At 39.1% G+C, this 144,179-nt stretch overlaps 2 protein-coding genes and 1 pseudogene across 4 annotated transcripts in view; 1 reads left to right on the top strand and 2 right to left on the bottom strand.

Moving 5' to 3' along the window:
- Nucleotides 1-54,743: 54,743 nt before the first annotated feature.
- On the bottom strand, nt 54,744-105,914 carry Tsc22d2 (TSC22 domain family, member 2). 3 transcript variants are annotated; one of them, NM_001191960.1, is made up of 4 exons: nt 103,713-105,634; nt 92,891-92,962; nt 62,296-62,347; nt 59,107-61,666 (listed from the first exon to the last, which is right to left on the bottom strand). In NM_001191960.1, the coding sequence occupies exons 1-4, from the start codon at nt 105,632-105,634 to the stop codon at nt 61,406-61,408; spliced, it is 2,307 nt and encodes a 768-aa protein (NP_001178889.1). In that variant the 3' UTR covers nt 59,107-61,405. The 3 variants fall into 3 exon arrangements, 2 of the variants coding, with proteins under 2 accessions (XP_006232448.1, NP_001178889.1); XM_006232386.4 differs by lacking the exon at nt 92,891-92,962 and having other exon boundaries at nt 54,744-61,666; nt 103,713-105,914; XR_001836486.3 differs by lacking the exons at nt 59,107-61,666; nt 92,891-92,962 and adding an exon at nt 83,651-83,808 and having other exon boundaries at nt 62,294-62,347; nt 103,713-105,914.
- On the bottom strand, nt 115,791-116,164 carry Rps13-ps8 (ribosomal protein S13, pseudogene 8; annotated as a pseudogene).
- Nucleotides 115,796-144,179, top strand: part of Rpl12-ps2 (ribosomal protein L12, pseudogene 2) — an 852,478-nt gene continuing 824,094 nt past the window's right edge. Inside the window, exon 1 of the mRNA XM_063282709.1 lies at nt 115,796-116,169. The gene's annotated coding sequence lies outside the window, so the exon portion shown is untranslated. The remainder of the gene's footprint in view (nt 116,170-144,179) is intronic.

The following is a 144,179-nucleotide window of genomic DNA, read 5'->3' as shown; positions in this document are numbered from 1 at the left end:
ACTGAGGCATTTCTCCAGCCTCCCACAAGACTAGATTTTTAATTCTAGCTATGGCACTAAATGGCCGGATGGCCTGAAATCTTACAACTGCCTCTCTTTGCCTGCCTGAGAGAAAGGAAAGCCCTCTGCCTCAACAGTTGTTACAAAATCACTAGGTAAAAGCACTTTGCATACTTAAAAATATTCAATGCAAATAAGATATCACTGACTATGTGAACTTCAAAAACAAAGATATCTGATAGGCTTAGGGACTTTCCTCACTGAGGACAGCAGAAACAGTGGCCTTTACATGGGTTTCACAGGAACTTACCCTTCAATCTCTGGCTATGCATAAATTTTTTTCCAATGTAATTTTACCTTCCCAGAACGTTGCCTTTTGAATAACTACTGAAAACTTGCATGATCATGATTCATATTCAGTTATTTAGCCCACAGCATGAAATACATTTTGCTTGCACTTGGTCCTCAAAGATCTGCTGCACTGGGGGGAAAAAAGAGGAAGAAACTGGCAAGGGGGAATATTGGTTTTAACGTTTGTTTATTCAAAGGCCCTTATGACACCTCTACAGTCTCAGGAAGAGAAAGCAAAACTGCTTAGAAGGAATGGACTGGGATTTGATACCACAACTACTGTAAAAAGAACCTTAGGTTTACGGAAAAGGAGCAGACAGGATAGAAAGTTCGTGTGTACCTTCTATTCAGCTGCCTTTAACATTGGCATCATTACTATGGTATTGTCGAGTTCAGAACTTAGCAATAGTCTGGCATGGCTGTAAATGCTTGTGTCCCCTGTACTGCTCCAGGAAGGCTGAAGCAGGAGGATCAGTTCTGAAGTCACTCTGAGTTACAAAGAGTTAACACAAACAAGACAAAGTTACCTTGGGAACAATACTTTAACTCTGGACATCACTTGGATCTTACAGGGGTTGGTGTTACCGTTGCTTCAGAACCCAAAGTTACCAAATTGCGATTTAGCTTTCGCTCTTTTTGTTTTTTTAAATACGACAAATTGCTCCTAATACTACTGTATCATTTGCTGGTGGCCAGCCTGTGATGTGATCTGTTTTCTGTGTTCTACCTGTTGTTCTGTGCTTTAAAAAAATTCATCTAAGTAATAAGACTTGTGAATACTTCTAAACTCATAAACTTATGAGTTTAGAAAAGTCATAAACTTATGACTAACATAACATGTGTACATGTGGCTGTACGTGGTGGCACTCGTCTTTAATCCCAGCAGTCGGGAGGTAGAGTTCAAGGTCAGCAAAGGACCCTTTCTTTCTTCCTCTTCCCCCCAGGGGCGTGGAAATGTATAGGTATAAATGTGCATACATGAGTAAATATAAGGTTTTTCTTTAAATGGTAACTACAACCTCTCTTTGACTATACATTTGAATTGATTTATTTCAGTGATCGCTCTGCATTCTCTGTGTTTCAAAGCCTTTAAAATGGAGTTGTTTTATTCAAAGAAGAGGTGTTTTAGGAATTTAGAAATAAAACAAAATTGGGTTAAAAGTGGTATAAAGATATACATATAAAACATACTTTTCATAAAATAGATTACAGGGAATGATTTTGGATGACAAAGGATTTTATATGGGCAACTTACAATTAAGGGTACCTGAGAATCACAATCACATGATTTCACTAATTAAAATAATTCTGCGGCTGGAAAGATGACTTGAGAGCACTTGCTGATCTTCCATGGACCAGTGCTCAGTTCCCAGCACCCAGGTAGGTGGCTCATAATCATTTGTAACTCATGCACCTGTACATCGGTGGCATTCATACATGCCAATGTATGACACACATGCACACATGCGCATGCACGCGTGAATACACACATACATACATCAAAATATTATTTAAAAATTTGTAAAATATTATTTAAAAAAATTCTTACAGAATGTGTTTCTTTTGTCCTCTTTCTTTTCTTGTCCTTCAAGACAACCATTTGAGTCTTTTCTGAAATCCCAAGAGTAGAGAGATTTACCTGAGAACTTAGGATGAACAAAAGCCTTATAATTTAACAATGTGTGGCTAGGCAATCCTGACTTTTTATGTTATGCAATGTGTGTGTTTAGAACTCAACTTTTTAAAATAGGATGGGAAGTTTTATCATTAATGTTACTATTTGTCATAATAGTATGGTTGATTTAAAGGTGCCTAAGGGACTGTCGCCAAGACTCATTGCCTTGTTTTTAGCCGTTTCCTGTAGCAGATGGGAACGAATACTGAGACCCACTGCCAGACAACAGGCATCAAATCCCTCCCCTCAGGGCTCGGGGAACCCTGAGGAAGAGGGGGCAGAAAGAGTGTAAGAGTCAGAAGGGATAGAGGACACCAAGAAAACAAGGCCTCTAAATCAACAGGACAGACACACATGCGAACTCACAGAGACTGAGGCAGCACCAGGCCTGCAGGGATCTGCACCAGATGGGGTCCTAGAGCTGAAAGGCGTGGACACACACCCCATCCCTAACCCAACCTTCAATTGACAGCCACTTGCAAATGAAAATTACGTTTTCTTCAATGAGTCACTGGGGAAACAAGTACTGCAAAGGATAGTCAGCATGCATTCGGTCAGCATGCATTCGGTCAGCATGCATTCATTCAGTAGATGCCCGACAGAAAGCAAACTCAGTGGCATCTATGGAGGTTTGTTGTCTCATAATGTCACGTCAGTGTGGATTGATGTCTATAGGCAGGCGAGGGCAGGCACAAGATAAGGCAAGGCCTGTGATTGGGCAGTGAAAAAATAAGGCGGGCACAGAGTTTTAGAGAGGGGAGAGAGAGAGGGGAGAGAGAGAGGGAGAGGGAGAAGAGGAGACGATGGAGGATGAGGATGACCCACCCTGTGTGGCTTTAATTAGCCACAGGTAGCTATGAATATCATATAATGGATGATTATAGGATAATTTGTCTTAGGTGGGCAGTTTATATCAATATCAATATGCTCGGGGTTGGGGATTTAGCTCAGTGGTAGAGCGCTTACCTAGGAAGCGCAAGGCCCTGGGTTCGGTCCCCAGCTCCGAAAAAAAGAAAAGAAAAAAAAATATCAATATGCTCTGAGTTTATTGTGTGGATGTTTTGTGGAGTGAGAATTTACTGGTACAAATTTGATTGACAAGTTACAAGCTTCTGGAGTTTTGATTTTACCGGGATATTGGGAATTGTGACAATAACCATAGGGGGCGCATGCTGGGAATGTGAGCAGACTTCACAGCAGAAAGTTACAAGAGGGCGGCCATTGCTGGGGCCAGAGAGTAGCCTACGCCAATGTGGGGCTAGCCATGGAGGCAGAGAGATCACTGGAACAGAGAGTAGCAGGAGGTAGCATGGTATGATGCCCGTTGCCTCAAATTATTTTTAATATTTATGGCCACACACGAGGGCTCTTTTTATCTTATTTTTTAAAATTATACACATCAGTGATATATATGAGTGATATATATATTTATGTATATATATACTTTTTTCCTCATATAATATATCCTGATTGCAGTTTCCAGGACTTCTGCAGTCACCAGGCATGTACATGGTACACATGCATACACACAAGCCAAGCATTCACACAGATGAAGACATTTTAAAAATTAAATTCGAGTAAAACAATGAGATGTCAGTATGCCACAGTTGTTGAAATGCTGTCATGCTTGCTTTAAATGTTTCCTTTTACAGTAGAAACACCAGTAGGGTAATACTTCATTGTTCTAGTATCTTCTCAGCATTCACTAGGCTCTGAGTTCAGCTTTTAACATCATCAAATAGCAGGATAAATACACGAGTGCTATATAGATAGATATATGGAAGACAGACATATAGATAGACAAATAGATATATGGTTGATAAATTAGAATGCAAACACCCCTTTGTCTTCTGAAGTCAGTGTGGGATGCGCTCACTTTTTGTACTTCCACATAAACATGTATAACATAACACACAGCCAACCCACATCTTGAAATAGCTGGTACAGATGTATATCTTCCTATGCAGCACTACGTTTTGGTACTGAGGAGGGACATACAGCCCGGCATTGAGCATACTGTAGCCCAGCCCCCCAGCTCATGCCCTATTATTTTCAAGAGATGCTGAAATTCTTTCAATTTATGCTGGAATTTGCAGAATGTGGGTTATATTATACTCTCTATACAGAAATGGAAGTTTTAGGAATTGAATACATAATAATTTAAATGTACCAGTCAGAGCAAAATTACTCCATGAAAGAGTTTCTTTTCAAAAAATTAAGTTGAATGTGGAGGACTATACCCTTAATCCCAGCACTCAGGAGGTAGAGGCAAGTGGATCTCTGTGAGTTTGAGGCCAACTTGTTCTACATAGTGAGTTCCAGGACAACCAAGACTACATAAAGTGACTTAAAAAACAAAAACAAAACAAAGAAGTAAAATAAAAATTAAGGGACTGGAGTATTGGAGTGGCAGTTAAGAACACTGTTTGGTTGTGGCAAAGGACTAATGTTCTATTTCCAGCACCCACATGGCAGCTCACAACTGCCTGTAACTAACTCTTAAGTCTCAGGGATCCAGTACTGCCTTCTGGTCTCCATGAACAGTCCCACACATGAAACATAGATTAGCGCGCGCGCGCGCACACACACACACACACACACACACACACACGCACGCGCTAACATCTCTTTAAAAAAATTAAATGAGCAAGAGTTCATCAAAATACATTTAACGTTTTAAAGATTTATTTACAGTTTGAGTTTTAGAGTGTTTTGCCTGCATGTATGTATACATGTATGTACACACATATGTACCATGTGTGTGCCTGATGCCCTCGGAGGGAGTTGGGTCACCTGAACCAGAGCTACAAATGGTTGTGAGCCACTATGTAGGTTCTGAGGACAGAATCTGGTTCCTTTGCAAGAAGGGCAAGTGCTCTTAACCAGGCAGCTATCTCTGCACCCCCAGTGTATTGTTTCAGCAGATGCTAACTTTTGCCCACTCATAAGCGGGCTTGTAAGTCTCTGTGTTGTGTCAGCACACTGTTATTGTTACTAGCAAGGTTGAGTGACTTTTCAAATGCCACAAGGCCTGGGTTTCTGTCAGGTTTTTGTCAATATTGACTTGACCTTTGGCAATTTAAATCACAATTACTTTATTTCCTTGTATATTTGCCAAGCACATTTCATATAAATAAAAGTTGTTTACTATGTGCCTTCTTATAACTGCCTTCATCCACACTGTAGCATGTGACAACACTTCATTTCTCTTTGTGGCTAAATAATATTCCAGTGTGTGGATTTGCTATATTGATGGTTCTGATCATATTGAAAAAGGGGTTTGAGCAGGGCCTAGTGTCGTACACTTTTAATCCCAGCACTCAGGAGACAGAGCCAGGAAGATCTCTGTGAGTGTGAGGCCAGCTTGATCTACAGAGTTCCAGGATAGGCAGGACAGGATAAAGAGACCTTGTCTAAAAAAAAGAAAAAGAAATTTGAGTTTTTTTCACCTTTGATAATTATAAAAATGAAGAGTTGTGTGTGAACAGCTGTGCACAAACTCTTGTGTGAGCCTACATTTTGGTTTCCCTCAGGTATATACCTTTAAGTAGTCGCACACTTACTGGTTAGGCAGGACATGTGGCTTAACTTCCTAGGACTGTGGCAACAGTGTAAGATGCTCTTCCCTCATCCCTGTTAGCAATGTAGGAGCGCCTCAGTTTTTCCTGTAGCCCTCTTAGCACTGTATCTGGCCTTCCCTGAACTGTTCTAGAGGCATGAGGTGGTATTTCATCCCGATTCTGATTTGCACTTGACGGCTAATGGTTTTCGGGCACACATTGCCCATTTATTTCTCTTCTTTCATTACTCACCTAGGCAGAGCTTTATTGTTTGCTTTTCTTTAAGATTTATTTATTTAATGCGTGTGAGTACACAGTTGCTGACTTCAGACGCACCAGAAGAGGGCATCAGATCCCATTACACATGGTTCTGAGACACCATGTGGTTGCTGGGAACTGAACTCAGGATGCGCAGTGTTCTTAACCACTGAGCCATCTCTCCAGTCCCTGCTGTTTGTTTTTTTAATATAGCCTGGATGGGTCTTCTGCCGGCTTTCCAGCATGTACCACAATACCCCAGCCTTACCTGTGCTTTTGGTGTCGTATAGAAAAATTTTTTGCTAAATTGTAAAACATGATGGCACACCCTTATTTTTCTTTTGTGGGTTTTATAATTTGGGTTATCATATTGAAATATGAATGTATCTTGAATATTTTCAGTGTATGGCTCCAGGTAAGAGTCTGCTTTTAATCTTCTGTGCCTCGATATCTAGTTTATCCAGTGCAGTTTGTTAAATGACATTTTCCTATACTGAATTGTCTTGGCAATCTTGTCGAACATGAATTGACCACCTATATATTGGTTTGTTTCTGGATTTACATATCTAACCATTGATCCGTATGTCTGGGCTTCTTTTAGTCCATGGTGTCCTGATTGCTACGAAATCAGGAAGTATACATAAGTCAAGCAAAGTTGTTCTCTTTTTCAAGGTTGTTTTAGCTCTTCTGGCTCCGTTGAGTTTCCCTGTGAATTTTCAGAACAGCTTGCCGCCTTCTACCAGGAAGCCAACTAGCAGACACTCTGTGACTTCTGGACATCAGTCTGGGCTGTACTCTGTGACCTCTGGACAGCAATCTGGGCTATGTTGCACTCTTTGCGACCTTGTTTCCCAATCCACAAACAAGGCACTTCTTTTCCTTTACTGGGGTACTCTTTCAACAATGCCGTTCTCCTGAGTCTGTGTTTTGCACTTTGGTGGAATTTGTTTCTAAGCACTTTATTCTCTTGAACTTTATTGTAAGTAGTTTGATCTTGATCTTCGTTTCTGCCTGATTCGTACAGATAAGCACATTGTGCCTTGCATCATTGCTTGTATCCTGTGTCTGTCTGCTGGGTACTAGTGTATAGATAAGTATACTGTGGTGTGTACCAATCCTGCAGCCTCACTGATTTTTTATTTGTTTGATTTAGTAGATTCTATTTGACATATAAGATTGTCATTTATAACCAAGCATAGCTTCCTTCACTCCTGACTTGAGTAGCTTTTATTTCATTTCCTTGTCTACTCTCTCTGACCCGTGCAATGTTGGATACAAGTGGCAGCCCCAGGCGCCTGTGCCAAGTTCCTCTTCTAAATGAGATAAGGCATCTGTTAGCTGCTTCTCTAGCCACACCAGTACCACCGTCCCACCCACCTTACCACACGTACCTCCCCCAGCTCCTAGCAATCACTAATCTCTTTCTTTTGCTCATTTTGGCCTTTTCATAGAAACAGGATGATACAATGTATCACCTTTTGTGCCTGATCCCTCTTCTTGGAAGAAAATTTCAAGATTCATTTCTTTTTTTTTTTTCTTTTTTCTTTTTTTCCGGAGCTGGGGGACGAACCCAGGGCCTTGCACTTGGTAGGCAAGCGCTCTACCACTGAGCTAAATACCCAACCCCAAGGTTCATTTCTTTAACAGCTAGAATCAGCACTGCTTCTTGTTTTCTACCGTCAGTTGATGGACATCAGGTTGTTTCTCCTTCAGGCTGTCCTGAGTAATGTTGCCACAAGCATTCAAGTACAAGTCTGTGTGTTTCCTTCTCCTGGGTGTGCACCTTGCAGAGGAACTGAAGGGTTTTAGAGAAATGTCAACAAGAGTTTCTTTCATTCTCTCTTTATGAGACATATGGGGAGACAGATAGATATGCATTATGAATACATAACTACTCATTTTAGAGACAAATGGTAGACTTCCACAGATACTTTTCCCCCCATTTGCTTTTTACCAAAAATATATCCACATAGGAAACAGAAGCGAAGCATGCTTTGGTACCAGCCCACACTGACCACACCGACAGAGCACAGATCATCCTCTGGTGGGATGTTTCATGATTTACTCAACTAGCTATGGGTATTTCAGTGACATTTGGATCACATGTATTACAATAAAACTGAAAAAGTCATCTACATATTATAGCTTCTTATATATGTGTATGTATGGGTATGTGCACACACACACACACACACACACACACACACACACACACACACATTCAGGCCTCACTATATAGCCCTGGATGACCTGGAGCATGATATGTAGACCAAGCTGACCTTAAATTCACAGAGATCTGCCTCCAGAATGCTGGAATTAAAGTTATGTATAACCATGCCTCTGAATTCATTTCTGCTTCAAATGTTTTCAAGCTCTGCTTGGCATATCCAAGTTCCTAGATACTTTTCTGTCAGGTCCAGTGTGTGTGCTATTATTGATTGTCAACCCAACTACATCTGGAATTAAGTAAAAAATGTAGTGGCACCACTGTGAAAGATTATTGCTTAAATTGAAGTGAGAAGATCTGCATCTAATCAAGATCTTTGAGGTAGGTAGATGTACCATTAATTCAGATCTTTGGAGTCGAGAAAACCCACCTCTAATCTGGACCACACCTCCTGCATATTTTGAAGACTGACTGAGACATTCAGCCTCTTGGACTGAGCAACTAGCTAGGAACTTCCATTCACAGCAGCCATTGTTGTACTAGCTGGATCACAACCTGTAAATCTTTCTAATAAATCCCCTTTATATATATTTATATAAATATTATACATAAACATACAAATATATGTATATATACAAATATATATGAATATATATTCATTTTATAAGTTCTGTTGCTCTAGAAAACTCTAACTAATACACACAAATTCCAAAATGCAGAAGAGACTAATGGATAACTGGTGCCTATTAATGTACCAAAGAACATGCTGGCCTCCAGCCTCCCTCAATATCACAAACACCTGTTCCACATTTCAAAGTCCATGCTAGGATCCTAGCTCTTCTCACCCTAAAGTCTCTCTAGCTTCCCTCCCCCCAGCTACTCAAAACCCTACTGTTTATGATTCCCTCTCCCTCTCCCTCTCCTACTCCCTCTCCTCTCCCTCTCCCCTTCTTCTCCCTCTCCTTCTCCCCCTCTCTCTTCCTCTTCCTCTCTACTTGGCTTCTCTCCACTTCTCCTGCTGGCCATGTTCAATCTAGTTCTTTCTCTTCTCTGGACTATTCCAGATGCCTCTAGCTATTCTCTTTCTCATATCTACAGTAAAAGCCTTCCCCTTACCTGTACCATCAAGTAGTCATGTTGTCAGTTTACGTATACTTTCCTTATATAATAGCCATCCCAACCTCTAGAAATTATTTTTACATGTATTTTATTATTATTGATATTTAGATTATGGATATATAATTTTAGAAACATTCTCAAAGATATACTCAAATATGTTTTATATAAATAGGTATTTAAGCATATATTCATACATATTGAAAATATATATTCACCTTGTTTTGGATACACTTTGTGAAATATCTTTCTCTTTCCTTTATGATTAGCTCTTTTGTACCCTTACATTTTAAAAGTTCTAGTTGACTTACATATAATTAGTAATGTATTATAGTTGGATTTATTTCTATCATTTTTATCTTTATCACATCTTTTAACTATTACTATTGGTACTTTGCTTATTTTAACTTATTACCATTGGATTGACTGGGATTCAGAACTTCTAGATTTGGTTTGCTTATTGGTTTGGTTTTGTTTCTTGTAATGCTGGGACTTGAGCCCAGGACTTTGCACATGCTAAGAAAATATCCCACCACTGGGTAATCCCCATTCTGGTTTGTTTAAGAGTAGATACATCTCATCAGCATGCCATTTTCTGTATAGTTTCTAGTTCAGGAACTGAAGATCATATTTTTTATTGGATATTTTTATTTACATTTCAAATATTATTCCCTTTCCCAGTTTCCCATCCATAGCCCCCTATCCCATCCTCCCTCCCCCTTCTTCTTTGAGTGTGGTTCCTCCTCCCCAACCAACCCCCCATCCCACCTCTTCACCCTGACATTCCCCTACACTAGGGGATCCAGCCTTGACAGGACCAAGGGCTTCTCCTCCCATTGATGCCCAACAAGGCCATCCTCTGCTACATATGCAGCTGGAGCCATGGGTCTGTCCAGGTGTAGTCTTTGGGTAGTGGTTTAGTCCCTGGGAACTCTGGTTGGTTGGCATTGTTGTTCTTATGTGGTTGCAAGACCCTTCAGCTCTTTCAATCCTTTCTCTAACTCTCCAATGTGGATCCCGTTCTCAGTTCAATGGTTGGCTGCTAGCATTCGCCTATTTGTCATGCTCTGCCAGAGCCTCTCAGGAGACAGCTATATCAGGCTCCTGTCAGCATGTACTTCTTGGCATCAGCAATATTGTCTGGGTTTGGTGGCTGTATATATATGGGCTGGATCCCTACATGGGGCAGGCTCTGAATGGCCATTCCTTCAGTCTCTGCTCCAAACTTTGTCTCCATATCTCCTCCTATGAATATTTTTGTTCCTCCTTTTAAGAAGGACCGAAGCACTTTGGTCATTCTTCTTCTTGAGCTTCATGTAGTCTGTGAATTATATCTTGGCTAATTCGAGCTTTTGGGCTAATATCCACTTATCAGTGAGTGCATACCATGTGTGGGTTTTTGTGATTGGGTTACCTCACTCAGAATGAAATTTTCTAGTTCTACTCATTTGCCTATGAATTTCATGAAGTCATTGTTTTTGATAGCTAACTAGTACTCCATTGTGTAGATGTACCACATTTTCTGTACCCACTCCTCTGTTGAAGGGCATCTGGGTTGTTTCCAGCTTCTGGCTATTATAAATAAGGCTGCTATGAATATAGTGGAGCATGTGCCCTTGTTATATGTTGGAACATCATTTGGGTATATGTCCAGGAGTGGTATAGCTGGGTCCTCAGGGCGTAGTATATCCAATTTTCTGAGGAACCTCCAGATTGATTTCCAGAGTGGTTGTACCAACTTGCAATTCCATCAACAATTCCTCTTTCTCCACATTCTTGCCAGATGTTTCCTGAGTTTTTGATCTTAGCCATTCTGACTGGTGTGAGGTGGAATCTCAGGGTTGTTTTGATTTGCATTTCCCTGATGACTAAGGATGTTGAACATTTCTTTAGGTGCTTCTCAGTCATTCGATATTCCTCAGCTGAGAATTCTTTGTTTAGCTCTGTACCCCATTTTTAATCGGGTTATTTGACTCTCTGGAGTCTAACTTCTTGAGTTCTTTGTATATATTAGATATTATCCCTCTATTGGATGTAGGACTGGTAGAGATATTTATTATTATTATTATTATTATTATTATTATTATTATTATTATTACATCTACTTCCCTCCCCATTTGCAGTTGAGGAATTATTTGGGGGAAAGTCTAATATAGCTTAATTTGTAGAAGTAAATATAAAGGTTTTTTGGCTTGTTTGTTTGTTTTTAGAGCAGAATCACTGTATTAAAATCTTTTTTCTTTAAAAGTAGTCTTATAATGGTGGCACCCACTTTAATTTCGCCCCTTTGGAGGCAGATGTAGGTGAAGTTTAAGGCCAGCTTGGTCTTCCTAGAGGGCTCTATGACAGCCAGGGGTATGCAGAGAGACCCAGTCTCAAACTGCCACCACCACAAATGAAACAGTTTAATAATAGTAATTACTTTTTCTTTTCTTTTCTTTTTTTAATGTAAGATTTTATTAATTCTTGGGAATTTTATGCATGTGTACTTTGGTCATATTCTCCCCCATTCCTTTCCTAAGTCCTCCCAGGTCTACCCCATCCCCTTCGAAGAAGACTTGTATATTAGAATATGTGTTTCTTTATTGGAAAATACTAAGGGGATAGTCAAGGCATAAAACTCCTTTTGGTACTATTTTTCCTATCATTTAATAGATTTGAAACTGTTTCCAAATAAAAGGCTTTAAACATTCATTTGCATCACCGGATTACAACATAATCTCCTATCTGGGCCCTGTGCACATGGGAGGCAGAGTCTGCATTACAAATTCTAAGCCTGCCTGGTCTACATAGTCAATTCCAACCCCTCCAGAGCTACACAGTGAGACTTCTTTTCAAACAAAACAAACAAAATAAAAATGTAATCTCTCATACATTTAACTTTCCATTTATGCTGTTTCTCCAAAAGTAAATAACTACATTAATATTTTAATAATGATACATCGCCACCCTGTGTTCAATTTCTGCAACTACCAATCTTACAGAGCCATCTGCTGATTGCATCTGGAAACATCAGCAGTGGCTGAGAATATCCTGAGGAGTGCCCACCCTTTGGACCTATTCTCAGGGAAACTCACAGAAAAGGATTTCAGGATAAGCCAGTGTAGTGACTGGCTTTATGAGTCAACTAGACACAAAGTAGAGTCATCAGAGGAGAAGGGACCTCAGCTGAGGAAATGACTTCACAAGATCTAGCTATAAGGTGTTTATTTTTCTCAATTAGTGATTAATGAGGAGAGCCCAGCCCATTGTGGGTGGTGCTATCTCTAGGCTGGTGGTCCTATGTTCTATAAGAAAGCAAGCTGGTAAGCAGCACCCCTCCATAGCCTCTGCATCAGCTCCTGACTCCAGGTTCCAGACCTGCTTGAAGTCCTGTTCTGACTTCCTTTGATAATTGTGGAGGTTTATATATGCTTGGCCCAGAGAATGGCACTATTATGAGGTGTAGTCTTGTTGGATGGGTGTGGGCTTTAATACTCTCGTCCTAGCTGCCTGGAAGCCAGTCTTTTCCTAGCTGTCTTTAAACAAGAGGTGGAACTCTCAGCTCCTCCAGCCCCACATCTGCCTGGATGCCGCCATGCTCCTGCCTTGATGACAACGGACTGAATCTCTGAACCTGTAAGCCAGCCCCAATGAAATGTTGTCCTTTATAAGAGTTGCTTTGGTCGTGGTGTCTGTTCACAGCAGTAAAACCCTAACTAAGACAATGATGACCAGCAATATGGAAATGTAGGATAAAATAAACCCTTTCCTCCCATCTTGCTTTTTGGTCACAATGTTTTGTTGCACCAATAGAAATCCTAATTAAGACAGCCAGGGTAAAGCAAAGTCAAACATTTGATTAAGTAAAAATCAGGGACAATGCATGTCCCAGATTTAAGTATAGAAATGCACTCTCATAGGTACACGGGAGAAGACGGGAAGAGGAGACGGAGGGGGAGAGGGAATTGACTGACTTGGGAAATAGACAACCACACTAGGGCAGACGCAGACGTCTCAAGAAAATCACTCGTTGGTGTTGCTACTGTGTTATACATGTGCTGATTCTGTGCCTCTCTAAGCTACAGTCCTCAAAGGAGGTAATTGCCACCAATATTTAAACATTAAGCAAAGTACAAGTAAATTTGAAAATTAAATGAAAATATAGAAACCTATTTTCTTTTTTCTCTTATCTTAAAGAATTTCTTATTGTAAGTGAACTTGTAAGGCGGTTTGGGTTTTTGTTAGGCCACAGAGCCCCTAAGTGCCTTTCTCTAACTCCCAAAAATCAAGTCAGACTCCTACGTCTCTCCCCTTTCTTCTTCCCTCTTTCCCTCTCCATCTCTCTTTACTTTCCTCCTCCCCTCCTTTTCATCTCCCCCTCCCCACTCTCTCTCTCTCCTCACCTCCCCACCCTCAAAGCGGATAAGAGTGAGGCCAGGCCAGCTCCTGTGGTTTGAAGCTTATCCACCCCTGAAACTTAGAAGAGTCAGAGGCGCACTTCCTTCCCTGTACTTAAAAGGGAAGTCTCTGTTCCTTCAGTGCCCCACATGCTTGCTGCTCTCAGTGGAAGGGACAACCCCTTCTATTCCTCTCACCTCCCTAATGTTCTCTCCCAGCAAGGCCTGGAGAAGGAAGATGGTTCTGAAGAGTAACATCTAGTCAGCTCTTTTTCTCAGATCTGCTGTTCTGCTCTTTGTTTTAAGCTGTGTGTCTTATGCAGTGTAATGTTTAGATTTAGGGGTGAGGGGGAAGCACTCATACACTTCAACTCACTCTTGTCCTAGGAAGGCAGAGTTTCGTTGTTGCTTGAGATTTATTAAAGGAAACAAAATTCAGATAATGATAATGGTTTTATCAGCTGTGTTATTTCACATCTCTCAGCCAGTAGGAAATGTAGACTAGATCCAAGGGGATGGTTGTCTTTTGCACCCCATGTCCCCCTTAATTTTTCCTGTCTCTTTATGCTGCCTCCGAAATGTCTTTGTGGTTCTTTGTGGGGTTTTTTTTTTTTTTTTAGTTACAATATGAGAAGAAAGCGTGCAATGTCAAAATTTTAAAAATAATCATAAAACACACTAATGCTGAAAGTAGACCAGCACACTGTAAAATGAAATACATTAACCTTCCTTCAATTTTATAAAAATCTTAAAGAGGTGTGGAAGTAGCTGGAGCATAGGGAAACAGCTGTCATCAGCACCAGATCAGGCAAATGTTGATTTTTTTTCCTTTCTCTCTAAAAGGACTCTGTGTGTGTGTGTGTGTGTGTGTGTGTGTGTGTGTGTGTGCGCGCGCATGTGTGTATATGTGTGTATTTCTGTGTGTGTGCATGTGTATATGTACATGTGTGTCTACATATGTGTTTATGTGTATATGTATGTGTATTTATGTGTGTACGTGTGTGCATGTGTTTATGTACATGTGTGTACATGTGTGTTTATGTGTGTATGTGTGTTTATATGAATGTGTTTATGTGTGTATGTGTGTACGTGTGTGCATGTGTTTATGTACATATGTGTGTACATGTGTGTTTATGTGTGTATGTGTGTTTATATGAATGTGTTTATTTGTGTATGTGTGTATATGTGTATATGTGTGTATGTGTGTATATGTGTTTATGTGTGTGTTTATGTGTATGTGTACATATGTGTGTGCTTAATCCAGTCAACTCCATGACAATAACAAAAAAGAAAGTTGGGCTTAACATTTGGCTTAAGATAATTTATCATCAAAACTTTTAAAAGACATAATTGGAAACAAATGTCTTAAAGCGATGTCTTTAACATATTTCACTCATCCTGATAATCTTTTAGTGTCCCCACAGATTATAGACATGATCCAAATTGTACAACAATCCTCAGAAAAGTAGGACGAAAATGTTGAGTTCAGCGGTGATGTCCTCAGGTATCTCTAACCCAATCAGTTCTGGGGTTTGGAATCATCTCCAGGGACAATGGCAACCTGCTCCTGATCACCCGATGTTTGGTAATGACCTTTAGCAGGCCGGCTTTATAAGCAATACAATCCTGTGTAAAATTAGATGAGTGTTGTTTCTGAGTCATCTCAAGTCTTAAGCTAAATTCATTTCCAGGACATTTTGAATATTTCAAAATATTGTTATCCCAGTTTTCCATTTCCCAACAAGGGATCACCTGGGATTGAGCTTCACAAGGGATCACCTGGGATTGACCCTTACACACTAATAGTGGGTGACTTCAATATACCACTGTCATGAATAGACAGGTCATACAACAACAACAACAACAACAACAACAACAACAACAAAATCCAGAAATGTAGGGGTTAAAAATCCAAATCAAATGGCCCTAACAGAAGTTTGCAGAACATTTTACCCACACACGAAATGATAAACCTGCTGCTCTGCACCTCAGGGAACTTTTCCTAAAACCGACCACATACTCATAACAAAGCAAATCTCAACAGATACAGGAAAACTGAAATGATACTCCCACATCCTATCAGACCTGGATGGTTTAAAGCCAGATAGCAACAACAACAGAAACCTTACAAACTCATACAAACCAAACAACTCTCTATAGAATGAAAAGTGAGTCAAGACACACATTAAGAAAAAAACAATTAGACTGTGTGTACTGACTGGTTTTGTGTGTCAACTTGAAACAAACTGGAGTTATCACAGAAAAAGGAGCCTCAGTTGTGGAAATGTCTCCATGAGATCCAGCTGAAGGAAGGCATTTTCTCAACTAGTGATCAAGGGGCGGAGGGAGACTCAGCCCATTGTGGGTGGTGCCATACCTCGGCTGGTGGTCTTGGGTTCTATAAGAAAGCAGGCTGAGCAAGCCAGTAAGTAACATCCCTCCATGGACTCTGCATCAGCTCCTGCTTCCTGACCTGCTTGAGTTCCAGTCCTGACTTCCTTTGGTGATGAACAGCAATGTGGAAGTGTGAGCTGAATAAACCCTTTCCTCCCCAACTTGCTTCTTGGTCATGATGTTTGTGCAGGACTAGAAACCCTGACTGAGACACACTGTCTAGAATTGGGCAAAGATGAACACATACATACCAAAACTTATGGTACACTTATGAAAGTGGCTCCAAGAGGCAAGTTCATAACACAAAGTGCCTACATGAAAGACTGGAGAGATCTCATGCTCATTGTTTAACAAGCAACGCACCTGAAAGGTCTAGAACAAAAAGAAGAAATCACACCCAAAAGGAGTAGGTGGCAAAAAATAATCAAATCTAGGGCTGAAATTGATAAAATAGAAACAAACAAAAATAATATAAAGAATTAATGAAACAAAGACTTGGTTCTTTGAGAAAATCAATAGGATTGACAAGCCCTTATCCAAATTAACTAAAAGACAGAGAGAGAATTTCCAAATTAACAAATCTACAGATGAAAAGGGACACAATAACAGACATTGAGGAAATTCAGAGAATCATAAGGACACACTTAAAAAAATTGGTACTCCACTGAACTGGAAAATCTAAAAGAAATGGATTTTTTTCTAAAGAGATACCACTTACCAGACCTAAATCAAAATCATATAAGCATTTTTAGGTAGACTATAATGCCCATTGAAATAAAACAGTCATTAACAAACTCACAACAACAACAACAACAAAGTCCAGGTCAGGTGATCTTAGCATTGTGCTCTCCTAGACCTTCAAAGAAGAGTTAAGGCCAGTGCTCTATTATTCCATGAAACAGAGACAGAAGGAGCATTGCCCAATCCATTTAATGAGGCCAGAGTTACCCTGATACCCACACTTCAGAAAGAGCCGACAAAGAAAGAGAATTACAGTTACCCTAATAAACACAGATGCAAAAATAATAAAAACAGTAGCAAACCAAATCCAAGAACACATGAAAAAGATCATCCACCGTGATTAAGTAGGCTTCATCCTGAAGATGCAGGGATGGTTCAAGGCACAAAAGTCAATACATGTACTCTACCATATAAACGAACTTAAACACAAAAATCACTTGATGACATCATCAGATACAGAAAAGGCCATTGTCAAAATTCAACACCCCTTCATGATAAAAGTCCTGGAGAGAATAGATATACAATGGACATACCTTAGTATAATAAAGGCAGTTTACAGAAATCCCATGTTCTGTATCAACTTAAATGGAGAGAAACTCAAAGCAATTCCACTAAAATCAGCAAGAAGACAAGGTTGTTCACTCTCTCCATACCAATTCATGATAGCACTTGACTTCTTCACTAAAGCAACAAGACAACCTAAGATTAAGGGGATACAAATCGGGGTTGGGGATTTAGCTCAGTGGTAGAGCGCTTGCCTTGCAAGCACAAGGCCCTGGGTTCAGTCCCCAGCTCCTAAAAAAAAAGAAAGAAAAAAAAAGGGGGGGGAATACAAATCGGAAAGGAAGAAATCAAAGTATCTTTCTTAGCAGATGATATAATAGTATCATAAATGACCTAAAAAATTCTACCAGGAAACTCCTACAGCTGATAAACCCTTTCAGCAAAGTAAATGGATACAAAATTAATTCACAAAAATTAGTAGCTTTCTTAAGTATAAATGAAAGTGGACTGAGAAAGAAATCAGGGGAACAATACATTTCACAATAGGATTAAATAATATAGAATATCTTGGGGGTACTGTTAACCAAACAAATAATAGATTTATATGATAGAAACTTAAAGTCTCTGAAGAAGTAAACTAAAGAAGATATCAGAAGATCAAAAGATCTCCCATGCTCAGAGATTGGTGTGATTAACAGGAAAAAGGGTCACCCTACCAAAAGCAATCTACAGATTCAATAAAATCCTAATCAAAATGTCAATACAATTCTTCACAGATCTTGAAAGGACAATACCTGGATTCACATGGAAACACAGACACAAAATTGAAGATAGCTAAAATGATCCTGAACAAAAAAAGAAATGCTGGCCGTACCACCATTTCTGATATCAAGTTGTAGCACAAGACTATAGTAATAATAAAAAAAAAAAAACAACCAGCATGGTATTGTCATAAAATCAGACATTTGATCAACAGAATCAAATTGAAGACTCAGATATAAACCTATATACTCATTGACACCTGATTTTTGATAAAGAAGCCAGAAATGTACTCTGAATAAAAGATAGCATCTTAACAAATGGTGTTGGCCACATTGGAAGTCCGAATGTAGGAGAATGTAAATTGACCCATACTTATCACACTGTACAAAACTCAACTCCAAATGGATCACAGGCCAAGATAAACAAGGTATACTCAACTTGATAGAAGAGAAAGTGGGGGATAGACTTGAACTCAATGGCACAGTAAATGACTTTCTGAACGGAACACCATTAGCACAGGCACTGAGAAAAACAATTAATAAATGGGACCTCATGAAACTGAGAGGCTTCTACATAGCAAAAGATACAATCATCCAGAAACAGCAGCAGCCTACAAAATGAGAAAAGATTGTTTTCAACTCCACATTTGATAGAGGACCAATATCCAAAATATATGAAGAACTCACTAAACTGGATATCAAAAAATATAATCCAATTAAAAATGGGGTACATGGGCTGGAGAGATGGCTCAGTGGTTAAGAGCACTGACTGAATTCAATTCGCAGCACCCACATGGTGGCTCACAGCCATCTGTAATGGGATCTGATGCCCTCTTCTGGTGTATCTGAAGACAGTTATAGTGTACTCATATATGTAAAATAAATAAATAAATATTTTTAAAAAATGGGTTATAGATCTAAACAGAGAATTCTCAATAGCGAAAACACAAATGGCTGAGAATCACTTAAGGAAATATTCAACACCTTTAGCCATCAGGGAACTGAAAATCAAAACAACTTTGAGATTCCATCTCATACTTGTCAGAATGGCTAAGACCAAAACCACGAGTGACAGCTCATTCTGGCAAGGATGTAGAGTAACAGGAATACTCATCATTTCTGGTAGGAGCACAAACTCATAGATCTCCTAAGGAAATAAATGTGGTGGTTCCTGAGAGATGGAAATTGTCTACCTCTCCATCCAGCCATAGTACTCGTGGGCATACACCTAAAGGATGGATGCTCCATCCCATAACAAGGACACTTGGGGAATGATCTTCATTGTTGCTCTTCTCATAATAGGCCAGAATTTAAGGCAATCTTAATGTCCCTCAAGAAAAGACTGGATAAAGAAAATGTGGTACATCTATACAATGGACAATTACTCAGCTGTTGAAAAAAATGACATCATGACATTTACAGCAAATGAATGGAACTAGGGGAAAAAAATCATCCTGAGTGAGGTAAACCAGACCCAGAAAGATAAATATGGTATGTATTCACTTATAGGTGGATATTAGCCACTAAGTAAATGATGACAAGCTGTAATTTGTAGAGTCAGAGAGGTTAGGTATAAAGGAAGGCACTAGGAAAAGACACGTGGATCTCCCTGGTAGAGGAAACGGAATAGATTTTATGGGTAAACTGGGTCCAGGGTGGAAGTAGTCTGAAATGGGAGGATGAGGTGGGAGGGCCCAGAGGGCTCAGAAAGGGAATGCTCAAGGAGCAGCTAGAATTAAAGGGCATGTGAGGGGTAAAATGGAAACCTCATTCTGTGGAAACTTCCTAAGATGCATGAACGCAATCCTAATGAAGTCCCAAATAATGAGGAAGATAAAAAAAGTCACAACTGGCCATCTCTTCGCATCCAGTGATGCTTCCAGTACTGTGACTGGGCAACATCCAATTAAGTTGCTGGCCAAAGGTGTTTCGAGGAAATCCCCAAACAACCCAGGTTGTTGCCAAGACAATAGGTTGCTCTCCACAACCTGACAGCAAGGCCCCAATGCTGAAGAAAACACCTACGCAACTCATCGTACATGGAGAAGTCAAGCTGGTGCCTACACGGAGCCTTCACCCTTCGTTCTAGTGTCTTTGGTATAGGAAGGTTGTTGTAAAACCATAAAAAGTGGTTTTCTTTTACCCCCTCTAGATCCACACCACAGTGCCCCAAAATATCTGGTAGATATCTTGCCAGAAACACACACCCCAACTCCATGGTGGTCCAGTGTCTCTGCCGCCACACATGCTCCCAAAGTCAAATCACCACAGGAAAGAACACACAACCCAATAACCTTTGATCCCATTGATAAGACACAATTACCCACCTAACCATACAAAGCCCTGTACACATCCATCCCTTAAGAACGTTCATAACAACCTGTAAGGGTACAGTGGAATCTTAACGTCAGCCTCCGTGTTCTCTCTGCCTTCTTCTTCAGTCTCCCCTCCTTTCCATTCCAGTCTCCTCCCCTTCCCTCAAACTTTTCTCCCACCCATCCTTCCTTCTTGTCCAATGACAGGCCTCATTCTACCTTGTACCTGCCTCACCATTCCACAGAAGGTACTTTGTAAGCTACCAAAAGAGAAACATAAACACCAACCCCAGTCTTCGATCTACAATGCTGTCCTGCCTGCAAAATATGCCAGGGCAATGGTGGCATGAAGCTTGTGGGAGTAATCAACCAATTTCTGATTCGACTTAAGACCACCCAACACTGCTTGAAAACCAGAGAGTAGATAACCTAGAGTAATACCAAATACTACTGGTGCTAAAAAAAAAGTTATTAACGATTCCTACTCATATTCTGCTATACTCATAGATCAGTGCCTTATTCAGTCATCATCAGAAAAGCTTCCTCCTGACACAGATGGAAAAAAATAGAGACCCACAGCCAGACACTTATGCAGAGAGACAGAGAGAGACAGAGACAGAGAGACAAGCAGGCTGCCGGACCCTTGGAACTCTTAGCTCTAAGTGAGATGTCTCCATCAAATCCCTTTCCTTAGAGCTGAGGAAACCCCACAGAAGAGGAGACAGACAGAGTGTAGGTGCTAAAGGGGATGAAGGACACCAGGAGAACAAGTCCCTCTAAGCAGAGCAAAGCTGGTATGAACTCACAAGAGACAAAAGCACCATGCACAGAGCCTACATAGGTCTGCACCAGGTCCTGTGTATATATATTTAGTGTTTTTGTGTGTCTCCTGGGTGTATAAATGAGAGGGTCTCTGATTCTTGAGTCTTCTCTTGGGCTCTTTTCCTTTGTTTGTTTATTTAGTTTAATTTTGATGTGTAAGACTTTGTTTTATCTAATGATGTGATCTGATATGATACTATTATCCCATAGAAACCTGTTTGTTTTTCTAGTGAGAGATAGAAAGTAACTGAAAAGTGGAAGGGAGGGGAGGAGGGAGGAACTGGGAGGAGTATGGTAAGGGAAAACTGTAATCAGGGTATATCATGTAAAAAAGAATCTATTTTCAGCAAAAGGGAAAACAAATTTGCACAGATTTTTAAAAATAATAAATTTCAATTGGGATTCAAAAATTTAAAATATATGTTTATCTTTATCATATGTGTATGTATGAGCACCTAGTGACTATATGTGCAGCAAGTGAATGGCTGGTCACCAAACGGTTTCACTGAGTCCCCCAGAATTGGAATTTGAGATGGTTGTGAACCTCCATGTAGATTCTGGAAACTGAACCTAGGCCTTCTGCAAGACCGGCCAGTGCTTTTAACTACTATGCCATACTTTCTTCTTTTTATTTCGTGTGAGACTTCAGCCTAAGGAATGGAGTTACCCTTAATTGTGCTGGATCTTTCTACCTTGGTCAATCCAATCTAGAATATCTCTAGACAAGTCAAGAAATTTGTCTAGATGATTCCAGACTCTGTCAAATTGGCAGCCAACAGTAATTACCTACCTGACCCAGTTCATTCAAGGGAGCTGTGCTCCTAATCACCTGCAAAGGCCCTTATTCAAGGAACCATTTTTAGACAACTTAAAAAGGAACTCCAGGGAATCCTTGGGCAACTGGTACACATTTGTAGGCCATGTCTGAGTAGGTTTCCTGCCTTGACTCTTTCCTGCCTTATGGCAGCCTCTGGAGTAGGTTTTTGCCTTTGTGCTGTCTTCTCTACTGGGTAAACCTTCTCTTATGCCAGGCCTGTTACTTTCCCCTCACAGCTCAAAGTCTAGAACTCTCAAGCCAAACAGTCCAAGAACTCTTGGAAGTATAAGAATGGTCAAGTTCACGTACAGTAGCTTCTGCTTGAAGGCCCTAGGTGTGCTACTGACTTTTAGTTGATTTTCATTTTGTGATTTTTTTTCCAGCCAGGCCTTCTACATCCATGGCTGGTCTTGAACTTGCTGTTTGGTCAAGAGTGACTGAAACCTCTTGATTCTCTTGTTTCTACCTCCCAAATGCTGGGGCCCCCCGACTTGAACTTCTGGTGACAGGTGGAATTCTAGAACAAATGTCTTGTTGAGGTTGTCCTGCTTGCCTCCTGTGCCAGAGCAACTCACAGCCATATGTCCATGTCCTGAATTTGCTGTCTACAGCTTTAACATTGTCAGGTTTGTTTCTTCTAGGACTCAACAGTTCCATCCTGATTTGATGTTTCAACAAGAATTTTTAACCCTTACCACCGTCAGGAGCCCCACTTCTCAAGCCCCTCGGGCTGGGAAACAACAGGCCATTTCCGCAAACCACCCTGAAGTGCGGTTCTCTTTCCATGGCACTCCATGGAACACACTCCAGGACACACGCGAAAGCAGACATAGCCCAGAGGAGCTGTCTGAGAAGAGACCTCCAGCCTCTTATCCAAGACTGGGTTGTCACTCTCCCCAGAAGAAGTATACAGTGAAGGTTGCAACTCAGACACCAGAAAAGGAAATAGATCCTAAATGCAAGTCTAGTTCAGGGGCATCCTCAGACAGAACAACAACAACAACAACAACAACAACAACAACAAGAGCAACAACAACAACAACAACAGCAGCAACAGGGCTCTGTTTCTCCAAATTGTGAAGCAGCACACCAGTAGAAATAGCCAACATCTCATATCAAACGGAATTGTATCCATCCGAATGGTAGACAATCCAAGAAATTGCATGCAAAGAAGTTTGCTCTAAACTTCTAAACAAGCCTCCTTTTAAAGGCAGACCTCCGACAGCCCATCTCCACACACAAGTGGGTCTCACGGTATTTTCACATCTGCCATGCTTCTTGTAGCCTACTTAATAAATTGTCTTCCTTCTGGTCTAAAGGGTGATCTCTTTCACTGCCTTTAGTCTTATTGCCCTAACATCAAATCCTTAGGCTCCAACCCATCCTTCAAATGGTCTTGGCTTCTGGTTATTTCTTTCATACGTCAACTTCCTCATTTTAAGAAAATGACTAGCTGCTTAAAAAAACTAAACAAGAAAACCAAAAACCATAAGAACAACAGCAACAAAACCCCTCTCTACCTAGACACTGTCATCTGCCTTACTTCCTCAGGTGCCCTCCTCCTATGTGCAACCAATGCCTATCACTGCCTTCCAGCTAATTAAACCAACACATATGCCATTGCCTTTATTGCTCCCAGTATTCAAGTTGCCCCTGACAACCAACCCCTCCACAATACTGCTCTCAGTTGGACTAGACATCATGATGGACATGGGTACCAAATAAGTGGGCTGATATTGACTGTCTTTGCTTATTATAATGCAATGGTCCTGGCATATCATAAGGTGAATACCTCTTCATGGGGGCTTCATCATCTAGCCAATGACTGGTGGGTTCAGCTCCCTTAAATCTCAAGGAACAAGACAATACTCTATAATGCTCTAATCTTTGGAACAAAGTGTCAGAGGTAGAATTCAGGTTTTATTCTTTTCACCAGGAGGATCTAACTTTCCCTTAATGGGCTCAACAAAATCCTGACATGTTCATCTTTTCCTACAGTACTTTAAATTCTAAGAAAGGTCATTTGTCAAGTCTCTCTTTCCAGTCTCACAAGGAGAGTAGGAAACGTTGCCTTAGAGCTGCTTCACTGAAGGCCTGCTGTTGGGCTGGAAAGATGGCTCAGGGGTTAAGAACCAATTCTGCTCTTGTAAAGAACCGGACTTCTATCTCTTCCTCCCATGTCTGGTGACTCACAGGGGCCTATAACTCCAGATCCAAGGGATCTGATGTCCTCACTGGGCAAATGCACAAGCCCCCCACACAGACCAATATGCTTAAAGATAATTCAAAATAGAAACAAATCTTCAACCTTCTAGCATTATGTAAAAGGACATCATAATATATATCTTTCAGAGGGGGAAAAAAGTGGGGTGTGGCATCCCATGCCTTTCACCTATACACTACATATACAGCAGGGGCAGGTAGATATCTGTGAGTTTGAGGCTGTCCTGTTCTACACTGAGAGTTCCAGGACAGTCAGAGCTATGTAGAGTGACTCTGTTTCAAAAAAATTCATGCTGCCTGTTACAAATAGTAATGTCTCAGCTGCAGTCTTTATGCAATAATTGGCTACACTGGGCTCTGATTGCTTTGACAATTTGTTTATCTGTTTTGAGGTATTGGAGAATACCTTAAAATATATTCAGGTGAATTTCTTTGGATGTAATAATCCAGGATTTCTCAAACTTCACAGAACATACACAACGTCTGGGAACTTTGTGAAAATGCAAACCGTGATTCAGTAGGTCTGGGATTCTACCTTGTAGTAAGTTCCCAGGTGGTGCTGATGCTGCTTACTGTGAAGCAGCCGGAGAGTGGGAGGGTGACAGGCAATTCTTTCTGTGTGTCTCTGTAACAAAATGGAACTCTGTTCTCTCTACTCCGCCTCCCTGTCTTTATTAGGTCTCTAAAGTACTTCCTTATCGCTTCACAAAAAAGCAAGGTTGTATGAGTTTATAAACACCCAACTTAGGTGTCACCTTGTGCCTAGCCCTCTTTCATTATGCACTACCGGTCGTATTGGTACTGAATGGCTCCAAATACTGAAGGCCTTCTGAAGGCTATTAGGCTTAACAGACCCAATAGAAACAATACATATAACGCAACAGAAGAGCGAGTACAGACAGCCATTACCGAGTTCTTGAACACACCGCCAATGGGAGCTGGATCACAGCTGCTGCATGGCTAGCAGTAAACATAGGATGACATCAACCTGTAATCCATTCTGATTTCCTTGCAATGCTAAAATATGAAAGAAAAAAAAGAATGGTAAAATACAGTATACAGAAGAGATGAGAACAATGAAAGAGGCAGGGAAGACCCTGGAAACAAAGTTTCATCAAACACTGCACATCTCAAATCACCAGCACCGACTGTAGATAAAGCATTGTGCTCTAAGAAGGCAGTTGAGCAGAGATTCCCCAGATTCCGTCTTCATATAATTTACAGGTCAGGGAGGAGGCTGACACTGAGGGGGTTGCACCATTCCCGCTTATCTCTGGTGTCTGTATCTGTAGGCTTCTTAGGTGTCAGTGTGCACTGCCTGCCGTAACAAACTACGGCGTAACATCAGCAGAACATATGCTCGCGGCTCCTAATAGGCACCGGAAAATCCCGTTTCTTGTAAGGCTTTTTCTTACCTTACAAATGGCCGCCCCCTGGTTGAGCCATACCGACAGGCAAGGAAGAAAGATAGGGAAAAGGGGGTGTTTTCTGATGTGCTTCCCTCTTTGTATAAAAAGGGGGAGATCTTATTGACTTCTTAGAAATAAGACAGACATTGTAGTGACAATTTTGGAATTTTGATTTTTTTTTAAAACACAGAAATATTATGTGTTTTCACTTTAATCCCAGGTGTAGGGATATTGGGGCTGGTTCCAACTGTCCACAGCAGCTGACTATGATTTGCCTCATGCTCTAGCAGGGGCATGGCTTTGCCAGCTGTACCTAGTTTCTGTGATTGCATGCAATTTGGAATTCTGGGAACTTTCAGAGGGTATCTGAATGCTCAAGCCTCAGTAGGCAGAGTTGGTGGTTGTTGGTTGTTTAGGGGGTGTTGGATGCAGTTTGCTAGTAGCTGTAGCTGTGTCAAAGAAAGAACAGAAGTAGATTCAGATCCCCCCTCCCACCTCTATCCTTCTTTCTCTCCTATCTAACAATAGGGGGTGAAACTGGAGGGGATAAAGGGTGGGCAAAAGAAGAACCCACAAAATAGCAAAGATCAGCTGCAAGACCTCTTTAATCATAGAACTCAGGAAGCAGAGGTAGATGAATCTGTAACTGAGGCTGACCCGATCTACATAGCAAGTCTGGTCCAGCCAGGAATAAGAAGTGAGACTTGGGACAGGTGGGAGAGAGAATGGGGAGGACTTAGTATTCAATTTCACTATGCAGTGCAAGGCAACATATGGTGGCCTTCCATGGTGGCTCTGGGATACTGCTAGACTGTCACATTTCAGAAGGAATTTCACTTCTATATATTTGCAGTTTCAAGTTGTGAACATACATTAAAAGCTATGAATGCTTTTCAAAAGACCTTCTGAGGTGCTAAAGGACGATGGCAGGGTTGGAGAATTTCACACCACAGTAGAAAGTAATCTCAGAGCCAAAGGTAAAAGTGAAGACCCCTTTCCCATCACTTTCCCATCATTAACTGCTGTACAAGAACAAAATGAGAAAGGGAAGGTAAAGGATACCCTTTTTTCTATTCATACTAGTTAATGTTTCTTTTCCAGTTTGGAAAACACTAAGAGTTTATTAAACATTACAGCACACATCTGAGATCCAGACACTTAGGCCAAGACACTTAGGCCATTTCCAGGCCACCATTTCCAGTCCAGCAGAGGATTGTTGAGAGGCTGTGAGGCCAATGTGCCTACGGAGCAAGACCGGTTGCAAACCCCAGCTCTCCCTAACAACAACAAAAACATTGATCTCAAGCGGAACTGAAATGAGGGGGCTGTGTTCTGATTTGTAACCACCAGGTGGAGACCACACAAAACAAAAGCATTTGCTGCATTTTGTGTGCGGTGCTGAATTTAAACACCTTAAACTACACATGGACTTCTCATAGGTGTCCTTATAGTGCTGACCTCATAGCACAACATACTACATAGATTTCAGACCACCTACGATTCAAAGCAGACACAACTTTTTGAGGAGAACCGTAACATGATCGAGTCAGTGACCTCAGAACTAAAATTGAGCTCGAGGTAACACACTGCAGCAATCCTCGCATTTGGAAAGCTGAGGCAGGAGGAGAGATGAGAGCCGACACAGAACATGTGCTGGGCCATGCAGGACGGACGACACTGCGAGACTCTGGTTTGAAAAATAAATAAAACCCAACCAAACCAGACAGAAAAGCTCTACAGTTGAAATCGAGATACATGTCTACGTCGAGCCTAACAAATTAAGAATATTTCCATGTTATGTTACCATCACTTAGGGTATGTATATAAAGTGAGGGACACAGGAACAGCAAGAGTGGGAGGAGGGGTAGTGGAGGATGAAGAGAAGGAAGAGAAACAGGGCGGGGGCTGGAAGAAGGAGGGGTGGTTTCTATTTCCACCAAATTTGAAGGATTTTCTCACCCTGGGTAAGCTGGGGTTTTTTGTAACTTTAGCCTAGCTGTCTTTTGAAGTGAGATACTCAATATTCACCGTCAGGTCACCTTACTTGATGTGTTCAGGCAGGGGTTCCCTCTTACACAATATGTGGAGGTTATAATAATCAAGTAGCCATATAATCACTCTGGACATTATTACCACTTAAGCTCATAGTCGGCCTGAGTGCTGGTGTCGGGCCGGCGTGTCTCAAGGGCCTTGTGAAGATGTTCACCACTCTCTCGCTCTGACCATTTCTCTCCACAGAACAAAGACAGAAGCTCCCCTGTGGGAGTCCCTCGGTAACAGCACAGTCTGCTCTTTACTTCCTGAGAGATCTAAAAGTTCAGTCATGTTAGTTTATCAGGTAGCTGGGTCTGAAGCTCACTTTTCTCTCTGTCAGGAAAGGGATAGCAGGAAATTAGCAGCTGGATCTCAGTGATAACACACATGTCCCCCTGAAGCTCTCGTTGTTTACATGTCCCTGTCATGCCATTGTAAGTGGAAGTAACTGAGATATCGGGAGCCACCTATAGGAAGAACCTGTCTTGTAGGATGGCAAATTGTTGCCATTGTCGAGATGTCTAGGAACTTGTGTCATTTGAAAGCTGGCAGCTTTTTTTTTTTTTTTTTGACAAAACCTGTGTGTTTAAAAAGTGGAGAGTAGGAGAGAGAGACCCAACCGCCTGGTCAGGTGGGCACTCCTGAGGCTGCAGAGCGGAAGAGACCACCAACACTGCTCACCCAGGCCCACATCCCTGGCCCAAGAGGAAACTGTATAAGGCCTCTGGGCTCCCGTGGGGGAGGGCCCAGGAGCGGCAGGACCCCTGCCACAGACACCGCCGGACCCTGAAGGAAACAGACCGGATAAACAGTTCTCTGCACCCAAATCCCGTGGGAGGGAGAGCTGAACCTTCAGAGAGGCAGACAGGCCTGGGAAACCAGAAGAGACTGCTCTCTACACACACATCTCGGACGCCAGAGGAAAAAGCCAAAGACCATCTGGAACCCTGGTGCACTCAAGCTCCCGGAAACGGCGGCACAGGTCTTCCTGGTTGCTGCCGCTGCAGAGAGCCCGTGGGCAGCACCCCACGAGCGAACTTGAGCCCCGGGACCACAGGTAAGACCAACTTTTCTGCTGCAAGAAAGCAGCCTGGTGAACTCAAGACACAGGCCCACAGGAACAGCTGAAGACCTGTAGAGAGGAAAAACTACACGCCGGAAAGCAGAACACTCTGTCTCCATAACTGACTGAAAGAGAGGAAAACAGGTCTACAGCACTTCTGACACACAGGCTTATAGGACAGTCTAGCCACTGTCAGAAATAGCAGAACAAAGTAACACTAGAGATAATCTGATGGCGAGAGGCAAGCGCAGGAACCCAAGCAACAGAAACCAAGACTACATGGCACCATCGGAGCCCAATTCTCCCATCAAAACAAACATGGAATATCCAAACACACCAGAAAAGCAAGATCTAGTTTCAAAATCATTTTTGATCATGATGCTGGAGGACTTCAAGAAAGACGTGAAGAACTCCCTTAGAGAACAAGTAGAAGCCTACAGAGAGGAATCGCAAAAATGCCTGAAAGAATCGCAAAAATGCCTGAAAGAATTCCAGGAAAACATAAATAAACAAGTAGAAGCCCATAGAGAGGAGACACAAAAATCCCTGAAAGAATTCCAGGAAAACACAATCAAACAGTTGAAGGAATTAAAAATGGAAATAGAAGCAATCAAGAAAGAACACATGGAAACAACCCTGGATATAGAAAACCAAAAGAAGAGACAAAGAGCTGTAGATACAAGCTTCACCAACAGAATACAAGAGATGGAAGAGAGAATCTCAGGAGCAGAAGATTCCATAGAAATCATTGACTCAACTGTCAAAGATAATGTAAAGTGGAAAAAGCTACTGGTCCAAAACATACAGGAAATCCAGGACTCAATGAGAAGATCAAACCTAAGGATAATAGGTATAGAAGAGAGTGAAGACTCCCAGCTCAAAGGACCAGTAAATATCTTCAACAAAATCATAGAAGAAAACTTCCCTAACCTAAAAAAAGAGATACCCATAGACATACAAGAAGCCTACAGAACTCCAAATAGATTGGACCAGAAAAGAAACACCTCCCGTCACATAATTGTCAAAACACCAAACGCACAAAATAAAGAAAGAATATTAAAAGCAGTAAGGGAAAAAGGTCAAGTAACATATAAAGGGAGACCTATCAGAATCACACCAGACTTCTCGCCAGAAACTATGAAGGCCAGAAGATCCTGGACTGATGTCATACAGACCCTAAGAGAACACAAATGCCAGCCCAGGTGACTGTATCCAGCAAAACTCTCAATTAACATTGATGGAGAAACCAAGATATTCCATGACAAAACCAAATTTACACAATATCTTTCTACAAATCCAGCACTACAAAGGATAATAAATGGTAAAGCCCAACATAAGGAGGCAAGCTATACCCTAGAAGAAGCAAGAAACTAATCGTCTTGGCAACAAAACAAAGAGAATGAAAGCACACAAACATAACCTCACATCCAAATATGAATATAACGGGAAGCAATAATCACTATTCCTTAATATCTCTCAATATCAATGGCCTCAACTCCCCAATAAAAAGACATAGATTAACAAACTGGATACGCAACGAGGACCCTGCATTCTGCTGCCGACAGGAAACACACCTCAGACACAAAGACAGACACTACCTCAGAGTAAAAGGCTGGAAAACAACTTTCCAAGCAAATGGTCAGAAGAAGCACGCTGGAGTAGCCATTCTAATATCAAATAAAATCAATTTCCAACTAAAAGTCATCAAAAAAGATAAGGAAGGACACTTCATATTCCTCAAAGGAAAAATCCACCAAGATGAACTCTCAATCCTAAATATCTATGCCCCAAATACAAGGGCACCTACATACGTAAAAGAAACCTTACTAAAGCTCAAAACACACATTGCACCTCACACAATAATAGTGGGAGATTTCAACACCCCACTCTCATCAATGGACAGATCATGGAAACAGAAATTATACAGTGATGTCGACAGACTAAGAGAAGTCATGAGCCAAATGGACTTAACGGATATTTATAGAACATTCTATCCTAAAGCAAAAGGATATACCTTCTTCTCAGCTCCTCATGGTACTTTCTCCAAAATTGACCATATAATTGGTCAAAAAACGGGCCTCAACAGGTACAGAAAGATAGAAATAATCCCATGCGTGCTATCGGACCACCACGGCCTAAAACTGGTCTTCAATAACCATAAGGGAAGAATGCCCACATATACGTGGAAATTGAACAATGCTCTACTCAATGATAACCTGGTCAAGGAAGAAATAAAGAAAGAAATTAAAAACTTTTTAGAATTTAATGAAAATGAAGATACAACATACCCAAACTTATGGGACACAATGAAAGCTGTGCTAAGAGGAAAACTCATAGCGCTGAGTGCCTGCAGAAAGAAACAGGAAAGAGCATATGTCAGCAGCTTGACAGCACACCTAAAAGCTCTAGAACAAAAAGAAGCAAATACACCCAGGAGGAGTAGAAGGCAGGAAATAATCAAACTCAGAGCTGAAATCAACCAAGTAGAAACAAAAAGGACCATAGAAAGAATCAACAGAACCAAAAGTTGGTTCTTTGAGAAAATCAACAAGATAGATAAACCCTTAGCCAGACTAACGAGAGGACACAGAGAGTGCGTCCAAATTAACAAAATCAGAAATGAAAAGGGAGACATAACTACAGATTCAGAGGAAATTCAAAAAATCATCAGATCTTACTATAAAAACCTATATTCAACAAAATTTGAAAATCTTCAGGAAATGGACAATTTCCTAGACAGATACCAGGTATCGAAGTTAAATCAGGAACAGATAAACCAGTTAAACAACCCCATAACTCCTAAGGAAATAGAAGCAGTCATTAAAGGTCTCCCAACCAAAAAGAGCCCAGGTCCAGACGGGTTTAGTGCAGAATTCTATCAAACCTTCATAGAAGACCTCATACCAATATTATCCAAACGATTCCACAAAATTGAAACAGATGGAGCACTACCGAATTCCTTCTACGAAGCCACAATTACTCTTATACCTAAACCACACAAAGACACAACAAAGAAAGAGAACTTCAGACCAATTTCCCTTATGAATATCGACGCAAAAATACTCAATAAAATTCTGGCAAACCGAATTCAAGAGCACATCAAAACAATCATCCACCATGATCAAGTAGGCTTCATCCCAGGCATGCAGGGATGGTTCAATATACGGAAAACCATCAACGTGATCCATTATATAAACAAACTGAAAGAACAGAACCACATGATTGTTTCATTAGATGCTGAGAAAGCATTTGACAAAATTCAACACTCCTTCATGATAAAAGTCCTGGAAAGAATAGGAATTCAAGGCCCATACCTAAACATAGTAAAAGCCATATACAGCAAACCAGTTGCTAACATTAAACTAAATGGAGAGAAACTTGAAGCAATCCCACTAAAATCAGGGACTAGACAAGGCTGCCCACTCTCTCCCTACTTATTCAATATAGTTCTTGAAGTTCTAGCCAGAGCAATCAGACAACAAAAGGAGATCAAGGGGATACAGATCGGAAAAGAAGAGGTCAAAATATCACTATTTGCAGATGACATGATAGTATATTTAAGTGATCCCAAAAGTTCCACCAGTGAACTACTAAAGCTGATAAACAACTTCAGCAAAGTGGCTGGGTATAAAATTAACTCAAATAAATCAGTTGCCTTCCTCTACACAAAAGAGAAACAAGCCGAGAAAGAAATTAGGGAAACGACACCCTTCATAATAGACCCAAATAATATAAAGTACCTCGGTGTGACTTTAACCAAGCAAGTAAAAGATCTGTACAATAAGAACTTCAAGACACTGAGGAAAGAAATTGAAGAAGACCTCAGAAGATGGAAAGATCTCCCATGCTTATGGATTGGCAGGATTAATATAGTAAAAATGGCCATTTTACCAAAAGCAATCTACAGATTCAATGCAATCCCCATCAAAATACCAGTCCAATTCTTCAAAGAGTTAGACAGAACAATTTGCAAATTCATCTGGAATAACAAAAAACCCAGGATAGCTAAAGCTATCCTCAACAATAAAAGGACTTCAGGGGGAATCACTATCCCTGAACTCAAGCAGTATTACAGAGCAATAGTGATAAAAACTGCATGGTATTGGTACAGAGACAGACAGATAGACCAATGGAATAGAATTGAAGACCCAGAAATGAACCCACACACCTATGGTCACTTGATTTTTGACAAAGGAGCCAAAACCATCCAATGGAAAAAAGATAGCAATTTCAGCAAATGGTGCTGGTTCAACTGGAGGGCAACATGTAGAAGAATGCAGATCGATCCATCCTTATCACCCTGTACAAAGCTTAAGTCCAAGTGGATCAAGGACCTCCACATCAAACCAGACACACTCAAACTAATAGAAGAAAAACTAGGGAAGCATCTGGAACACATGGGCACTGGAAAAAATTTCCTGAACAAAACACCAATGGCTTATGCTCTAAGATCAAGAATCGACAAATGGGATCTCATAAAACTGCAAAGCTTCTGTAAGGCAAAGGACACTGTGGTTAGGACAAAACGGCAACCAACAGATTGGGAAAAGATCTTTACCAATCCTACAACAGATAGAGGCCTTATATCCAAAATATACAAAGAACTCAAGAAGTTAGACCGCAGGGAAACAAATAACCCTATTAAAAAATGGGGTTCAGAGCTAAACAAAGAATTCACAGCTGAGGAATGCCGAATGGCTGAGAAACACCTAAAGAAATGTTCAACATCTTTAGTCATAAGGGAAATGCAAATCAAAACAACCCTGAGATTTCACCTCACACCAGTGAGAATGGCTAAGATCAAAAACTCAGGTGACAGCAGATGCTGGCGAGGATGTGGAGAAAGAGGAACACTCCTCCATTGTTGGTGGGATTGCAGACTGGTAAAACCATTCTGGAAATCAGTCTGGAGGTTCCTCAGAAAATTGGACATTGAACTGCCTGAGGATCCAGCTATACCTCTCTTGGGCATATACCCAAAAGATGCCTCAACATATAAAAGAGACACGTGCTCCACTATGTTCATCGCAGCCTTATTTATAATAGCCAGAAAATGGAAAGAACCCAGATGCCCTTCAACAGAGGAATGGATTCAGAAAATGTGGTACATCTACACAATGGAATATTACTCAGCTATCAAAAACAACGAGTTTATGAAATTCGTAGGCAAATGGTTGGAACTGGAAAATATCATCCTGAGTGAGCTAACCCAATCACAGAAAGACATACATGGTATGCACTCATTGATAAGTGGCTATTAGCCCAAATGCTTGAATTACCCTAGATCCCTAGAACAAACCAAACTCAAGACGGATGATCAAAATGTGAATGCTTCACTCCTTCTTTAAATGAGGAAAAAGAATACCCTTGGCAGGGAAGGGAGAGGCAAAGATTAAAACCGAGACTGAAGGAACACCCATTCAGAGCCTGCCCCACATGTGGCCCATACATATACAGCCACCCAATTAGACAAGATGGATGAAGCAAAGAAGTGCAGACCGACAGGAGCCGGATGTAGATCGCTCCTGAGAGACACAGCCAGAATACAGCAAATACAGAGGCGAATGCCAGCAGCAAACCACTGAACTGAGAATAGGTCCCCCGTTGAAGGAATCAGAGAAAGAACTGGAAGAGCTTGAAGGGGCTCGAGACCCCAAAAGTACAACAATGCCAAGCAACCAGAGCTTCCAGGGACTAAGCCACTACCTAAATACTATACATGGACTGACCCTGGACTCTGACCCCATAGGTAGCAATGAATATCCTAGTAAGAGCACCAGTGGAAGGGGAAGCCCTGGGTCCTGCTAAGACTGAACCCCCAGTGAACTAGACTATGGGGGGAGGGCGGCAATGGGGGGAGGGTTGGGAGGGGAACACCCATAAGGAAGGGGAGGGGGGAGGGGGATGCTTGCCCGGAAACCGGGAAAGGGAATAACACTTGAAATGTATATAAGAAATACTCAAGTTAATAAAAAAAAAAAAAAAGTGGAGAGTAAGGAGTGCTACCTACCTACCTAGTTACTTTCGAAAAGCACTGAAACAAAACTGTCTCACACATAGTCACTTCTGCAGCTGTGGACCACTTAATCTAAATGTCCAAGTCTCGTAGATATAGCATACATCCCGAGTGTGTGTGCACAGTGATTCCTCAAGGAGCTGCAAGAAATACCAGCAACCTTATTTACATTTTCCGGCTGAAATCTCGGGAACTGTACATGGGTCCTGCAACAAATGCTCTTAACTCTTAAGTCACCTTTCTAGTTCCCCAAACAGATTTTGTTTTTTAAGGGTAAGAAAAATTACTGACTTTCACTATTGTCTGATACATTATTGGCAGAATATAAGTTTATAATTTATCAATGTACAAATATAGGCATAACCCAAGTGAAAATACTTAACCCTTTTTTTCTTTTCTCTTTCATTGGATAATTTTTTATTTACATTTCAAATGTTATCCTCTTTCCCAGTTTCCCCTCTGGAAATACCCCCATCCCATTCCCCCCACCCCCTGCCTCCTTGAGGGTGCTCCCCCATCCACTCATCTACTTCCTCTCACCTCCTTGCCCTGCCATTTCCCTACACTTGGGCCTTCACAGGACCAAGGGCCTCCCCTTCCACTGATGCCAGACAATGCCATCCTCTGCTACAAATGCGGCTGGAGCTATGGATCTCTCCATGTGTACTCACTGGGAGCTCTGGTTGGTTGATACTGTTGTTCTTCTTATGGGGTTGCAAACCCCTTCATTCCCTTCAGACTCCATTGGGGTCTCCATGCTCAGTCCAGTGGTTAGCTGTGAGCCTGGAAAATACTTAACTCTTATGGCATATGATGACTGATACACACTTAAAGTGACCCAGATGTATAACATTGCTCAGCAGGCTTCTAGAACTCAACCCGGACAACTGAATTCTTCTCCTTCCTTCCTTCCTTCCTTCCTTCCTTCCTTCCTTCCTTCTTTCCATCCTTCCTTCTTTTGTGGAACTGAGTATAGAACGTGGCTTCACGTATGCTAGATAAACCATCTCCCAGACCCACATCCTTAGCCTGCAGAACTGAAATTCTGCAGCTCCGATCTGCAGCTCAGTTGTTTCCCATTTGTCCTAGCTCCTCATATTTGCCATTCGATCTTGGGATTGACTTCTTTCCATCCTTCAATTCAGTGGAATCATGAGGTATCTTCTTCTTCAACTGGCTTCCTTCTCAGTATGCTCTCCTCTAGTTTAATCTATGCTGTCACATAGACACCTTTTGATTAAGGCTAAACAACTTTTTCTCCGCTCATTTGTTGATTGCCGATGAATATTTTGATTGTTTCCATATTGTAAAATACATAAATAATATTGCACTAAAGATGGAATTCCTGAAATTTCCATGAGATCTTGACTAATTTTGGATGTATACCTAACAGTAAGGTTTATGGTTCATATAACAGTTCTGTTTTTAATTTTTAAAAAAGATTTATTTATATACTGTGTACACAGTGTTCTGCTTACATGTATACCTGTACACCAGAAGACAACACATAAGATCTCATCATAGATGGTTGTGAGCCACCAGGTAGTTACTGGGAATTGAACTCAGGACTCCTGGAAGAGCAGCCAGTGCTCTTAACCTCTCAGCTATCTCGCCAGCCTTTCTATTTTTAATTTTTGAGGCATTGCCTTTTTGTGTTTTTTTTCCACAATGGTTCTGTCAATAGTCTCAATAAGTAATGTATAAGAGACCTAATTTATTGAATCCTTGCCAATGTTTATTATCTTAAAAGTATTAGTTTTATTTTAAATTATGTATTTAACTGTGGGTGGCTTTGTGCAAATGAGTACAGATGCACTCAGATGCCAGAAGAGGGCGATGAATCTCTTGAATTTGAAGTTACAGGCCATGTGAGCCTGCAGTGAGACTGGGAACAAAACTGGTCCTCTGCAAGAGCAGTACACAATGTTAACTGCTAAGCCATCTCTCCAGTGCCCTCTACGGAAATGACACTTTATTTTGACTTGAATTTGCAGTCATCTAAGGTGGTGGTTCTCAAACTGTGAGTCTCAATACCACTGTGGGTCAAACAATCCTTTCACAGGCAGTGATATCCCTGTGATATCAGATATTTGCATTACAATCCATAGTACTAACAGAATTACAAGTATGAAGTAGCAACAAAAGAACTTTATGTTTGGGGGTCAACCACAACATGAGGAAGTGTATTAAAGGGTCTCAGAGTTAGGAAGGCTGAGGCTTCTGCCTAATGTTTAGTGAAGTTTGAGCATCTTTTGACATAACCCTCAGTCATCTGTATATCTTCTCTGGAGAAATACTTTTCAGGCCCTTTGCCAATTCTGGGTCAGACATTTTGACTGTGGGTTAGTAACCCAGTCCCTCCACTTGAGGCCCTGTCTGTCTACTGGAAGTGGGTTCTTCCAGTTCCTCTCCCCAGGGTTGGGCTAAGGTCACCCCCACTGAGTCCTGAGAGTCTCTCACCTTCTGGATCTCTGATGCTTTCTAGAGGGTCCCCCAAACCCCTCACCCCAAGGCTGCTTATTTCCACTAATTCTCCTGGCCCTCTGGGCTTCTCTCCTGCCCCTCCCCCCAATACCTGATACTGTCCTCCTTTTCCCTTCCCCTTCCCCTCTCCCACCCAGGTCCTGCTCTCCCTCTGCCTCCTGTGATTATTTTCTTCTCTCTTCTAAGTGGGATTAAAGCATCCTCACTTGGTCCTTTCTGCTTGTTACACTTCTTACAGTCTGTGGGTTGTATCCTGGGTATTCTGTACTTTTTTGGTTAATATCCACTTATCAGTGAGTACATATCATGCATGTCCTTTTGGGTCTGAGTTACCTCACTTAGGATGATATTTTCTAGTTCCATCCATTTGCTTGCAAAATTCATGATGTCCTCGTTTTTCATAGCTGAATAGAATTCCATTGTGTAAATGAACCATATTTTCTGTATCCAGTAGTTGGTTGAGGGACATTTGGGTTGTTTCCAGCTTCTGGCTATCACAAATAAGGCTTCTATGAACATGGTGGAGCATGTGCCTCAGTGGCATGGTAGGGCATATTTTGGGTATAGTTGGTTCTTCAGGAAGATCTATTTATAATTTTCTGAGGAACCTTCAGATTAATTTCCAGAGTGGTTGCACCAGTTTGGAATCCCACCAGCAATGGAGGAGTGTTTTTCTTTCTCCACATCCTTGCTACCATGTGCTGTCACCTGAGTTTTTGATCTTAGCCATTTTGATTGGTGTGAGGTGGAATCTCAGGGTTGTTTTGATTTGCATTTCTCTGATCACTAAGGATGCTGAACATTTGTTTAGGTGTTTCTTGCCCATTAGAGATTCTTCTGTTGTGAATTATCTGTTTAGCTCTGTATCCCATTTTTAAAAATTGGGTTATTTGGGTTTTTTGTTTGTTTGTTTTTGTTCTGAGGTTAACTTCTTAAGCTCTTTATATAGTTTGGATATTAGCCCTCTATCAGATGTAGGTTTAGTGAAGACTTTTTCCCAATCTGTAGGTTACTGATTTGTTCTATTAATGATGTCTTTTGCCTTACAGAAGCTTTTCGGTTTCATGAGGTGTAATTTATCAATTGTTGATCTTAAAGCCTGAGCCATTGGTATTCTGTTCAGGAAATTTCCCCCATACCAATGAGTTCAAGGTTTTTTCCCACTTTCTTCTATAGATTCAGTGTATCTGGTTTTATGTTGAGGTCCTTGAACAACCTGGACTTGAGTTTTGTGTAAGGTGACAAATATGGATCTATTTCCATTTTTCTACATGCAGACTGCCAGTTAGACTAGCACCATTTATTGAAGATGATTTCTTTTTTCCACTGTATGTTTTTGGTTTCTTTGTCAAAGATCAAGTGTCCTTAGGTGTGTGGGTTTACTTCTGAGTCTTCAATTCTATTCCATCAATCAATCTTTCTGTCTTTGTACCAATACCATGTGGTTTTGATCACTATTGCTTTGTAGGACAGCTTGAGGTCAGAGATGCTTATTCCCCCAGAAGATCTTTTATTTTTAAGAATTATTTTGGCTATCATGGGTTATTTTGTTTTTCTATATGAAGTTGAGAATTTCTCTTTCCATGTCTGTAAAGAACTGTGTTGGAATTTAATGGGGATTGCATTGAATCTGTAGATTGCTTTTGGTAAGATGGCTATTTTCACTATGTTAATCCTACCAATGCATGAGCACGGGAGATCTTCTGAGGCCTTCTTCAATTTATTTTTTCAGGGATCTGAAGTTCTTGTCATACGGATCTTTCACTTGTTTGGTTAGTGTTACACTAAGATATTTTATATTATTTGTGGCAATTGTGAAAGGTGTTGTTTCCCTAATTTCTTTCTCAGCCTGTTTACCATTTGTATAAAGGAAGGCTACTGATTTAAGTTAATTTTATATCCACCCACTTTGCTAAAGTTGTTTATCAGCTGTAGGAGTTCTCTGGTAGAATTTTTGGGTCACTTACGTATACTATCATATCATCTGCAAATAGTGATACTTTGACTTCTTTCTTTCCAATTTGTACCCCGTTGATCTCCTTTTGTTGCTTAACTGCTCTAGCTAGAACTTCAAGTACTATATTGAATAGAGAGGAAGAGAGTGGGCAGCCTTGTCTTATCCCTGATTTTAGTGGGATGTTTGTTGTTATATATTACTTTTATTATGTATGAGCCATGAATTCCTGATCTCTCCAAGACTTTTTTTTTTTCTTTTTTCTTTTTTCGGAGCTGGGGACTGAACCCAGGGCCTTGTGCTTGCTAGGCAAGCGCTCTACCACTGAGCTAAATCCCCAACCCCCTCTCCAAGACTTTTAACATGAAGGGCTGTTGTATTTTGTCAAAGGCTTTTTCAGCATCTAATGAGATGGTCATATGAGTTTTTTTCTTGAGTTTGTTTATATAATGTATTACGTTGATGGCCTTTTATATATTGAACCATCCCTTCATTCATAGGATGAAGCCTATTTGATCATAGTGAAATCTTGATAAGTTCTTGGATTCAGTTTTCGAGAATTTTATTGAATATTTTTGCATTGATATTAGAAGTGAAATTGGCCTGAAGTTTTCTTTCTTTGTTGGGTTTTTGTGTGGTTTGGGTATCAGTAACTGTGACTTTGTAGAATCAATTAAGTAATATTCCTCCTGTTTCTATTTTGTGGAATAATTTTTTGAGTATTGAATTAGCTCTTCTTTGAGGCTTTGGTAGAATTCTTCACAAAACCATCTGACCCTGGGCTTTTAATGGTTGGGAGATTTTTAATGACTATTTCTATTTCCTTGGGTGTTATGGGATTGTGTAGATAGATTACCTGATCTTGATTTAACTTTGATATTTGGTATCTGTCTAGAAAATCATCCATTTCATCTAGATTTTCCAGTTTTGTAGAGTATAGGCTTTTGTAGTTGGATCTGATGATTTTTTTGAATTTCCTCAGTTTCTGTTGTTAGATCCCCCTTTTCATTTCTGATGTTAATTTGGATACTGTCTCTGTCCCCTTTAGTTAGTTTGGCTAAGGGTTTATCTATCTTGTTGATTTTCTCAAAGAAACAACTCTCAGTTTTGTTGATTCTTTTTATCATTCTCTGTTTCTAATTTTTTTATTTCAGGCCTGAGTTTGACTATTTCCTGCCCTCTACTCTTGAGAGTGTTTGCTTCTTTCTATCCTAGAGCTTTCAGGTGTGCTGTTAAGTTGCTTATATGAGATCCCTCTGGTTTCTTTATGAAGATACTTAACACTGTGAATACTGGTGGAATTTTCCTCTTAACACTGCTTTCATTGTGTTCCATAAGTTTCTATAAAGTCTTTGATTTCTTTCTTCATTTTTTTCTCTGACTAAGTTATCATCGAGCAGACAGTTGTTCAGTTTCCATGACTATGTGGGCTTTCTGTTGTTTATGTTGTTATTGAAGACCAGCCTTAATCTGTATTGGTCTGATAGAATGCATGGAGTTATTTCAATATTCTTGTATCTGTTGAGTCTTGTTTTGTGTCTTGTCAACATCTAGTGTGTTGGGGTTCCAAAGGTAGAGCCAAATTAACAGGACACAGGGGATATATAGCTAAGTCAGCCAATGCACAGTTTATTCAAAGTTTCAGTTTTTTTTCTAAAGGCAAAGAAAATAAAGATTTCCCATGGTTTCCAGTTTACACCAGGTTCTTTTTCCCTAGCAATAGCTTATCTTGGTTTGAAGTGACCTAAACCTCCTTACAGACTGAGATATCTGTCAGCAGTCCAACTCTTAGATGTGTTGCTTCTTATAATTAAAAAAAAAGTTTCTCATGAGCAAAGGATCATGAAGGCCACTTCCTCAGGTTTTCAGCTTACTTGGCAGAACACCAGGATTCTCTGCTTGAGAAAGCATGCCTTCTCATTATCCTAGTATGCTAAGATTGATAGGAACCGTTGTTGCCCAGCAGCTAGCAAGTTGGGAGTAGTCTCTTCGTGCCATTTCTCTACAGTGTCTGATTATATGGTCAATTCTGGAGAAGGTAACTTGAGGTACCAGGAAGAAGGTATATTCTTTTGTTTTAGGATGAAATGTTCTATAGATATCTGTTCAATCCATTTGGTTCATAACTTCTGTTAGTTTTCTGTATCTCTGTTTAGTTTCTGTTTCAATGACCTGGCCATTGCTGAGCGTGGTGTGTTTGAAGTCTCCCATTATTATTGTGTGAGGTGCAATGTATGTTTTGAGCTTTAGTAAAATTCCTTTTACAAAGGTGGGTGCCCTTGCATTTGGGGCACAGATGTTCAGAATTGAGAGTTCATCTTGATAGATTTTTCCTTTGATGAGTATGTAATGTCCTTCTCCATCTCTTTTGTTAACTTTTGTTTGAACGTCTATTTTATTGGATATTAGAATGGCAATGCCAGCTTGTTTCTTGGAACCATTTGCTTGGGAAAAAAATTTCAGCCTTTTACTCTGAGGTAGTGTCTGTTTTTGTCACTGAGGTGTGTTTTCTGTATGCAGCCAAATGCTGGATCCTGTTTACATATCAAATCTGTTGGCCTGGTCTTTTTATTGAGGGGATTGAGTCCATTGATATTGAGAGATATTAAAGACAGATGATTGTTAGACCTTTTCATTTCTGTATGGAGGTGGTATTGTGTGTGTGTGTGTGTGTGTGTGTGTGTGTGTGTGTGTGTGTTTCTCTTCTTTTGGGTTTGTTGTGAAATATTTAATTTCTTGTATTTTCTTGGGTGTAGTTAACCTCTTCGTGTTGGAGATTTCCTTCCAGTATCCTCTGTAGGGTTGGGTTAGTAAAAGATATTGTTTAAATTTGGTTTTGTCATGGAATATATTGGTTTCCTCCATATATGGTGATTGAGAGTTTTGCTGGGTATATATCCTGGGCTGGCATTTGGGTTCTCTTAGGGTCTGGATATCAATATCTTCCACACCTCAGATTCTCCCTTCTATCTCTGGTATTCGGGTGGTGATGCTTGCATCTGTAGCTCCTGATCTCTTTCCTAAGTTGTCCATCTCCTGGTTTTCCTCCATTTGAGGGTTTTTGTTTTTGTTGTTGTGTTTGATTGTTTCTATTTCCATTTTTATTTCTTGGACCGTTTTGTTCAATTCCTTCACCTGCTTGATTGTATTTGTTTAAGGTGTTTATTTATTTTTCCTTTAAGGTCTTCTAACTGTTTGCCTATGTTTTCCGACATTTCTTTAAAAGAGTTATTTATACTGTCTTAAAGGCCTTCATGAGATAGGATTTTAGGTCATTATCTTGTTTTACAGGTGTGTTAGGGTATTCAGGGCTTCTGATGGTGATGCACTGGGTTCTGTCACTTATGATCTTGTGCTTGCTTCTGGCCATCTGATTATCTCTCCTGTTAACTGGCCTGGATGCCTCTGATTAGAGCCAGTCTCCTTGGAGGCAGGTGATGCTGTCTCTGGTTAGGCTGGCCCTCCTGTATCCCTGGTTACTGCAGACCTCCTGGGAGGCACACAGACTATAGGGTATGGGGAGGGTATTAGGCCAGATGATCTGGCCTGGGTGGGGAAGCAGACCAGAAGGCACAACCATTTATTTTTAAACATGTAAATGTATAATCATATCACTTTTAATATTCTGATATTAATTTTGAACTACCAGATTTCTTTTAATTTAAAATACTTCTTTCAGCTTTAGATCCTCAGGGGGTAAGCTGCTTGAGTGTTTAGTAATACCACAAACATCTAATGTTCACATCTGCTCAGTGGCAGTTTTAAGATAGGATACCTGAGAAAGATGTAAATATGTTTTCTCAGGTGTGATCATTTTCTAACACAGTCCTATACAAGACAAACAAATAAGAAACAAAAATAAAACACAACGGTTTTTTTTTCTACTCAGCTCCTGCTCCCAGAATGACGTCTTGGAGCTAATAATTTATTATTAAATGTCTAGGTGTGTGGGGCAGTGAAAGACTGGTTGAGCTGAGGTTTGAAACCTCAGGTGACCCTGAAAGGGATGTAGACACTTCCCTAAGCTCCCAGGAAACCAGGATGGTCACTGGCCAGCAGCCCTCCATAGATTTGTGACCATCAGTCACATAAGGGCAACATCCCAAGCTGCTTCGCAGGTAGAGGACAGTGACCACAGGTCATGTAGGTTCAAGACAGATCTCCATTATAAAGAGGTACCTAAAGGCCTAGAGGTTTAGCCAATGAATTTCCCTTCCCAGACACTCCTCCTTGCAAAAGGTACTTAATCTCAGGTGGGGTACAGTTTTACTCATCCATTTTCCGCCATTAAAATAAATGTCTTGAAACCATGAGCTACCTCTTTTCATGGGACCCCCCATGGGGAGTCATAGAGAAGCTCTTCACCTACTGGGCTGCCACCTAATCTCCTGCAGAAGACCTCCATGCGCTCCAGGTGGCAGCTGCCACCAAGCTCACACACACACACACACACACACACACACACACACACACACACACACACACACCCTGCCCAGCCAAGGACTCCGGGAACAACTACAGCTCCCTCTTTTCCCCTGGGTCCTAGGCTAGATCCAGCCCCGTGGGCCCCCACTCGGTTCCCAGCTTTTTCACAGCATCTCAGTGGTGCCTGGATGCCTGGATGCTCAAGAGCCTGAGAACCTATGTCCCCGGCCTCCTTGCAGGCCTAGGGACCACGGAGCCAGTTCCGGCTGTGTCCCGCGCTCAGACCCGGTGCTTCCCCTACCCCAGAGTGGTGTCCGGAGGCTTCCCACAGCCGGACGCCCGCCCATTGTGGGGTAAGCAGCATGGGGTAAGCGCCAAACTTCGCAGCAGAGTGGACGAGGGACCCTACTAATCCTACATAGGTGAAAAGCGTTGACTCCTTCCCTGACTAGCTGGTAACTTATTGTGTTTCCCACATGATTAGTTACCTCTCCTTCCGTCCTTTGCATCTTCTGCACCTTGCTCCAATCTCCTTGGCATCTTTCTCCATTCTAAACCTAGTTCAGATATGTTTTACCTCCCTTTCCTTTAAACTCTATTTCCCAGAATCCTCTCTCTTCCTGCCAGTGTCCCACCCATTTCCTGCCTCAGCTCATTGGCCAATGACTTTTTTGTTGAGAGGTGATGTTTATAAGAGTTTTTTCTTCTACTATCCCATGAGAAATTTGTCCCCTTCAGCTTTCTGGCATTCTTTGCAAGCTTCTGGTTCTCCAATAGTTTAATATACAATTGATATATAGAACGAGATAACGAACACTAATACAATGAGATTTAACTCTTGAGCTCACTGTTTTGATATCAAACTCAAAACTCTTAAATATTAATTTACGTATATTATGTCTGTGAGGTCAGGCAGGGTGGTCAGAGGACCATTCAGTGTTGGTCCACCTTGCAGGCTCTGGGGATCTAATTTGTGTTTGCATGCAAATGACTTTTAACTCCTACTCTTAAATCTAGGATAGTCTTCCCAAAAGTTTTGCTTGTCTGCTTTTAATTCAGTAAATACTAGGGGAGTAAGAGGAGATGAAACACTCTCCCATCATTTCAACAACTGTTCTGTGTTTATAGTCTACAGAACCACATTTCTATATATCATTTAACTGAGCCCTTAAAAATACCTCGTGAAGCCTATCAATGTTCTAGCATAGAGTGGTAAGAAGTTCTAGCACAGTTCCCCAACTGTGGTCTTGACTTCTGTGACTGATTTTAGTGGAATTGCATAACGTTTCTCTTCAAATAAGTTGGTGTTGGCTATGGGCTTTCTGTGAACTGTTATTATGTTGAGGCATGTCCATTGTGTATTTACTCTCTCTAGGACTTTTACCATAAAGGGTCTTGGATTTGGGCAAAGAGCTTTTGAGCATCTAATGAGATGATCATGTTTTTACTTTCAATTTGTTTATATGGAGGAGTGCATTTATTGATTTTTGTGTATTGAACCATCCCTGCATCTCTGGGATAAGTCTACTTGATCATGTTGGATGATCTTTTTCTTGTGTTCTTGGTTTGCAAGTGTTTTATTGAGCATTTTTTGCATCTGTGTTCACGAGGGTAACTTGTCTGTAATTGTCTTCCTTTGTTGGGTCTTTATGAGTTGTGGGTATCAGGGTAACTCTGGCCTCATTAAATTGGGCAGTGTTCGTTCTTTCTCTGTTTTGTGGAATAATTGAACATTGGTGTTAACTCTTCTTTGAAAGCCTGGTAGAATTTGATGCTAAAACAGTCTCACCCTGGGCTTTTAAATCTCATTATTTATTTTCTATGTGTGAGTGTTTGTGTACCACGTGAGTGCTGGCTTGCTGCCTGTGGAGGGAAGAAGAACATGTCAGATCTCCTGGAACTGGAATTACAGATGCTGAGAATTGAACCCTGGTCCTCTGAAAAAGCAGTTAGAGCTCTTAATGGTGAGCCATCTCTCCAGCTCCTGGCCCTGAGCTTTTTATGTTTGGGACACTTTTAATGACTGTTCTATTTCATTTATGAGTGTACCTAACATGCTTATCTGATCTTGATGTAGGTTTAATAAGTGGTACCTCTCTAGAAGTAATCCATTTGTTTTAGATTTTCCAGTTTGGTGGAGGACAAGTTTTTTTTTCTTTTCTTTTCTTTTTTTCGGAGCTGGGGACCGAACCCAGGGCCTTGCGCTTGCTAGGCAAGAGCTCTACCACTGAGCTAAATCCCCAACCCCAAGTTTTTAAAGGGAGTCCTTAGGATTCTCTGCATTTCCTAAATTTCTGTTATGTTCCCCTTTTCACTTGTAATTTTGTTAATTTGGGTATTCTTTCTCTCTGTCCTTTAGTTTATTTGGATATGGGTTTGTCAATCCTATTGACTTTTCTCAATGAACCGGCCTTTGTTTTGCTGATTATAGTTTTATCTGATGTTTCTATTTTATTAATTTCAGCCCTGAATTTGATTCTTTCTTGTCATCTACTCATTTTGAGCATGATGTCTTCTTTCTGTTCTAGGCTTTCAGGTGTGCTGTTTGTTAAGTTGCTAGCATGAGCTGTCTCTAGTGTTTTATGTAGGCACTTAGTGCTATGGACTTAGAATCACTTTAGAATCTCTTTCATTGTTTCCAATGGGGACATATGTGTTCATTTTCATTCAATTCTAGACAGTCTAATTGGTTTTTCTTAATTTCTGTCTCAGTCCACTTTCATTCTGTTGAGAGTATTTCAGTTTCCATGAGTCTGTAAGGTTTCTGTTTCTGTTGTCGTTGATGTGTCTTTATACTCTGGTGGTCCAATAGAATGCTGAGTGTTATTTTAATTTTCTTGTATCTGTTTGAGATTTGCCTTCTGTTTGACTGTGAAAGTTCTATGATATGGGGAGAAGCAGGTATATCATCTTGTGTTTGGCTGAACTTGTCTGTAAATATCTTTAGGTTCATCTGGTTTGTACTATGTATTCACTCCAGTGTTTAGTTTTTGTTGGACCATCTGTCTATTGGTGAGAGTGTGGCTATTGAAGTCTCCCACGATCAGTGTTTGATGGTCAATATGTGATTTAAGCCACAGTAGTGGTTCTTTTGCAAATGTTGGTGCCATTTTGCTTAAAGAATAGGTGCTATGAATTGCAACATCTTGGTGGATTTTTCCCTTGAAGAGTATGTTGCATCCTTTCCTATGCCTTTTGAATTGTATGAAGTCCATGTTGGTAGATACTAGAATGGACACATCAGACCGATTTTTAAGTTCTTTCCCCAACCCCTTACCCTGAGGTGATGTCTATCCTAAATGTTTAGGTTTGTCTCCTGGATGCAGCAGAAGGGTGGATCCTATTATTTCATCCAGTGTTTTTTTATTGGGGGAATTGAGATCATTGATAGTGAGAGATATTAATGATCAATGATTGCTGATTCCTGTTATTTTGTTATTGGTGTTGGTGTTAGGGTGTGTGTGTGTCCGTGTGTCCCTGTGTCCCTTCTTTTGACTTTGCTTGTCTGAGATTATTTATGTCCTCTTCTTTCATGGTTGTAGTTAACTTTCAGGTTTTCCTTAGAGTACCTTCTGTAAGGCTGAATTTGTAGATTTTGCTTCAATTTGGTTCTATCATGGAGTGTTTTACTTTTTCCATCTATGGTAACTGAGTGTTTTTTCAGGGCATAGAAGTCTGGGGGGCATTTATTTTCCCTTAGTGTCTACAACACATCTGTCTAGGCTCTCCTGGTTTTTAGTGTCTCCACTGAGAAGTCAGATTTAATTCTGATGGGTCTGCCTTTATATGCTAGTTGGTCTTTTTCCCCTCACAGCTTTTATTATTCTTTGTTCTTTGTACTCAGTGTTTTGATTATTATGTGCCGAGGGGACTTTGTTTTCTGGTCTAGTCTATTTGATGTTCTGTGTGCTTTCTGAACCTTTATAGATGTCTCTGGCAGAAGTCAGGGAAATTTTTGTCTATAATTTTGTTGAAAATATTTTCTGTGCCTTTGACATGTGTTTCTTATCCTTCCTCTAACCCTATTTCTTAGATTTGATCTTTTCATAGTGGCCCAGATTTTCTGGATGTTTTTGTACCAGAAGTTTTTATCTTAACATTTTCTTTTGTTGACATATCCATCTTTTCTATTGTGTCTTCAATGCCTGAGATTCTCTCTTCCATCTTGTATTTTGTTGGTGAACCTTCTCTCCATAGTTCCTGTTTGAATTGTGGAAATTTTCATTTCCAGAATCCCCTCAGTTTGGGTTTTCTTTATAGAGTCTATTTCCATTTTCAGATCTTTAACAGTTTTATTCACTTCTGTCCATTCTTGGTGTTTTCCTGGATTTCTTTAGCAGTTTTCTTCATTTCCTTCCAGTGTTTGTGTTTTCATCAATTTCTTTATGGGTTTTATTAATTTCCTCTTTAAAGACTTCATCATGTTCACAAAGCCTGTTTAAAGGTCTTTTTCTTGTGCTTTATCTATGTTGGCACATTCAATCCTACTCGGAAGGGTTTCTGGGCTCTAGTAGAGGAAGCATGCTGTCCTGTGTGTTATTGATTGTGTTTTTGTGTTTGTGTCTAGCCATCTGGGATTAGGAAGATTATATAGTCCTAGGTGCTGATAACCTGGTCTTGTCTTTGTTGGGTGAGTGTTTTCTTCCTGGGTTTCTGTTCCCTCTCTGATTTTTCAGAAGAGTATAATAGGTACACACTGCCTGCTAGGAACTTCTGTGGATCCTGTGGCCTCTTGCAGTTCCAGGTAAAATGTGCTTCTGGCTATTGGGTGCTGACACCTGGGAATGGGCATAGGCTGTGGGTCTGAGGGGATTCACAGGAGGGAAGAGAGCAGCGTGTTCAACCAGAATCTGCTAACTTTGTCTCCTTGGAATTGGAGCAGAGAGTGAAGAGAGGTCACCCCAGAAGAACTGCTGTAGAGCTTGGGACAAACCTGAAGAGTCCGATAGATCTGGAGGAGCCAAGGTGAAGGTATGTAGTCAAGTTACCCACTTGCTCCCCAGCAGGGATAGCCTTCGGATGAGCAGGGGTGTCCCCTGGAGTTGTGGGCTGGGATAAGACAATGAGGAGGTGGAGGGACATTGTGAGGGGAAAGCATGTGAGAGCCACAGGAGATATCAGCAGAGGAGCTAGGAAGAGGGTAGCAGCTAGGGATGTTGCAGAGCTAGTGATGAGTCTGGAAGGAAGATAAGAGTTGGAGAGAAGTGAGCAGTGGGTGGTAAAGGTTAGCTTATCTGCTTCTCTGGCCTGCTCTCCTGGTGGATTTTCAAGGATTCCTGGTGGATTTCCTGCCAGTATTGGAGCCTGGGATCCTGGGATGTCTTGGGAGAAGGGAGATTAGAGAAGATTGTTGTGATTCCTTGGTTATGAGATCAGAGAGGAAAGGGAGACCTTAGCAGGTATCCCTCTATAGAGCTGGGAGGGGCAGGAGAGTTGAGGATCTGGAGTTAGCCTACTGCTTCCTAGGCAGGAGTCAACATATCTTTTAAAAATAAACTCATCTTTGGTTTTTGTGTTTTACATAAGTATATTTTCAGAGTTAATTTTATAATTGTGGTATTCAGAATGCAAGGACTTTGCAAAGGGGGCCAGGCAAGTATCCTCTTACCCAAACAGCCCTTAGGTCTTCTTGACATACATCTGTACCAGAATGCATTCTTCCTTACTCCCCATCCTGATCTTACTGTGTAGCCTTGCCCTGTGGTACAAAAATGTCTGGGGCTCCAGAACAGGGATGATTGAAAGCACCAGTTTTGGTTAACTGTGTGGGTAAGAAATCCTTTTCTTAGGCAGAACTTCTGACCTCTGTGAGCACACTGCTCCAACAGCAAGACACTCCCCCCTCCCACGTCAGCACAAAATAAATACAATGTAACAAGGAAATTGCATTTAAGAAGGGATTAAGTAATTTATTTGAAAGGAAGGCCTTATCAGGCAGGGCTAACAGCAGTCAGATAGTGTGTACCGGCTGCTGTGAAGCAGAGCAAGGCTCAAAGCCCTGGGTTGGACGCTTCTGGTTAGGTGGACTTAGAATTTATGGAAGTCTCTAGAAGTAATCCCTATTTATAGGTTATGGGGCCTGAGTGGAAGAAGAAAAGCTTACACAAAGTGGGATACTGTGGTTATACCTGTAGTCCTAACATGTGGGGAGGCTGAGACAGGATGATTGTAGAGAATTTGAGGTCTGTCTTGGGTACATAGCAAGACTTTAACTTAAACAAGCAAACCAAAACAACACAGTACATGGAGGTAGGGGAGATGGAAGGGAGGAGAGAGAGTGAGGTAGGGAGGGAGGGAGGGAGAGAGGGAGGGAAATAGGGAGAGAGGGAGGGAGGCGAGAGAGAGAGAGAGAGAGAGAGAGAGAGAGAGAGAGAGAGAGAGAGAGACTGACCAAGGATAAAGACCAGGAGCTTGTCACTCATGCTGGACTGTGCTACTGAGGTGTATCCCATCCCATGTGTGTTTGTTTTTGATCTTGACATAAGGTCTGGTTAAGATGTTTAGGTAGATCTTGTAGCCCAAGCAGACCTTGAAGCTGTGACTCTCTTGTCCTAGGCTCTTCAGTAGCTGGATTTTAGCCCTATGTCAACCAGGCCTGGCAAATGTGTCCTTATGAAGGGCATGAGATTCTGTATTATATGTCCCTTCCCCTTTGTTGAATAGCAACTTTTTTTTTCCGCACAGACTGGGTCTTATCCAGAGATGTTATCTTTCTAAGATTTCTTAGCAATTTAATGAGTATATTTTGTCTACTTTTCTGTCTTTTAGCCTAGCAGCATGACCTAGTTTTCTTCCTTAGATCTAGTATAAAACTGCAAACAATTCCTTGGAGGAAAAAATATTAAGTAAAATTGTCCCTTTATACTTAAAAGGTCACACTAAACTGTATATGAAAAAGGAGTGAATTGTTATTTGTAACTTACACGAAGCAGCTACTGGCCTTGTGATAGGGCAATTCACAAGCACTGTGTGGATGACTACATTTATTCTAACCTCAATCGCTGCCTGGTAGGGCTCAAGAGCCTGTCCTGTGTTGTTTGGTGTACTGATGATTCTTTTACAAGTAGTGAAACTGTCATTTAAAAAAAGGAGTATGCACAACTTATTAAAATATTTTAAAAATCTTTTTTTTTTTTGAGACAAGGGCTCATTATGTAGCCCAGGCTGGCATAGACTTACTAGGTAGATCAGCCTGGCCTCAACTTGCAATCCTGTCTGAGCATTTCAATGATGAGAATATAGGTGTGAGCTAACACACTTGGCTTGAAGATCCACATTCCTGACAAAGGAGCAATCGGCACTGATTTCAAAGAGCAGAAGAAAGCCGCTTGGGGGAGGGTGTGTTGTTATGTGTTATCCGTTTTCTGTTCATCCTGAATGGCCAGCTGTTAAATACAGACCCGAGGTTTATAGATGTCATGACCCCAACAAGCCAGGTATACATCTTCAAAATGTTTGTTCCAGAAAATATGCGTTTATCCCTTTGATCCTGAGCCCATGTAAGCACAGTGGGAGAGACATGGAATACCACGTCTCATAGATTCTAGTTGTACCTCTGTTCCAATCCAAAAATTTGGGCTGATGGCAGGCTCCTAAACATGTCTCCATACTTGTCAAATGAGCAAAAATTCTTGCTGTTCCAAGGTGTGGGGTAGTTGTGCTGTTCTAAAAGGGTAAAGAGAAAAATTTTTTTTTGTCAAAATGGTTGTAAATTTCCCAGTCTTTCTCCAGAGCCTCTGGTCAAAAGTGATGAAAAAGATCATGGCTTTAACCAGGTGTCGAGAAAAGTGGTAAAAAAAAAAAAAAGAAAAAAAAGAAAAAAGCAGAAGCCAGCATGAGGGGCCATGTCCTACAAGAAGCCTATGAGTAAGTTATTACTGTGATACTTAATGATCAGAAAACTTCAGAATAAAAAAAATGTACAAGGCTCATAAGAATCTTCATTTACTCCTTCATTAATCTGAGCAATTAGTGCCAGAATAGACAACTGTAACTGTGAAAGTAGAGTCCCTGCTCTCAGACTGCAACTCTGAGGCCAGTGGTTATGGAGGGCTATCAGAGGGCGAAGGGGCCTTTTCATTGTTCAGCTTCTGCCTTTAAGTATTGATGCTCTCCTACCCAGAGTCTAAGCTGTTCATTTTAAATATCTGGAAGTCGCAGACATGATGCCGTGTCTCTTGTTCCTGTGCCTCCCCACCCCGGGATGGCAGTCAGGACCCGAGGGGTAGAAGCTTGTTCAAGGGTGTGATTATCTGAGAAGAGAATGCTTCCAGGAAGCTGCATTTCTGGATGGATCGGCTGGCATTAGAACCATTACTGAATGCTGAACTGGGAAGGTTCTGGAAGTTATCAGTTGTGTAAAAGCCAAGATTTGGGCTTGGAACTCCACTTCTTCACTCTCTCTAGAGAATAGGACAGGGTGGTCTAAAAGGGTCCCACTTTCATTCTATAAAGGGACTCATTTTCAAAATTTGTCAGTGACGGTTTTAGCAACAGTTGGCTATTAGGGGCAGAATGGGGAGTTGAAATCAATGACAAGAATGGTGGATGAGGACTACACAAACCTAGGTTCTTGCACAATCTTGCACAAGATTAAGCTAATGCTCTAACACTAAGTCCTTGACCTGAGTCACTTTCCTTGTGTCTGGAAAAAGTCCAAAAGGATGATAAATTGGTCTTTGTGGAGGCATGCTGAACTAACACAACAGAATCCATGGGTACTGATGTTGCTGAACAAGAATTGCCCTGATTAGAAATAGTTTGTATAGGGTTGGGGATTTAGCTCAGTGGTAGAGCCCTTGCCTAGCAAGCGCAAGGCCCTGGGTTCAGTCCCCAGCTCCAAAAAAAAAAAAAAAAAAAAAAAAAAAAAAAAAAAAAAAGAAAGAAAGAAAGAAAGAAAGAAAGAAAGAAAGAAAGAGTTTGTATATGTTATCTCGGCATGTGTGGGTGGACTACTTGTCTGTGTAGTGACTCCCAGGTCCTTGGGCAGCTTCACTGCTGTCTCCAGCTGCTGCTGTTACTCTCAAAGTAGTGTCAGTTGTGCCTGGATGTGGACTTCTTCTCAGCCTCTCCTAGTTACTTCTCTGTTGCTGTGACAAAATACCAAGGCAACGCAACTCATAGAAGGAAAAATGGGTTGACTTTGGGATTAGGGTTCCAGAGAGATGAGAGCCCATCACCATGACAGCAGGAAAATTTGGCAACAGGTAGGCATAATGGCAGGAATAGTGGAGAGCTCGCATCTCAGAAGCACAAGCAACAGGCTAAGAAATCCCCGATTGGAAATGGTCTAAGACTTCTGAAATGTCAAAGTCTTCCCTTAGTGGTGTACCTCCTCCAGCAAGGCCATATTTCCTAAACCTCCCCAAATTGTGCCACCAACTGGGGACCAAATATTCAAATGCCAGAGGTTATGGGGGACATCTCATTCAAACCACCACACATCCCCTACCTTTCTTTTTGAGATAGAGTCCCATTCTGTAATCTGGGCTAGTCTTCAACTCATGGCAATCCTCCTGTTTCAAAATGCTCTGGACTCAGAAGTCACTCTGTGACTCAGCAGTTGAGACCATTTTTCAATTGCCAACTTTTGTTTTTAGTTCTTCCCTGGCTTCTCCCTACAGAGTACCAGAGGGTTGGAATTCCAAATGAACTGCCTTCATTTTCCCATAGAGCAAAATATCAGTTATTTACATATTTATTTTTATTCATTTGTAGAACTCAATATATTAGCTTGAAACTGGAAGTAAAAGGGATAAAGTCCCCATCTTTCTAGGATGACTAGGTAACAGGGTGACTTTCCAGTCAACAAGGACAAGTTTCTCTTCAGCAGAGTGTCCCACGAGTGTGAGAGAAAGTGCAACAGAACTTATAGGCACATGGAATAATGATCAGTGATGGCAACATCCCAAGAGTGGAGGCAATCAGAAGCATACAGCAAACATGGTGTTTGAATCAATTCTGACAAAACATAAGTTTGAAGCTTTGAGATCTGATTTAGAAATAGAGAACTCTACAGAAATGCAACAGGAAAACTCAAGCTCCAGGAATAGCCACAGGAAAATAGCACAGATCACTAGAGGACTTCAAGGGCTGGGGACAGACACATGGACCCTTAGATGAAGAGATTTTGAGGCATGACAACCATTTAAGATGTGGCATCAGTCTTTCCTTTGGTCCAGATTCAAACAAACTATAAACATGACAGAAGGCAGATGTGACCATCAGTGAATGCTGACTAGATTTCCTGTGAGACAAACAGATTGCTCATTTTGAGGTCGTGCAATGGTATAGTTACCAATATATATATTTGTGACTGTTAAGTGTGGGACATCTCAGGTTCTTCTCAAAGTAATCTAGATCATGGGAGTAGTCGATAGAAATGTTAGTAATGGAAGATTGGCCATGAGCAGATATAGTTTAAATTGGGTGTTGAGTACATGGACATTTACTACACACTTCTTTTGTATATGATTGGGGATCGCCACAATTAATATATTAATGATTAAATATAACGGTAAAATAAGCACTAGGGTGAGTGGACATGGGATATGTAACTTTCCAATAATGAAAGGGGTAGAGAATGAGTAACAACTATTGGTTGATTAAGCCAAGAGAAGGGAGAACTAGGAAGTTCCAAGAAAGTATTTTAAAGAGAAAGCACAAAATTACTTGGTGGAAATAGTCCAGATGTGCCAGCAATGATGATACATGGGAATGGATTAATTTACTTGTTAAAAGACAGATTGATTTAAAAACATAAAAAGATATGCTATATGCTTTAAGAGACACTCCTACAAATAGAAGAGGAAAATGAGAAGTAAGGGCAGTGAGGAAAATTGAAAGAAATGGAAAATGGTATCTCATGTCAATTAAATGATTATCAAAAATTAGGCATAGCATTCCAGCAAGAACACTGTAGTTGATTAGCCTCATAGGAACATTGGTGGCCTTGACAAGAACAGCTCCTGTGGCTCTGTGGACCAAGGCCAGTTGGCACTACTGTGACAGCCCAGGAGAGCAGGGAAAGCAAAAGAGAAAGCTGGGGGAAGGAGGGGGAAATAAGACTTTGTTAGGGGAGGAGAGTTACATTTTATTATTTATTATATATTTACATGAATAATCCAGAGGAGAGGGGTAATATACAAGAAGTGGGGAGGGTGTGGGGGCAGGGGGAAGGATGGAAAATATGGCAGACAGTAGTCAAGTGGGGAGGCTGAGGGCAAGACCTAGAATGCTGGAGGAGATATTAGCAGTAGACAAGAAGAAAACACTATTTCATTTTATTTCTAATTTATTAATGTTACTACAGAAACAGTACATGAATGCAAATTCACAAACATCAAATATTACACTTTAAGCTAACGCACACCGCCAAACTACTGTAAACAGCTTGGTTAGTATCCTTCCAAACTCTCTATTTATATTGTACACAGATAGTTATTTGCAGAAGTACACTATACAGTATTGTGTATGGCATTTTTTTAAACGTCAACAGTATCATGTGTATTACATGTATTTCCCCCCAAACTTTAACAAATTTAACATTGCGTCCTAGAGATCTACTGTCAGCATACAGTCCTTCACTCTTGTTCACTGATACCTAATATTTTATAGCATCTAGCATATTCCATTATCTTGGTAGATTTTGATTTTTCCAATTTTATATTCGTAGAAGCTGCCTTGTGAATATGTGTGTTTCTTTAGGGTAGATATTAAAAATTGGATCCATTGGGTCATAGGGCATCTAAAATTTCAACTTTACTGGACATTACCCAGCTGCCTTTAAAAGTGACTGTGCAAACTTTACATCAGATTCCTGTTTTTGCACATTTGTCAGCTCTTAATCCTTATGTGTCTAATAGTCACCAACTGGATCTGAGATAGTGTTTCATGTGCACTTTGCTTTGCTGAGGCCGAGCATCTCTTTGTACTTTACTTGTAAAACTATTCATTTTCATGCATATCAAAGATTTGAATTTCAGAAAGTAGAAGTCTCACTTCTAGTGCAGCTGGAATTTCTAATTTTTGTGAGAGAGCTAAGCTTACCTTCTTTACCCTCAAAGGTTACAGTTTCAATACTGCCTGTTGACTAAGCCATTCTTTCCCTACTGATCTGAACTGTAGGGCTTACCACTTACCTAGCATATAGCCTTGTATTTATCTCAGAATTCTCAGTCCTAGTAGAGATTCTTTTTTGGCATCAGGTACCTGAGTTATTAACTTCATTCATTGAATGATAGCTGATGAGAACAGCCAAAATGCATGTTGCTTATGAGACGAGACAATATAATTCATGACATGTAAATTCTAGTCAAGTTAGGTTAAATTAGATCAATTATCTACAAACCGAGAGTATTAAAAATGTGTAAACGTCTCTCTCAGATTAGTTCTTTTTTGGGGTGACCTCCCAGGCTCAGTATAGGCATGAAAAGTCTTCTTTTGTCTGGTCTCCTCTTTCTAGAAGGATTATTTGATGCTAAAGCTTTTTGGTGATTTAGTTATTTCCTGGCAATGGCAAAAGATTTCACATGACACAGCAAATTATTACTGACTTAGAGATCCTTCCACCTAACAAACAAGGTCTATAAACCGTATTCATTGTGGACAAGGAACATGGTACTTCATCTTCTACTTTCGCATTGGATGAGGAGATCCTGAGGTTGGGGTTGGGAGCATAAATCATGTCCTAAACAGCTTTCTGTCCTCAAACATTCAGTATAGGGTTAAGCACCTCAGTTAAGATAGAATTAAATTGCTTTTCAACGTTTCTAGGAAATAAAATACAAATGAAGCCCAAATTACTTCCTCAAACATCAGCATATTTATCTGTGAAGACTACTACCTTATTAAGGGAATTTATATATTTTTTCAGTGAGCTAGAACTAGACACTGGCCTAGTATTATATATGCCATGTGTGGGAGATGTTTCCTTCTCTTCAGTCTTCAGGTTTATCTATCAATGTAGTAATTGCAAGATGACAGAAACTATGATCTGGAAGACATTTTGAATTGCAGTGGGCAAGAGCACTTTACGGTTATTTTATGGAAATAATGAAAGCATGCAAACAGTTGGCACTACGAGTAACCTTAAATTTTATTATGGGAAAGCCGAAGTGCATCATTTGGCTTGTCTTAATCTCCAATCTCTTTTGAAACTTAGCAATTTCTTTTCCTTCCTTCTTTCAGAGGAACATTATGGCTTCTGTGGGCAGGTCCTAGTCTGTAAACATATGGACTCTGGATCTATGAAAGGCAGTAAGGAAACACTCCAAACTGCCTAATTTATCAGGTTCCCTGGCAAGAAAAAACAAACAAAACAAAACCCACAAAGCTAACTCACTATCCAATCATGTTGAACAAAGTAAGTTTCCAAGTAGACTGTGCCATCACAAAATAACAGCTTATCTTGCCATCACTAATCACCAATCCCTCAAAGACTGCTCATTTTTTAATTCCATTAAAACAGAGAGAAAAGAAAAAGTGCAAGTCTGTGAACTTTAACTTGTTTTCTATAGTACTCAGCAATTCCTCCATTTGAACACATCAGACTGATATAGACCACTAAGGGAACTCTTGTATAATAACCCTTCACATATATAGGAAAGACGCACATGGAAAAAGATTGAAATAGAGAAATTCGTAACCTGTTATGAAACTGTGAGACAGGGATGTACCCTGGAAGATCAAATGATGGGCCAATTGGTGCAAACATCAGAGATTAGTATTAGAAAATTGAAACATGAATTATTGGGAGGGGGCTTGAGGCAGGGCAGGAGAGGTTTGTTATTGCATTAGCAGAGTATTGAAGAGAAGGCTGCAGGGCTGACCTATGTTAGCGAATGAAAGGCAATGTTAAAGGAAAACCTATTCTTAGATGTCAGTACTTGCACTGGAGTCAGAATCCATACTATCTCTTCAGGAAGCAAGGGACTGGAAAGGCTGTGGAATTATGGTGACCAAAGTCATCAGAGGAAGATTCAATTGTTTACCATTGGGCTGAGTCTACAGAACCATAGCGTGACCAAATTCCTGTGTGCCCCACTCTTCGGTCAAATTCTTGCAATTCCTTCAACAGGAAACAAAGACCTTAATTTTGTAGAGATGCATGGTTCCTGGGCATGAGACTGACTAAACTTACAAGTATTGGCTGAGGTGCTTTTTTTCTCAAAGAACCAAAGAACAAAGTGCTGATTCTGGAAGTGGAATATTCACTGAGAAAGGGTTGCGAATTCTCAACTTCAATAAATTTCAATTTGCCCCACAGAAATGCTGTCTCACCACTTTTCTGGACTTTTCTAAACAGTCTCCTGTTTCCACCCACCACTCTTCCAATGAACTGAACTCAGCTTATCCCACTAGTCATCATTCACTGAACCATTCTTGTTAATAAAGCCAAACTACCGACACTGATGAGGCAGTTATTTCTAGTTTCCCTCTCACAAAATTCTGTGCTCTTTAGGAGCCCCGTTTATGCTTTCAGAACTTTGAGCAGACTTTTCTTGTGTTTGGAACACACTCTTCCTCTTGTGACCTTCAAGTATTAGATGTCACCGTTTCAGGAACCCCTTGAGAAAGCCATCCTTTACTGTATTTCTTGTCTCACCCTACTGGTTGGTTTGTGTAGCCTCAATTCAAGTGTGAAGCCTGAGGACTGGCCTTTCGCCTTTCAACAGAATCACTGAAGAGAAATGAAACACATCCACTATAAAGGACCTGTCATCTGGGATAAATAGTTTCCTCCAACAGTTAAAATATCAGAATGCTTAATTCTCCAACTCCCTACACTTTTTTGTTTTGTTGGCTAGATCTTAAGATTACATTAGCATTACCTAAAAAGAATTTCCTTTGGGCAAAATTAGTTTGCAACTGTACATGCAGTACTTTTTAGAAAATTAAGCCAACATAAAGCTTATGTATTAGCACCTGGTCTATAGGCTGACACAGAAAATTAAAGGTAGATGACATTCCCAAAAGACTTACTTCACAAATTGGAATTTCAACTAGTTGATAGTCTTAAGTATTCAGAGACTAACCCCAACAAAGACCTAATCTAAATGAAGATCATTAACAAACCAATTAGGAAATTATTCAAATTCAAATATTTCCAAATAAAAGCACAATACCTGGTTCACGTTTGTTCCTGTCTCTGGAGTTCAGTGTGCCTCATGAAAGTGGGAAACAGATTTAGATGTAAACTTCATTACACAACTTAAATAGGGGACAGGGTAGGCAATCAATAACAACTTGTGTATCCCAGGGAAGGAATGACTATATAGGGCAAGCACACGACTGCAGTTTTTGAACACTGCTCCTTAAGCCTCACACCACTAAGCTTGTTTATTAATATTCAAAGCTCTTAATATACACTGCCAGATTTCATTCTGGAGAATACAGAAAAGCCCACCTTATCACATTAATCCCTACTATTTAAAAGCTATAACTGATTTAAATGATTTGCATTTTTTAGAAGTCAATCCTTTAGGATTTTTTTTAACCATTTTCTAGGATTTTTGCTCCCTTTAAAAAGATGCAAGTAGTAGCAATTGCTGTCATCATTTTTTAACCTTAGAATAGTAATGATTTTCTTGGTGGATACTATATTTTGTTTTTCTATCCCTAGAATAAAAACTCATTTCTTTTTTTTCACAAAAACATTTTTTTTCTTTTAAGTGCCAGGCATCAAACAAACAGAAGATCTTGTGCATTCTTGGGCAGCCATCTACCACTTAACTGTCTCCTTTTGCAACCCTTTTCTAATATTCTTTGTATGAAGTACCACACTATTAGCAATGAAGTGGGCATGGAGAGAAATCTTCAGGTTTATATTCCAACAGCAGTTTCACATCCTATCTTGCCCACAGTGGCTCTACTAGAATCTCATTCTGAATCCTTAGGGTTATTACATACTCAAGTCAACATACTTACCTATTCTTTAATGTATTTCTAATATTAATAATTAACATGAAAATTTTGCTTACTGAACATTATTTCTCGTAGCACAACTAGAATATAAAATATTTGGTAATCTCATGTATGTTTCAATTTTATGTCTTTTGTTCAAAGCTAGAACATTTCAAATAGATAAAGAACATTTAACCTCTTCTAACATGGAGAGCAACTACTGTTTCTCATTAGGACTTAATTAGCTAGTGGGCTACCCATACAGGACATGTTAATTAAGACTTAATTGGCTAGTGGGCTACCCATACAGGACATGTTCATTTCTACAGGCACCTTTCTGAATTCAAGTAAAAGTTTTGGTAGACAAGGATTTCCTATTTATATTGTTAACATAATATGAATATTGAGTACAAATATTGCTCACCATTCTTGTGTTCTTTAAATTACTTTACTTTGAAAATTTAAGAACTATCATTGTCATTAACATCATGGGTGTTCACTTAAGGAATATTTTGAACTGTGAAAATACAAATCTAGTCAAATTCTGAACACATATAGAGCCAAATATTTGAACAAAACTGTAGTTTAATTTCAGAAAATGTGTTAAAATATATATTTTTACATCAATTTCTGACATACACTTAATGTGTTAGTATACACAAAATGATGCTTTCTCTTGAAACTGTATTTATGAAATGTACATTTTAATTTAAATACTCAGTATACACTGCACTTAATCTGCATGTTGCATTTATTAAATACATTAAAATCTGCAATGTAACAAAACGTTTTCTGCATATGAAATTCAAAACACCATTTTAAATGAACAAAAGATGGCTCACTTCATTTTTGTTTCTGTACAACTGGTGCATTGTACACTAGCTCAGCTCCACCATACGACCTGTTCGCTCTTTTTTATTTGACATTGTTCACAGACTAGTACACAGTACAATAAGAGTGCTGGATAAAAACATGAGGTACGAAAGTGGTTCAAAGATTACAGGCCATGCAGATCATGCTAGACAGCAAAGAAAATTGTGACCAAGAAAACACTAAATAAAAATACATAAAGAATGTGCATTATAAAACAAAACAAAACTCCATTACACAGCTTTGCTTCTTTGGTTACAAAGTAGGTTGAACAATTTCACAGCTTTTTTTATTCCCACCCGAAAAAAAAAAAAAAAAAAAAAAAGTCATACGAAATGTTGAAAAGCAGAGGAATCGTGGCAATTTCTATTAGAAAGTAGAAACAAATGAACAACGTTTTCTTCATGAAAATAGCCCAATTATTATTATATCACAATAACTGGTGACTACCTGTACAGGTGCACTGTGTTTTTCATACTTACAACTATACAAAATTTACATTCAAGCTGGATCTTTACTATTGAAAATAAATACCAACGGTAAATTGCCATTAGTGTTAGAAATGTGCCAGGATTCTTTTGTTCAATTATTGCCTAAACGTTTTTATTTATTAAATGTAATCCTGTCGTTCAATTCCTTTACTGATACTTATAATTATTCAAGAAAATTAAAAAAGTTCTGTGACATTGTTCATGTACAATATGAAAATAGCAGCCCTGTAATAAATAAAACACAAAATAAATGAATGAAAACTTATGTAGGCAAATGTTACTGATATTGAAAGAAAAGTGGCTCTTTAGATGAACTGTTATTTATAATGCGACAGGAAGGCTCAAGGTACATCCATGGGTGGTAAGAAACATAGGAGAGCCACCAAAACTTTTAAAGATCCCACTCATGCGCACATGTAGAATGCAGACTCTGCTTGCTTTAATAAACCCCATCTAGTATTCTCCTCGTGTACTGATGACACAGAAGTGGACATCAACAGTGCTGCATGACATCTTAGAGAGGGAAAGCTCCTGTAGAACGATTGTCTAATACTGAAAAGGCCAAGCACACAGCCGAAGCATGGCTACTTGCTTTCTATAAAGTGGAAAGAACACCAGTGGCACACAAGGAAAGATTGCTTTCAGTTTTTCCTTAGCGAGGCTTAGGAAAGCTTTATGCTGAGGAGACATTCGGCTGCTGTGGAGGTTGCGTTGGCTGAGGAGGCTGTGCTATCATTGCTTGTTGTTGAGAAGTGCTACCAGGGTTGGCCTGTTGGGCTGGGAGTTGGGACAACTGATCATTGTTTGAAAGAGATTTTAACAGTGCATTTTCTCGTTCAAGTAAAGAGTTTCTTTCCACTAATTCTTTTATCTGCTCCTTTAGAACTTCCACTTCTTCTCTTACTGCATACATCAAATGGCTTTTCACCAGATCCTGTGAAGAACAAAATTAGGAACATCAAAAAAGAGTTGAGAAGAGTTAAGAGCTACTTTGTTCTAGGCTATCTGGCCTTATAAACGCTAAATGGTTTCTATATTTTTGTTTTTTAAAAGCAGTTTTCTCCTCTTGCTTTTTAATGTTTCTGTGATATCTAAACAGGGCCTGTGGGAGATGGAGTAGAAAAAGTCTCTTTCTCAGCTAGTACAGAAAGTGCTCCCAAAGTTTAGAGTGAGCATTTTAAAGTACAGGATAAAGACAACAGAGAAGTAATTGGCATTGGGATATTCCAATGCAGAGCTATCTGATAATAAACTAGTTACAGGAGTATTTTAGAGACTGCAGTGCCACATAGCCTTTCAGATGAAAAGCACACTGCACTGAATTATGTATGTGTTTCCCTCTTATGGTCTGGATCCATGGTGTTGCACAAAGTATGACATGATCAGATGGAAGGACAACTAGTATGTGTGGATTAGAAGCTCTCCATGTTCTAGCACTTTCTAAATTTTGATACTGTAATAGGCAACTTTTGGCTTAAAGAAATTAGTTTTCTGCTATCTGGACTTAGGAGATTCCGTCAGTCTGACCAAGTGAAGTGAAAAGACAACTGGGAACCTACTTACCATTGCTTGTTCTATTTTGTTGTCAATGGCTACAACACCGCCCCCAGATGCACTGGAAAAAATTAGAATATTTCATTAAATTATTCTCAAAACTTTAACCGTCCTTCCAATTCTTAAAATAATGTAAAAAATATTTGCGTTTACCCAATACTAAATGTGATGACTTTAAATATGATTTATTAACTATATTTTTATAATTCAATATAACTTTTTAACATGAGGATCTTTAGTACATGGCTGTCTTCTAAAATCCTTTATAGTCCCACTATTTATAATTTGTCTATGACATAAATATGTCACTTTAAAACTTACTCCAATTTTAATTAGGAGTTTCTTTTGGGTGGTTTTAATATACTAAAATTTAGATAATGACTTCTATCAATTTTATATTTTAACATCTGGTTTTTAAGTATGTAAGAAGGGCTTCTAAAAAGAACTTGAGGATTTTGGATAAGCTGATTAAAATGGAATTCAATATTCTGGTAGATTATAGGTTACTTGCTGGCAGATATCACCTAAGAAAAGCATGTGTTTTTCCTGAAAATAATTCAGTTGTCTGGCTACTAAGTAGATATCCCAAGTTCAAATACAACCTAAGCATTTATATCACACAGAAGATTAAATAATTGTTCTTTATGATTTATATTCTCCCATCGTTTAAGTAATAAATGTACCAAGAATCTATGCATACTTTTGTTGGTATTTTTGTAGACTTTTGAAAGACATAATTAAAATTTTTGTATCAAAATAGTCTTGTAAAAAAAACCTGATACTTCTTTGAGTTAACATGAGGTCTTTAAATATAATTTTGGAGTAAGACATTACTAAATATTACTTACAAAGTATATTTACTTGTCAAGAATTTGGGATTTAAAACTTTCTGAAACTATTTTACTTTGAATGGTATGGGCTATTAGTATTTTGCCAGGTTGAGGTTCAGAACTATTCTTTCCATGTACCTTTTAGATACAATGCAAGTAGGCCTGGCTATCATGCCAGTTTCTGCTACTCATTCATTTACTTAATGTCCCTGGACCTCAGTTTCCCTATCTGTAAAATGAATGGGGTCAGTTCCTAAGCTTCAGTGGACTTGCCTCTTTGGTACTTTCAGCCAACACACAGAAAATGCTGTGTGTCTTTTTGAACACTAACAGTGTACCAGTTAACTTCTTTTTTTTTTTTTTTTTCTTTTTTCTTTTTTTCGGAGTTGGGGACCCAGGGCCTTGTGCTTGCTAGGCAAGCACTCTACTACTGAGCCAAATCTCCAACCCCACCAGTTAACTTCTTGCTGCTGCTAAGAAAGGGTACTGCATACTTTAAGCAACACTGAGCTTTCAATTACTGGAGAAATATGCGCAAAGTAAAATAAGATTACATGTAACTAAATTACTGACCAACCGTATAATCTGTAAGGCTTTAGTATAAAAAAAAAAATCACCACAAATAAAGATGGTGACAGGCATTTAAACTAGCACTTGCTTGAGAATCCTAGTTTATATTTTCTACTAATTAAGACTGTTAACTTTAAGTCATTTCATAGTGTGAAAACATCCTATTCCTTTGATAGATGTGGCTTAATAAAGTATTTTAAAATGTTAACTATAATACCAGTTTTATACATTAACAGCTTAAAAATTTAAAAAGGAGTTTATTATTTCTCTTTCTTGACAATTAAAACAAGTCAATAATGTTTTTAAGCTACACTTTGAATGCTGACCTAACAAATTCTTGTCCTGACTTTGATCTCATTGCAGCAAAAAAGAAATGAATTTACAAGCTATAGAAAGATCATGTTAAAGAAAAGTAGTTTATTGGGTCTCAACATTTCAATTTTGTTGAGCACTGTATTCTAAATAAAATTAAATCACAAATACACTTACTATTTTAATAATAGTCAACAATTTATAATAAGTATAGCTTCTCAAACTAGTATGCACCAGTCATCTAGGGTGGGGTCTAGCATAAACAGACTGCTGAGCTCTAAACCACACTTCTAACAAGTTCCCAGAAAATGCTGAGCCTGTTACCTGACTATTTTGAGAACCACTACCTTATAGTGAATGAAAAGTTACAGAAGAATAAACAAAACTAAACAAAACTCCAATCCTATTGGGAGGGGGCGGTTTACAGGGTCTTACTATGTAGCCCTTGCTGACCTGAAACTATGTGAACCAGGCTGGCCTCAAACTCGAGATCTATCTGCTGCTGGCTTCCCAGTGTTGTTGTCAAAGGTATATACCATCACACATAGCAACCAATCCTACTTTTAAAATGGCTTAGTATATGAAATTCTTCATGACTTTGACCTCTGTGTAGATGGCCTCTAATCCTTTTTAAGAATTTCGGTCTTAGGTAATATTTCCAATCTGATACACATGTGTTCTCATGTTTCCTTCACTTTGCAGAAACTGCTTCTGGACCGAGATACCTGTAGTTCCAATTTATGTGGCTTTCACTTGTTCTTTAAGGTGCACAGGGCCATCTCTTTTTGTGCTACCCTTTGTTGTCCTATAGTATATAGTCAAGTATTCTATCCCTCTCCTAGCCCAGCAATATGTATACTTTTAATTTTAAATAGTGTAGGAAGATACCATAGCACCATACTAAATTCCTGATCCTTAACAAACTCACTGTGAATTATGGGAAATCAGTTTATACATCTTTTTTTTTTCCTACCTCCAATAGGCATTTTATGTCCTAAGCCTCTGAGGATTAAATGAGTTTAAATACTATTTTGCATAGTTCCTGGCACAATGAGTGGTCAACACAAGGTAGTAATTGTTTTTACTATACTAAGAGAACTATGGTTGATTTTATTAGATTGAGGTTCTTGCGGGAAGTTCCATTATCTTTAGAGAAGAAGTAAATAGTACCTTGACACGTAAGAGCTCAAATACAATTCTGACAGGAATTAGAGATAATCTGATTTCAAACACCAAGGGCTTGTATTAGGAAGCAATGAAAATTCTCTGAATTCAGATAAATTAGTTTTCCAAGTGAAGTTCCTTTTAACCAGTATTAACTGGTTAACACTGCATCAACACTACCTGGGAACTTGCTAGAAGTGGCTATATCTGGATCTGCCCTAGAACTACTGAGTCAGACTCTCCTAGAATGAGAACAGCTAATGTATTTTAATAACCCCTCTGGGTGATTCTGTTAAAAACTTAGGTTTTGGGAATCACCATTTAAATGGCCAGATTTATAATCAAGATACTAACACTGTTGTCTTAAGTGTAGTTTCAAATGAGGTAAATGTTCTCTGTGGTGCTCAGGCCAGAGATTGTTTTCTTTAAAATGATGAAGAAAAATATTTTTCCCTTCTGTTTTTCTTGATTTATACCTTGATTCCTTTTTACTATACAGCCAGAAATAAACAGTTTCAAATTCTAAGCTCCTCAAGGGAATAGTTTGTCTTTTTTGCAATCTGTTCATATGGTTTATCTACCCCTAAAATGTAGTGTTAGAATAAATACAGTGTAAGAGTAAACCACGTGCTTTCGATTATGAGGTGGTAGACACAGACACACACACACACACACACACACACACTCACTCACTCCCTCAAACTGAAGTCCATTTTAAATCAAGTGCTATAATTACTATCAGAAATACTGAGAAAAATGAAACGCTCAGAGTCTTCTTGCTTTAAGCTATTATTGTAAACTAGAAGTGCAAAATGAAGCCAAAAGTTAATTTTCAATTATGGGCAACATCTTTTAGGGGAAAAAAAATTCTTGATTAGCATTCATTAACAAGTTAAAAGTTTTAACAAAGACAATGAACAAAAATACAGGATGTTGAAAGATAAGAACTAATGAGCTAGATGCTTAGCCCTGAATTTAATGTTTAAATAAAGTTAATTATAGTTCTAGTCACAGAAAGAGCAGAAGTCAAAGTAACCATGCTACATTAGGTAGTGTGCCTTTCCATGATGATCTACTTCATCCCACCTGGCTCCTACCAGCTGCTTTTCTTCCCAGGTTTTTCTTATTCTTTAGCAACTGGTCATGATCAAGTATGTGTAGCTTTATCAAGAAGGTAAGAAGGCAGAAAGAAACCTGGACTTTAAAGTGAAATGAGTGAAGACAATGTCATCTAATCTGATTTCACTCTTGAAATGACATGAGAAGTACCTTTGCTTAATCTATAATAAAGTAGACTGGCATGGAGTAGTTACCTGTCTAAAATAAGAACAGAAACAATAAAAGAACAATGCAAACATATTTCTCCAAGTGAACATAGTTCTTTGACACACAAAAGCTCAAATGCATTCTGACAGTAATTAGAGACGACAGTAATTTGATTTCAAGCACTAATGGTTTGTATTGAGAAGCCATGAAAATTCTCCGAATTCTGATAAACTAGTTTTCAAAGTGAAGTTCCTCTTAACTAGATGCAGCAACACTACCTGGGAACTTGCTAGAAGTGGGTATATCTGGATCTGCCCTAGAACTTCTGAGTCAGACACACCCCTGAAACAAGATAGCTAATGTATGTTAAAACCCCTTCCAGTTTCAGGTCTTTTCAATGTCTAAATGCTAATGAACAAAATGATAAAGCAGAGGAAGTTTATGACAATTCATTTTATGGCAGGCCTATAACTATCAATAAGCCTTGGCAATATTCACATTGTATTAAGTAAGGAAACTAACATGCTATGGTAGAATTCAAACCTAAACCTTTAATTTTAACATCTACAGCTTTTCTTCCTGAGAAAGACTGAAAGAAAGCACCTGTCTATAGTGACCTAAATAAATCTTGAACTGTATGTTAAAGAATGCTTTAAATAAGCACTAAGTGTTAGCTGTGAAACTGAGCATGGAGCCAAAGATTAAGCAGTGTTTATAACATGTTATTTATCTTATCTAGCACATTCCCAGAAGTAGTTCCACTCTCAGAATAAGGGAGGCAACTTCTTAGAAAAGGCATTTATTTGCTCAATGATCTTTGGACAGTCAGTAGTCTGCCTATTTGCTAGGAACTAAAAAGTTCTTGTCTGTCGTAGTTAATATATTAAAATTCTATGTGTCTGTCAATCGAAAACTATACAAAAGTTTCCCTGTTTTTACTCAAAGATCCTTCAAATTTTTTGTTAAGTCACACTCACAGTGACACAAATACAGTAAAAGAATTCCTTAAATTACAGAATTAAATCTTCTGTAATATGAGTCAATTACTTTGAGTAGTCAATTCTGATTCTTTATCCCTAAGCTCCCTTCTGCAAACCAGGTAAAAGTGACTCTTCATCAATCATGATAGGAGCTAAATCCTAAACCCCTCAGAAATCATATGCTGCTTACAGTAAATTATTTATCAGCTTTATTTCTACCATTTCTCAATAGAAGAGATATAATAATAGCATTATTACTATAAAACATTAATTGAAACCCAGGTAGCATTTTGCCTGTCTTTTAAGAAATGCAGTTATTTAAGAGCGATAATAACAACTGTAAGTTGCTGATTCAAACTAAGTCTAATCAACATAAAGTTCTACAAAACTGAAGGTTAAATATACTTAAATACTTAAAAATTATTTCTTAAGATTATAATTACACCATTTCCTCCCTCCTTTTCCCCCTTCTTAAGCCCGCCCCATCCCCTGCTCTCTTCCAAATTCATGGCCTCTTTTTTATTTATTTTTGTTGTTGTTGCTGTTGTTTTTCAAGACAGGGTTTCTCTGTTTAGTCCTGGCTGTCCTCCACCTGACTCTTGCCTCTTGAGTGCTGGAATTAAAGGCATGAGCCACATGCCCAGCTTAATCATGGCCTTTAAAAAAATTAATGTTGTTACATACAAAGATACATACACACAAACATAATTCTAAGTACAACCTTTGTAATCCATATAGTTTTGCTTGGATGCATGTTTTCAAGGCTATCTAGTAGTGGGTAATCGTGTGCTCTTCCCATGGAAGATTATTTCTCCAAAATTCACAAGGGCCTAAAATACTTACAGTTTAACAGTTAAGGGCAATTAATTCTCCCCTCCCCTGAAAGGAGTCCAAAGAAATAAAATTCACATAGAAATAATCTCTAGGCAAATGCAAATCTTAATTTCCTGTCTTAAGAAGAAAATCTTATGGCTAAGTGATTACAGTGCTTATCTAACCTATGTCAAGTCCTTGGTTTATCCCTAGAAGAACAAAACAGAGTGAACATACACATGCACATACACACCCACACAAAAACACACAGATTGAGGGGTAAATTAAGCTAAGCATTCATAAATTCTACTAATATAAAACAAATAATGTGCTTAATTTAATGATTAAAAGCCCCCAGAAAAATGTTCAATTGAGATTTTCATTAGTAGTGACCTAAAGAAAGAAATGGGGCAGGGGTTTTAATATGATCTCACTCTGCATCCCAAACTGACTTCAAACTCATGATCCTCTTCCTTCAGTCTTATAAATACTGCGATTACAAACATGTGCTCCCATCCCTGGATCACAGTTAAGTGATTCTTTTTTATAGCTATTATTTATCTTGAGCAAGCAGATATGAAGGCTATTATAAGTTTTAGGTGTTATTATTTTCTCAAGTAACCAGAGTTAACAAAGATGTAAATGCTTTTCACAAGGAAACTTTGAGGTAAATATTTATGCAAAGACTGATATTCACTGTTAGCATTTTCTATAAAAATTTTGTTCACTAATCCTTCACTTTTTTTTTAGAAAATTCATCAGCTAATTTTAGGTCAAATTCCTGGCCAGCCCTTGGTCCTGCTAATCCCCCAGTGGAGGGGATTGTCAGGGCAGGGCAGGGAAAGGGTGTGTGGCTGGGTGGGGGAACACCCTCATACAAGGCGCATGGGGGGATGGGGTATGGGATAGGGTGTTTATAGACAGGAAACCTGGAAAGGGGATAACATTTGAAATGTAAATAAAAAAATACACCAAAAAAAAATTCCTGATCAGAAAAGCAAATGTTTAAAAGGAGAAAAGGAGACATATACCTATGTTAGGTTCCTAGTGTAGATATTAATATAGTCACAGAAGATTATCCATGGAAGACACTGGTGAGTCCACAAATCTCCTCTGTGAAATTTCTTATAGTAAAAATATTAAAGACATTCATATGGTAAAAAAGAAATTATATATACATGTATATGGATATATATACACATACATGTATATATACACATACATGTGTATACACACACACACACACACACACACACACACACACACACACACACATATATCAATTCAATGTTCCTTCCCTAATTTAGCCCCCTTTTGTCTAAAGTCAACTATGTAATTTATATTAAGGGGTTCATAAAAACCTTTTAACAGTTTAATTATGTCTGAAACATAAAGAAAAGCGAAAATATGTCTTTTATAAGTTTCCTATATATAAAGTACTTAGAGCTATCTGAAAGATTCTGAGCCTAACAGAAAGAATTCACACAGACAGCTTACAAAAATATTTGAAAGGCAAGACTGGTCTACATGAGACTGTCTCCCAAAACAAAACAAAGAATGTGGACAGGCAGGCAGACAGGCACAGGCACAGGCGCACGCACGCACGCACGCACGCACGCACGCACGCACGCACGCACGCACACACACACACACACCAACACAAAGAACAAAAACCAGAAGACATGAAAAAAATCATAACATAATGTTTTTCAATTCAGACACTCAACCCAATTTTCCCTCTCCTTTATTTATTCACTGTTTGAACCAGTATTCCTATATCTAAAAATTTATCTCTCAGGTACAAATACAGCATATCTAACTTGCAAGGCCACTCATTACAGCACTTTTATTCACTTATTTGAGATTTTATGTTTACTTTATGTGTATGAGTATTTTGCCTGAATGTATGTCTGTGCACTATGTGTGCACAGTGCCTGGGAAGCTGAAAGAGGGTGTCAGATCCCTGGGACTGGAGTAACAGACGTTGTGAGCTACCATGTAGGTTCTGGGAATCAAGACAGGGTCCTCTGAAAGAGCAGCCAGTGCTTCTCCAGGCACTACAGTACTATTTTAACAGTAAGAGTTCTATCAGTGGAAAAATGGTTAAATAACAGCTGAATGGTATTCGTCTCTAAAAAAGCAAACACGGAGAAATGTTTTTCTCACAGCATAGCAATATATTTAACTGAACAGTACATATCTCTGGGTCAGGGGGTGTTGTTTTATTTACTGAGGAGGGGACAATGTACAGAAGAACATCTTTAAAATTATTGTGTGCAAAAAATATTATCACATACACAAAGAAGTGATATATCTTGTATATGCTGTGCAAATGTACAAAGAACCCAAATAAACATACCCACACAAACTAAGAAGGTGCATGTCTGGAAAGGTGGACACATGGAGAACAGAGATAGATGACTAGTTTCAGTATATGTTGAAGTATATAGGAAAAACATTCAAAAATGACTTAATTTACCGTGTGTAGCATAAATGTAAGACATGAGTCGATGGCTACAGAAAAAACTAGCGGGAAAGGGGGAAATGATGGAAGGAAAGGAGAAGCTATTGAGTCTATTGTCTCTAGGGATTACTTCATCCTGCAAAATAGGGCTTTTTCTTTTCCACTTAAAAAATGTGTGTATATGTGTCTGTATGCCAGTCAGAGGACAACGTGAGAGAGGACGCTCCCTCCTTCTACCGTGTGATCAAACTCCTAGAGATCAAACTAAGTTTTTAAGTTTGGTAGCAGCACCTATATCCACTGAGTCACTGCCATCAGACATTTAACATTTTATTATTGTTGTATGTGTGAGGGCAGGCACACATGTGGAGACAAGACAACTGAGAATCTCCTCCTCCTGAGTAGGTCATAGGGATGGAACTGAAGTTTTAGGTTTACAAGGCAAATATTTATACCATTGAGCCATGTCACTAGTCCAGAATAAGTCACTTTATTAAATATATGAAATAGACTTACTGTGACATCTATGATTGGCACAACTTAGGTCCTTAGTTGAGGAGAGTTGAACATACTTAAGAGAGCTCATTACTTAGCATTGTCTGTCCAGTCTATTTACACAACAAAAATAGCTTAGTTGTAAGAAGATAAAACCAGGATTAATAGTATTTTTTCGGAATCTTTCTCCAATTCAATATTTGGGGTTAGTGGAGTCATCCTTTTATCTGTCAGTAAAATTCTGATAAAGTTTTTTTGTGGCGTTGCTTTGTCCCAGTGAGTGGAAGGGCAGAACCAACTACAAGTTCTCTGACCTCCACAGCTGTACCCATGGCACATGTGTATTCACACACAAAATAAATAAATGTAAACAAACTAGTGGAACTAAATATTTTTTAAATTAAAAGTAGAGTATGTGTGAATTTTGTCTGGAAAACTGAAAATGATATAAAGTGATACTTGAGTAAATATATCCAAATGATTCAAATAAAAGGGTTACTATTACTTGAAGTTAAATAATTTAATGTTATAAGAACATGGGATATCTATTCTCAAGATGAATGATGTTATTCACTACCATACCCCCCCAACCCCCTTCCATCCTTTCCACCTGTAGTTGAGATGGCATTGAATTCCCAGTCCTCCTGCTTCCACCTCCCAGAACTAGGGCTACATGGCATGTATTATGATATGGCATACACCATGATGCCAGTTTTATGTTGCACCAGGGATAAGCTCAGAACTCTGGCAATCACCCTACCAACTGAACCCTCTACTTGCCTCTTATCCCACTAACATCTGGCAAGATTTGAGAAGACTTAAAGATTATTTCTTCCTTCTGAGTCAGACTAAAACAAGGAAGTGTGAGAAAGGGGTGGGAGGAGAGTGACATTTTCACTAAAGCTAGGGTGCTTACATTCAAAAAGGCATTCTTGATTTCATTTTACTATTTGCACTGCCATAATCAGGTGTACTGATGATATACTACTAAGAAGTGAATGCTACACACCAAGGGGCTTAGATTTTAATTAAAAAACTTGACTCCATAGTGAGTACTTCTATATTTTAACACCATCCTTTAGGTTTACTGGGTAGAAGTTGGTAAGAATATTGGTAAACCTTAAAAGCAAAAACCAAGCATAACCTACATAGTTCAATACTTACTTTCTATTTCCTCAAAGGTATTAATTTTAATTAAAAAATGGCATAAGCCCAACAGTAAAAATTCTTATATATCATAAACACCTAAGGAGTTAAAAGATTTCACCTAGGAAAGGAAACATTAAGAGCCAGGTAGTAGAGATCAATTCTCTTCCCTTCCTAAGAGGAAATGATGGTATTTTTTCATTACCTAACCTTCACAGGCAGTTTTCATGGTATGCATCTGTGGAAGCAAATACAATCGAGAAAAACCATGGTGGAAAAGAGTGTAGAAGTAAGGACATACAAATGTAAAGGTTCGTTCAGATTCCTGTTTCATTTTAGAAACCACGAACAGAATAAAACTTCAAACAGTACTAGGACCTAAAAATAACCTGCAAATAGCCATGTCCAAATAGCTTGGGGATTCTCAGCAGTGACAACAAGATGGCTCCTCTCCCTTCAAAAGGAACTAGGCTTTCAATGAAAACCCCTTACATTTATTTCAAAAGGTAACTTAAAAAAATGTTTTTTTTTTCATTTTTTGAGGTAGTAGCTCATTAGTCTAGGCTAACTTTTAGCCTTTGATGTTCATGCTGAGGACAAAGGACAACTTGCAGGTGCTGATTCTCTCCTACTGTGTAATTGCAGAATATAGAACTCAGGCTTGGCCTTTACCTGGTGAGCTGTCTCATCATCCCAACTTTGAACTTTGTATATTTTATATGTATGGGTGTTTTGCCTATATGTATGTTTGTTTATGCATCACATGCATGGCCAAGAAGGCCAGAAGACGGTGCCAGATTCCCATGGAGCCAGAGTTAGGAGAATGGTTTTGAGTTACCATGTAGGGGCGGGCAATTGAAGCCTCATCTTCTGAAAGGGCAACCACTGCTCTTCAGCAGTGTGCTCACTGCCCAGCCCCAGGCCTTGATTCCTCTTGATCCTCTGCTTCCACATCCAGGGCATCAAGATCACAGGACTGAATTACCATATGTAGTCCTCAGTTCTTTCAGTTTTCAAACACCTGGTCAAATTTTAAATTGGAAATTCTTCATTTCATTAAACTCTCCTAAGTTCCTTTACTCCTATTTTTTTTTCCTGGTGCCAAGGCTGGGGTCCAGTGTCTTCTGCATGCCTGGCAAGTGCTCTATTACAGAGCTTTCTCCAGAACTCCTACTCTTTGCTTATCTCTTTCTCCCCAAGTATTGTGGGCTAATTTTTTTTTCTCTCTCAGCTCAGGTTCTCTCTTCTATAAAGGTTTAATTTTAAAAAATGTATACTTGAATCCTGTGTCACTTGCTGTGCTCTAATTCTGAGGCTTCTTTCTCTAAGTATACAATTTAATATCACTTCCCAAACTGTTTGCTGCATTTACTGTGTAACTTTCTTTATGGTAATTCTTCCTAAATAGTAGACATCGACAACGCTATCGTTTTACATTCAGACTAAATGAATATGGAAATAGCTCTGAATCTCTATCATTTTTAAGAGTATTTTGAAGCTAAATACTTGCCATTTTAAAATCTTACATTGATTTCATAAAAGCATGCACACAAACACTCATACATACAAAATAAAAATAAGTAAAAGGGGGGACTGGAGAGATGGCTTAGTGGTTAAGAGTACTTCTTGCTCTTGCAGAGGACCCAGGTTTAATACCTGGCACCCACATGGTGCTGTCTATAACTCCAGTTCTAGGGATTTGATATCTTCTGACCTCCATGGTCATCAGGCATACATATGATACACATATAGACATGAATGTAAAAACATCCATACATATAACAAGTGAAAATATTTAAAAGAAAAATGACAAAGCAATGTATCTTTAATTACATTGATTTGTTTACTTTCTGCCTGTGAGGAGAACACAATGGTTTATGGTCAAGGTGAGAAGACAACTTTTGGGATAATACATACTCTGCCTTTTCTATACCAAAAATGCCAACCAAAGAGCACTGATTATAAGAAAAGTTGGGCAGCATCCAGGGTTAGTAGGATCACTAGATATGGAATTAGTAAATACACCGTGTAGCTTGGTTTTACCTCAAGTCATTTGTCCTTTAGCAAATTACTCTTATTAGATATATATTGGTTTTAGAGTTTTATGAAGTAGTACCACCATGCAAATACTGTTTCTTTCCCTCTGTGTAGGAATTGGTAATAAGATGAATGGTAGAAAAAAAGTTAAAGAAAGTAGAAGCAGATATTCATAGGTATAAAACAGTACTGTGTACTTAAGATTAAAAAAGGGGCTGGGGATTTAGCTCAGTGGTAGAGCGCTTACCTAGGAAGCGCAAGGCGCTGGGTTCGGTCCCCAGCTCCGAAAAAAAGAACCAAAAAAAAAAAAAAAAAAAAAAAAAAGATTAAAAAGAATTTTATAACTGAAACATAGAGACCATGAAAGATCAAGCAGATGAAGAGGGAAAGGGACTCTATTGTAAAGAAATGCAAAGAGGCAGAGGACAGGGACTAAGAGTATCTGGAATTCAATACTAGTAGTGTGTCATAATAAAGGTAGCAAGATTTGTAGGTAAAGTAGAAAAGGGATTAAATGAGTTTAGGTCTCACCTGAAATGTGCACCCTGGCAGAGAAATACAGAAAGAAGACATACAGTAGGTACCTAGAACTTCAGAGGACTTTCAGGCTAGAGCTCTAGATCTGAGAGTTCTAAGAATGTGGTAGCTAACTCGGCCTGTGGAGGAAAATGACCACGCTCAGAGTTAAGATAAAATGGGAAGTACACTGCAAAAGATAAAACGTTATGGAGCAAGATGGGCTTGAGAAAGCATATATAGTTTTTAGAAATACTATTTATTCAATAGCCTCAAACTATCTCCTTTCTCAAGAACCTAAAATACTGTTTCTTCCAGCTTAAAAGCCATTTTTGAACAGATCCTTTCAATTCCATTTCTATATGAAGCTTGACCAAAATGGAAATCAAACTACTTCTTTGTAAAATAAAGTGAAATCCAATAATAGTAACATATAATAATAGTACATAGTTCTTACCCATTTTATAGCTATTATTTTTAGTTATGTTCACTTCTTGACAGAAAAGTTATTTAAATCTGTGTTCTAGAAAAAAACTCTTAACTCTATGGACAATACAAATGAAAAAAAAAGGCACTAAGATCCCACAGCTAAATCACATTCAAAGGTTACTAATGTTTTTCTTTGCTACTTTATGTTTCTTCATTCATAACCTACCCCCATCTGAAGTACAGGGTAGTAATTTGTCAAGAGATTGTTTCAAAACTGGATTAAACCCAGAAGCATAAGAGAATATCTTAAGAGTTCTGAATATGTAATTGCTTGCTTCTTGTTTGGGTTAAAATAATATCACCAGGGTTGGGGATTTAGCTCAGTGGTAGAGCGCTTGCCTAGCAAGCGCAGGGCCCTGGGTTCGGTCCCCAGCTCCGAAAAACAAAGAAAAGAAAAAAAAAATAATATCACCAAACAGGCATTATTCCTTAAGGAAATGAACAGTATTCTTTATCGGGGGGAATATCTGCTCACTTTATTTTACTTAGGATTTCTTCATGTAGCACAGGCTGGTCTAAAACTTGCAATCCTACCCCTTCTTCCTCTGGAGTGCTGTGATTTCTAGTGTGTACCAATACACTGTGCTTCTTTGGGTTTTAATAAACCAATTTAGTTTTTAGTAAACGAATCAATGTTTTACAGTTGAGATGTGTAAAAATTACACTCTTAACTCTGAATAAACGAACACTTTCAACAAATAAAAGAGCACAGGTTAAGCATAATGCTGTTTAGGCCACCATTTCAGTACTACTAAAGTCCCCTTTCTCTGTTTCATGGTGCGGTAGCCATTCTAGGAGGTAAAACATCTTCTCTCATCTATTGTCTGAGTCAAAAATTGAAATTTTGAAATTCAAAGAATATTGCACTTTTAAGAGCATAGGCTTTTGAATTAAGAAAAGTTTCTTTCTTTTGTTCAGGATAGGACCTTGCTACATAACCCAGGTTAGCTTCAAACATGGAATTTTCCTCTTTCGGTTTCCAGTTTTTACATCTAAATTCTATCCATTTACTAAAGGGGTGTGTTCTAGAGAGTTAACACACTATGACCATCTATCTGTAAAGTGGGGATCACAGTTGAAGTATGTTAATGGAAGCCTGTCAAGGGGGTCTTATGAAAATACATGATTCAGTTAGTTCATCTACTGTTTGATACAGTTACCTTGTCTTCTGACTCTGGTAAGACCAGCTTTTTAAAATTATCTTAAACTACAAAGTAAGAATTAAGGTCCTGAGGCCATGAAATATTAAGAAATTAATTATGATTAGTTATTAAAAACATGTTTACTGTTATTCCAAAGAATTTTAAACAATCTTAATTATAGCCTATTAGATTTTTTTATATTGTTAGACAAATTTTAAGACTTCATACAATCCCCAAATAGATACAATAAAATTAACCTGATATTGAAATTTACACTAAGGCTTATAAGCATTTATATAAACTACACAGTAATAAATCTATCTAATCCTTAGATTATCAGAGTTTAACAGTATGAAATAAAATATAGTTACTATGAAAAAAAAACACCAATGGTTACTGGAATGTAGCAGAATCAATTTAACATAAAATTTGCAAAAAGTATAACTCAAAATACCCCAGGCATTTTTAGTGTTATGTGAAATTCCAACAATAAATATTACAAAATGACAACAATAACAAAACAATCCAGCAACACTGGGATACAGTGCTGCTTCGCTTAAATCATTTATTATCCTAGTCTTTTACTGCTCTAAACTTTCATAGTTAGGTGTCTAGTGCGGAACAATAAAGGCACTAGAAAAATTGCACTAGGAAAATATACAAGGGTTTCAAATTTTGTTTCCCCATTAAAGAAGAATGGTACAAAAATGGTCAGCTTTTAACTACTAACAACTTTCTTGTTTAAAGCTTGATCATATTTCTGAAATGATAGTGAGGTATACTGGAGGTAACAGTAAAATTTAGATAAGTCACATGGCAGAATGTCGTAATAGCTGTTCACATCGGCTTAATTAATTAATGTATTATGTGGGGTGTGTCTGTAAGAAGTCAGACGACAACTTGTGAGATCTGGATTTGATTAGTTCTCTTTCTACCATGTGGGGTCCAGGAATTGAACGAACTGTCAGATATGGCAGCAGATACCTTTATTCACTGAATCATCCTATGGGTCTCTGCTTTATATAAACTCTTTATGATGAATCCTAAATCTCTATCATGATCTGATATTTGTTATACTAATTTAGATAAAAAGATAAGTCTTCTGTGATGGGACCTTTCTTTTCAGGCCTACATTAGCTACCTCTGTCTTATCAATAGTCTTCTGATTCTTCACCATTTGATTTTGTTTGTTCTCTTTATCAAATGTTGCCTCTTAAACCGTGACAGTAGGAACTATCCAGCTCAGGGATCTTCTTATTATACACTCTGTATATAACTAATATTTAGTGGATTTCCAAAGGAAACTATGAAACACAGCTTATAATATTTAATGTGTTACCTAATTAACACTTGTAAAGATCAATTTGAACTGGTGCTATGTTGAGCTTGCCAGGACAAAGATATAAGAAACTTATCAGGTATTTAAATGATTAGAAATGACTAGAAGGGTCTCATAAAAACATAGTAGTTCTATCCTGAGCATGATGATAAAGGAATGGACGATTGTACAGAAAACTCCTAATCTTTCAGATAATGAAGACTTTTCACATTATAATTATAGGTTCAGAGGTCAATATAGTGAAGATATGAATTTCATAATCGTATTTCATAAATACCTATCCATGAATTCATCTCAACTGACCAATCAAAGGATTGATCAGAAATGTGTCTAAGAGGAAGTAAAAGAAATCAAGTTATTCTGAAGGTGAGCGGAGCAGGACAAAGATTTGGTTAGATGAGATAAAGATGATTCATAATGCTTTTAAAATGCCTCATAACAAGTGGGAGTTCTTAGTAAATGAGATTTTGGAGCATGAAGAAATTCCAAGACACTTTACTCTCTACATTAGTAGATCTGAGCACAAATAACCCTATGAAGTCCCTGTACAATCAACAACTACATACAAAGAGAGGACATTCTTGTGATTTCTAAAATTAAAATTGTGATTTCTTTTAAGTAATACCTCCTTACCATTTTGAACTATGGTTATATTAGCACTGTAACTTATATGACAACAAATGGAAGCTTACATTTGTAATTAGGACAGCTATAAGAACAGCTAACTAGACCATGTACCTTCTTCAGTATTTTCACAGAATTTGAAGTGCAGTTACCATTCTTTTATATGTGCTTTGTGGTAGTAATCATCTTTTTGTTATCATCTAAATGATGCTGACTTTGTAGTCATGCAGATCTCAAACATTGAGGGGCCACAGAAATGTCCACTGATATCCAAAGGAAGTCTTGAAAGCCAGGCAATATGTAGTAAGATTAGAATCCCTGTGGGAAGCCCCCTGGAAAGGGCAATTATGTAAAGCTGTAAAAGTTATCCTCAAGTTGACATGAAGATTCCAGAAAGTCAGAGATGACAAGAACATGGGAAATTAGCCAAGGAAAGCCATAGGCAACGAACAGAGCCAGCCCAGTAGAGAGGTCATGTGTGCTGCAACCAGCAAGGCCAGAGGGGTTGGGCTGGCTAAGTGCATAAGAGTGCACATCATACCACTGTATATAACAGATGCCACACAAGGAACTAGAGGATTTAATGTCTGCCCTACTGGGGCTTGGTCTTGTTTTGGTTCAATTCTTCATGTCTATGTCTCCTTCACCATTGGAATGGCAATGTTTATACCGTGGGCAAACTGGAAGTATATTAACTTGTTTTGTTTTTAATGCAGTCTAATAGGGTATGAATTTGCCTGGAGTCTTAGAGGAACTCTGCCTGTGGGATAATGGTGGAACTTTGATGTTTACTGAATTAATTTTGCATTAGAGACAGCCACAAGTTTTTGGAGACTGAGGCAGAGCAATTCGGTTTGGATATAAAGGGTCTCCCAAAGGCTTAGACCCTGCTGAGAGGTGACTACATCATGAGGGTGCTCTAATGGGCTCTTAGGAGGCAGAACCTAGCTGGAAGAGACAGATTATAGGGATATGATATTGATGAGTTTGTTTTATGTGCAAGACCCTTCCTTTCACACTTTTCTTACAGGCTCACTGCTTCCTTGATGGTACAAGATAAGCTAGTTTCCTCCTCTATGCACTTTCCACTATGATGTTCTATCTCTCTCTCTCTATCCAAAACCACAACTTGGATTGAGATCTATGAAGCTGTGAGCCAAAATAAGCCTTCCCTTACTTTCTCAAGTATTTGTCACAATAGCAAAACGAAATTTACTATCACATACGAGTTTTACTTTGTATTAGCTTAAAAAGTACTGAAAAGTTACACAGCTACCACTATTAGTACATACACTCATGTGTTTACGTGAGTATATGTGCATGCGCATGCATGTATGCATGTGTGTGTATGTATTTATACATGTAACTCTAAAGGGGAATATGTAAGGACTGGGACAGTAATTGTGCTAGAAAGTTAGATTGGGTGCAATTTTTTTCTTTTCTTTTTTTTTTTGTCTAAAATTTCCATAGTTTTATTTTTGAAACATAAAAATATGACTAGTAAAGATGAAGCATAAATGTATTCTCAAAAATACTTTAAAGATTTTCATATTCTGATTAGATATAAAGTTGAAAGTTGTTTGTATACCTTTAATTGTAGCACTGAATAGTTTATTTGCAAGCAATGTCAAAGTAACTGCAATGTCTTTTGATTTTTAACTTGACTTTGCATCACTTTGGATTAAACTTTACCTTCCCTCCCTCTCTCTTCCAATTATGCAGTGATGCAGACTGAACCCAAAACTTTGGACCTTTAAGGCAATCAATATATCATAAAGCTATATTAACAGTTCTACTGTTTTGAGACAGGGTCTCATCAAACTTAACTATCCTCAAACTCTTCAATTCTCCTGCCTCTGGTTTGTAAGTGCTAGGATTAGAGATGTATTTCACTATGACTGGCTTTAAGTCACATTCAGCACACAGAACTTTAAAATGTTTAATAGTTCTCTATATTTAAGATATAAACAAAAAGTTATAAAGCTTGAAGCTCCATGAGATGTAACATTAAAACCAAAAAGATATATGTAAATCATATATAACGATTAAATGCTTATATATCTCAAAGAAACTTTGCTTAATAAATGTTTCAGAAGTACAAATAAATTTCTCTATGGAATTATTTATAACAAAGTAAAAATTCACAAAGAAAGAAGTTCTCACCCATGTATTTCCCACTATCCTAGGAAATACATGCAATTAGAGCTTTTAAAACAGCCTCCTTGGGGCTGGAGAGATAACTCAAAGGTTAAGAGCACTGACTGCTTTTCTAGAGGTCCTGAGTTCAAATCCCAGCAACCACATAGTGGCTCACAACCATCTGTAATGGGATCTGAAAATCAATCTTAAAAAACAAACAAACAAAAAAACCCAAAACAAAACAAAAAACCAGCATCCTTATTATTTGCTATTTATAAAACTTGATTATTAAAGAGTAAATTTCTTAATAATTTCATTTAATACTATTCTAATAAGATTTTAATTTAATGTTTCACATTATTTAATTTAGTGTGTGTGTATGTACACACATGAACATACCACAATGTGGATGTGGAGATCAGAGGACAACCTGTGGGAGTTGGTTTTCTCCTTTCCACCCTTATATGGATCATGGGGATTGAACTATGGTCATTGGGTTTGGTGTCAAACACCTTCACCCTCTCTATCTTGTGGGCTGAAGACTTTTTTGGTAAAAAGTATTACAATAGACATTTATTTGCTTAATAATAAGCATTAAACTTGAACAGGTTTCCTAATGCGAAAATTTTGTGACACTATACAATTCTTGACATATATTTTGGAAAATACCTTACGGTTTAAATGATAATTTTCTACTCAAGTTCAATGTGGATTAAAATTATGTATTCATAATTTTGTTTAATATAAACTTATCTACCAAGTTATCTAGGGTACATGGAGACATGCTGGCATACTGAGAACCTATATATATTCCAATGAAAACTAAATGTGACTCCTAGTGCCACCATTTAATGACTATGTAATAAATTATTTAATCATTCCATGCTTCAATTTCCTTCTCTGCAAACCAAGAAAATTTGAAAGGAATGATGGTACACACTTTTTTTTTTTTTTTTTTTTTGAGCTGGGAACCGAACCCAGGGTCTTGCAAGCACTCTACCACTGAGCTAAATCCCCAACCCGATGGTACACACTTTTAATAATGGCCTTCTATAGGCATAAAGAAGGAGCCTTACCCATCAGGGAAACTGATAGATATCTATATAATTATGATTTAAAAAAAACTAAGTTAGCTATATATCTAACTAATAGTAGCAAAACCACAACTAGTTTGTAGAGAAACTGAATCAAAACTTAAACAAGGGCAGTATAAGAATTCCTACCCCAACAAAATGATAGGATTTCTGTGTCATCCTGGCATTCCTGGAGCTTGATCCTTGGGGCAGGCTGGGCTTGAACTCAAGAGACCTGCCTGACTCTGCTTCTTTTAAAACAGCCTCCCTGGGGCTGGAGAGATGACTCAAAGGTTAAGAGCACTGACTGCTTTTCCAGAGGTCCTGACTTCAAATCCCCAAGTGCTGGGATTAAAGGCATGTGCCACCACACCTAGCAGTATGAGCTCTGATTTGTTCTATCACTCTCTGTCAAGATCAGTTATCAGTGAAAATCAGTAGGATCAATGCACTTGTTAAAAATTCCTCTTGTAAATCATGCACTTAGGTGACTAACAAGGCTTGCCTTGTAAAACAAAACTCACTCACTTCGTTAGCTTGTTATTTTTTGGAGAAGGTCTCACTATGTAGTTGCAGCTGTCCTGGAACTTGCTATATAGACAAGGATAAACTCAAGAGATCTGCCTATCTCTTACTCTGGAGTGCAAGGATTAAAGGTACATGCCACCAAGCAGAGCCAAACATTTAGTATTGATAGTAACTATTCTTGAAGATCTGATGAATGCTCTAAACTTTTAACATAAGATGGTGTACAATTCCACCTTAAATTCCTAAAATTTACAATTTTCTGAAGCCTTTAACTATTAAACATACTGTAGACAAATTAGATATTCTCTTGATTGAGTTAGGTAGATTTGCTATAGAAAAATGAAGAAACAAGAAGTATATAGAATAATAAAGAATGTACTTTGTTTTATTTCTTCCCACTCTCATGATTACTACTTGAAGAAATTTCAGTTTACAGAGTAGGTATAAAAACCACACTAGAAACAACTTGAAGATATTACTGAGAAGAAGTTTAGGCGTGAATGTGACTAAGGGGATAGAGGACAAAGACCTATGTCTGCTTGAATACAAAGCTGAAACAGCTACAGTGGCTTGCTTAGTATCAATCCACACCTTTTAGCTTTCTTAGAAAATAATTCCAAATACTTCATGAGAGCTTTGTAGTGTTTGTATACCATACCTCAATAAGAACATTTGTTCTTTAACTATTTAATTATGGACATCAAATTTAGCCCATACTTTTTTCCCTTCATTTTCAAAATATGAACTTCTGATTTAAAAAAAAAAAATCTTATTTACCCTGACCTAACTCCTACTAAAAATCCACTTCATTAAAACACAGCTTTAGAAAACAAACCAAGGAAGGTACATAAAACAAGTTGTTTTCTAAGCAGAAAATTCTGAGAGAAATTAATTTTCAGGATATAAAAAAGTATACTAACATCTAATATATTGTTTTCATATGACACTGGCATTATAAATAAGTATTTTCAACATTAAAATGGGAAAAAACTGGCTGTGTTTAGAAACAAAGATGGCCTTTATCAAGAAAGTAAAATCCTCCAAAGAAATAAAATGTATACAGTATTTTATAAAGAAAATGGATATATTCCTTTAAAAAATTACTTCTCAAATATTTCCTGGAAAAATAGCTGCAAAGTATTTTGGGCTTTTACTATACTGTAAGTATCTGTAACAGATGCAACAAAAATATTTAGTGTCACTATTATACAGGATTTCACTTTCTTTTTTAAACTGCTTTATTTATTAAATACTACAGAGACAGGGCCTTGTACTTTGTGAGACTTTGAAATTATTACATAATCCAAGTATTTAAAATTCTAAGTTTAACTTATATTTTATACTATTAATTACACAACGTGCTCATTTTGTTCATATAGTCATCTCAATACAATAACATCAGGTATAATACATAAAATCTAATCCATTAAGTCTTACCAATTTATGACCTGATGAGACACTCTTGTGGACAACATTCAGTCCTTAGAAGCTAGAATAACCCTCCACCATGTGAGGGCATCACAACTTTTAAACTTTCGGCTTTCGATCATTATTATGTCACATTCCTCCTCCGATGCTGAATTCTAAAAAAAATTCTAGCAAAGAGTTTAAGTAAATAAGTGCTGTAATCAAATAGCCTTTAAAATCGTTTATAGCAAAGGTTCATGTTTTACCATGATTACACAAATGATATTTTTTAGATGTAAAATAATTTGAAATACTTGATTTGACTAAAACTTAAAATTCCAACATGGACTTTCGGGCCACCAGAATACTTGTCAGTGAAGAGTCAAATAGAAATGGAACCAATTAAAAGATCATGATCCAGAAATTCTGATTTAACACCATACAAACTGATATAGACAGTTTTTATTTAACACTATAGAATGCACTGGAGCACTACTCTCTGGCCCAAATCCATGGATGTTTCTAATCCAGCAAAATTGGCAAAATCATAAAAATCTGCATGGATCACTTCAACACTTAAGACAGCATTCCATGTTTATTCTGACATCTCTGTCTATACTCCCAATTTTTAAAGTAGACATGTTGGTAAGAACAAATTTCATCACATGCTTTATGTACAAAAAATAGTATATCCTGAATTAATCAACAGTGGTCCTGGAAATATCTGGGTAGAGGAGGCAAAAAAAAAAAAAAAAAAAAAGAAAGAAAAGAAAGAAAGAAAGAAAAAAAAAGAAAAAACAAAACAAAAACCTGGAGAAATATTTTAAAATGGCCAAAACTACTTCGTTAAGACTATCTTCTTAAATTTCTTTTTGTCAGAAAGTTTCCTAATGGACATCTATTTCAATCCCTAAAGAATGACATCATTAAAAATCGGTGATCCACAGCAAAGGCAAAAGTTGTGGATAGAATTTTAGCTAAATTATACTCTAAATTTAATTGACGAATGGGTGGATTGGTGGGGAGCAAAGAGGAGGGAGAAAGAAAGAGACCCATTATTGAGGAAGATCAGTATGTTTAAAACTCCAGACAGTCTTGGAAAGGAAACTCTGCAGCTATCTAAGGTATCTTACCTAAGTGTATGAGGTGTATTACCATACATAGATTTTACCTTTGAATGCAACTTTTCTATCATACATGACTATTTACAAATACAATCTTTCCAAATGTAATCTCACAACACATTGACTTCATTAAAATTATGTGAATTGGATTTTTTTCCCCTGAATGCATAAGCTTATAATGAAATCACCTGGTGAAGGCAAAAATCCATATTTATCCAAAGCTGTGATTGCTTTATCAACTATCACCAAATGTCTCTGAAAATTCTTAGTTATAATCCTAGCAATCAAAATTAGTATTTTTAAAGTGTCTAATTTTGATGATTTACTCTTGTCATGGGAAAAATCTCTCAAGAAGATAAAACATATAGTCCTATTTAATAAACTAAATGCTTCTTGAAATGTGTATTGATAGCACTGGTAATTTGTTTGTCTAGAAGGCTTGAATGAATTGGTCATTTAATGAGCAATCTGCTTGACTCTTTGTTAAAGGGACTGCTAACTAACACACATTATTACAGTAAGTGCCTAGGAGGCTTTAGAACACAGAATTAAACTAGCCATACATAAAGCAAATTCTGTTATTTTACTGATAAGCTTATAGTAGAATAAATAGAAACATATTATACAAATATAATCCCAGAGTCTAAAAACTATGTTTAAGAAATACAATTCCATTTCAATTTTTTCCTCTAAGCACACATTTTAAAGAATTAGTTATCATATAGAACAGGGTTGTATTTGAAAAGTTACTTCAAATCATTTAGTTCCAAATGGTAGAAAAGTCTTATTCTAAAAAAAATTAGCTGAAGTACTTATTGATGAATAAAGATTAATCAGAGGGTTTTTGAAAATTTAATATTAGAATTCCTTTTATGGGTGCTTACATGAAGTCTTTATCAACCATGATCTAACAATATTTCTGTTGTCAGGAAGAGAAATCCCACTTAACTGACAACATACTTTTCAAAGTTTCAAGTCAATAACCAAGTTTATATTTACCATCACTTAGCTCACTTTCCTTTATGAAAAACAAACAAAACGGGGGAAAAAAAATCAGAACAAAACAATGAGTAGGAAGGCACAGGTGAATGGCTTAAAATTTCCAAGTATTAATTTGAAAAGTGATAGACACTGAATAATAAGCTTGTTAAGAATTCCTCACGTAACTTTTTGTGAAAAATCTCTTGACATACTAGGTGTTAAAGCCAGGACTTTGAGTAGGTGAATGCTCTACCACTAACAGCCACATCCCTAACCTTTTGTTTGCCACTTGAAAAAATATCTTCAGAGTCATATACAAATCCATCTTCAAGTATAAACCATTAAAGTATTCCAAACATTCTATATGACTACCCATAAATAATAAATAAATAATGTAGATAAAATTCATTGCTGTTCAGAGTTCCCTATATTTTTACACATAGTTTTTCCATAGATTATGTACTAGGAATATGAACTTAAATATCTAAGATAAGCAATTAATCTAAATAGTCCTGATAGAATAAAAGCAGAAGACCACATGTTCCCAGAAACGAACATAGAAATTACAATAAATGTTAGAATTGATCTAATATGACACAGTGAAAAAAAGCTTCTACATGCTGATAGACATTTTTTATTTTTGTGTCAACATGTATGTATATGTCATATGTGTTGAGGAATCAAGTGTCTTCCTCAATCAGTTCTCCACCTTAGATTTTGAACTAGGGCTTCTCATTGGCTGACCTTCAAGCTCTATGGATCCTCTCCAGTGCTGGAATTGAACAGGTGTGTGTTGCTGTTCCTGTTTTTTCCCCCACCCCCTTCAAATGTGAATGAGGAGAATCAAACTAAGATCCTCAAGCTTATGTGGCAAGCATTACCCACTGAGTCATTTCCCTTGCCCATCCCCTCCTTTTATTTCTTTTCCAGTGATAAAGTTTGTGTTCAGAGCCTCACATATATTAGACACAAACTCATCCTTAACACTAAGTCACATCCCCCAGTCCTATATACATTTATAAAGGATGTAATAACAAAATAAAAAAATTGAAATTGGATAAAATTGAATAACAAAGTAAACAGAGGGCATATACTACTCAAGAATAAGTAAAGAAACTACATACTTTCTTAATGGGAAACTATATATTTAACTCTGAGTTGTTGATTTCCTTTGCGAACAGGGTTCTTGTGTAGTTCTAGTGGTCCTGGAAGTTGCTGGCCACAAACTGAGAGAGAACCACCAGTCTCAGCTCCTGAATGTTGTTATTAAAGGCCTGCGCTTCCATGCCTGATGCAATATACACGAATATATTACATACTTAAGTATGCATAAGTAACTATGGACAGTGACAGTCATACTATCTGCACACACACTTTTAATATAGAAGATACCATTATTTTTGACTCAAATACTATAGAATTAAAAAGCTAAAAAAAAACCCCAAACAAAACAAACAAAAAAACCCAGTAGCATCCTACAAAGCTCTTCATATTTATAATAATGAATCTTCAAATTCTGAAGAGAAAAACTGTCATAACAAACATATTATTTTTAAGGATATCCAGATAAAGGATAATAAACTCTGTAATTCTTTTCTTCTATTAAAATGTATTTCTTCTAAAGACAATTATTTTAGAAATACCAAACTAAAAATCCAAACATAGAAACTAATTTTTGATAATCCACAGCATTTATTTAAAAGTTCTCTTTATCGATCACCAAAACCAAAATATTCAATGATTTATTTGCGATATTAGTATGAGCATGTATGTGCAGACACATAAAGAACACACCAGCTACAGTTTAAATCTCTTCCACTGCTCCAAATCTTAAAAAGAATTACAATTTCATGTGATATTTCTTTCTTCTCAAAAGGCTTACAAACTGTACCTGAGTTTAAATATATTAAAGTATGAACCTAAATCTTAAACTGTTGATGAATACAATGGAAAAACAGAACAACAAAAGAAAGGCACCCTATTTGTTCTACTTTAGTAAAAATTTTAGGGTGCATTTAAATTTTCTCTTATTCTGAGTCAACACTAAGAGGGTTCTCCTAACAAATCTCTGCTGTAAAGTTCTAGATTTTGTAGGTTAGTGAATTTACAGTTTTCCGGTCTTTAAAGTTCTTGTTCTCTTAAAATTTGGTGAGAAACATATATAAATAATAAATACCTCCTTAATTTACCTAAAACTTCACTCTGAACATAATTACCATGATCTCTTGTAAGTAGGATGGATGATTTGTTTAGTAATTTAAACAGACAGGTGGTAAAGGAAGAAACAAAACCATTTAGCCTGGTAAGTTGCTAAACAGTTTCTGATTGTCATTTCTGAAGTCTACTGATGTGCAGAAAACAGGTATCAGTATACCAAGTGCTCTAAATGAACTACAGTAAAACTGAAAGAAGAGATGTCTAGGAACCAATGAAACAACACTGCAAAGAGTAAGCTTATAGTTAAAACTCCAGCAAGCAGACACTCTACCTACGAGCAGATGCAAACATTTTTTCTTTTTTGTTAGGAAGCAATATTCCCAGAAAGTTCCCGTTTCTAAATCCTTTTTCATACTATCTCTGTTCTGATCTCAAAATGTTAGGTGGTACTGCTTATAGTTCTGGCCCAGCCCTCTCTTTTCCTACTCTGTTCCTTGGAATCCTGGCCTCTTCTAAAGTTTGGACTTTAAATACAGAAGAAAAATACATCTTATTTCTCCATGCAGTTGTATACCTGGATCTAATGGTCTGATGACTAATCCATAAAACAGCTAAAACCATAAACCTCATCTATATATGTACTTTCTAAATTAATTATTTTGCTAATGCAACCTATAATATAAGCATTTCCTCAGCCAACTGGGTTTTTCAAGTCCTTTGGGTGCTTATAATCCATGAACTGTAAGATCTTACTGATTGATTCCTAATTCCAGACAATCATATTTTTTCTCTGTTCAATCAACCTCTTCTTCTATGTTGCTTTTATATTGGTAAGTCAAATTTAACCACTCTTACTATATTAACCCACACATATTAAGTAAGCTCTATATCTTTACAATGATCCACAGTACTGTTTCTCTAACTGGAATGCTCCTTTTCCTCAGTTCTCTAACTCTAATACCAAACTATATCTACTTTTCAACCAAGAAAACTACCTTCTGGAGTAGCTTTGACCAATGACTCCAACTCTCCTTGTGAAGTGGAAACTGCTTGCATATTATAAAGGAGCCATCATTTTCAATTATGTGGGTTATGTATCTTGTTATCTTTTCCCAGAGTTTTAACCCATTTCTTCATGAAGACAAAACACTTCAAGTGCTTATCCCTAAGGCAAATTTTTAAGCAGTCTGATTTCCTCCCTTTAGTCTAAATGTTCTTTTTCTAGCACTCCTTTATCTTCCTGATATGCTATTAAGAGATGGTAAAACTGCTATAATTCTTACACTAAACTTTTATAGATAAAACCTCTTGATGTTCGATTCCCAATGATTATTGAGACAGGTTTCTAAATTCTGAAAACAAAAACAAAAAACCAGAAAGATTTAACAAATCTAAGAATGAGCACAATTTTTAAAAGGTCGTCAAAATTTAGCACCACTAAAATGCCAGTATGTGAGGGTATTACAGAAAATTGACTTCACAAGGATATAACCTCCTAGAAAGCTAATTATATAAGCTATACTATTTACTTTAATGAACAGAGGTTAAGAAAGGACTGGATTATTTTTGGACTCTTCACATTTGTAAATACTTTCACCAACTGGCTCCGAGGACTCTGCAAAACTGACAAATATGGAATACAAACTATGATGGTACCTACGAAATGATGAAAAGGAGGCTTCAATTTCAGTAGATAAGCAAATACTAGACACCTCAGAAAAGATGATCTGAATATAGACAAAGGCAATCTATTTTAAAGTCTCTCAAATTGTAAATTCTAACTTAAATGCAGGAAGAAACAAAGGAGAACTGTTAAGTTAATATGTAATAGTGTATCAGTTATTCCTATTTTGATTGTAAAAGACTTGATAAATTGAAAGTATCCTAGCAGGAGAAAAAGGTTTCAGTTCTTAAAATTGGGTGCAATCCTGGACCTTCAGATATTCTGGGATGTTTGAAAGTTGGTTTGAAAGTTGGCTTTAAAAGCTATCCCCAGAACTAGAGAGATGGCTCAACAGTGAGGAGCGCTTCCAGCTATTCCAGAGGACCCAAGTTGGTTTACTAGCATCCACCATAGCTCCCAAACACCTTTACTCCAAACCCAAATTTGATGTCCTTTTTCTGGCCTCCAGGTACCTACACACAAGTAGCATTCCTCTCCCCAATAAAAATAAATCTTAAAAATGTTACCTCTACTGGATATCATTCCAAGATTTCAGAAACAGAAGCCTGAAATGTGATATCAGGCAACGCTGATATGAAAATTTATGCTTCAAAATATGTAAATAGTATAGATAGATCATATAAAGGACTTATGGCCTCCTAAATCAGTGGTTCTCAATCTGTAGATATGATCTCTTGGGGGTGGCGGTTGTTACATATCAGATATCCTGCATATCTGAAATTTATATTGATTCATAACAGTAGTATAAATTAGTTATAAGTAAGCAACAACATAGTTTTATTTGGGGGGGGGGGTGTCTCCATAACAGGAGGAATTGTATTAAAGGGTCACACCATTAGGAATGCTGAGAACCACTGTCCTAACTCTTTGTATAGTTCTACTTAACAACAGAATTAATTACCTTTGTAAAATATTTACCTGGCAAATTGTAAAAAAGAAAAAAAATACAAAGTTCCTAATTTACAGTAGTCCAAAATTAGGCTTTTTGGTGAGACCCAAAACAAAGTCAAAAGTTATAATTACCATTTTAAGTCAAGTATTAAAAAAATCTTTAACCCATCTGCTATGAATAAATAGAACCACAATGCTTTCTCAGTGTCTCTTAACAAGACTGCAGAGATGTGCCAAATAAAATGTATAAACTCTTCTCTGGTTTTGTTCAGAACTAATAAAGCTAGTCATTTTCCACTTTGGATTCTGTGTGTATGTGTGCATGCATGTGTATAATTACTCTATTACTGAGCCATATCTCCAGCCCACATCTTTTTTTTCATGTAAAGAGTTAAAAGGAAACTATTCTCAGTTTCCATTGTGTTCAGTTTGTTACCTTGGTACCAAACAGGGGCCAGCTTACAGAGAAGAATACCTACAATATTAAGCTCTGATTATATTGGCAACAGTACAAATATCCACTAAACTTTTAGTTCTAGATAACAGGTTCCAAAAAGAAAAAAACATACATCATTCTCTCTCTCTCTCTCTCTCTCTCTCTCTCTCTCTCTCTCTCTCTCTCTCTCTGTGTGTGTGTGTGTGTGTGTGTGTGTGTGTGTGTGTGTGTGTGTAGAGCAGAGGTCAGCATCAGGTGTCTTACTCTATCCCATCTTATAATTCAAGGCAAGGTCTCTCACTGAATCTGCACCTTACTAACTGGCTATATTGGGTAGACCAGCAGGCCAGTAAGATCCGAGTGTTGTAGTGTCTGGATTGCTACATCTTTATCTTTCTTTCTTTTTTTTTTTTAAACATTGGTGATAATTCAGGTCCACTGCCTTTTACCCAGCTCAAAAATAATTTTTTAGCCAATAAGAAACAATGTAGATACAGCAACTTGCCTCATTTCTGATATGTTAAAAGGATTTGGTATCTATTAAAGAGAACAAATAAGTATTTCACTGTAACAAATTATGAGCAAGTAATTTTTATGGTTGTCTTATAATAAAACTATTTTGGTATTAGACTATTTTGGTATTAGATCCAAATTATAGAAAGTAAAGATCAAACCTCTCTCGAAAATAATACAGCATTCATACTGACATGACAGCTTATGAGAGCTAGATATTACAAATAATTAAACTGCATTAAAAGCTACCTTTATTATATTCAATTAGAGCACTATATTTCCTTTCTGGAAAAGTATAAGGTTCACCTCAAGTACTACTTGAGTGACTAAAACTTCAAGTATTTCACACTATAATCTACTTATGTTATTTATTTATAATACTGTATACTGTTAGAGCAAACTAAAAAACGACTTATACATGAACACAGTACTACAAATTTTAAAACTTCCTCTTCAAAATTATTTAAAACGATTTTTGGTTAAGTAAGGAACAAACCATCTACAAGATACTTTGCTTAGAAAATAGCCTTAGAGTTATATGCACAAATAAATCAAGCTTAAAAATTACAAGAAAGGTTTACCATTTTCCATTAAGCCAATGTAGACCATGTCTTAATATGACATGTACATGCACTTAGCAACTCTCTTTTCTAATGAAAGAGATGGAGTTGAGTCCATGAGTGTTATCCAAAAATATGCCAGATGACACAAATGCGTTGCCAGGCAGAGTTAAAAGAATCTAACAAGCTTTGTGGGAATTAAAACCAAAAAAACCAAAAACCACTGTGCTCAACTCCTATTAATTAAACACTGAATGATGGATTGCTAATAAATATTCAGCCAAATAACTGAACAAAGCATAAACTATTTAAAAATGTGTGTTAAGCAGAAAGATAAACCAAAGTATCTTTTGCCAAAAGTGAAATCAAGTTTTTTTTGTTTTGTTTTGTTAAGTGAAAAATAAGACCTAAACAGTATCTCTGTGGGGGGAACAAAAAACAAAAAAAACGTTTTGAGGGCTTACAAATTGTACAGATCTATGAAATTCTAATAAGCAAACTTGGTGACAATTTCCTGTCAAAATTAGTGGCAATTTTGTTATTCAGGTCTTGTCCCTTCTCCAGTTTTTTTAGTTTGAAGTAGTAGTAGTAGTATGATGTGTGTGTTATAAATTCTATAAAACAGCACAAAAATTAAGACTGACTTAACAGAAAAAATGTTTTGTATTAAGATATGAAGTGAGTATTTCAAGAGAAATATGTAAATGTTTAAAAAAGAAAGATATAATATGGACACAATGTAGTAAAATAAAAAGCACATTTACATTCTATAGAAAATAGTCTTTTGGTTTATTTTGCTGCTTTGTCCCATGCTAGCTAGATAATGTAATGCATTCCCTCTTTAAAAAAGCAAAGGTCAGTTTTATGCAAAGCAATTCATGCATACACTTTTGCATGTATGCATTCCATATCAAGTAATCATACCTATCCCAGAGGCTCTTTGATTCCTGAAACGTGTTCAAATGGAACGCTTGGTAGAAAGCGGTTGAAGGATTCCTGTGAGACCCAAGAATCAAATGGAAATGAAGTTGAGAATGTACAGAATAATCAGAACTTACAAAAAATGGAAGATTTTAGATTCCTACAGTGTAACCACTTAAACTTGAAAAAGGAAAAAGAAAATGATATTGTTTAAAACAATATTTTAGAGATACATACACACTCCAGAACCCACAGTAATTCAGGATCAAAGTTATAAATGAAAGAATAACAGATAATGTTAAATACTAATATTTAATTGTGTACATATATACATTGATGTGACCAGTTCAGAGCCTATCAACACCAAGTCGTATCAGATGCCTTAACTAACAGTCCAATGGTTTTAGCTGTTAAGTTGTTTTCCATGGAATATACATGTACAATATGTATAGTTTCCTAGGATTTGTTAAAAGTAAGAACGGTTGGCTGGGGATTTAGCTCAGTGGTAGAGCGCTTACCTAGGAAGCACAAGGCCCTGGGTTCGGTCCCCAGCTCCGAAAAAAAAAGAACCAAAAAAAAAAAAAAAAAAGTAAGAACGGTTAATGATAAATAATGTAAAATCCTTCCTGGTTTGCTCATGATACATTTCCATCTTAAGTTTACTTGTGTGCAGTTTCTCTGGGCTAGTATGTGTATGGGGCAATTGTAGGGGAGCATTCTAATTTCTAGATTAGTTTACTGTCCCTTTAAAGGGTAAAAACCTATTAACTATATCACTTATTCCTACTATCCTTAGGGCCAACATCACAGAACTGTAAATAACTGATGAGCTAATGTAGGCAAACTCCAGTATGTACAACTGACTATGTTAGGAATAATTTCTCAAGGAGATAATAAACTTTTGAGAAACCTGGTTCCTAACAGTTTATAGTCATGAAGCATAATTCTGTCTTCTTCACCATTTATCTGTACTTTATGGGAGTTAACAAGTACCTGTTACATCACTTTAAAAATCCCTGACTTGGAGCTAAAGATGGCCACTCTGGTTGAGAGCACATTAAGTGCTGTTGCTGAGGGACCAAGTTTGGTTACCAGGATCCTCTCATAACTGCATGGAACTCCAACTCCATGGAATCTATGTCAAATCAATCACCCAATCACCCAACCACCCAACCACCCAACCACCCAACCACCCACTCACTCACTCACTCAATCTTTCTTCTCTGAGTCCACAAGGAAAAACAAAAACCAAACCTTTGATCCATGCGTTAGTATAAGAATAGCAGCTAAGGGCATGCTTGCTATACCAGACGCCACTCACACTACTTTACACTAATTGACTCAATCTCCACAACAACCTTACCTAACAGGGCTAAGATTTACTATTTCTATCTCACTGATCAGAACCAGATCACACAAAAGTAGCTTCCTAAAAATAAAAGTAGGTGGCAATTGATCTGGCTCTCAGCTCCTATCACAGATGTCAGTTGGGTCACAACAATTCACTGTAACTCCAGTTCTAGGAGATCCAACACCCTCTTGTGGCCTACATGGGCACTGGCAGGCACATGGTATACATTCACACACACATTCGCATATACATAAATGAAAATTTAAAACAAAACAAAAAACCCTTAAAACTACATAGTTGTCTGCAATAGCAATCAAATATCAATGATCATTAAACTATAAAATAACAGAATCATGACTTCAAAATCAGAACTGAGTCAAACTGTATGCTGTATACAAAACCATTTGTTAGAAAACATTTCAGATTTAACCAACAGGTACCCCTCTAGGTAAACTAGAAAAGGCACAATGACACTGGATAACAGAAAACAACCAAAGTAGTTGTTGGATTAATTAGGACTCTTAAATAATGTAGTTATTACTGCTTTCCCTACTCTATTATTTCCTTTCTATTCTTTGAACCCTTTACTCAGAAGCACAGATTAGATCTGCCAAAAACAAAATTTAAGAGGATTCCAATATTTTCTAACTTTTGTTACTTTTTTCCCCACTGTGCTTCAAAAAACCAAATCAGCTAAGTAAGACAGGAAGCAAACGGTCTGAAAACAATAATTTGGCTCCTCCTACCACCAACTAAATCAGGTCTGCCCATATGAGAACTGGTTTGGTATTCCTTAGGTTTTGTTTAGAAACTTCAACTTTAATGAAATAACTCTTAAGAAGATGGCAGAGGGAGAGAATAGCTGAGTAAACTTTGAAATTGAGTGTCCAGTTTAGAATTAAAACTTCATTATAAAGAGTATTTAAAATTAAGTCTACTCAGAGAGATGACATTTAAGAAAAAAAGAACTTCAGATATTTTGACTTCAGAAATATGTACATTTAATTTTAAGCAAATTCACCACCTAAGCAAATAGGCTTCAAATAAAGTCACATGACTTATGTTATAAAATGCCACCATTTTTAAATGTAATGATATATTTCTAATAAATCAAATATAAAATTAAAAATTATCTACAGTTAGGGGTTGGGGATTTAGCTCAGTGGTAGAGCGCTTGCCTAGGAAGCGCAAGGCCCTGGTTCGGTCCCCAGCTCCGAAAAAAAGAACCAAAAAAAAAAAAAAAATTATCTACAGTTAACAGTAAACATTAGGGTATCAAAAGGTTCTATGAAATAAAGTATAATACTGGGAGGAAAGGATAAATTTTATCAGTGGTTTGGAAAAATGTTTACAAGAAAACAGAATTTTTATTTAAAGACTTCAATAAATTCAATATAAACTACATCTCATTTTTCTAAGAATTGCATACCACCCCTTCAGAGTAGTAGTTTGTATTCACGTCAAGCAAGTTGTTAGAAAACTGGTTTCCAATGTAATTTCTTGAGGAAGAGAATATCAAAAATGCACAATGTTTAATATCATTTCAGTTACAGTAATCTTTGTGCTATTACATTTCATTTAGTATTTAAATAATCTTATTAATAGAGTTTTCCTAGGCCTTTAGTCCCCTCAATTTTTATGTCATTTCAAAGTAATTGTTTAATTGTGTCCATTGGTATTTACAATGGCCTTTTCTTTCTCTAGTCCCTGGCATCATACACTAATCTGTCACTTTACTTTCCCAGTTTATAAAAAAAGAAAGTGACAAACACATATAACACATATATATATAACATATATCCACTTGCTTTAGCAAGATATTCTATTTGTACGTTAACTGTAGTAGGGAAGAGAAACATACATATGCATATCTCAAAGCCATAAAGTTGGTGAAGCTTAAAGTATATCAAAAGAATCAAGCAAAGGAATACTGGCTTCTGAATGTCAGACCCTAAGTGTTTGTTTTCTTAATCCATAAAAGAGAATAGAACACTTGTTTACAGGTTGCTGAAGAGATCAAATGGAGCTAAGTTTATATAGGGCTTGACACAATTAAGCTTAATTTTATGTTGTACAAAATACAACTTTTAGTAGAGAATCTTAATATGCATCAAGCATTTCTTCATCATCAAGGTAATGCTGAAGCAAAGAGAATAATTTAAAATTTAGAGTTAGTTATACAAAAACTATTTACTATATTTGCCAAGTTAACAGCTCTTGACTTTTGGGCTTCAGTGTAACACTCCCCGCAACTCCCACAAGTTTATCACATTTTAATATATAATAATACAATAACTGAAACAAATGCTGAAGTAAGCTGTAAGACAAATACTAATTTAGCAATAAAAAGCTTCAAAAATACTTATAAATAGCAACTGGAAAGTAAGAATCTAAATTAACTATGGTATTAAGCCCTTCACTCTTCTTCCTGTCAAATTAATCAAATAATTTCCCAAGTATGACAGTCTCACCCTTCAATGTCATTTCACAAGCTACTACTTCTCTGAACTTAGCAAATCACCTCTTATCAGTGATCTAATGTGAATGGACTTTTAAGTTAAAACTCAGTTTAAGATTTGCCTCAGAAAATGTACAGATACTGGACTACTTCTGAAGACAGAAAACTGGTTGGCTGGAGAACAGAGGTAGCAAGTTTTCGATTTGTCCTGGTTTAGATAGATATGTTATCAGCTACAAACATATGTATGTATACGTACATACATACATACGCAAAGGCAATGTCTAAACAGAAGTCAGTTAATATTAAGAAATCACATTTCTAATCATATAGGATACCATCTACAAAAACTGAATGACTGGAATACTGTTCCTTAGCTATTTATTTTGCATTCAATTACTTCTGGAGTGCTTAGGTAAAGAAGTTTCATTTTCTTCCAATCAATCAATCAACCAATCAATCAATCATACAATGGTATTAGCAAAAAAAGTGGTGGAGGATTTTGACAAATGGTTCTTCCCAATATCTTTTATGGGCTTAATCGGACTAGACAGAACTTTAATATGATTAAGACCCAAATTCTAACTTTACAAATGGAGGGGGATAAAAGTTGAGGGGAATTAAACGACTCGATCAATTAAATCAGCAAAGTAGTTGAAGAATCAAGATTAGAACACAATTTGCTATAACTCTGACTACACCATGGCTAAAGCAGTATTCTCCTTTCCCATGGGCACCAGAAGGCACGCACACAGGCAGGTAAAACATCTTTCCTTACCAGTCTTACACTTGTATATCAAAACTGAAGACTCTTTGAAAAATTTATACCATTTCAAGGGATTATCTGTAGTAGAGATGGGAGTATTTACTCCAATTTCCTAGATTATAGATTATTCACATAAAATTTAGTATGTTAGACCAGCAATTCTCAACCTGTGGGCTGCCAAATGACCCTCTCACCGGGTCACATATCGACATCCCGCATATCAGATATTTATTATTACCATTTGTAACAGTAGATAAATTACAGCTATGAAGTAGCAAAGAAAATAATTTCATGGTCACCTTAATAGGAGGAACTGTATATTAAAGAGTCCCAGCATTAAGACTGAGATCTCCAAGGTGAATATACTCATTTTTCATATAAGGAAGCAGAAATTTCACAGGGCTTAGTGACTGGCTTAAAGTCCAATATCCCAAATATACAGCAACAGATTTTAATTCAATTGTCTGGTGTCATGGTCATTCATATGTTAATACACATACTATTCATTGTATTTAATCAAAAGAACACCCTTTTCCATTTTTGCCTGTTCCCATGGCAGAGGTAAACTATACAAAAGATTTGTTTGGTGTAATACACACAACCTCCTAAATGGTAAAACTATAACTATGTTAGAAACTACTGGGCTTTAAAATTTGCTTTTAAAATCCTTTATTACATATTAAACCTTTTATCTGTTGTATAGGCTGTTAATAAAAAATAACAGTCTAAAACAATAAAAATAGATTTAAAATATTCCAATGTTCTTTATAATTGATATACTTGTCAGAAAAAGCTTTTCTTCTCTAGAGTAAAACTCCAGTCAAATTTTAGTGAATACTTAATGGAAAAAGAGACTCAGTTAAGTTAAACTAGCAATCAGATTTCACTTGCTTACCTTGCCTAATCTATCAAATAGTAAATATCCTAAGTGGATAGCAATAAAATTAGTAACTTAAATTATCTGTAAAATTTTCACTTTACCAATATGTATGTATTCATACACACACACACAGACACACAGACACACAGACACACACACACACACACACACACACACACACACAGTTTGTCTGATTTGGAGTTTTGATTATGAAATTTGAATTTAAAAGGGAAGGGGACTGGAGAAATGGATCAGTGGTTTAGAGCAAATGTTGCTCTTAAAGAGGAGTGGGTTTGACTCCCAGCACCCTCATAGCAGCTCACACCATCTGTTACTCTAGTTCCAGGGTACTTGATATGTTCTTCTGGTCTCTACTGGTATCAGCAAACACACATGTGGTACACATACATACATTCAGTCAAAACACTCATACATAAAATAAAATGAAGCTAATTTTTTTAATTAGAAAAGTTCAGGGCAACATACATGAAGCCAATTCATGTAACTTCAATATTATCATTCAAGTTTGAACTATACACAATAAAGTGTATTTTATTAATGCCATGGTATGATAACGGCAGGCTGGTGAATCTTTATGAGGGGCATATAATTTTCTGAGATGGTGTCTCATCATATAGCCCTGGCTAGCCTGAACTATGTTAAACCAGGCTGGCCTTAAATTACAGAGTTTGCCTCTGTCTCCTAAAAAGGCAACCATTTTCTTTTTTTAAAGCAATGCTAGGCTAAAAACATACAGATATTGAATAATTAGTATGTCTTTGTTTGCTATAGGAAAGATAAATGATGTATGTACATCAGTATTATTATTTAGTGCTATCTAAAACAATAATTTAAACCAGTAGTTGAGTATAAAAAAAAAAAAACCTACAAGCTTTAAGGTTTTTCCAAGACATGAGTTTTGCTGCCTAACACTCCACAAACAAAAATAACTAAAATTTCTTATTTAAAAAAACTGGTCTTCTTTTGCATACACATCTACTAAGGAGTCAACATTTAGGCTACATTTAACAAGACAGACTGGCTTTTATAAAGCCCCTTCTCTTTATATTAAAGAGTAATTAGTAAATAGTATCTAAGTGGTTTAAAACAATTATCCAAAAGTAAAAAGCTATAAAAACCAGACTATTAGTCCATCCTCATTATTGACAAGTTCACTTCTAAGAACAAACTGGATGTTATACTTTCTTTCATCTTAATTATTTGCCATCACTCAATATAATACTTTCCTACCCCTAGGTTCAGGCCATCATGGGAAAAGAAAAATCAAAACCTCTTTTCTACTTTCCTCACATCCATTTCCTCTATTAAGAAGACTGAGGGTGAGAGCATTTGTTTAATGGAACAACAGAAGACATCTCTGCATCTAACCTCTCCTTGTGCAAAAAAAGATAAATTCCACTCCAAAGTACCACATACCAAATGCATAACCCCAGTGTCATACCAATTCCAAATGAATGCTGTCAGATCCTTAAAGAATGATGGTGCATTTATTTTCAGGGGTACATATTATCTTTGTTTCTAATACTATGTAAAGTGACTTCTCACAAAGGTGATTTAGTATATTTATGATTCCATACCCTTCTTCCACCTACCTGAAAAAACACACTAAAATAGTTACTTGGAATGTATTTCATCCATATACACGTAGCATGTATTTTCTTTAAAATAATAAACATTTGGCCCATATAACTATTTCTCAATTTAAAAAAGATATGTTCCTGTGAATATAAAAAGCCAAGATTCTACTACTGAAAAAGCTGTAGGAATTTGAGCTTCTTTAGAAAATCTTTAGATTCAGTTTATTTACATCCATGTTTACAACTAATTTATATTTTAGCAATTAGATATTTCTAATGACCATACCATTATCAGTTTTTATACTAGATATAATGTTATGAATACATCTAATTTTATACTTTGACTACCAACCAACTCCTGGGTAGGAGGAATACATTCCCAAAGTCTTAGCTTGGCATAAGACAGTATTTTACTGATGTTTTACTCTTTAATTGTGAAGTCAGAAAAGCAAAATTACCTCCATGATGCAATAAATTTAAAAAAAAGTTAAGGTGCAAAGAAACAGATTCAAATAAGGAGTGTTCATTTTAAATTTATGTGCAGGAAGATCACAGAGACCTTTCTGTAACACAGCTCTTAAAAGAAGGTCAATACAGTTTACACCAAGACAAGAGGACAATGTTGTTCCTGGTATATATTTAAATAAATTCTCACTTAAACTTCAAGTTAAAAAGAGAGAAGTCCATTAAAGGTATGTGAACTTCATTAAATAAATATACATGGATAAATTTGTTATAGCCCATACCAACACATGCCAGTTAACATTACTAGACATTAGCAAAATATTCAAATTAAACTAACAAGACTAAGTAACATGACACTAAGGGATCCTTACAATAATCAGATGTTCAACTGTCAAACAGTCAACAGTTCACAATTATATCCATTCATGAGTTCCAGGAATGCTACCTTTTGAGTTCACACTGGTCAGTTATTTATGGAAAACAATCTGTACTGTGCTCCATTTAGAGCCAGTGATAGTTTATATGTCCTCTCATTTATAGTAAAGAAGTCTGTTAAATAAATGTATAGGCAGTTTAAGCAAAGTTTGTAATGTTCACTGTAAAAGTGGCTACATAATTCTTTATCAATCATCGTTATAACCACCGGTGTATACAAATTCAACGTGAGAAGTCTTAATATAAAACCATAAATCTTCCTAATCAAAATGGCTGGAAAAATCCCACAACTTGATTACTTAAGAGTGTAGGGTCAGCAGACAATGATAAGGACTCTTTGCATCAGTAGCTGTTTAATAATCTCCAAACAGATTCAATATAGGCTTTAAATGGAACCAAACCATGACAGACTTTTAATGTAGGAACCTAAAACCCACCTTTAGTTAACCTCTCATCTTCCTTCCTTTCATTTAAAAACAAAAGAACTAAAACCTGTTCACTAAATTTGGAATTTAAACATAAAATGAATATTTACAAGTATTTCCTTAGGAAATGTGTGAACCTATTCAGGAAGTTTAAGACATTAATTCCTCAAGAACTCTCCAATTTATACTGTATTTGAAATATTATAAATAATACTGCAGATTTTAAGTAACCTCAATTTATATTAAAAGTAATGTTTCTAGTTAGTATTGTTTCGTAAGTTATTCATCTGGGTAATTTAAACATGTGCCTGGGAAACTGTTATCCCCATGTGTAAACTTTAGACTGCCCTCTTTTAAACAAACAAACAAACAAACAAACCAAACCCTATTTCTAATTAATGGATTCATTCCTTCACCAGGTGTATTGGTCTAGTGATAAAACATCAAGTGTGTAAGATTACATCTTGGAAACTAGCTTGTTAACAATGGAAAAACTGGTAATATGCAATGCAGAATTTAAGACTGGGGTAAAGTGGCACATTTAAAATGGGACTACACACAATCAAACTCTTGAAAAGGATCAACTGATGCAAGAACAATGACATAGCACTATCTGTAGTCAAAACATTCATTATAAATGGAAATAAGATTTCTGAGATTACTAACTTTTCCTATAGTGAGGTAAAATATATGCATCTGTAGAAACACTCAACAGGAATATATTTCAGAGTTTCCATTTGTCAATAGATTTCTATTTCAATAATATATTATCGTTTTAAGTTCTGAACATCTAAGTGTAGATGTTGTAAACTGTAAAGTGCAAGAAGAGGAAAGATGTACCTTTCATTCATAGGTTTTATGTATAAAAAGAGATTGGGAAAAAGTCATTAATTGAAGAGATACAGACAGGACAGTGTATAAATCAGAGAGGGCAAGTAAAAGATAATTTACTGAGAAAACATAGGTTACTGGTAGTTAGAAAAGATAAGGTACTATTCACCACCGTCAAAGGTGAAAGGTAAACTTCACCTGCCTGTCATATGTGGCCCTACCCTTAAAAACAGGAGCAACTAGAGAACAGAGGGGGTTTTTTTGTTGTTGTTGTTGTTTTGAGTTGCTTATGAAGTCAGTTTTCTTTGTTTTTAACTTCGTAATCCCACCTACATTAAATGTTTCAGTGACTGGCTAGTTGACTAGCACACTTATGAACACTTGAGTTCTCAAGTGCAATAGATTTCCTACAACTTGACTATAAAAGTCATGAATTCTGAATCACAAGAAAAAAAAAAACAGTGATGATGAATTCCAGTAAGCATTTTTAACTAGCATAATATATATGTACATATATACATACATACATACACATATACATAATAACTGGAAGTCAAAGGGTGTGAGACTAAAATATAGAAGAGATGCTTTATTATTTCATGATAGTCTATATAACTAATTCTAGATCATACCAAATTTTGATCCTTTTAGCACCTAAAATTAACCTCTTGAAAACCTACAATGTAAGAAGATACCCAACTCTTCCTGTAATGTTTAATGTAGTGTTAATACTGTAGTTAAGTTTTTAACAAGGTTGGACTTATGTCATGTCAAAGGTCTATGTGATAGTTCCTTAAAAAATAAAAAAATAAAAAAAAATAAAAAAAAAAAAGAACCCTACAATTCCTAAGTAGCCACAACCATGAACAGCGTAGCAATGCACTAATTTCTACCTATTTAAAAAGCATACCCTACACTCTGGGTAGAGGGCGTTGGTTACAGACATTTTAAAACTATAGCCTTTATTATTGTTTAGGCATTTCACACCTCCCTTCACTAAAGACTGATAGAACATCCATCTTCCAGTACTTTTTCTTTTTCCTATTTTGCTTAAACTTTGAAAAGTTTGAAAAGTTACTGGGAACTCTCACGACTCCCTTCTATTAAAGACTGACTTAGGGGTAGTCAAAGCTAGACTTCACCACATTTTATCGTTCTTTCCAGTCTGCCCAATTCACTGATGGAGACTGCTTCTATTCCATTCCTTCCCTGCCCCCAGGAAAAGGCTCTCTGGTTTTCTGTCTTAAAGAGTTTCAAAACTAACTCAGGCAAAACTGCAATAAGCACTCAAAAGTAATTACTACCTTAGAAAGGGACTCTCTTACTAAGGGTGGGGGCAATACCAGCTCTCATCTTTAAACTGTTAAGCTGAAATAAATATACCAACGGCGTTGAACCACTATCCATTTAATTTCTTAAAAAGAAAACAAAAACAAAACAACAACAACAAAAATCCCGTGACTTTTGTCTCCTTACTCCCAAACTTTGAATTGATTTTTACCAAACTTAAGTTTTAAAAATAAAGACCTTAAGTGGAAACAAACAAACTCACTCCCAAAACTGCATCTATTTGGGCAAGCAACTCTACCAGATGTTCAAAATAAAAATTTACCTACCTGTCTTCATCACCATCAACAGGAATAGCTATGCTGAATACAGAGGTGGCCAGACTGTTCATAGGTGTTAATTGAAGAGGGTTTGCCAGGGCATCTGCAACTGGAGGCTTCACAACAGGCTTATTTTCAGCAATGAGAGAAAGTGGTGCTTGAGGTAGGGGTTCTGATTTTCTTCTAGTATCGTCAATTTGCCTGACTAAAGACTGGGTCTGAGTCTGAAACTGGCTTAGATCAGACTGTGGTAGACTTGTTGGTGCACTGTGTGTGCCTTGCGCTAAGGGTGGACCAACTTGCTGGATGACGCTGCTGCTCCGGCTGACTGGCGTATGGCCGCTCAGCTGCTGAGACTGGCCCAGAGGCGCGGGTACATTTGGCATAGTAACAGAAGTGGTGGGCACAACAGGCACGCTTGGAACGGGTACCGCTGCAGGCACGTTTGGAACTCCGGGCACCACGGTGTGAGGACCACCAGGCACGGCTGACAGCTGAACACTGCCACCCATATGTGGCGGAGGCTGCACGGACTGGGGCTGCCCAACCCCGGTCAGCCCAGAGCCAGGCTGCACCACGCCTCCTATAGCAGCTGGGGCCACTCCGGCCGGCTGACAAGGAGCGGCCTGGCCCACGGGAACCGGACCCGGGGCCACGACTTCACTGGGCTGGGCAGAGGCGCCCATCATCTGGGCACCCAAGGAAGAAACGCTCTGGCCAGATCCCAGAGGAAAGCTGGCCGCTGAAGCAGAGGTCGCGCTAGCGCTGGTAGACAAGGGCTGCGCAGGGCTTGGTGGCTGCAGGGCCACGTGCGGCGGCAGGTACTCACTCTGGCCCGATGGCTGGACCGGCAACAAATGCCCGGGTGGTATCGGAGGCTGGGGATAGGCGAACTGCTGTGACAACGAGGAGCCGACCGCCGGGCCAGGCTGAGCTGTCAGGGCCACAGGCTGTGCCAGGTTGACATTCGGCGGCGGCGGCAGCCCCTGGCCAACAGGCCCGGGGAGGGCGCCGCCGGCTACGGCTCCCTGGAGCTGAGTTGGCTGAGTGGCTGCCGTCATTGGCTGCGACCCGGTCGCTGCTCCGGGGAACAGCGGCAGCGACACCGAACTTGGAGCCACAGCCCCACCTACGGGCGGTGGAGGCTGTGGCTGCCCAACGCTGAAACTCTGCGGCTGGGCGAGAGTGGGCTGGCTCATTTTCTCCGACGGGGGTAGCTGTGACACAGCAGTCAAGGAGCTGTCAGTTCCCGAGTCCAGCCCGTGCGCCCCCTGCATGGAGGCCACCACCACCACCACCGACCCTCCGGTGGCGCCCAAGCCGCTGTCCCGCTCTGCAGTCTGCTCCAAAGTATTGCTGTGTCTAATGCAATCCCCGGACCTACTGAGGACGCTACTATCTGAATCCCGCTCGTAGTATTCCATACACGTCCATCGGCCGCGCCGATACGGCTCTCCGCTCCCGTGGTCTAGTTTGATCACGCGGAAACGGGAACTACAAGTGGCAGGGGGCTGAGATGGAGTTGCACTACTTGGCCCAGGAGCAGACACTGAAGTGGCAACCGCCGCCAGGGTCTGGGAGAGTGCCCCTGCCACGCTCCGGGCCGGCACGCCGCCGCCTCCGTTGGCGGGCACAGCTGAAGCGGCTGCCAGCTGCCCATCTAGGATGAGGTTCGGGGACACAGTCCCGGGAGTTTCCGCATCCCCGACATTGTTGAGCGTCTCTTCCGAGGAGCTGCGCTCGCACACCTCCTCTGGGCCGTAATCCGTGGCCCGAGAAACGTCGAAGATCTCGGAGGACACGTCCTCCGTGCGCGACTCGTCCGGGTCGTCCAGGCTCTCGGTGTCCTCGGTGATGCTAGTGGCCACCTGGGCCGTGGTGACACTGGTGATCTGGAAGCAGCTCTTCTTCTTGGCCGGCATCTTGGACATGGTGGAAAAGGCTGGAGGACAGAGGCTCCTCTGGGACCCCACCGGAAACCGAGAAGGGCCGAGCACGGGCCCCCAAAGACAAAGTCCGAGTTCGCGCCTGGGTCTACGGCCCACGCCGCAAGTCACGGGCTGCTCTGGGCGCCGGCGTCTAGGCGCGACATCCTCCTCCTTCCTTCTCACCTCCCGCGGCAGTGGTGCCTCAATTCAACCCGTCAGTGACGGTCCGAGCGTGGTTCAGGGGCGGGCCGGCTGCTCGCACAGCTCAGCCGCCGCGGTCAGTCCAGCCCGGCGCTCGGCGCGGTCAGCAGGCCCGGCTGGGGGTGGAGCGCAGGGCGCAGGAGGCGGCGGCGGCGGCGTGAGGGGCGGTTCTGCCCCGCTCGGGCTCTTTTGGCCGGGTCCCGCGGCTGCTCCCGCGCGGCGACGCGGAGGAAGAAGGCGGAGCGGCGAGGCCGGGACCGGCGCTTCCTGACGGGGCTGGAGGTCCGCGGCGGGAGGCAGCCCTCCGTCCCGGGCTCTAGCCCGAGCGCAGTCCCGGGGCCATGCCGGCGGTGGCGGCGGAAGCCCGCTCGGGGGCGGGGAAGGCCGGCAGTCTGGCCTCCCTCAGGGAGCCACCCGCTGCGGCGGGCCCGGCCTCCTCGCGGCTCTGAGGCGCGTGAGGGGCGGCGGCGGCTGAAGGAACGGCAAGCGTGCGGAGGCGCTCGGCGGCGTGAGGGGGACCGGTGGAGGCGTCTTCCGCTTCTCCTCGGCGCGGCCGGTTCGTAGACTCCGGAAAAACTGAAATTCAAACTGCTGAAGCAGCGGCTGCAGCTCCCTCCACTCGGCCAAGATGGGGCTGAAATGGCCGCGCCAGGGATGCTGGGAGGAGCAGCAGCCCCGCAGCCGCTGCCGCCGCAGACTAAAATGCCGCCGCTGCCGCAGCCACCGCCAGCGCCGCAGCCGCCGCCGTTCCGTGACGCGTCGGCGTCGTGACGTCACCGCCCCGCCCCCTCCGGTTTCCTGCAGCTTCTCGTGGAGGCTTGAGGGGGGTTCGTGGGCGGGGCCAAAGGGCAGAGAAAAGGGAGCGGGTTCTTTATTTAAAATTTTTTCAAATTTAAATTTTACGCTGCAGGTTCATTAGGAGTTGAGACGCCAGAGGACGGTTTTTATTTGCAATCCTGGAACGTCGCACGGTTTAGTGCCGGCGTGTGGAAATCCTGGATGACCCGAGGTCATGTGCTGGGTCTAACGTTTAACAGAGTCTTAGTGGAACCCGGGTGATAGGGGAGAAAAGTAGGGCGATCCAGCTGCAGAAGAGATGTATGTCTGGAGAAAGCGAGTCGCGTTAAAAAGCCCTGAAAATATGATAGTCGGAGAAGTGAGATTTAAGAGAAACGAGGGTGACAAACACAGAACAGCAAGCCAGACTGAATTAGAAAGATGATCTTTCAGACAGAAATTCTGTTTTCAACAACAGCGTTAGGGATGATTACTTGCCCAGAGTAAAGTCGGGTTTCGAAAAAGATTAGGAGTTAGTAACATATTCCAAATTTCCCAGGATTTGCTGTGATTCAAGCCTGCAAGAGTTCATTTAACTTTTGAGACGTTGAACGTGAAATCTGCTTATAGGTTCCAAAGTTGAAGAGCCTATGGTGTTAAATAAGTGGAGCTCTTTTGATTGTGCTAAGGCCTTGTTGTTACTTGGTTTGCATCATGCACAATAAAATACCTCTTTCTTCCAGGACTAAGTCAGACAGCAGCTCTGAAAGTGCCACTGAATTTTCCATCTGGTAGCTACTTCCTAATCAAAACCAAGAGTCCATTTGAAAAAAAAAAAAAAAAAAGAGGGAGAGAGACCTGTTGTAGCCTAGGCTACTTACTTAAACCAAAGTGGCCTTGAACTTAGAGTGAGCTTCCTGCCTCTGCCTCCCAAGTGCTGGCAATCAGCTCCACATTGGGAGGGTGAGGATGTTATTTTAAACACTGGCCACTCTTGAACTCTTGATATATGAAAAGAGCTCCCATTTAGCTAAAGTCTGAGAAGTTTTGCTGGAACTCAAGATGTCAGATTTATTGCAGCTTTTAGAGATCATATCAGGCTGACTCATTTAAAGTAGTTTACTCAGTTCTTCAACCGTAAAAGAACTCTTTTATCCAACAACAGATTGAGAATTAAAATTTACACAGTTTTTTAAGGTACTTAGCTGTAATTTACAGAGATAAATATTTTAAACTCAATAGAAACTGTGCTTCAAACCCAAATGACAGAGGTCAGTATAAAAACCAATACCTCCCTGTTTCTTGAGGGGGCACAGGAAAAAACGAAACTGTTACATGCTGTTATTATTATGCCTGAGATAGCTGATGGAATACTTCATTTCTAAATCTGTAATCAGTAATTTCTCAAGACAATATGGTAGAAATAATTGGCTTGTTAAATCCAATGTGAATTTATAATAGATTATTTTAATTTTGATGTTAAAATTGGTTATCAGTTTATGAAACTATGTTAGTTTCAGAAAAATAAATACCATATGCCTGATCATGATATTGCATTATCTTATTATGTAAATTTCCCTTTCTGATTATTAGTGTGATATTCCTCTGTCACACAATTAAAGGGGGAAGAGTAATCTGTAAGCATTCATTCTTAAACAACAGGTGAGCTCTACTATGACAGGAATGTAAACATAAAACTAATTTGAAGAAACAAGAACAACATTTCTTCTACAAGGGGAGTAGAAAGTGTTAAAAAAGACATCTTAGGATTAAGTTAAAATATTTAGATGTTTCATGAAGTTGTGTGTGTGTGTGTGTGTGTTTTTAACTGTTTTCTTGAGAATAGCATTTTCCAAACAGTTAAAGACCCCACTTTTGTATATTTTTCCCTTAAAAAAATGCAGAACTCATGAAGCTGAGACAGATGGATCACTTGAGCACAGGAGTTTCAGGCCAGTCACCTTCCTACCTCATTAATATCCTGTTTCTTAACAAACAAGCAAATCCTAGGTTAAAAAAAAAGAGAGAGAAAATGAGAATTTTTTTTACTTTAGACTGTTGGGAAGAAATGAAAAGAATTCTTAGATGTAGGAATTTTGAAATCTATGTATAAAGGACAACCAAACTATTCCCAAACTACAAAAAGAATATAATTCATAGTTGTCCACAAGGAATTAAAAGTCTACAAATAACAAAATGACAAAAAATAAATAAATAATAAAATCAATAAAAAGTAAATCAGTCAATAGACTGCAGCCTTCGTGTAAGTACCTTTGCTAGTGTGTAGAGAGTTGTTAATAAGTAACATGCAGCCTCATTGGAATTGGAGAGGTCCCTGGAGAGCCAGACTTAAAGGCGTTAATGCAGTTATCCTGGCTCCATGCCTGTACCCACAAACCATGCACTGGAGGCAGTGGGAATCCTGATTCTGCTCTCTTAGCCCCCAACTTGACCATTTGACTTACATCTGGTACTTCCCCAAAGACTTCAGTTTTCAGCAGCATACGGGAAGTACAGAAGAAAGAACAACGTAGGGGGAAAAACAACCCTAAAAACTAAGGCCTCGCTGCACTGATGAAAAAACAATGCTGCGGCAACGTGAGCTTTGCATTATTTGTAAAGAGCACACTTCCGCTAGGCCACTGTCTTCCGGATTCTTGCACTTCTAGTCATCAGATGGTAGACAAGACCCATGGGTTCTCAAGAAAGCCTAACATCTCCATCTACCAGTGAATGATGGCCCATGAAAGACTCAGAAGAAATGCATGATGTTTTCAGTAGAAGTTAAGCAACTATCTACATTAAGGAAAATATCTTCAGAAGTGATACTAAACCCAGTGATATTTACTGTACATTGGACAGCCTACGTTCCAGCCATCATGTTGATTCTGGGATTTAGAAAAAGTTCATGTTTGTTTGTCTGTCTTTCTTTCTTTCTTTCTTTCTTTCTTTCTTTCTTTCTTTCTTTCTCTCTTTCTTTCCTTCCCTTCCTTCCTTCCTTCCCTCCTCCTTCTCCTCCTTCTCTTCCTTCTTCTTCTTTTGCCTCCATGGGAGACCAGAAGTTTTCCAAATTACTTGAAAAAACACAAAATGAAGGAGTGTTTTTCAGCTTTTAAAAGGAATCAATTGGGGCTAGAGAGATGGCTCAGTGGCTAAGAGCACTGACTGCTCTTCCAGAGGTCCTGAGTTCAATTCCCAGCAACCACATGGTGGCTCACAACCATCTGTGATGGGATCCGATGCCCTCTCCTGGTATGTTTGAAGACAGCTACAGTGTACTCATATATATAAAGTAAATCTTTAAAAATAAAAAAGGAATCAATAAAAAAAATACACAGTTGTGTAAGCAAGCACTCTTTAGATTTTTACTAAGGTTTTCCTGGCACTCCATTTCTGAAGCAGTATCACATTAACAGATCCTCAGAGTGAGACTATTGTACGATATTATCCAAAAAGGAAGGAAAAAAGTACAGTGCAGAGGGACTAAGCTAATGGAAGTCCCTGGCTAGTTTAGTAACAGATAACTCAATCTTACCGAAGTATAGAAAATCTTACTTGAAAATGGATGCTTAAAATCTTCACCTTTAAGAAAGTTATTATTAGACATGCCTAGCATTTGATACAATGTGAAACAATAATGATCTCTCCTCATTTCCTAATGGTGAAAATCTCCTTGAGTCCCAAATACCTTTGAAGTTAAGATATATAATGAAGGCATTTGCATTTTGAAGTAATGAATGTGGTATCCTAGTTGGAGCATGCTTCATTTCATCATTGAATTTACAGTGTAATCTCAGTGAACTGAGATGGAATCCCTGTGGCTCTACCATTTAGCTTCAATGCTCCAGTGTACCAGTAGCACAATGAGAAAGCTATTAATGACTATATGTATTTTTCTGTGTTATACGTGGCCACTGGCACTAATGTGAATAACATGTACATTATCTGATTGGAGAGACCAAGAATGAGTTTGGTTTTGCTATAAAATTGCTTTATAACTGCCGACAAACCTCTTAATCCTTTGGCATCCCTATTCTGAGAAGAAATGTGTAGCAGCAAGCTGTTATACTACAGAAAGCAATGAAAGAGCATGTAGAATAAGATCCCAGAGCAGTGCTTTGACACTTTGGAGAAATGACAGCACCTCAGGGGGCTGCTATTGGCAGTAGCATTTCCAATACCAATAATTAAAAGGTAATAAAAAGAAAGGAAGTCGTGGGGCTGGGGAGGTGGCTCAGTGGTTAAGAGTATTTACTGCTCTTCCAGATGACTCAGGTTTGATTCCCAGCACCCATACGGTGACTCACCGCCTTTCATAACTCCAGTCCCACAGTATCTGAACCCCACTTCTGGCCTCCATGGGCACTGCATGTCCATGGTGTGCAAACTTATGTACATTTATGCACATAAAAAAGAGAGAGAAAGGAAGTAATTGCTAGATGTACATGATTTTTCAAAGCAGTCACACTCTGTCATAGATGAGCTAGCTTATTTGGCAACATTTAATAGCTATTTTTTAATAAGTTGAAGCATCATTGAATCTTTCATATATATATATGCGAACCAGGTGTATGTATAATTATGTGTTGCTTAAAATAATAATTTCAAGTTGTAACTTCAACACTCATAAAACATTGGAAGATATTGCTAGTTTCTAGGCTTCTAGCTTATCTTAATTTCTAGTACTATTATTATACTATTTTTATTAGTATTATTAATAGTAATTAATATTATTAATTACAATTGTCAGCTTGCAATGTTTTCTCTTTTTAAAAGCATGTTTGAGTGTAGAAACCTATATAAGTTGGATTTTAAGATAAAAGATATTTCAGCTGTTATTCTTTTAAAAAAGTTCTTTCATACAGTGCTGAGATGGAGCTCAAGCCTTGCACATGGTAGGCAAGCGTTCTATCCCTAGACCAGCCCCCAGCCCCAGATTTATTCTTGAGTAATATTCTGAAGCTGTTCCAGCCTGACTGTGCTACCTTTAGTGGGTACAAGCCAGAAGCTGAGACGCATAGGACAGATCCTGAGAACCATGTACTCCCAGTTGTGATTTAATTAAAAATAATTTTATCTTTAGTCCCCAGAAACAAAGCATTTTTAATATTTAGCATTATAATGCTTAAATTCCTACTTTGAAAATATTATTTATTGAAATTGTAATTCATGATCCATGATCACATAAAACTTGATTGTTTCTTAAAATGGCCATATAATGGTCTGCTTGTTGGCAAATTAACATTCGCTCCCTTACCTGCCTCTAACTTGGGATCTTTAGAAGACAGAGAAGTTACAAAATGGAAGATATTAGAGGCAAATACAAAATCAAAATTAAAACTGACTAGAAGATTGGTCCAATTTGAGCCATTAAGTCCCTGGATACAAATAAATATATTTTCTTTAAATGATGAGAACTTTTTACCTTTCCTCTAGATTTCATTAGTAATCTTTTTTGGATCTTCTATATTTACTCAACAACTTATTTATGTCTAGATTTTAAATTAAAAACATTATTTTTATTGGAACTTCATCAATACAATGATTCTGCTTTCTGTGATTGTTAATGTTGTCAACTTGACAGAATCCAGAATCACCTAGGAGACAAACCCCCATGTATATCTGAGAAGGAGTTTCTAGATTAGGTTGGTGGGACAGTAAGCCCCACACAGAATGGGAGTCGCACTGGTCCATGGATTGGGGTTCTAGGCTGAATGAAAGGAGAAAGGAAACAGAGCATAATTAATGCTTCCTGACTGGAGATACACCGTCCGTCTCCCCTATGATGGACGAGGCCTTCAGACTAGCTTCTCCTCTTCAGTTGTTTTTGTCAGATAATCTCTCACAGCAAAAAGGAAATTAAAAAATACACCCCCTGTAAGAAAAATATCAACGTCTCCCAGAAAACATGTCTCAAAAAAGAAAAATTATGTGGTAATGATTTATTTATATTATTAAAGTATTTACCACTGAATTTTGAAAATTTTTAGTTAGCTACTATGTTTAAAATAATATCATATTAGTATTTCTCTTTTTCTTTCTCTCTCTCTTTCTTTCTTTTTATTTATTTATTTATTTTTTGAGACAGGGTCTCACTACATAGACCAGGCTAACCTTGAACTCACAGACATCTGCCTGCCTCTGCTTCCTGAGTGCTGGGGTTAAAGGTTTGTGCCACCAAAGATATAAAGAAATATAGTAATTCAAATATTAATGTCACCTTCAGGCTCTGATAGAGCCAGCTGATCCAGGTATTTCCTTCACTTTTTATCTTCTTCCAGTTTCAGTCCTAGTGAATGAATAAAGGTTAAATCTCTCTCACACTTTCCCTCCTCGGCTGCCCTGTGGAAATTTCTCTCACTCTTTGCCTCCCCCACCGGCATATGTTGTTTCCTCTGGTCATGACCTTGCAATATTCCTGCCTTAGCACTTTACATTTGTTTTTATGGAGGAAAAAACCAAAGAAGAGGTAGGATGATGGGGTAGAGGTGACTCACAGACTGTGGCACTTCCCCTGGAACACATAGGCGATCCTGTCCTCAAGCAGAATATAAGAGAAAAAATGTTTGTTTTGTTACAGTGTGCAATATAAATGTGAAAAGATTGGTATATATTCCAAACAAAAATGAGAAGTTTATTAAATCTCTTCAATACTTTTGAAATTATGATAACTTTGATAAATCTGGTGCTTCACAGATACTATTGTAAAGAATTGAGGTTTAAAAAATGAAAAAGGTAAACCACACCTTTAATCCCAGCACTAATTAGGCACAAGCAGATCTCTGAGTTCTGGACCAGCCTGGTTTATAGAGCAAGTTCCAGGACACCCAGGGCTAATACAGAGAAGCCCTGTCTTGAAACAACAACAACACAACAAACCAAAACCAACCAAACAAGCAACGCCCCCCAACTTTATAAAATGGACAACGCACACTGAAATGGATGACCCCAGGATGGCAAGGGCTATTGTTTGTCTGGTTTACCCTGTGTCACTCGTGTCTGTCACTGAGGCTGACACGTTAGACTCTAGGGAAGTATTTTTGGAATACATTGGCCTTCCATTTACAACAGTGTAATATTTTCAAATATTATGAAAGTGAGAAACAAGAGTAGTCAAAACCATAGAACATCACGACGCTGGCGAATGCCGACAAAGATGGGATGATGTCTACAAAAATGGAATGGTGCCTGCAAAGATGGACCCCCTTTTATTTTTTGGAAAAAAAAAAGAAACCAATCTCTTACTAGACAAGAGAAGTTATCTTTGTCTTTTAATTGAAGTATTCATTCTTTTGAAAATTAAAAAAAATACAGGTGTATATTGGAGTCTGTTGAAATCTGAGAATATAGCATCTTTAGTATTTTACAGGAAACACAAGATAAAATTTTGATCAGGAAAATACTCTGATAGCCATTTATTTTATTTTTAATTGAATATGGATTTTTTCATATAATGTATTTTGATTATGATTTTCTCTCCCCTGATTCCTCCCAGATTCTCTCTACTTTCTCACCCACTCAAATCCACACCCTTTTTCTCATTAGAAAAAAGGCTACTAAGTAATAATATAATAATAATAATAATAATGATAATGTTAAAATAAAAACAAACCAGAGCAGGACAAAACAAACAAGTAGAAAACAAAAGAGCCAAAGAAAAAGACCAAGACACATATAAGAACCCTGAGATGTACAGAAAACTTAAAAGAACAAAATCAGAAATCATAATATAGAAAGGAAAGATAGAAGGAGGAGGAGGAAGAGGAGGAAGCAGTGACCCAGACAAAGATTATGAGTTCCAAACCTCCCTCAATACCATTTAGTTCATTTTTGTGTTGGCCATCTACTCTTGGGCATGGGGCCTACTCTTAGGTTTGAGACTGCATAAGAGAAAATGAAGTTTTTCTCTGTGAGTGGTTATCAATTGATGATAAACTCAGGGTTAGAGATGGGGTTTGTGTCTGCTTCTGCACTCAGCACTGGGAGTCCTTTTGGCTTAGCCCCATGTAAGCTCAAGCTGTGCATGCTGCCACGGTCTTATGAGTTCTTACGTTGTCCACAGTCTGTGTGAGTTCTTACGTTCAGTCCTGTTAGGTCTAGAAGGCCTTCTTTCCTTGTGTCTTTCATCCCCTCTGGCTCTTAAATCTTTCTATCTCTTCTTCTTCAGGTTCTCTGAACCCTGAGGGAAGGAATTTGATGGAGTAGCCTCATCTTGGACTGAGTTTTCGAAGGTATCTATCTCATTCTCAGCATAATATCTAGATTTGAGTCCCAGTATTTGTGCCCATCTACTGCAGAAAGACACTGATCTCTGAGTATAGAAGAATGTCGCTAGAGTTATTTCACTGCTACGATCCCTCAGTGGAACAGTAGTGTTTCACTTTCCCGGAAGTTCATGGTCTATGTAGTCTCAGGTCCTTGACCACCTGGACATTATGGGGCATGGGTTCCATGTTATGGACTGGGCCTTAATTCCAATCAGTTAGTAGTTGGTTACTCCTATGACTTGTATGCCACTACTATACCAGTGCATCTTGCAGGCAGGTCACCATTGTAGATTTCAGGGTTTGTAACTAGCTTGGTGTTTACCTTTCTCCTCTGGTAGTGAACAGAGTACCTTCCAATACCATGAGCACTCGTCAGTAGGGGTGTAGGCTCTAGGTAGATACCACCAGATCAACTTCTCTATGTTCAGCGAGTTAATGTAGGGATTGCCTTCAGCAATAGGGCTTCACTATCAGTGTATGGAGAGCAATCAATAGCCTTTTGCTTGTAGATTTCCATGGGGCCCTTTGACCAACAACACAATTACATATAACCCATTCCTAGCACTGGAGGTTTCATTTGGTGGTAAGGGATGTCTAGTTGGGGCTTTGTCAACACTGTTAAGTGGTGATTCCAATTTATATCTCTGTCATGGTTTGAATATGCTTAGCCAAGGGAGTGGCACTGTTTGGAGGTATGGCCTTGTTGGAATAGGTGCATAACTGTGGACATGGGCTTTAACAGTTTAAAGAATTTGGGGGCAAGATCCTACCCAGCTAAATTTAGATCTACCTACACACTTTTTTTAATTTACTCAAAGTGATTTACACACATCATGTATACACAACATCATGTATGCTGTTGAACGACTCATGTTTCCAACTGGGTGGGAGGACCTGCTTAGTCTTACGGTATCAGAATCAGGCAGAATTTAGCATCCTTATCTTTTCTGTTCCTCTCAAAGTGCTTTTGGACAGCAACTGCTTTCTTAATCAAATGGTAGAGATCCTCGGGGAATTCAGGGGCAAGGCCTTTGGACTTAAGGATTCTCAACATATTACAGTCACAAAACGGACCTGTGCCATACCACGTGACTCTCTTAGGATCACACACACCTATCTGGGAGACTGGGAGGCCTTTCTTGGCCAATTTGTAAATCTGTTCCTTCACATTGTCAGTGGTCAACTTGAGCCACGTGAGGACTCTATCACTGTAGGGCAGCACTGACTGGGACAGGCCCTTCCCAGGAACATGCGTGCGACCCATGATGGAGGTCTGGTAGCAAAGAGAATGAGGTAGGGAAACACCTTTAATCCCAGGAATCAAAGTCAAACAGATCTCTGAGTTCAAGGCTAGCCTCGGAGAAAGCAGGTTCTAGGCGAATAAAAGCTTAAAACCAGGCATGGTGGTACATGCTTTTAATCCAAGCATTACAGGAGACAGAGCCAGACAGATCTCTGAGTTCAAGGTCAATCTACAGAGCAAATTCCAAGAAAGCCAAGCTTAGGCAGAGAGGGACTTGGAAAACAGAAAGCTGGTAATAGAATAAGGGGGGGGGGCAGATATTCCAGCTCTAGCAAGCAGCAGAACACCTTTGGCCCATGGTTCTAGTTTAGAGTGAAAAATAGAAGGGACCAACAGAACAATTGATGCTGGTTAGCTGGAGCTAAGAAATTAGCGGGGATTAAGAAGAAGCTAGCCTCACTGAGGTAAAATCTTCTGGAAAGTGTTTTCTGAGAGCACAAAGAAGCTGTGTTCCAGAGATAGCCAAGATTGTACCTTGTGCTACAGCTGGACTTGGTAATGCATAAGAGTTGCCCAGGTGTACTGGTTTTGAAGGCATGAAGGGGTCATGAAGAACAGCTGAGGCTGGGCACTGTGAGAAGCCATGGAAGGCCATTGGGAAGGTGCAGCCTCAGTTGTAGTTGATGGCCCAGGGATCATGTAAAGGATTTGAGGCTTGGAACCATGAAAAAAGCCTATGAGAGCCTATTAGTGAAACCTAATTGCAGTGGAAGACCCCAGCATATTAGAGATGCCAGTACCACAGGATAGTCACTAAGAACAGCAGCAGTAGTGGAGTGGAATCAACCAGAGTTTAGAGTGCTACAGAAGGCAGAGTTGAAGTGACCCAAGCCGTTTGGAGGAGCCCAGAAAATCATGTGTGGATCCCAGACATCGGAACAAGGAGCTATGAAGCTGAAGTTGGATTGGAGATCCCAAGATGCTAGAGATGTCAGAGCCGTGGGATACCTGCTGAGGAAAGGTGATAACAGGGAGTGGAACGAGTCAGGAGAAACCTGACCCACCTGTCTTGCTTTGGGAATTATAGTTATTGGACGTATCTCAGAAGAGACTTTGAACTTTGGACTTTTAACACTGTTGAGACCTCTATAGACTATGGGGACTTTGGAAGTTGGACTAAATGTATTTTGCTTTATGCTATGCTTAGGTATGGCCCTCATAGACTCATATGTTTGAACAAGCCTATGGGGACCAGGGAGTGGAATGTCAAGGTTTGAATATGCTTGGCCAAGGGAGTGGTACTATTTGGAAGTGTGGTCTTGTCGGAATAGGTGTATCACTGTGGGTGTGGGCTTTAAGATCCTCATCCTACCTGCCTGGAAGTCAGTCTTCCACTAGTGGTCTTCAGATGAAGCTATAGAACTCTCAGCTCTGCCTGCACCATGCCTGCCTAGATGCTGCCCAGCTCCCACCTTGATGATGATGGACTAAACCTCTGAACCTGTAAGCCAGCCCCAATTAAATGTTGTCCTTATAAGGTCATGGTGTCTGTTCTTAGCAGTAAAACCCTAACTAAGACAGTCTCTTTTATATATATATATATATATATATATATATATATATATATATATATATATATATATTTCCTTTCCTTTTTTTTTTTTTTTTTTTGGAGCTGGGGACCGAACCCAGGGCCTTGCACTTCCTAGGCAAGCGCTCTACCACTGAGCTAAGTCCCCAACCCCTATATGTATATATTTTAAGATGGCTTTATTATTTAGGTTTTCATACAACCCCTTAAATAGTCTGTATTGTGACTTCCCTTCCTGTTTGATCTTCAGGTTCTAACCACCTCCAACCCCAGCCCTCTTCACCCAAAACTATCTGTTCTATTTCTTCTTCCTAGGGCAATCCTTGCTCCCCACCCTCAGTGTGGTTATATAGATCGTAGGCTGCTTACTGAAGACTTAGCAGTGAGCACCCTCATGTAAGTGAATGCTTGCCATACTTTTGATAGTCATTTTTAATTGTATTTGGTTCAAAGAGCCCTGAACTATTTAAAATATTTGGTATAGTTGAAAGTTTAAAAAGATGTTTCCTGTACACAGAAAAATCAATCAAATGGGATTACTGTAAGGGTAAAAAGTTCCTAGTTACCATGCTAGAATAACTATTGGTAAAATTTTCTGAACTCACAGATTATTAAATACCTAGGTTTTATAAAAAAAAAATTGGAAGACTCCTTGGTATTCTTTTCCTTCATCTGTTTGGTTTGTCTGTTCCTATTTAAATACTAGTTCTCATTAGGGTTTGTACCTAGTGCTGGCCTTGATCTACAGCAGCAGCAAATGTCTTGCCATGGGATACTAACTTTACATTACATCCCAATCATTTGCAGTCCCAGAGGCAGAATTGATGGTTGCTACAGAAGAGGTACAACCATCACATAAATGAAGCCAAACCTGAAAATATTTTTCCTTGGTGCTAGTGCAGTTTCAGTATAATGAGGACTCAGAATCATCAGCTAATGACCGAAGATGAATCATAGTTAAAACACTTTTTTTTTTTGGGCATAAAATACCCAATGTTTCTGGTTGGTTGATAATTTTCATAGCAACCATGAAATTTGGCATGTTTTAAACACTTTTTATTAGCTACAGACCCCTTTGAAGCTGCTTATTATGTTCTGAAGTTGTCATGAGGATCCGGGAGAATGATGCATGAGCTCTGCGAGCTTCGGCCCACAGAGCAGCGTGCAGCGCTGTTGAAAGTGGGCCACAGAATTCCTCTGCGCTTCTCCAGCCAAGTAGGAAGCCGAGGAGACGCAGCAGGAGAGGCTCAGAACCACTGACCCAACCCAAAGGTAGAGTTTGCTCAGAACTGTGAACAATTTATTTATACACTCACTTATTCTTTGGAAAGGCAGTGGGAAAGTATGCAGTGTTAACAGGGATGGGAAAAAAATTAACGATAGAGTTAGTTCCATGAGCTGTGAATTCTTTAAAAGAGATAGTACATTCACAAAGCTTTGTAAGTGTGTAATAGCATTGAACTCAAGAAACACACAGCTGTCTTACAAGGTTGACATGTAGTGTAGCCGAGAAATGTGAGCAACAGTCCAAAGGGCGAACTGTTGCCTCACTAACACAACACTGTAGTTCCTATTTTGAATTTTCCTTTTTGGAAACTTCATACATGACTGCTGCACCTATATCATCCCCGATTATTATTCCATCCCAGAATAAAGCTTTCAAATATTTACGCTGAACCATGGACTCCCTAAATTTTATTTCGTGAGATGAGCTATAATGTTTACCAGTTGCTGAGCATATCAGGCTACCTACGACAACTGAAGACAAGGAACTAGAGGAAAAGAGCAGGTGATAGTTTGCTAAAACAATGTGTTTTAAATGTCTTCACTCAGAGTATAGAACAAGTCAAAGCTAAGATGGTAGCCTTGTCATTGCTATTATCTCAGGTAGCTTCTATATTAGAGGAAAACCTCCTGACGATGTTGGATACTTTATAAAATACCTCAATTGGGATAAAAAAAATATTCCCTGGAATTGCTGTGACTTAAACTTTTTTCTTCTGAATAGTCATGATTTTATTTACAAGTTTATTTATACTTACTAAGCCTTGGTGGATTGGTTGGTTTGACTGTACTGGGGCTCACAAATGCTGTGCTTGGGCTCTGCCATCAAGCTATGTCTCAAGCATTTTTTTAGATTTTATTCATTTTTGGGACAGAGTCTTACTCAGTGGTCCAGGAGGGTTTTGAACTCACTCTTGTAGCAGGCTGGCTTGAACTTAGCATTCTTCTGACACGGTTTCCCAAGAAGGTAGCAAAGTTAGGCTTCTAGGCCTGCACTACCAAGCCAAGAAGTAAACATTGTTTGTTTGTTTTTTAACTGCTCATTTTACAATGTTAAGGGAATGTTTAAATACAAATCAAAGTAGAGACAGTTGCACAGTGAATTACAATACTGGTATATTTAGCCAAGCTTTGGGGTTTTTTGAAGGCTTGTCTTGAATTCACAATCCTCCTGCCTCAGCTTCTGGTCAGTCCTCACACTCAGCATAGTCTACTGAGCTTACTTATTTAATGGGAGGGTGTGTGTGTGTGTGTGTGTGTGTGTGTGTGTGTGTCCACTTGCCACAGCACATGTGTGAGGGTCAGATGAGAACTTGCTGGAGAACTTCATTCCTTTGACCAAGTGGGCCTCAGGGATTTCACGCAGGTTCTCAGTTTTGGCAGGAAGCACCTTTCCCTACTAAGCCATCTCACCAGCCTCAGAACTGTGGGGGTTTGCTTTTGAGGAGAAAAGCTGAGCAGCAAGGAGAGATGGAGATGAAATGAGTATGAATCATGAGGTACTTTATAAGTGTGTTTTAATTTGGTGTTTGCTACACCAACACACAGAAGTGTTATTATCTACATACAGTTTTGAGCAGGGGTTCTCAACCTTGGGGTCGTGACCCCTTGACAGTTCTCTATCTCCAAAACTATTCATGTTATGAGTCATAATATCAGTAGCAAAATTGCAGCTTTGAAGTAGAATGGAAATAATTTTATGGTCAGAAGTCACATAACATGAAGAACTGTATTAAAGGGGTCACAGTGTCAGGAAAGTTGAGAACCACTGGTTTAGAGAGAAAGAAATTAAGCCTCTGGAACTGAGGTCTTTCACAGTATCTAGGATCAGAGCCACACTTGAAATGGATCTAAACAATACTCCAGTCTATGTCCCCTCTATGACTCTAGCTCAAAGTTGACAAAGCCCTAAATCACATGACTTGTGAAGAAGAACATATTTCTTCCCTGGTTTTGTTTCTTTGAAATCTCATGCTAGGGTACCCAGGGGACTCAACTAGGTATGGATAAATGTAAGAATACAGGCTGCTGGAAGAGAGGTTTCTAACCTTGATCAGAAATGAAATGGGCAGGGGGAAGCTCCTTTTGAGAGAAAAAGAAATGGACCAATGCAGGCTTTGGGGCACACCACCTAAACTAGCCAATTGTATTGGGTATCAGTGCTGTGGCTGGATATAGTTCCTCAAAGAGCTTTTTGTTATACAAAGGACTGAAGACTTTAGAATACTAGATTAGGAATTTTATTTTTCTACTCTTAAGAACAGTGGCCATGGTGCAGATCTGTCACTCTATTTCTATTCAGATGAAGATGGGTCTTAATCTGGAATGTGTGTGTAACCGTCTTGGAATTAGATTCTCTAGGTCAGACTATTTCCACACAGCAGACGAGCAAATTCCCGGGATACCAGGCAGTATTTTTGCGAACCACTGCTGCTTCCTGTCTGAGAGAACAGGACACTTTGCTTCTAGCCTCAGTTGTAAAATGGTTGGATACCTCACCTCTCTGGGCCTGTTTTTCTTTCTCTGATAGTAAAAATGCTGGAGTAGAAAGTCCTAGACCACTTTCCTTTCTGGTAGTTCGGAGGGGGAGATAAGGATCACAGGCACTTGGGGAAAGAGGAGAGCTATGTGGTGGGGAGGTGAGCACTTTCAATGGTCTAAACATTTACTGTTCCACAGACTTGAAAGTCCATCACTTCTGTAGACTTTTCCAGAAGTGACCTCTTAATATTTCCATTCACTCATCTGACTGTGTTCTAGAACTGTTAAAATTTTTATTTAGGGCTGAAACTTTATTAGAAGTTTGGTTGTTACCGTTGTTGTCCTTACCTCTTTTTGAAATTTTAGGTGTCCAGTGTAGGTGCTTTCTAAACCACAGGTAACTTTGTCTAAGAGTCAAAAAGTCCAGCTCCTTGAAGGGGCTCGAGACCCCAAAAGTACAACAATGCCAAGCAACCAGAGCTTCCAGGGACTAAGCCACTACCTAAAGACTATACATGGACTGACCCTGGACTCTGACCCCATAGGTAGCAATGAATATCCTAGTAAGAGCACCAGTGGAAGGGGAAGCCCTGGGTCCTGCTAAGACTGAACCCCCAGTGAACTAGTCTATGGGGGGAGGGCGGCAATGGGGGGAGGGTTGGGAGGGGAACACCCATAAGGAAGGGGAGGGGGGAGGGGGATGTTTGCCCGGAAAGCGGGAAAGGGAATAACACTCGAAATGTATATAAGAAATACTCAAGTTAATAAAAAAAAAAATAAAAAAAAAATAAATAAAAAAAGTCCAGCTCCCCTTTCAAAAGTTATTTTAGAGTCAAATGCTATATGAAGTGGAATGGATGAAATCTTTTAGTTTGTTTTGGGATGCTGGGATGAAACCCAGGAACTTCCCAGTGTTAGGGGAGCAAATGCTCCACCATGCTACCATCAGATACAGAGCTAAACTTATAATAGTTTAGCTATTCACCGACATATAATTTACTGAAAAAGGAAGGCCAAATAGAACTCTTTTACTATCATACTGAACTGAGCTTTTCTAAGAGTAAGTTCATAAGTGGTTGCATAATCATAAGAAAGGCCAGGTATTTTTATTTATACAAAAAAAAAACCCCAGATTTATCTTCTTTTGATGAGTTCTTGCTAGGGTAAATCCTGCACGTGCTGAGGTTGCCAAGATAAGTTGCGTGTACTCTGTGGTTCTAGGAAACTCAAAGCTAATAGAAGATGCTTACTGCCTATCTGGAAACAAAAGAGAGCTGACAAATGCTTTTGTACTGTATGATTTCATTTGAAGTATAAAGTTGTGTCATTAAGCAGGACTGGAACCTTATCTTTCTCACACTGTGGTACCTGCAACATGACAGTTACTCGATGCATATGTTATACATTGGGTTGATAGTAGATTAAAGAAATACTGGCTTGCATATATACATTTATAACATTTATTCTTATATCCTTCTACTTCTCTTATTGTACCTGTTTGGTGTTAACTGATGGATACTGGAGATATGGAAAAAGAATTATGCATGGCCCAATTTGTAGAATAAGATAAAAGTGTGCCTCTGAAAAGCTGAAGCTAGGAGCTGTGCCAAAACACCAGAATATGGCACCAAACTCAGACACCCTGAAACGCGTTCTCAGAAGTGGTGTTTTCTTCATGAAGAACAGTCACCCAATCCTTATTACAATTTAATATTTGGAAGGAATTTTGAATAGGCTAACAGAAGTGATGGCAGCAAGTCCGAAAGCCTAGAAGTATATTTTAAGTTTTATCAGAATTGTGGGTTATATTTGTGGAGCCCACACAGTATGGCTAATGCTACAAGAAGGATTATTAGTGCTGAAGAATGTAAGAATGGAATCTAAAATGACCTTGGAAAATCTGAGTTGTGAGTTCTAAATAGAAGCACATGTAGGGATACGAGACACATGTGTGAGGACTGTCTCGTGCAACCGTGGCACAAAGAATTTATAGCACACATGGTGCAGTTCAGGAATTGCAAGCTCACTTTTGTCTTACTCTCCTCTGGCCAGAGTAAAATACTCTGGTCAGTCTTGAGTCTGCCAGTTTTAGATATTTGCAACAAAATAAATGAGACTCAGGACCCGCGGATCCCGGCCCGCAGCAGCTCTCTGCTCCCAAACCCCGTGGGAGAGAGACCTCACCGCCTGATCAGGTGGGCACTCCTGAGGCTGCAGAGCGGAGGAGACCACCAACACTGCCCACCCCTGCCCACATCCCTGGCCCAAGAGGCAACTGTATAAGGCCTCTGGGTTCCCGTAGGGGAGGGCCCGGGAGCGGCAGGAACCCTGCGCCTGAGACACTGCCGGAACCTGAAGGAAACAGACCGGATAAACAGTTCTCTGCACCCAAATCCCGTGGGAGGGAGAGCTAAACCTTCAGAGAGGCAGACACGCCTGGGAAAACAGAAGAGACTGCACTCTGTGCACATCCAGACGCCAGAGGAAAACACCAAACGCCATCTGGAACCCTGGTGCACGAAGGCTCCCGGAAAGAGCGGCGCAGATCTTCCCGGTTGCTGCCGCTGCGGAGAGGACTTAGGCAGTACCCCACGAGCAAACTTGAGCCTTGGAACCACAGGTAGGACCAACTTTTCCCCTGCAAGAAACCTGCCTGGTGAACTCAAGACACAGGCCCACAGGAACAGCTGAAGACCTGTAGAGAGGAAAAACTACACGCCCGAAAGCAGAACACTCTGTCCCCATAACTGGCTGAAAGAAAACAGGAAAACAGGTCTACAGCACTCCTGACACACAGGCTTATAGGACAGTCTAGCCACTGTCAGAAATAGCAGAACAAAGTAACACTAGAGATAATCTGATGGCGAGAGGCAAGCGCAGGAACCCAAGCAAGAGAAACCAAGACTACATGGCATCATCGGAGCCCAATTCTCCCACCAAAGCAAACACGGAATATCCAAACACACCAGAAAAGCAAGATCTAGTTTCAAAATCATATTTGATCATGATGCTGGAGGACTTCAAGAAAGACATAAAGAACTCCCTTAGAGAACAAGTAGAAGCCTACAGAGAGGAATCGCAAAAATCCCTGAAAGAATTCCAGGAAAACACAATCAAACAGTTGAAGGAATTAAAAATGGAAATAGAAGCAATCAAGAAAGAACACATGGAAACAACCCTGGACATAGAAAATCAAAAGAAAAGACAAGGAGCTGTAGATACAAGCTTCACCAACAGAATACAAGAGATGGAAGAGAGAATCTCGGGAGCAGAAGATTCCATAGAAATCATTGACTCAACTGTCAAAGATAATGTAAAGCAGAAAAAGCTACTGGTCCAAAATATACAGGAAATCCAGGACTCAATGAGAAGATCAAACCTAAGGATAATAGGTATAGAAGAGAGTGAAGACTCCCAGCTCAAAGGACCAGTAAATATCTTCAACAAAATCATAGAAGAAAACTTCCCTAACCTAAAAAAAGAGATACCCATAGGCATACAAGAAGCCTACAGAACTCCAAATAGATTGGACCAGAAAAGAAACACCTCCCGTCACATAATTGTCAAAACACCAAACGCACAAAATAAAGAAAGAATATTAAAAGCAGTAAGGGAAAAAGGTCAAGTAACATATAAAGGGAGACCTATCAGAATCACACCAGACTTCTCGCCAGAAACTATGAAGGCCAGAAGATCCTGGACTGATGTCATACAGACCCTAAGAGAACACAAATGCCAGCCCAGGTTACTGTATCCTGCAAAACTCTCAATTAACATAGATGGAGAAACCAAGATATTCCATGACAAAACCAAATTTACACAATACCTTTCTACAAATCCAGCACTACAAAGGATAATAAAGGGTAAAGCCCAACATAGGGAGGCAAGCTATACCCTAGAAGAAGCAAGAAACTAATCGTCTTGGCAACAAAACAAAGAGAAGAAAAGCACACAAACATAACCTCACATCCAAATATGAATATAACAGGAAGCAATAATCACTATTCCTTAATATCTCTCAACATCAATGGCCTCAACTCCCCAATAAAAAGACATAGATTAACAAACTGGATACGCAATGAGGACCCTGCATTCTGCTGCCTACAGGAAACACACCTCAGAGACAAAGAGAGACACTACCTCAGAGTGAAAGGCTGGAAAACAACTTTCCAAGCAAATGGTCAGAAGAAGCAAGCTGGAGTAGCCATTCTAATATCAAATAAAATCAATTTTCAATTAAAAGTCATCAAAAAAGATAAGGAAGGACACTTCATATTCATCAAAGGAAAAATCCACCAAGATGAACTCTCAATCCTCATCTTCGGTTGGTTTATATACAAGTGTGCAATTTCTAGGCTTGAAAGTAAAATGATGCTATCTGGTGCTGGATAGAGGAGCCTTATTTTTTATTATGGCAGCTTGCTATTTTTGTAACATGGTGATTTGGTTGAACACAATAAAGTACAGTAGTAACTAAAAAAAAAAATGAGACTCAGATTCCATGCAGGAAAAAGGAAGGAAGGAAGGAAGGAAGGAAGAAAGAAAGAAAGAAAGAAAGAAAGAAAGAAAGAAACTTAAGAATGTGAGAACATGGGCTGGGGATTTGGCTCAGTGGTAGAGCGCTTGCCTAGGAAGCGCAAGGCCCTGGGTTCGGTCCCCAGCTCCGAAAAAAAGAACCAAAAAAAAAAAAAAAAAGGAATGTGAGAACATAGAGAGAATAAGCTGAATTTCTATGTTATGTGTCAAAGCATTTTACCTTTCACTCTTTCTTAGAAGTTACTTGAGGACTAGCTCCACCAAAATGAGGAAGGGTGGCAAGAAAGGGGAATACAGCACCATGCTCAGACCTGGAGATCTGAAGGAGCCACCCCTCTGGAGCAAGTATGACCATGGCCACCTGCCTATCTGATGCATCTCTGAGGCATACAAGGGGAATTGTTTTTTAAAGATAAGAAAGGGCTGACACATAGACAGCAAAGGACTGCCTGGTCTGACTTCAGGAGAGAAGGCACACCTAACCCTGGAGAGACTGAAGCCCCAGGAAGTCAGGAGGCCTGGTGGGGTGGGGGTGGGGTGGGGACAATCTCTTGGAGACAGGGTGGGGTGTAGGGGGAGGAGGAATGGGATAAGGAACTGTTGGAGGGCAGACTGCAGACTGGGAAGGGGAAAAGGACTAGACTATAAAGAAAGATTAAAGATGGGGCTGGGGATTTAGCTCAGTGGTAGAGCGCTTACCTAGGAAGTGCAAGGCCCTGGGTTCGGTCCCCAGCTCCGAAAAAAAGAACCAAAAAAAAAAAAAAAAGAAAGATTAAAGATGAGAGAGAGAGAGAGAGAGAGAGAGAGAGAGAGAGAGAGAGAGAGAAAGAGAGATTCCTGATGTGTTGAAGAGATTTAAGAAAAAAACCTGAAATAGCTGATGTAGAACTGGCAGTTAAATTAGTGGTAGGACCTAGTAAACTCAGCAACATCTGACGCCAGGGAGACACCCAGTGTTAGCCATAAGCAAGAGATGAATTATCATATGCATGTTATGGAGCTTAGCTATGGAATATTTGCATCCTTAGAACCAGGTGAGTTCCAAGTAGTAGCCAAAATCATGCTACAATAAGATTCGGCAGACAGGGAGATGGGAAGGGCCGGTGTGATACATGTGTGGAAGAGCATAGTAAAAGTAAAGTCTCTTTTATCCCACAGTGAGAAATTACAGAGAATAGCTACACCAGGAAAAGTACCATCAGCATGCTAAGAAAAAAACAGCAGAATACTGCTGTGGGCGCACACATCCAAAGTACCAGCCTGTCTATCAAACAAATGAATGAAACAAAATTACGAACTATTTGAGATTGCTGTTGGAGTGGGAGAGATGACTTAGGGGAAGAAGGTTCAAGGAGGCACTATTTTGTCACAGTAATCCTTATAAATTGAATTCTTTCTTTACATATATAATTTTGATTACAACAAGAAGGTAACAGGAAATAAAGTAATTTGGATAAATAAAAGTGTAACTAAGGGACTGGAAATCGCTGGCTGCTGGGTGAGAGAGGGCTGGTTTTCTTTGGGGATGCAGGCCGAGAGTAGCTACCCATGGTTCTGTAGATGTTCCTTCACTAATGCACACATAGGTAATGCTTAAATGGATTCTGGGGGTTGCAGGGAGAGATAGAGACAAAGAGAGAGAGAGAGAGAGAGGGAGAGAGAGAGAGATTGAGATTTGGTGATAGATAATGGGCCGGGAATTGGAGGAGAGGGAATGGAACATTGAATGTATCCAAACACATTATATGCATATGTGGATATTAACTATTTTTGACTCATGACTGTTCTCTGCTGAGTCTGACTCTACATGAATTCCTAAGCACAGATTGAACTTCCTTTCCTGGAGCTTTGTGGGGCTGGCCAAACATACTCAACAGGCTGGCATGGATCATGAGAGGTTATGGAGAAGTCTCATGTGCACTACGTTGGCTCAGCTGGTTTCTTATGACTCTGTGGGCCTCTGGCAAAGTTGTGATGAGAGGACAGAACACTGGATTTGCAGACAGACAACCTAAGGTTAATTTCCAGCTCAATCGCATGCTATGTATGTGACCTCAGAGAAGTTACCTCACCCTGAATTTTAATTTCCTCATCTGTAAATATGGGCCTACGTGATATCCACCCCATAGCAGTGCTGAGTGATTAATAAAGCCATGCTTATAAAACAGCTGACGTATGCTCAAAATATGTCAGTTCCTTCATCTCTGAGGTGGCAATCTCCCCCTCAGGTTTAGATCAGGAATTGTGTATATGATGATATCTGTTTACCTTGAACATAAGCTTATAGGGAATTTGAATATATGTTTAGAGTTCTTGTTTGCTGTTTGTTTCTGAGGCAGGATCTCACTTCTTAGCTGTGGCTATCCTAGAATTCACTACATAAACCAGACTGGCCATGAACTCACAGATTCAACTGCCTTGACCTTCTGAGTGCTGGGTTTGAAGGTGTGTGCCACCCTGCCTGGCTTTATATGTTTAAATATTCACTTGTTTTTACCCTTGTGTGTTAGAAAACAGTAAGTTCTCCTATCCAGATATGGAAATGTTTTTAAAAGTTTATTTGTTCAAATTTATAGCTTTTTGATGTCCCATAGATACAGCTTGAGAGCTTAGTTACACGTGGAGAAGACTTCAGAAATACTCCAGGTCTGGGGGTAATGGAACAGTCAAAACATGCCTACCAAGTCTCCAAAATTGCTACATAAACCTTTGGGATCCTGTGAATCATGGTTTATAAACAACTATTTCATAGATGCAGGCATTTCCCCTAGGGCATTGTTTAGGTGAAGCTTTGAAAAAGCAACATTTTCGTTTTCAACTATTGACTCCAGCACCTGGCTCAGAAAGGTGGGGGAAGGAGAGGGAAGAATGCTCCTCAGGGAAGTGATGAGGCCCCTCATTGGTGAGGTCAGCCAAGCAAAGTCCAGTGTTGAGGAAAAGCCTTCCTAAACTGCTACTTCCCAGCTTTGTCCCACTGTCTAAAATGCCTCTCAGGTAGCCACGGCTCAAATCTACTTGAATACAGTTTAACTGGAAGTATATATTTTTGCTTTGAAACTCTTTAAATAAAACAAATTTCATTATCTACACATATTTTAAATGCAACAAGTAAATAATTTTTCAGTAATAATCATCTACCATACAGGTGGATTTCTCACCTTCGATCCAGGGGAAGGAACATGAAATAGCTATCTCATAGTCCATTCAGCAGGAAGAACATCCTTTCAATAATCCAACAGTTGTGTTGTCAAGCTCTTGCACCCAATACCTTCTGGACACCACACTGACCTGACCAAGACAGTAGCCCTGGTCTGTTTAGAGCAATGGTGGAAACCTAGTTTAAGAAGGATGTAAGCAGGGCAACACCAATACAGAGGAAGGTAAAGTAATTTCAAAGCTGGAACATTCAGAAAGGCCTCTATAAGAGAAGTAAAATCTTGATCTCAAAGTCAAGAGGATTCTTCAGTTGTGAAGGAGATAGTCTAAGGCAGAGATCAGAACCAAATGAATGCTTGAGCCATGGCATGCAGATCCATGTGGCTGGTATGAGGAGTGCATATGAGAAGAGAGTGGTAGCTGGGGAACAGGGAACTAGAGAAAACCCCATAATTAACAAGGGTGATGAGCTCCCAGATACACCAGTGAGGAAGGACAGCAGTGGGCGGAGAAACTAGAGAGTCATCCAGACGGTGGATAACAAGATTTTTTTTTTTTCCGGAGCTGGGACCGAACCCAGGGCTCTACCACTGAGCCAAATCCCCAACCCCGGATAACAAGATCTTGAATTATAGAAATGAACACACCAGTGAGGGCTGGCAAGTTACTATGAATCTCTTTAAGGATATAGTCAATAAGACAAATTGGCAACCTACAGATAGGGGAAAAATATCTTCACTAACCCCACATCCAATAGAGGCTAATATCCAAAATATATAAAGAACTCAAGAAGCTAACCACCAAAAAAACAAACAACTCAATCAAAAAATGGGGTATACAACTAAACCGAGAATTCACAACAGAGGAATCTTGAATGGCTGAGACGTATCTAAAGAAATGTTCAACATGCTTAGTCATCGGGGAAATGCAAATCAAAATGACCCTAAGATTCTACCTCACACCAGTCAGAATGGATAAGAGCAAAACTTCAGGTAACAGCATATGTTGGAGAGGATGTGGAGAAAGAGGAACATTCTACCATTGCTGGTGGGATTGCAAGCTGGTACAACCACTCTGGAAATCAATTTGGAGGTTCTTCAGAAAATTGGAAATAGATTTACTTAAAGACCCAATAATACCACTCTTGGGAATATACCCAAAAGATGCCTCACCATACCACAGGGGCACGTGTTCCACTATGTTCATAGCAGCCTTATTTGTGATAGCCAGCAGCTGGAAACAACCCAGATGTCCCATGACAGAAGAATGGATACAGAAAATGTGGTTCATTTACTCAATGGAATACTACTCAGCTATTAAGAATGAGGATATCCTGAGTTTTGCAGGCAAATGGATGGAACTAGAAAATATCATCCTGAGGTAATTCAGATCCAAAAGGACATGCATGGTATGTACTCACTAATAAGTGGATATTAGTCAAAACAAACCAAAACAAACCAAACCAACCAAACCAACAAAAAAACCAAGTACAGAATACCCAAGATACAGTCCACAGAACTCAAAAAGGTCAACAAGCTGAAGTGTCCGAGTAAGGACGCCTCAGTCTCACTTGGGAGGGAGAAGAAAGCAACTACAAGAGAGGGACCTGGGAGGGAAAGGGGACCGGGTGGGAGGAGGGAGGAACATGATCTGGTATTTGGTGGGTGAAAAGGACTGAAGCCCTGAGGGCCAGCAGAAAGAATGGAAACAGGTGACCGACCTCAGAAGGAAGGGGGTTGGGAGTACTCTCCAAAATGTGCCAGAGACCTGGAAGGTGAGAGACTCTCAGGACTCAAAGGAGGGGACCCTCGATGAAATGTCCTACAGTGGGAAGAGGGAACTTGTTGAACCCACCTCCAGCAGAAAGACAGGGCGTCAAGTGAGGAATGAGGTTGCTATCCTACAGTCAAAGCTCTGACCCATAATTCTTCCTGTCTGAAAGAACTGCAGGGATGGAAATGGAGAAGAGCCCGAGGAAAAGAAGATCCAGTGACAGGCCCAAAGTGGGATCCAGCTCAAGGGGAGGCCCCAAGATCTGGCACCATTTCTGAGGCTATGGAGTGCTCACAAAAAGGGACCTATCATGTCTGCCCTCTGAAAGACCCAACAAGCAGCTGAAAGAGTCAGATGCAGATATATGTACCCAACCAATGGCCAGAAGCTGCTGATCCCTCTGGTTGAATTTGGGAAAAGCTGGAGGAAGCTGAGAAGGAGGGCAATCCTGTTGGAGGACTAGGGGTCTCGTTTAATCTCTCAGACACTGGATCACCCACCAGGCAGCATACACCAGCTGATATGAGGCCCCCAGCACATATACAGCGGAGGACTCCCAGGTCTGGGTTCAGTCAGAGTAGATGTACCTAACCCTCAAGAGACTGGAGGCCCCAGGAAGTTTAGAGGTCTGGTGGGTTGGGTGGGGTAGGAACATACTCATGGAGGGGCGGGAGAGGGAGGAGGTATGGAATGTAGAACAGCCAGAGGATGGACCAGGAGGGGAACAAAATCTGGAGTGTAAAAATAAATAAATAAATAAATAAAAAATAAAAGTAAAAAATTATCTAATAAAACACCATGTAACCGTACTATCTGTTCTAGCTTTGAGCCTGTTGTGGTGGCCCACCTACAACTGAATGAATATTCTCGTGGCCATCCTAAGTCTACAGTAGGTACATGTTGCCATCGCCAAGTCCTCTCATGACTTTCCAGAATTTATTATGAAAGCTATTTTTAGAACATGCTCTTTTTAGTCTCTTTAAACATTGTAAAATAAACTTAGCTAGCCCAATTTGTTCCCTGTGCATGCCCTAGAAAGACTATTAACTCTGCTTCCAGTATGAAAGTTAAGGCCAACATAGCATTGGTAGAGTGGGGACTAAAAACACCTTTACTTTATAGACATTTAATGTAGAGGAGTGAATTGATGGCTTTGTCTCAGCAGTTTTTTGCATTCCTGATCCAGGATACAGTGGAATCTAGTGCACATTTCTTTCAACTCTCGTCTTTAGGGATGTTTGATTAGATGCATAAACATTCAGTACTGTTTTAACATGTTTACTAAATACCTATGCTAAACCCATCAACGAGGCAGCTAAGGAAATAATTTCTGAGGGAAATTTTACTGCTCCACAGTGCTCCTCAGGTTGGAAGTGTCAGGAAACAATGTATTGTGTGGATTTTGTGTGTCCTTCATTGTGTTAAATTTTGCTTTTCAGATGCCTATAATCCACATTTTAATTCTTGCTTTTCCCTTCATTATAATTTGATGAACCAATTTCTCAGACACAGTCTTTTTATTCTCTCAAGATCACTTTTCCCCAAATTGAGGGAGAAATTATATTTAAAGGGGGAGAAATTAAGTTGCCAAAAGTATTCTGACATATGAAATAGTCATTCTTGCAATGTGAAATAGTCATTAGATAATTTCAATGATACCATAGGATAAGTCCTGTTGGTTCAATAAAATAAGGTCTGTCAAAACTTTGGACCTCTTTAAGATGTAGCTAAGTCACAACCTGAAAAGAAAACACCATTTGCAGAAGATCCTTCTTTTTGTTATGTATGATTTATGATTTTTTAATCCTGTTCTCCCTGCCATCCTCTTACTTCTCCACATTCTTTCTTCATTTGAGGGAAACAAGTTTTCCTCACTCTTAATAGAACAAAATACTTTTTGCACAGACGTAGTAATTTCACATTAAACAACTGAGTATTAAAAAAACAAAACACTGATGTAAGGGGTTGTTCAACCCTGTCTGTATATCAGAGATCGGCTAAGGGATCAGTGTGTAAACCCCACCCTTAGAATTACCGATTTGACTGGCATGCGGTAACTTGAATGTTAACACTCAAAACCCCTCCAGGCTAAGTTTAATAGATAGCAGAGGTAAGGCCTCTATCTCTGGAGTCCTCTGCAAACACACACCAGCTTTCTTTTCAGCCTACCAGAGTTAGCCTCTCTTCTCCACTCAAAAGATTTCTGTTGGGGTAACTGCCAGTCAAGTACTATGGTTTTCCAAGCCAGAGAACCAAAATGATCCTATTAACACATGAAACTAAAATACTCACTCTCCCTCCCTCTCTCCTTTTCCCTCCCTCCTTCCTTTCCTTCTTTCCTCCACCCTCTCTCCCTTTCTCTTCTTTTCTCTCTCCTCTCTCTCCTACCTTGGTGCAAGGTGAGGTCCACCATGTGTTAAGTACACGTGCTTTATCATTGAGCACACTCCCAATCCCAAATCCTCATTTTAAAATCGCATTTTAAACACTGTCTATTTTCTTTAAAACTTTGGTTATAGCACATGCAATCCATTCAGACAACAAATTCATGGGCTGGGGACAGAGCAGAGCTCTTTTCCCATCATACAAATCCCCAGCTTCTCTGCTTTCAATAAGAACAAGCCAAACCTTGGCCTTCTGCTGTGCACTGGTTATTGCGGGCGTATCTAGAGCCAAGTAGGAGGCCTTCCAAGATGAGTATCTTCTACACAGCTGTTCTTCATGTAATAGTTAATCTTAAAATGTAGTTTCTCTGTTTGCTTCTATGTTCTGTCCAGGACTCCTGATACAGCTTTGTCTCCTAGTCCTTTCTCTTAGCAAAGTTTCTCAACATCTTTCTAAGAGATCTGCCTCTGCCTCCCAAGTGTTGGGATTGGAGGTGTGCTTCACCATGCCTCGCTACTACAGTGTTCTTTTAAGCACATATAATATTTGTCAATTCATGACATACTGTTTGAATGTACTTTAAACTAGCCTAAAGGCAGGACTGGTGGTACAGGCCTGTAATACTAGCTATTCAAAAGGCCAAGGTAGGTGGGATAGAAGTCCAAGGCCAACCTGGTTAATTTAAGAAGACCCTGACTCAAAAAGGAAAAAGACGACTGGGGCTTAGTGGTAGAGCACTTGCCTAGCACATACAAGGCCCTAGGTTCAATTCCCAGATTGTAAAAAACGAATAAGACAAGACAAAAATTTGACTGGATATATTTATTTACAAATATCAAGCAAACACAAACCAACAATGCACACTGAGAGATAGAAAGAGAGGGAGACAGAGGGACAGAGGAACAGAGAAAGAAAGAGGAAATGGATGGAAATTAAATGTGATGTTTGCTAGGACTCCACAACTGTTGGATTAGTGTCCTGGATACATGAAGGTAAATACTTTTTGCTTTTCATATTTGCATTTTTTGAAAAGTAATTTATTTTTATTAGTGTGTGTGTGTGTGTGTGTGTGTGTGTGTGTGTGTGTGTGTGTATGTGCGTGCGCAGGTGAAGACCAAAGACATTGGGCATTGGCTCTGCTGGAGCTGAAGTTATAAACAGTTGTGAGCCACCTGTGTGGGTGCTGAGATCTGAACTCAGGTCCTCTGGAAGAGCAGTAAGTGCTCTTAATGGCTAAGCCATCTCTTTGGTTTCTTATATTTGATTGCTTTTTTCATACTAAAAAGTTTTTAAAAAATACCTTGGGTCATTTATGGCTCAAGTAGTTTTTAAAAAAAATTAAACGCCTAGTTCAATGTGATCAGGATACTCTATACCACAACTCTTGAGGCTGATCGCTCTGTGAATCCATTTCAGGGGAGGACTCTCCGACTTCTTAGGCCCATACCTCTGTCCTCTGCACATCGTCAGCCTTCCTCCCTCCCTTCCCTCTCCCCCCCCCCTCCCCTGTGTTTATCTCTCAGCTGCCAAAGATTATGTTCCTAGAGTTAGCATCCTCTCTTCTACCCTGGGTCTTGCATTTCCCAACGCTTCCCTGACAGCAAATAGTCAAAGCTATTTCGCACCCTAGGCTGCCTGCTAATTTTGCTAGAACCTGCCGAACGAACGGCCCAGCTCTGGTCTGCCGGAAGGGCCAGGAAAACAGTTTATTGCTCACTTGCTTGATTGGCCTGTGATAGTGGCTCTGGCCCGAGGCTGCATCCTGGCTGCTTCGGCTCCTGTCACTGTCTTTCATGAGAGAATTAAAGACAGGGCAGATGGGAGGCGGTGAGCTTTCTTCTTACTTCTGCTAGGCCCAAAAACACCACCTCGTCTCTTAAGTCTCTTTGCTCATCCTGAGAAGTGCAGAGTCTACGTGTAGGTGTCAGGGCTTCTGTTAGCAGAGTTTCTTTTTTTTTTTTTTTTAAAGATGTATTTATTCATTATATGTAAGTACACTGTTGCTGTCTTCAGACACACCAGAAGAGGGCATCAGATCTCATTACAGATGGTTGTGAGCCACCATGTGGTTGCTGGGAGTTGAACTCAGGACCTCTGGAAGAGCAGTCAGTGCTCTTAACCACTGAGCTATCTCTCCAGCCCAGCAGAGTTTCTAAAAACCCATGCTTATTCTTTGAGCTCTGTATCCTTTCCAAGTAGGCAAGCGTCTCTGAAAGTCCCTGAAGCAGTTAATCACAGTCGTAATCTTCAGCTGTCTTGGTGATTGTACAACCTTTTATTCCTTGTAACAGGCCCAGCACCTGGTTCGCACTGCAGTACAGGTGAGAAAGGCCACTTTCTTCACTACTGTGATACGCATTCTATTCCACTGGACAGAGTTTTGGATATTTGTTTCCCCAAACAGCTCCCGAACCGCCATTCTCGGCAGGGCTAGGTATTACATCAACACTTCCCTTTCCTCTAGTGCTCTGTGACCTACATGTCAGCATATGGAGAGCAGTGGTCAGCGTGCACAGCGAGGGCTACAGTCAGTAACTGCGTTATTTTGACCTACAGTCAGGCATGGGTTGGATACTGGAGAACACGTTCTGGAGCCCTGGGCTGAGATGGGGGTTGAATCTCTCAACACTAACAGGTTCTGCAGCGGAAGAATTAAGCATAGGACTGTCACTCCCAGGACTGGGGCTCAGTACAGTGACAGAGGGAGGGTAGGAGAAGAGAGAAAAGATCTAGGGAGAGAGGCCGGTGGAGACAGAAGCAAGGAAAGAGACTAGAGAAAGAGCAGTTACTCTTTCATTTGCTTTGTGAGAAAGATGGGTTATCCTCCGACTCATTTTATTAGAAAGCAGTCACGGAACTTTCAAGGGATTTTAAATGTCTAGCTGGTAGTGAACTATGGATGTGCTAAGATCTTATGAGGAAAGCAGAGAGGCCTTCAAGGTTTCCCCTGAGGAGCTCCTGAAGCTGCAGAGACCATCCGTTTTGACATTTGAGCTTGTCAGGGAGCGCCTTGGCAGTGCAGTTCATAGAAGATGTGTTTGTTCTGGTTCATGTTCTGGCTTAGTTTTCCATGCCCTTCCCTGATGATTGTTCAAATGGCTTCGTACTGAAAAGGCCGATTTGCTGTTTCTGTGTGAATGCTGGCAGGACCATGGATAATACTAATTTTCTACAGTGATTATGTGCTTATTCAAGAAAATCCAAGAAACAGAGAAAGTACAAATAAAATAATAGAAAGTGTATTTGTCTGGATTTTCTAGAGTAGTTAGACTTACAGAATGAATCTGTATATATAGACAAAGGATTTATTAGAATGACTGTGGTCCAGCTAATCCAATATGGCTGCCTATGAACAGAAGGTCCAAGAATCCAGTACTTCGTCAGGAAGCTAGATATCTCAACTGGTCTTCAGTGTATACCAATTCAAACAATTAAATTAAGAAAAAAATATCCCATACAGATGTGCCCAGTCATTTGGGTTTTAGTTATTTCTAGATGTAGTCAAGCTGACAACCAAAAGTAGCCATCCCAGAAGGCCTTTCCAGTAGCCACATTTGGAATGTGTGTTTCCTGTCAGCCTCCCATTCAGATTCTCATTCTCCCTTTATTAGGTTCATGATAATTATTTCCCAGAACTCTTCCCATTTAACACTGTCTTGTGGACATACCTAGGTGTTTGAGGAAGTCGAGTCTCATATATGAGTATCACTGTAACAAAACATAGGGAATAACAAAGTAAACACAGCCTTGTCATGTTTTGTGTTCCTACCCAAATACCTCCTTGGTGCTTCCCTCTATTGGCTAGTCTGGTTTTCATATTGATTTATAGGAGTTTTAAAGTACATTCAGATGAAACATTGGCCAGATATGTGATGGAAACATCTTCTATTCCCTTGCTTACTTTTTTCACTCTTAATGTGGACGTCTCATGGATCGATGTTCTCAATGCGATCTGATTTATCAAAAGTTTTCTTTTCCTTCTATTATTTTGTGCATCGTAGTTGAAGAATCTATGTCTAACATTTAAAACAAGTCATAAAATACTTTCTTATGCTTCCTCACAGATACATGTGTCCTTCACATTTGAGCTCACAGTAAATCTACAACTCTTTATTAGGCAAAGCTTCTCCACGTAGCCCAGCTAGTCTCAAACTTAAGATCCTCCTGCCTCTGCCATCCTCTCCAGTACTGGGGTTATAGGTCTGCATCACCATATCTGGATGCATAATTAACTTTTATGTATAGTGTGAAATGCAGAATCAAAGTTCTTTCTTTGGTTGTGTTTGAGACAGGGTCTCAAGTAGTTCAGGCTGCCTCTGGGCTTCTATTTTCTTTAAAAGTGTTTATTACACTTTTTATTTACTCTGTACGTGTTTGTACACACGTGTGTGTGTGTGTGTGTGTGTGTGTGTGTGTGTGAACACTAGAAGACAACTTTTGGGAGTCAGTTCTTTACCTCTACCATATGGGTTTCAGGAATGAAACTCAGGTCTCCGGGCTTGGTGGCAAGCACCTTTTCCTGCTGATCTATTCTGCCAGCCTATTGAACTTCAAGTTCTTATATAGTCTGAAGCTGTCCTTAAATTCTTCATGATTCTGCCTTGACCCCCATATTACTGGGATTATAGGTACTAAACCTGGCTCAAAATTCTTTTTCCTCTGTGTATCTATTTGATCCACTGTCATTAGTTAAAAAGAGCATGTTTTCCATGTTCTGGGTTTTAATGTGCCCATGATACTCTATTATGGATGTGACATTTAAACAGTTAGAAAATTGTAGTTAATTCATCTTTTAAATGTATTCTTCCTTGACATTTGAGTTCAAGTGACTTTTAAAAAAAGATATTGCCAGAATAGTGTTAAAGAACTTTATATTATATAAAAAATGTATCAAGATGCTAAAAACATGCAAGCATTTGCTAAATTTGATAAAATTCTGTTATAATTCCAGTGTTGCTGTTATAAGTCAAATAAAAGGTAAACTTTAAAAAGTGGATGTTGCCTGGAGGCCTTGTGTATTTTCTGTCACTGCTGTGGTTTGACGGTGAAATGCATCTCACAAGCTCATGTATTTGAACATTTGGTCCTCACCTATTGGTACCACTTTGGGAGGTTGTGGGAACTTTGGTAAGCTGGCTCTTAGCTGGCACGTGCTGGCCTCTAGGGAGGGACCTTTAAAGGTGCCACCTGGTTCTCAGCCAAGTACTTTCTATTTCCTGATCCACCAAAATAGGAAGAAACTGCACTGCAAGCTCCAGCTGTCTCTGTTGTCTCTTCTTCACTGTGGCTTTGAGCCCTGAACCAAAATAAGTTCCTTCCTCCCACAAGTTGTTCCTGTCAAACTTTTCAGCACACAGACTGGAAAGGCAACTCAGGTAGGTGCCTTAGGTTAATTCTCGCTCATTAATAATAGCACTGATCCTATTATATTAGATATAAATTAATCTATTGGCTTAGGGGTGTGATGAATTATTTCATTTTTCCAGAGGAAACCTGCCTTGCAAACACTTTACACTGTTAACATTTATTACTATGCTGTTTGTAACCAGGCAGTGACTTAGTTTAGGCAACTGCTTTGAGAAGATCTAATTTCAAAGCCATTAGAGAACAGAAACTTTTGAAGATGGCTACAATCAAAACTTAGTCAGGAAATGTGTCCTGCATGTTCTAATGATACAGACAGATGATTATTATGATTTAAACTTACAAATCTATATAAATATATGTATTTATATAATAACATGTAGCATTAAATATATAACTGAATAATATAATTTATATAAATAGTAAATTTATATAAATTTATTGTATAGTTGGAATAACTATTCTGTCTAATTAGATTTATTTTGACAAGATATGCACAAAATAAATGTTCACAATGGATTTTAACATAATGGTAGCCTAGTATTGGAGGAATTGATTATTTTTATTTCTTAGCTATGAAAGTAAGTATTCGTCATCGTGATTAGCATTTGACATGGAATTTTGTTCTCTATTTAGTTTCTAGAGTGTAGCGAAATCCAATGTGTCTGCCATTTAATGACTGTTGTCAAAATGAGCCAAATGGATTTGTTGTAAGTAAACTTATTTGAATTTGGTTGTGCATTATTAATTATTAATTATTGTTATTGTATGCTGAGTGCTCACATGCTCCTGTGTGTCTGATTGGGTGTTCATAAATAGGCCAGAGGTCAACCTCCAGTGTTGTGTCTCGGGACTCTGTCCACCTTCTTCTTCGAGATAAGGTCTCCCCTCACTGGCCTGGAACTCACTGATTAGACACAGCAAGAGGGATCTCTTTGTCTGTACTTCCCCAGCCCAGGGGTTACAAGCATGAATCACCACATGGGTTCTGAGGATTAAATTGAGGTCCCTGTGCTTGCTTAACAAACACTTTACTAGCCCTGAGAGATTCCTTTCAATTTAAAAAAGTTGAACTAAAAACTTAGGAGGCAAAGGCAGGAGGAATTCGGAGTTCAAGGTTGTCCTTAGCTTTTTAATGTGTTTGAGGTGAGGCTGGGCAACCTGAGACTCTGTACCCAAAACCCAAAAATATAACCAGGCATAGAATTGTATTTGAAATGAGTTTTAAACTTAACACCTAGATTTTCCCACACTCTTTATATTAGTATTGGTTTATACAAGTTTACCTTTACATGTATTAAATATTTTCAGTTCTATCAAAATTACTTTGAGCAAATATGGTGAAATTAGAGTATAGATTTATTAGATTTATTGCATCTTCTATTTTAATATGTGAAAATGGAAGTCTGTGTTTTTCTGAAACTCCAACCACATTATTTATTTAATGCTTGCATTGAACAAAACAGTATCAAAAGCTAGAAATTACCACAGCAAGATTGTGGAGAGTAGTTCAGATTGGGGATTCCTTAAATGTGTTTCAGAAAATGCTAGTTCACAGGATAAAAGCAGTGTTCAGACAAAACCAACCAGACCAAAAAACAAAAAGCAAAACAAAACAAAAAAAGCCAACCAAACAAAAAACAGTAATTGAATTAGAGCTAGCCAGATTTTACAAATGCTGAGACACTCCGAATTTCTTTTTTTTTAAACATTTTTACTACAATTTTTTAAAGATTTTATTTATTGTATATGAGTACACTGTAGCTGTCTTCAGACACACCAGAAGAGGGCATCGGATCTCATTACAGATGGTTGTGAGCCACCATGTGGTTGCTGGGATTTGAACTCAGGACCTCAGGAAGAGCAGTCGGTGCTGTTAACCACTAAGCCATCTCTCCAGCCCCCCACTCCGAATTTCTAATATGATCATGTTCACTGTGGGTGAGTGAGTGCTAGTAGGGTCGAACTTGGGAGAGCAGTAAAGCTTTTCCAAACCTGAGACTTCAGGGCAGGTAAAATGTCTAGCCTAGTTGTTACTGGAACATTCTTTGAGAAAGGTTTGCTTGAGGAAGCATACTTCTCCTTAAGGTTACCAGTTCAGCCTAGCTTCCCACTCACTCATCCCTCCCAAAGCAGTATCTAAAACAGACTTGATAATTTTGATACTTTTCTCTGCCTTATGTTCCTGGACTGAAACGTTACAATATTCCTGATTTCTTCATGGGAGTTCACTTCCTTGAACTAGATCTCAGATTATCTCTTTCTTCTTTCAACAAATATTGATGAGTTCTTACACTTCTCCTAGCTTGGAACACTCTTGATAGTCTCTGATTAGACTACTTCATTGTGTCCCTCCCCCACACCCTTCTCTTACCAGGATGTACTCACCATGTCACCTTGGTTCCACAATCTGTTGCCTCTACATCCTCAGTGCTGGGATTGCAGGTGTGCATAGTCTTTATGGTGATAGGAATAGAACCTAGGACTTCATGTATGCTAGGCGAGGAGTCTATCAGCGTAGGTGCACTACAATTTTATTATTATCATCATCTGAAAAAATATATTATATAGCCAACTATTAATTGATTCTCAGAGATGACAGAGTCCTTATCGCCCCTTGTTTGATAGGTCTTCCAAGAAAGGCACCTCCACACAGACAAGATCTTTTAATGAACTAGACTCTGGAACTGTGAGCCCCAATAAATCCTAGTTTGCTTTCTGTGGCTATGACAAATCATTGACCAAAACCAACCTGAGAAGAAAAAGGCTTATTTGGTTTACACATCCTGATCACAGTTAGCACATTAAGCAGAGTCAGAACAGGAACCTAGAGGCAGGAACTGAAACACAGACTACAGAGGAATGCTGCTTACTTGCTTGCTCTCAATGTTTCTTATATGACCCAGGACCACACATCATGGGCTAGGCTCTCCCACAGCAGTTATTAATAAAGAAAATGACCCATAGATTTCCCTGCAGGCAATCCCTTAATTAAATTACCCTCTTCCCAGGTGACTCTACTGGGGTCAGGTTGACAAAAAACTAACCACATAATCTTTTTTCCCTTTAAGTTGCTTCTGTTACAATATTTAATCACACCGATAGGAAAAGTAACAGGACAGAGGGGTAAGGGACAGGAAGGTGGAATCTAATGTTACCAGACGTGCCTGAGGGCAGCAGGATGTTAGGAGCTCTCCAGGAGCAACTCTGCTCTTGGTCAGAGGGGGTTATGAGCAAAAGGTGTCAAGGAAGCCTTCCTCTAGGCGATCTTTGAGACAAAAGGGTTGAAAAAAATGTCAAATGACTGAGGCAAGCACAATGGGCTCAGGAAAGCTGGTGGCTGAGCAGGGGGGTGGGAGCTCTGGAGGTGAGCTGAAAAGCTGTGCTGAGGAATTGAGAGCTTATTTCTTTGACGGGAAGAAGTAAAATTGGAAAGGATGTAACTGTTTTCAAATTAGCGTTCTATTTCTGGTGTGAGACGGAAGTGAGATTACAGGTTCGGAGGTCGAGCTTTAAAACCAAATGGAATTTTTTTTTAGCATTTAAGAGTCATCTTTCCCCTTTCCCCTCCCTTACGCCAAGCCCTGTGAATACTCCTCTTTTCTTTCTTTCCTCCGCTCCTAACACATAGCCGTTCTTTCAGTAAAAGACATACTTTCCTCCATCTCCATATGCTCTTTTGCTTTGCTTTCTGCTCCCACCTCCGCCCCCTGCAGTGTTTTTTGTCTGCCCGTGTGTTTTGTTTTGTACTATGGTGTCTCATGGAGCTCAGGCTGGCCTTGGACTCACAGTATAGCTAACAGTGGCCCGGGACTACGAATTCTCCCCGCCTCTTCCTTCCAAGTGTCATGATTACAGGTGTGTGCCACTGTGCTTGACTGACCACATGTTTAAGATCCAGCTTGACAGAATGAATGTAGGCCCTGTGGACTACTGTGCAATCCTGGATCTGTTTTTGTGAGTATGTGAAAGGAGAGGATCCTGATCTTTTGTGCAATCGTTCTGGTCAATTGGGACCAGGTGGAGTTATTCAGTGTTTTGTTGCTTCCTAAATCAGACAGTATAAAAATGCTGTGTTTCAAAGATGTAATGGCTACTCCTGGTTGTCAATGACTGTATATGGAATGAACTACAGTCCAGAATTGGAGGGCTCACCTGTGATCCAGATCTTGAGGCTGGAAGAAACAATGTTGCTGACCTGGATCTTCCAATGAAGATCTTGAGGCATAGTGGCCATGACAAGCTTAGGCCCAGGCAAGGTAGTACATGATTTTAATCCCAGGAGACTGAGGCAAGGAGATCTCTTAGTTCAAGATCAGCCTGGGACAAAGCAAGTCTCAGATCCGGGCATGGTGGCACACATATTTAATCTCAGTCACACCTTCTGCTGGAGGCCTACACAAGGACATTGGAAGAAGGAATTCACACTTCTTTGTCTGCTTGTACTTACTCGCCAGCACATCTGTTAGAATCTACTTCTACAGGAGACCAGCTGAACCAACCAGCCTCGTGGGACTGAGTAACTACTAGATCTTGGACTTCTCATCCACAGCTGACCGTTGTTGGACTACAGACCATAAGTCATCACAATAAATTCCCTCAATATAAAGAAACACCCCACAAGTTCTGTGACTGTAGAGAACCCTGACTAATACAAAAGATAAGCTATTCGTCACTCACAACTACAGTGATTTGTCATGTAGTAGTACCAGGGGTGAATTCTGAGTAACATGGTGCTAGAAGATTCATTGTTGTGTGAACACCATAGCGTGTCATTATACAAACTCAAGTAAATCGCTGGAGGTGGCCTCCACATGTAATCATGAGACAGTAAACATGAGATTTATAAGGATGTGTCATGGCATACTGTATTAAAACAAACCTTTCTGATGTAATTAAGAGACATGCACTTTAAAAATAAACACACAGGCCGGGAACACAGTTGTTTATCACCAGTAAGAAGTATGGGCTGTAAGTAATTGTGTTGGCTACAATTTTATATGACTGACACTGTAGTAGGTCTGTTTACACCAACATTACACAAGCATGTACCTGTTTTGCTGTGCCCGAACATCCTGAGAGCTATGACGTCATTGGGTGATGGATATTTTGAGGTTCATTCTGATCTTTAGGAACCACAAACACATCATCTATCTTTAATGCTTATTTGGTACCTCTATATCCTAGTTGTGGCTGTTGTTGATGTTGGTGGTCATTTTCAGTAGCAGGAAGTCCTGCTGCTCTGCTAGCACAGTGAGGCTGCCCAGTGGGTGCCCCACGAAGTGGAAGATGGCAGCCAGAGCTGGGGCATACCCTGGGGCTGCCAGGGTTGCTGCTGCTCTGTTGCTCACGCCACTGCTGTAACAGCGGTGGTTGAAGTAGGCCCTAGGCTGTCTTCCAGATCTGCATCCACAGACTGTTGGGTGGTCAGAGCTGCTCTGGCTGGAGCCTAGGCATTGTTCTTAGCTTTAGATTGAGGGTTAATCAACC

Source organism: Rattus norvegicus, chromosome 2 (genome assembly GCF_036323735.1).
Source record: "Rattus norvegicus strain BN/NHsdMcwi chromosome 2, GRCr8, whole genome shotgun sequence".
NCBI classification, from domain to species: Eukaryota; Metazoa; Chordata; class Mammalia; order Rodentia; family Muridae; genus Rattus; species Rattus norvegicus.
Note: the sequence above shows the minus strand (reverse complement) of the source record. Positions and strands in the feature narration are given on the sequence as shown.

Bases quoted from the DNA above. Each gene is read 5' to 3' on its own strand.
- Tsc22d2 (NM_001191960.1), bottom strand. From the start codon at position 105,634: ATGTCCAAGATGCCGGCCAAGAAGAAGAGCTGCTTCCAGATCACCAGT. The intron at 62,348-92,890 runs GTATGATTACTT...AATTTTTTCCAG, and splicing joins TCAAAGAGCCTCTGGGATAG to TGCATCTGGGGGCGGTGTTG. The intron at 61,667-62,295 runs GTAAGTAGGTTC...TGTTCTTCACAG, and splicing joins ACAAAATAGAACAAGCAATG to GATCTGGTGAAAAGCCATTT.